At 44.2% G+C, this 117,500-nt stretch overlaps 5 protein-coding genes across 11 annotated transcripts in view; 2 read left to right on the top strand and 3 right to left on the bottom strand.

Moving 5' to 3' along the window:
- nr3c2 (nuclear receptor subfamily 3, group C, member 2) overlaps positions 1–21,786 on the top strand; it is a 68,207-nt gene extending 46,421 nt beyond the window's left edge. Inside the window, exons 7-9 of the mRNA XM_030350983.1 lie at positions 8,900–9,030; positions 16,332–16,489; positions 17,922–21,786. Of these exons, the coding sequence (XP_030206843.1) occupies positions 8,900–9,030; positions 16,332–16,489; positions 17,922–18,077 (445 nt within the window). The 3' untranslated portion in view covers positions 18,078–21,786. The remainder of the gene's footprint in view (positions 1–8,899; positions 9,031–16,331; positions 16,490–17,921) is intronic.
- A 3,336-nt stretch (positions 21,787–25,122) lies between these two features.
- On the bottom strand, positions 25,123–69,370 carry arhgap10 (Rho GTPase activating protein 10). 3 transcript variants are annotated; one of them, XM_030351309.1, is made up of 23 exons: positions 68,803–69,370; positions 60,394–60,489; positions 60,015–60,076; positions 57,875–57,946; positions 57,630–57,731; positions 56,503–56,613; positions 56,183–56,287; positions 55,495–55,624; positions 54,918–55,024; positions 53,575–53,669; positions 51,108–51,189; positions 50,822–50,864; positions 50,645–50,713; positions 50,194–50,268; positions 46,591–46,675; positions 44,213–44,271; positions 42,214–42,319; positions 39,934–40,093; positions 37,926–38,064; positions 35,180–35,360; positions 29,282–29,371; positions 27,464–27,558; positions 25,123–26,582 (listed from the first exon to the last, which is right to left on the bottom strand). In XM_030351309.1, exons 1-23 carry the CDS (start codon positions 68,954–68,956, stop codon positions 26,494–26,496), a joined length of 2,307 nt encoding a protein of 768 aa, XP_030207169.1. In that variant the 5' UTR covers positions 68,957–69,370; the 3' UTR covers positions 25,123–26,493. The 3 variants fall into 3 exon arrangements, with proteins under 3 accessions (XP_030207169.1, XP_030207166.1, XP_030207167.1); XM_030351306.1 differs by having other exon boundaries at positions 50,645–50,864; XM_030351307.1 differs by having other exon boundaries at positions 35,180–35,357; positions 50,645–50,864.
- Positions 69,371–69,613: 243 nt separating this feature from the next.
- Positions 69,614–79,586, top strand: prmt9 (protein arginine methyltransferase 9). 3 transcript variants are annotated; one of them, XM_030351515.1, is made up of 13 exons: positions 69,614–69,988; positions 70,187–70,386; positions 70,573–70,721; positions 70,967–71,203; positions 71,621–71,788; positions 72,121–72,223; positions 72,399–72,511; positions 73,010–73,202; positions 73,926–74,109; positions 75,856–76,669; positions 76,969–77,122; positions 78,355–78,477; positions 78,778–79,586. In XM_030351515.1, the coding sequence occupies exons 2-13, from the start codon at positions 70,189–70,191 to the stop codon at positions 79,042–79,044; spliced, it is 2,703 nt and encodes a 900-aa protein (XP_030207375.1). In that variant the 5' UTR covers positions 69,614–69,988; positions 70,187–70,188; the 3' UTR covers positions 79,045–79,586. The 3 variants fall into 3 exon arrangements, with proteins under 3 accessions (XP_030207375.1, XP_030207372.1, XP_030207374.1); XM_030351512.1 differs by having other exon boundaries at positions 72,396–72,511; XM_030351514.1 differs by having other exon boundaries at positions 69,627–69,745; positions 72,396–72,511.
- Positions 79,587–79,638: 52 nt separating this feature from the next.
- tmem184c (transmembrane protein 184C) lies at positions 79,639–85,328 on the bottom strand. Its single transcript, XM_030351516.1, has 10 exons — positions 84,699–85,328; positions 84,407–84,537; positions 84,286–84,322; positions 83,730–83,935; positions 82,872–82,946; positions 82,642–82,735; positions 82,417–82,529; positions 82,092–82,191; positions 81,478–81,649; positions 79,639–81,188 (listed from the first exon to the last, which is right to left on the bottom strand). The coding sequence occupies exons 1-10, from the start codon at positions 84,813–84,815 to the stop codon at positions 80,860–80,862; spliced, it is 1,374 nt and encodes a 457-aa protein (XP_030207376.1). The 5' UTR covers positions 84,816–85,328; the 3' UTR covers positions 79,639–80,859.
- A 3,724-nt stretch (positions 85,329–89,052) lies between these two features.
- Positions 89,053–101,398, bottom strand: ednraa (endothelin receptor type Aa). Of its 3 annotated transcripts, none has more exons than XM_030351642.1 (8): positions 101,093–101,398; positions 99,305–99,852; positions 97,928–98,055; positions 93,982–94,180; positions 92,571–92,723; positions 91,942–92,075; positions 91,636–91,744; positions 89,053–90,759 (listed from the first exon to the last, which is right to left on the bottom strand). In XM_030351642.1, the coding sequence occupies exons 2-8, from the start codon at positions 99,806–99,808 to the stop codon at positions 90,631–90,633; spliced, it is 1,356 nt and encodes a 451-aa protein (XP_030207502.1). In that variant the 5' UTR covers positions 99,809–99,852; positions 101,093–101,398; the 3' UTR covers positions 89,053–90,630. The 3 variants fall into 3 exon arrangements, with proteins under 3 accessions (XP_030207502.1, XP_030207503.1, XP_030207504.1); XM_030351643.1 differs by having other exon boundaries at positions 101,089–101,371; XM_030351644.1 differs by lacking the exon at positions 101,093–101,398 and adding an exon at positions 100,029–100,157.
- Between the last annotated feature and the right edge of the window lie 16,102 nt (positions 101,399–117,500).

Below are 117,500 nucleotides of genomic sequence, written 5' to 3'. Positions count from 1 at the left end.
GTTGTGGACTCTGGGCACATGCTGCAGGACTGGTGGAGAATGAAATGGTGTACAGTTGACGGGTTCAGTGTCTGAGATCTCATAACTTTGGCCTAGTGGCAACCACAAAGGAAAGCACAGAATGACTTTTGTCGATAACTGTTTCCTCATTCTTTTTGAGGTCCAAAAAATGACTCAGAAGCCTGAAATGAGGTGCCAATTTCTCTGGAGGTTTCAAGATGAGTGATCAAAATGTTCCTCTGGATTGTCGGCGGAACACCGCAGATTCATCCTGCGCTAACCACTTGGCAGTTATACTGAAGTTAGTCCACTGGTAGAACGCTTCAAGGACAATTACCAGCTCCATTTGGTCTTACATTGTGCAGTTACAGAATAACTGAGGATGATGAAATGAGTCATGGAGAATACAAAAATTATAATGATATTAATGCTAATACTACTGCTAATAACAATAATGTAAATAGAACAAATGCTACTTCTATAACAATAAAATAAATACTACTACTACTACTACTACTAATACAAATAATGTCAATAATACTACTACTAATAACAATAATATTAATAGTAGTAATGCTGCTACTAATAACAATAAAGTAATATTACTAATGCTATTTCTAATAATATTAACGTAAATAATACAAATACTACTACTAATAACAATAATGTAAATAATACTAATACCACTAGTAATAACAGTAATGTAAGTCGTAATAATACTACCACTAATAACAGTAATGTAAATAATACTAATACTACTGCTAATAACAATAATATAAATAATACTAATAATACAACTACAAATGAGTATAACAGCATTCAAATATTTTACTCTCGATATTAAAATGAACGAGCGATTAAGGGCCCAAAAGTCCTCTTTCCCAGCAGATCTACAGTACACAGCATACACCCAGACAGGAAGGAGAGGCGATCGTATGGGACGCCGCTAACGAGGCCCCCTGCTGTCCCCTGTGATGGACGGGCCCCGTGTACCGCTCCACGGCCGTCCTGTGGACAGGCGTCAGCGGGAGGTATTGGTTGGTGCCGGATGGATGTCACACGCGTGCTGCTGTGACGTCAACGGGTTTCAGTGCCTGGCTGGGTGTCGGGGCCCTCGGCTTCGCTGGCTGGCTGGGTGTCAGCGCCATGGGTGTCGATGCCTGGGATGTCTTTGTTGTTGCCTTTTATCAGGTCAAGAGGCGCACAACACAACAGAACACACATACTCTCCTCTCTGTCTCTCCTCCCTACTTTGCCCGATGTGTTGTCTTTGGTTAGTTATCTCTCTCTCTCTCTCTCTCTCTCTCTCTCTCTCTCTCTCTCTCTCTCTCTCTCTCTCTCTCTCTCTCTCTCTCTCTCTCTCTCTCTAACTCTCTCTCTCTCTCTCCCTCTCTCCCTCTCTCTCTAACTGTCTCTCTCTTTATCTCTCTAGCTCTGTCTCTCTCTCTCAATAAAATAAAATAAATTCATTCTATTAAATTCAATTACAATCCAAATACAAATAAACAATCACATTGCCAAAGCAATTTCAAAATCAAACAAAGGAAAATAACAAAGTTCTACAAAAAGGTGAAAATAACAAACAAGGTGAAATATGGATTTTAAGTGCATGTACTCTGCAAAAAATGAGCAAACGTTGAGGGAGTGAATCAAAGTATTTCCTGGAACTGGGCCACAGAATGAGTCTCTCTCTCTCTCTCTCTCTCTCTCTCTCTCTCTCTCTCTCTCTCTCTCTCTCTCTCTCTCTCTCTCTCTCTCCCTCTCTCTCTCTCTTTCCATCAATTAGTCAGCGTCAGATGAGTAAAATGGCCGTGCCCTGATGCCAACGCTATCTCTCCCTGGGTTTGGTATTTGAAGGCTGCATGGGACCAGAGGGCAGGCTGTGTATAATTGTTTCCATAGTTACTTAGTGCTTATTGACTCGGAGCATTAAGGCATTCATTAAATATCCACTCACTCACTCCCAGCCAAAACCCTCTCTTAGATCAGAGAGAGGGAGAGGGAGAAAGAGTAAGAGGGAGAGAGGGGGAGAGATAGAGAGAGAAAGAGAGGACAGATACGCTTTTTGCGTCACACAGACAGATGGACAGACAGACAGCATATGGGCTGATGAGGAGCAGTGGAGCAAATAACAATACCCTCCACCTCTGTTGTGAGACGTTATTATGGTTAGAAATGGAGAATAACACAACGGGTTCCTCTATAACTCTCTAAATCTAAGTATTTTTTTTTACATATATATAGAAACATATTGAATGTAATAACAATAATACTGCAATAATAAAAAAGTCCACAATAACAACCCGGAATATACATATACCAGCTGCTCCTGTGTCTATGAATAAAAAGTGCGTATTCCCCAACCTCCACGGATTCCTGCGAGTCCCGACTAGAACTCTCAAGGCTGTAAAAAAACAATCGTAACATTTGAAGGATGTTTAAAAATACATAAAGTTTGTATTAAGGCGGCGCAATCTTCAATGGAAAACTACAGTAGAAATAAGAGCGTGGAACCTCGCACAGACCGAGCCAGGAAATGCACCACGGTCACTGTGACCTGCCAATCAGCCCACAGACACACCCCCCCTCTGTTTGCCGACATATTGAAAGGGCTGTGTTAGGGTAAGGGTTTCAATAATGATCTCATGTAAGAATATGTACCAAAGACACCCACACAGTTTGGATTAGGAGATAGAGGTGTTAATAAAGTAAACTCTATTGAAATAGAAGTTGTGCTTATTCCTGATAAACTCTACATGGGCTGAGTCTGTTGCAAACAAACAACCCCTAGTGGCCATTAAAAAGAGAACCAAAATAGACCAATTCAATGTTTAACATTCTGCCGTCATGGCTACCTCCTGCTAAGCTATGTGCTAGGGTTTGTGTGGACACTGCATGGTGGTGATAACTATAAATGCTATTTTAGGTTTTTAAGAGGTGGGTAAATAGAGTTTAAGTGTGTTTACCCTTCAGTACACCCCTGGGCATAACTCAATCTCATTACGTTCAAGTTTTTTAGTTTAAGATTAGTATTCATTCCTGTGTCTCTGCCATAGCCACTGACTGTTTGATTGAGTATGTGAACGGGAGAAAAGGAGAGAGAGAGAGAGAGAGAGAGAGAGAGAGAGAGAGAGAGAGAGAGAGGGAGAGAGAGGAAAGGATGGCGGAGAGGGATTGAGTGGGAGGAGATCGCTACAGGTTATTTTTCTCCCTCCCTCCCTCTCTTCCTCTCTCTCTTACCTTCTCCCTCTCCATCTATATCTCTCAACTCCCCCTGTCTCCCTTTCTCTTGCCCTCTCTCTCCCACCAAAAAATCCAAGAGCTCATTTTAAGGCAGTGATTCAGCAAAATTGATTTACAGAAAAGAAAAGTGTGTGTGAAGACATTCTGAAACACCAGCACCAGAGTTGTTGTAGAGAACAATGCTGCAGTACTTTTTTCAAAGCAGTGTACACAAACCCAGCCCGATGCCGGTGCAAAACAACTCCATCATACCCCTTTCAGCAGGAACGTACTGCTCTCCACCTGGTCAGAAAGCAGCAGTCTTATATTTTATACATATAAAATATATAGTTATATATTGTACGGTCACTCATGGTAGCACCAGCAACTCAATGTTTAATCGTGTTACTGTTAACATAACGTGGGGATGATCCACCATCTAAGCCCATACATAGGCTGGCGGGTTACTCTATATGACGAGTAAAACACAGCCTTGGTTTACCTTGGATGATTATGCTCCAGAAGTCCTCCTAAATGACGGCGGATATAAATGGAAGCGGCAGCTGCAGATAAGTGCTGCCATGTTTCCACTGCATCTGGACACCAGATGCTTCCTGCCATTCTTCTGTTACTTAAATTCAGATTTAGTTTTATATCACGAGCGTGTGTGTGTGTGTGTTTGGGTGGGTGAGTCAGACAGAGAGCGAAAGAGACAGAGAAAGAGAGAAGAGTGTGTCTGTGTGTGTCGACGGTGAGAGAGTAACCGCCAGAATTAATCCTCAGGGTCAGCACCTCCTCCGGGGAACAACTGGAACTGCAACTGCTCGTTTGCGATTGGGTGGAATTATTGCCCGCTTGGTGTCAATTGGCCAGGCAATGGCGTGATGAAAAATACATAAAATGACACTAATGCTGGGGGAACTGTTGTTTCGGTTGTCGGTACGATATTAGGGTATTTTCACCACACTGGACTCTAAGATTGAGAGTGTTTACAATATGTGTGTGTGTGTGTGTGTGTGTGTGTGTGTGTGTGTGTGTGTGTGTGTGTGTGTGTGTGTGTGTGTGTGTCTGTGTGTGTGTGTGTATGTGTGTGTGTGTGTGTGTGTGTGTATGTGTGTGTGTGTGTGTGTGTGTGTGTGTGTGTGTGTGTGTGTATGTGCGAGTGTCTAATTGTGTGTGCATGTGTGTGTGTGGTGTGTGTGTGTGTATGCGAAAGTGTCTGATTGTGTGTGTGTGTTTGTATGTGTCTGTATGCGAAAGTGTCTGATTGTGTGTGGGTGTCTGTGTGTTTGCAAGTGTCTGATTGTGTGCGTGCATCTGTGTGTATGTGACGCACGTGCGTACCTGATGTGTGTGTGTGTGTGTGTGTGTGAGTGTGTGTGTGTGTGTGTGCGTGCATGCGTATGTGCCAGCGGGGAAGAGACATATGTGGCCTGGGCCCACTCGGCCGTGGCCTGGGTTGAGTGGTGGATCTCTCGGACTTGTGTTCCTGCAGGCTGAGTTCCGCCTCACCGGCTCCCTCTTCCCTTCCCGGCTCATGCTGTTGTTCAGTGGACGGGTTGCTCCTCTCATATGGCTGAGCTGTTGTGGTATTTATGAGGTGAGCGAGCGAGTGAGTGAGTGAGTGAGTGAGTGAGTGAGTAAGCGAGTCAGTGAGTATGTGTGTGTGCGAAACAAGTCAAGTCAGGTCAATTGTCTTTGTAAAGCTGTTGATTACAGTGAGTCTCATAGGGGCTCCGGCGGGCCCATAGGACACGTAGACTCCCGCACCGCCCAGACTCTGAGCTCTCTGAAGGGTAAGGGATGAACTCTCACGCAGCCAGAGGGACAACGCCTTGAGCAGGCACACAGCAGAGGGGTGTCTCCTTCCAGGAACGGTTGCAATGCAATCGACCCTCACACATAGGGCCCTATCTTGCATCCGGCGCAAGTGACTTAGTCACTGGCGCATGTGTCGTTGCTAGTTTACAACTGGCGCAGAGCGTTCTTTTCCCACCAGCGCCACTCGCCCGTAAATTAGGGATTGATCATGCGCCCCAAGGGGCGGTTCGGCGGAAGGAGGAGGCGTGTTCTGGCGCAAACGGTATTTTGCCGTCTCTGAATACCATTGCGCTACTGACCAGGAAATACCTGGTTTAAAGTCAGTGGCGCGTTGTTCAGATGCTATTTTAAGGGCGCATGCTTACATGCGCATGCGATGCATACGGATTGCTTGTGCACCTCGCGCATACACTTTGCTTCTCTCATCTACCTAGCCGCACATTCTTGGTAAATTATTTGGGAAAGAACAGCTGATGCAGCGGTAATAAGTTGTACTTTTAAATCAATGCATCTGAAAACACCGTACAGCAAACACATATTTTCTTGACACAGACATCGTGTAGGCCTACATGCCCATAACTTTTAGGATTGATGAGTAGGCCTATTTGATCGTGAAAAACATTGTTTTACCGCGAGTGAGTGTTAAAAAGAATGAATGAATGCGGGCGCGCGTGTGTGCTCTGTTTAAACACATCCAAACTAAACACTCTCATCATCATCTCATCTTCGTCCGCTTATCCGGGGTCGGGTCGCGGGGGGAGCAGCTCAAGCAGGGGGCCCCAGACTTCCCTTTCCCGGGCCACATTTACCAGCTCTGACGGGGGGATCCCGAGGCGTTCCCAGGCCAGTGTTGAGATATAGGGCCCTATTTTAACGGTCTGAAACGCAAGTGGGAAAGCGCAAAGCGCAAGTAGCTTTGTGGGCGGTTCTACGGCGCTATCGCTATTTTACAGGCGGATAAATGACGCTTGCGCCGTGGCGCAAGCGTCAAAAGGGTTGGTCTGAAGCAGCCTAATTACCCGTAGGTGTGGTTTGGGCGTAACGTGCAACAAACCAATGAGAGTGCCAGCTCCCATCCCCTTTAAGAGCCATGAGCGCATTTGAATCGGACGAGTTGATATTTTGACAGCGCGTCTGCAGTCTCCGATGAGACAGATGCACATGAATTTGCAAATGGCTTAGTTTATTGCCAAATAATGTGGCCTAATTCACACATGGAATAAGGGGGTTTCTTCCACAACTTCAGAAATACTGAGTCCTCAAATAAATTTCGGCAAAGAAAACGTATGATAGGCTATAACATATGATATGCGGCAACTGTGGTTCCCAAGACCCAGGACTAGGTGGAGAGATTACATCTCAACACTGGCTTGGGAACGCCTCGGGATCCCCCCGTCAGAGCTGGTCAATGTGGCCCAGGAAAGGGAAGTCTGGGGCCCCCTGCTTGAGCTGCTCCCCCCGCGACCCGACCCCCGATAAGCGGACGAAGATGAGATGATGATGAGAGCGTTTAGTTTGCGTGTGTTTAAACAGAGCACACACGCGCGCCCGCATTCATTCATTCTTTTTAACACTCACTCGCGGTAAAACAATGTTTTTCACGATCAAATAGGCCTACTCATCAATCCTAAAAGTTATGGGCATGTAGGCCTACACGATGTCTGTGTCAAGAAAATATGTGTTTGCTGTACGGTGTTTGCAGATGCATTGATTAAAAAGTAGCCTACAACTTATTACCGCTGCATCAGCTGTTCTTTCCCAAATAATTTACCAAGAATGTGCGGCTAGGTAGATGAGAGAAGCAAAGTGTAGCCTGTGTATGCACGAGGTGCACAAGCAATCCGTATGCATCGCATGCGCATGTATGCTTGCGCCCTTAAAATAGCATCTGAACAACGCGCCACTGACTTTAAACCAGGTATTTCCTGGTCAGTAGCGCAATGGTATTCAGAGACGGCAAAATACCGTTTGCGCCAGAACACGCCTCCTCCTTCCGCCGAACCGCCCCTTGGGGCGCAAGATCATTCCCTAATTTACCGGCGAGTGGCGCAGGTGGCAAAAGAGCGCTCTGCGCCAGTTGTAAACTAGCAACGACACATGCGCCAGTGACTAAGTCACTTGCGCCGGATGCAAGATAGGGCCCATAATCTCTCCACCTAGTCCTGGGTCTTCCCCGAGGTCTCCTCCCCACTGGACGTGCCTGAAACACCTCCCAAGGAAGGCGCCGAGTGGGCATCGTTACCAGATGCCCGAACCACCTCAGCTGACTCCTTTCTAAGTAAAGGAGCAGCGGCTCTAATCCGAGTTCCTCACGGATGGCTGAGCTTCTCACCCTATCCCTAAGGGAGACGCCAGCCACCCTTCTGAGAAAACTCATCTCGGCCGCTTGTACCCGCGATCTCGTCCTTTCGGTCAACACCCAACCCTCATGACCATAGGTGAGGATAGGAACGAAGATCGACCGGTAGATCGAGAGCTTTGCCTTGCGGCTCAGCTCTCTTTTCGTAACAACGGTGCGGTAAAGCGAACGCAATACCGCCCCCGCTGCTCCGATTCTCCGGCCAATCTCACGCTCCATAGTTCCCTCACTCGCGAACAAGACCCCGAGGTACTTGAACTCCTTCACTTGGGCAAACTAAACACGTAACGCATAATACAATCAATGGCAATGTCTATTACCGCGGGGACACATGCATATTAGGATAGCATACAATACTGATAAGAAACAATGTTTATAATGTATTGCGTATATCATTAAATAGAACCACAGTTACCGCATATCATATGTTATAGCCTATCATACGTTTTCTTTGCCGAAATTTATTTGAGGACTCAGTATTTCTGAAGTTGTGGAAGAAACCCCCTTATTCCATGTGTGAATTAGGCCATATTATTTGGCAATAAACTAAGCCATTTGCAGTTTGAAATTCATGTGCATCTGTCTCATCAGAGACTGCAGACGCGCTGTCAAAATATCAACTCGTCCGATTCAAATGCGCTCATGGCTCTTAAAGGGGATGGGAGCTGGCACTCTCATTGGTTTGTTGCACGTTACGCCCAAACCACACCTACGGGTAATTAGGCTGCTTCAGACCAACCCTATGACGCTTGCGCCGCGGCGCAAGCGTCATTTATCCGCCTGTAAAATAGCGATAGCGTCGTAGAACCGCCCAAAAAGCTACTTGCGCTTTGCGCTTCCCACTTGCGTTTCAGACCGTTAAAATAGGGCCCATAGAGTCAGTGTGTGAGTGAGTTAGTGAGTGAGCTGCCAAGCTTCAAATCCAAAACAGAAAGATAATCAATGAATGAATCTCACATGATCCCAATTAACCCCAGCTTCTTTAATTGCTTACTTTTTAACTTGTGGTATGAAACCGTCTCAACGTATCCACTCGGTCATGAGAGGTACATGAAACAAGTGCTGCTATATCTGTCATCTGACCTAACCCCCCTTTTTCAACAGAACTACCTATAAACCAATCACATAATTATAGATCACATGACACAGGAGGCTTTTTGCTGGTGAATTCTTAAATATAATGTAATAAACTCTATAAAATTTAAGGCCAAATTTATAGAGCTAAGTTGAGCCTCAACTTAAGGCAAAAGGTCAAAGGTATCTAATATTCATTTGTGTTATCTTTGTAATTGGAATATAGTACCTCAGTTACTTTCATTGGCAAGTAAGTATTGCACCTATAACATTTATAGTCACCTTTAAAGGTTATAGGTAACTTTTCATGAACACAATATGAACTATTGACACCCAATGTAAAGGTGAGAGGGAAAATGTTAGGAGATAATAATATGTCAATGTCTCTCTCTCTCTCCCTCTGCCTCTCTCTCCCCGTCCCAGGGAGCGCATGCAGCTGTCCGCCATGTACGACCTGTGTGTGGGAATGAGGCAGGTGAGCCTGGAGTTTGTCCGGCTGCAGCTTACCTATGACGAGTTCCTCTCCATGAAGGTGCTGCTGCTGCTCAGCACAGGTGAGAGGCGTTGTGTGTGCGTGGGTGCTTGTGCATGTCTGTGCAGGAGCTCATGCACGTGCGTGTGTGTATGTGTGGGTCAGGCGTTGGATGTGTGCAGGTGTGTGTGTGTGTGTGTGTGTATGTGTGTCTGTTAGATCAGTACATGTGCCTATACATCTGTTCATATTTGTTTGTATTGTTTGTTTGTGTGTGGCAGTTTCAATGTGTTTGGGTAAGCTGCGGGGAAACTGTTTCATATGATTCATGATTGTGTGTACCTGTATGCCACATGCTGTTGCGAATGTCACCCTCCCAGCAGAGAAGCCACTGCTTTACATGCATCAGTCAACAACAAGCAACCTTTAACTCACTCATCTCCTTACTGGGGTCCTGAACACTGCAGCCAGTCAGTGAATCCAGCATATCTCTCCCTTCGTTTTCTATTATAAGACTGCATTGGTCCTGTTCATTTGGGTCAAACATAGCAAAGAAGGCAGGCAGTTCAGTTATTGGAGAAAGAAAATATGAAGTTAGGCATTTGGAGAGAGAGTGAGAGAGAGAGAGAGAGAGAGAGAGAGAGAGAGAGAGAGAGAGAGAGAGAGAGAGAGAGAGAGAGAGAGAGAGAGAGAGGGGGAGAGAGAGAGAGAGAGAGAGAGAGAGAGAGAGAGAGAGGGAGAGAGAGAGAGAGAGAGAGAGAGAGAGAGAGAGAGAGAGAGAGAGAGAGAGAGAGAGAGAGAGAGGAAAGATGAGGATAGAAGGCCACGTTGTGTGAAGATACAGATGGATAGAGATATAGATCAATAGGTTGTGGAAAGTGAAGCAGAGAACGAGATATAGTGTGAGAGTGAGAGAGAGACAGAGACACAGAGAGAAAGAGCCAAAAACGAGGGACCCAGCGAGAGAGAGAGAGAGAGAGAGAGAGAGAGAGAGAGAGAGAGAGAGAGAGAGAGAGAGAGAGAACAAGCTAGAGAAAGGGACAGAGCCAGAGAGAGCGATAGCCGGTAGCACGGTGGGACGGTCGTCTGTTTGTGTGAGGCGGACACGGCCTCCGTCAGACCTCCGGCCCTGTGAACCAGCACCAATTTGAGGCAATATTTATTGAGGAGGTATTTATTGATTTAGTTATCGGAGCCGCTCTGGGAGAAATCAGGGAGACGACGGGGAGCGTATTATGACTGACGAGACGGGGAACTCTATCAGCTTTGAATGGATCAAAACCTCGAGCGGTTAGGGCGACCGCACCAAAAGGTGCTCTGTTTTAGACCCCGGTGGCGTCGGCTCACTTCCACGCCCTGCGGTCCGCCGGCGGCGTGTGTGGTGTGTGTGCTTGTTGTTAATATGGCTGTCCAGCTTTAGCTGAGAACTGGATCGGGAGAATGTTTGTGAGGGGGAAGTGGAAAAAGTCTGGATTAAATGTAGACTTTGTAATAGCGAGGGTCTTAAGAGGAAGCGTCACGGCTTGTCTATTTGCTAATATAAGAGAGAACCGCTCTGTGTTCTGCAGAGAGAACCAGGGAACGTTTGACCGTTAGGACGTAGGTGATTGGGATTCGCGTTCTCCGGCGGTCGATCTGATTCTGCAGGTCACGGTTTGTGCACAAAAGCGTTGGGAGCAGGGTTGTCCAAAAAATAAACTACATTCTTTTCTACAGTTTCCATACCTGTGTTGTAGAATTAAATAAAAATAGCTTTATTTTTCTGTGAGGGATTTCATTTGTTTAGGGTGTTACAAATCATTGTCCAGTATGTGATGGGGACTGTTAAGGGTCTATGTTACAGTCAGCCCTTAGGCTAAGGATACGTGACATAACAGTTTAAAACTGTTGGAAAATGTCCGCCACGCCAGACTAGCCCAGGAGTAGGATGGAGGTGGGAACAAAGCTCAATACCAGTCAGACACTTTCAGTTGTGTGGCCAACAAAAGACCAAATACTGCAGTCCTGGCAGAAGATGCATAAAATATTTCCATCGCCCATGAACCAGTCTTACCCTGCATGAAACACAAGACACAAGACACTAATAAATCTGCTCAATGCATTTCATTCTGCATATATGAACCATTGTTTCGGTTTATAGATTGTATGAACCTGTTTGACAGACAGGTAGATCCACTCACATGAGCCACATTAAAGCTCATATTGTTACTTTGTCCTGTTTGTCATGTTTTGTTCACCGTTCGACCTCTTGGCGTTATCTGCACCGAGCAATGAGTTTTTATTCTTCCGGCAGTAGTTCAAATACCTTTGGACAAAGACGATGGCCGCGGTATCTACAATTAAATGGATTCTATTCTGTTAGCATCACTTTGGGCCTCTTACAAAAACAACGCAATTTTTTTTTGGTCAAAGTAGTTCATAATGAGACATATTTCAGATGGTTAGAAGCATTGGGGAGGGAAGGGTTGAGACAGAAGTTCAGAGCAAAAGTTTGTGGTTTCTAGACGGAGGCAGGTGCACGGCTATAGGGATGAAAGGATGAGAGAGCCAGAGAGAGACGGAACAAAAGAATGTGCCATAAGAGAACAGGCCTGTGTGTCTGTGTGTGTGTGTGTGTGTGTGTGTGTGTGTGTGTGTGTGTGTGTGTGTGTCTGTGTGTGTGTGTGTGTGTGTGTGTGTGTGTGTGTGTGTGTATGTGTGTGTGCATGTGTGTGTATATGTGTGTGTGTCTGTGTGTGTGCGAGAGAGTGAGCAAGAGTGTAAAAGAAAGTGTGAGAGAGAGGTGTTCTTTGTGTTTCTAAAGCCCTACCTCTCCGATCCTTGCTTCCAACTCTCTTTCTCATTCTCTGTATCCCGCTCTCTCCATCTCTCTCTTTCTCCAGCTCTCTCTCTCTCTCTGTATCTCTCTCTCTCTCTCTCTCTCTCTCTCTCTCTCTCTCTCTCTCTCTCTCTCTCTCTCTCTCTCTCTCTCTCTCTCTCTCTCTCTCTCTCTCTCTCAACCACTCTCTCTGTATCTCTCTCTCTCCACCACTCTCCTCTCTCTCTCAACGACTCTCTCTCTCTCTCTCTCTCTCTCTCTCTCTCTCTCTCTCTCTCTCTCTCTCTCTCTCTCTCTCCCTCCCTCTTGTTCTTTTCATGGGGTCCGGCTGCAGCTAATAAAGCTTGCTAGCAGCCTGGGCTCCAGGACCTGCTGGTTTCCCTCCGCTTCCTCCAAACGCTGCTCGGAATTTTAAAAGGGAAGGCTGGGAGGGGGGAGGAGGGGTGGGAGGGGGGATGAGGGGGGAGGAGGGGGGAGGAGGGGGGGGTGCAGAACGGAGCAGGGAAAGAGCGCTTTAAGTGGCTTCAGCTGTAGCACCTGTCCAAGCAGCTGGTATAGGATCTGCTGTGCTAATTTGGTTAAGACGCAATACTACAAACACACACATACGCCTACGCAAACACACACACACACACACACACACACACACACACACACACACACACACACACACACACACACACACACACACACACACACACACTCTCACAGTCACACACACTCTCACAGTCACACACACACACTCTCACACAAACGCACATACATGGTTCCTAATGTGTCACAGGAAGCCTTGCTTCTCGTCTACCTCACCTTAACGATCTTCATCATATACCGAGCGGTGGGGTTGGCACAAACCCGCGTCTCTCTCGCCCTCCCTCTCTCTCGCTCTCCCTGGCCGTATGTCTCTGTTGACTCTCAGCCGAATGTTGAACTCTATTATCAGAACGGCAAACACTAATCCATTTCTGAAATGTCTGGAGAAATCACACCGGTTTCACTTGGTTTCAGTATTTCAAGAGCAGTGTGTGTGAGGGATTCTCGAAGCGTAGTTGCATAATTTTTGTGAAGATGAGTTGTCAGAACCCGTGTGTTGATCAAGGGCACATGATCACCTGACGTGTTCTGACAAATCTTAAGGTGTGGATTGTATACAAAGTGTAATTGTGCGTGTGTGTGTGTGTGTGTGTGTGTGTATGTTTGCGTATGTGCATGTGTGTGTGTGTGCGTGCATGTCTGTGTGTGTCTGTGTGTGCGCGTGCCCGGTGTACGTGCCTGTAAGCCTCAGAACACACCATCTCAAAGTGCCTTTGGGATGATGTGTGTATTTCTGTGTTTTAGAAAGAGCAGCGAGACAGACACGTGGGTACAGAGAGCTAGGGAAGACAGAAGGAAAGACAGAGGTCATATTGAGAGAGAGAGAGAGAGAGAGAGAGAGAGAGAGAGAGAGAGAGGGAGAGAAATAAAGACAATGACAGAAAGAGAGACAGAGAGAGGGATAGAGAGAGGTAAAAGAATGTGGGAGAAAGATGGAGAGACAGAGATGGAGGGACAGAGAGAGGGAGAGGGGGAGAGAGAGGGAGAGAGAGAGGCTCTTCCTCTCTGACCTTGGCTAAGGTTTCACTGAGCCTCTGGTGTCTGATGTGAACCTGTGTAGAGGAGTTGGAGGCCCTGACCCAGTCACAACGCCTCACCTCAACAAAGAAGCACAGACAGAGCATTCCCACGCCATGCCACCCCCCACAACTGACTTTATTTTTTTACAACCTTTCTAACAGTACATACATTTATAAAATGAAGCGTAGTTTGTCTATTCCACCTTTAATGCAAACTGTGACGTGAATAAAACACGTTGATATTTGTTATCACTTGCATCGATGAAAGGTTTGGATAATTGCCCTTGCATGTTTTTTTTTAAATTCATTGGCTTCTCCTGTGTTCTCTGTAATATGGCTCCCGGGCCCATTATACTGTGACTCTGAACGGTGTGAGGTATTATACCATCAACAGAGCTGTCAATCAGGGCATGTCCCGGCCTCATGGAGCAGGAAGCATCTTGTCTCTCCCTGACTGTCAAACCAAAATCTGTTGAGAAAGACACAGACAAAAGATCAAAAGCGTGTATCTATCTTTTTACCGTGCGCTTCAATCGCACTTCGGCTCCTGACGAGAAAAACACCAGCCGGTTCATGTCTTCGGCACTTGCCCGCTGTTGTCGCCGGTGACAATAGTTGAATTCGCCCATTTACCAAGAGTGCCCCCCCCCGTCCCCCCCACCCCCCATCCCTAAATGCCAGGCCGGTTTCTAATCAGGGAGTATGTGGGTCAGCAGGAGAACAACAAGAGGATTGGAACACGTTGCTGGGTTTTAGCACGTTGCCGTCATGTCGCGTCCACGGCGTAGCCGGCGTCTCCTGCGTGGGCGTAGGTCCCCCGTGTGTTTCAGCATTGACTCTCCTTTCCTCTCTCTGTTTATTCAGATTTCCTCGATCAGGAACAATTGGCCGGAGCAGGTTGTGTTAACATTTCACCGACCCAGCGATGGATAGAAAGTGTGCAGGACTGGTTTTGGCAACGCTTAAATCTAGCACACGATACGATCCGCGTTTTGCTTTCTGTTGCGGTTTCGTTTCCGAAGCGGTGGTGGCGTTGGCGTTGTGCTAAATGTAGCGGTGGACGACCGTGTATTAGTGTCTGCCTTGATTATTCAGGTCTGTATTTGAGGTCTTAGCCGCGGCTGTAGGATAATTGAAGGTTTTCGCGAGAGGCCAATCCAAGGGGCACCTCAGGAGAAGTGAGGTGTTTCTTAATCAGCCAGCCATTGGCTCAAAGTCAAGTTCGTAAAAAAACTTTTCTGTGTGACTTTGTCCTCTCTGCCGAAAGCTAGCCTCCCTGTATCCACGTCTCTCCTTCTGTCCTTGTCTCGGAACAAAAACGCTGAGACAAAGATGGATGTGGCAGCACGGAAAGAGAACCGTGTTGTTTTATCGGTAGGCGTACGTACATGTATCGTTCGTGCGGGAATAATCCTAAAACTCGGTACAGCTTCAATTCCTTGTCTCTGTGAGCCAGAGGATGTTGAAATGCTTCCCCCACTATGCAGATGTATGCATGACAAAATGAAACGGAGACCGTGGGCTAGTCACTGGAATAAATATAGAGATACAGAGCTACAATTATCATGTTTTATAAAGATGCTGTTCCTTTCCCGACACGACATAGGTTTGTATTTCCTTGAGAAATATTTTCTTTCTCCAACTGTTTTCCCGAAAATGAAATGTTTGTTATTCGCAGCTAGTTCTTATTTTTCTACTTTGGGCTGTAATGCCCCAGGTAGATTGTGATTTCATTTGAAGCTTCCTAATTAAAAACGAGAACAAGCAACCGAGAACAGGAAAAAAAAGAAGATAATTAATTACAACTTGCAGTAATTACAACTTATATTGGTACATTGGGGTTATTTTGTGAAAACGAATCCACACGCATTCATGCCCCACAATTTCATTTTTTAAATGTTTTATGTAATACCTGTTAAAAAATGTGGCCGTAAAATTTTTACGAGCCCTCGGCTCTGCTCGGCATGTTGAGCCACACTGTGACTGCTAAACCAACTGCCTCGGGGGCCGCTGCCGGGGCCACAGAGGCCCCCCGCCTCCTCAGTCTCACTCGGATTCGCAGGGGCCCCCGATGTGTGGCCCCTTTGACTTCTCTTAATCACATATTTTCAAAGCGCCGGTCCCCCAAAGCCGGAAACGTTTTGAACCATGGCATAGATGGAGAAAAACAGAAAGGGAAAGTCAAGATTTGTCTCTGGCCTCAAAGAGCTTTCCTTCTGGCTGCGCGCTGTGCGTCGGTTTGGAGATGGAATACGACGACAAACAACTTTTGTTTGTGGGATGCGGAGACGTGAGGAAGTGTGTCATGTTTCTTGCGGCTATGTGTTGTAGCTCTCTGATCTACAAGCTGTCGAGTGCCCTGTCGGACTTGGTGGGGGATTCGATCGCGGCGCAGCTCTGGGAATCGTTCTATGTTGTAGAGCTATGACCAATGTGCACAGCCAGGCTCATTTGGTCCTTTTTATTCAGAAAATCACTGAACATGCAAAGTGTAAACACTGATAGGCCCGGATAGATAGTTCAATAGCCTATTTATGTATGTATATATTTGACTGTTTATAAAACGGTATCATGTAACTGAACCATACCACGAACGTGCCACGACTTCGACTCCCTTTGGATAGAAACTCTTATCATGAGACTGTCTCTCTATCGACCCAGAGACCTTTGACTAACTAGCCAGCAAACAAACAGACCGTCAAAAGGTTTTCGGAGGGGAAAGAAAGATTTCACCCCAAAATGCGGGGTCAAATAAGTAACAGAAACACACTGCACTGGAGCCTGGGAGCGGTAGGCAGGGTTTACAGAGTCACGTTGAGACCCATGGCCCTGCCGTGCACCGCCCCAGTCCGTCCCATCCGGTCTGGTCTGGTCTGGTCCGGTGAGGTGAGAGGAGGTGAGAGGAGGTGCGGTCCGGGGTTTTTTACGAGCAGGCCTGTGTTTGTTCTCCAGTGCCCAAGGAGGGTCTGAAGAGCCAGGCGGCGTTCGAGGAGATGAGGGTGAACTACATCAAGGAGCTGAGGCGCTCGGTGGGCAAGGCCACCAACAACTCTGGTCAGACCTGGCAGCGTTTCTTCCAGCTCACCAAGCTGCTGGACGCCATGCACGACGTGAGTCCCTCCGCCCGCCTGTCTGTCGGCCGCTCTGTCCGTGTGTCTGTCTGTCTGCCTCGGGTCCGTCTGTCTCTCTGCCTGTCTGTATTCTGTCTTTGTGTTTATCTCTCTGTCGGTCTGCGTGCCTCTCTCTTTCTTTGCTGGTCTGCCTCTCTGTCTGCCATCTGTCTCTGTCTGTCCATTTGTCTACTCTCAGTCTGTCCCTCAGTCTGTCGGTCTGTCTGTCTGTCTTTCTCTTTTTCTGTCTGTCTCTCTGTCTTCAAATCTGTTTGTCTGTCTTCCAGCCTCTCTGTGAGTTTGACTATCTGTCTGTCCATCTCTCGCCGTGACTCTAGACTTTTCTTAAATGTTTGCAGGCGCATGTACGATTGATTGCACGTAGTTTGACCCGATATTCGCGTTGGACATAGGAGCTTAGTGGTTGGGGTGTTTGGGACTCGAGGGAGCTCTGAAAGGCCCAGGTTTCCATCCCCAATAGCTGAGGTGTACCTGTAGGCATTACGGTAACCCCTAACTGCTCCATAAGGGCACCTCACTGAATTCACAGTAAGGCGCATTGGACTAAAGCATCTGATAAAAGACCACACAGGTTATATTTACCAAGCATCAGTTTAAGGTAAATATAAATGTGAGGGCCGGTGAATGTACGATGCCTGCATGCAGATAACAAGGTCCACAGCGTTTTAAGACTTGTCACTTCCAGTGGAAAAAGTCCCTGGCAGTGAGGCGATATAGTGGCTTCAGCTTAATGCATTCAGTTAGGCAGGTTAATTGCACTGGGGCTTCAGAATAGGGCTTATTGCATTTCCAGTCTGTCCCTAGGGGTTGGGGGGTGGGGGGGGGTCTGATGTGCAGCAGGCAGGCCGGGCCCAGCAGCTCTGGTAGTGAATGGAACAGAAGGGAATCAATACCAGCTCCACTTTATTGAATCAGCATACAGGGGTCATCGCAACAATTGGGCTAAATTGCCTTTTTCTTCTTATGCAACGGTCTGCCAGTGTGTGACAGAATGACAACAGGGGGCCTGGGCCCGGTGGAAAGGCCGAGCCAATGAAAAGGCTGGATAATCAGATCAAGAGACGTAGTGTTGATTCCGAACATGTGTCCGTGTTTTGTATTGATGCTAATGGCGGTGATCTCCTCCTATAGGATTCAAAGTCTTAGAAGTATCAGTGGTGCCCCCAAGTGGCAAACTCAGTGGAATATATATCGACTTTCAAACCTGATCATGTGACTGTTTGTGTGTGTGTCTGTATCTGTGTGTGTGTGGTGTGTGTGTGTGTGTGTGTGTGTGTATATGTGTATCTGGTCCTATGTGTGCTTGTGTGTGTCTGTCTGTTTGTGTGTGTGTGTGTGTGTGTTTTTGTGTGCGTGCGTGTGTGTGTGTGTGTGTGTGTGCGTCTCTCTGTGTGTGTATCGGTTTCGCTAGCTGGTGAGCAACCTGCTGGACTTCTGCTTCTACACCTTCCGCGAGTCGGAGGCCCTGAAGGTGGAGTTCCCCGACATGCTGGTGGAGATCATCAGCGACCAGATACCAAAGGTGGAGTCGGGCCTCACGCACACACTGTACTTCCACAAGAAATGACCGCGCCCGGCCGCCCCTGCCCCCACGCGGGACGGGGAACGCAGAGCACCGGGAGGACAACAGAGAGACGCACCGCAACACGCCACACACTGACACCGGGAGGAGACGCCGAGGGGCCCGCGGGGGGAAGGCGGAGGGGGGGGGAGGAGGAGGAGGAGAAAGAGGGGGAGGAGGGTGAGGAAGGATCGCCTCCTCTGTGGAAACCCGTGGAACCCGTTGGCCGTACCGTGCCGCCGCCGCCACCCCCACCGCCTCCACCCCCACCGCCTCCACCCCCACCGCCGCCACCGCCCGCCATCGAAGCTCTCTCTCCAGGACGGAGGACACCGAGAAGGAGAGAGGGGTGCATTGCTGTGGTGTCCCTCCTTCCTCCCCCCCCCCCCCCCCTCCCCGATGCCCTGCCCGCCCCACCCCCTCACCCAGGGGTGGAGATGAGTGAGGATGGGGGTCGTCCGAGGGGAGGAGAGATGACCCCCCTTGTATTCCCCTAAGACTCTCCGTCTTCTGTGGGCGGGAATTAAAAAAACAAAAAAACGGTTCTTGGGAGTCGAGGACATCGCACACAAACACAAACACACACACACGAGCACACACACGGACCCAGAAGAAGGTCTTGGGGAGTGAGATAGGACTGATCATCCCTGACCCCACCCCCAGCCCCTCCCCCGTCCCCCTGTCCCCCCTTGCCAGACCCCCGTGCCCAAAAGACAATGACTTCAAAGTGTTTTCTATGGAGACCAAGCCATACATTTCCAAAATGAAGCATTTCGCCCCTTGCACCATGCGCAAACATATACACACACACACACACACATTTATACAAGTAGTGTGTGAGAGGGATTATCACAAAGTTCACACACTCTTCTCCACGTATGTAGAAAGAAATGCACAAACACACTCCACATAAACTACCACACACACCTTTTCTCACATTTAACAAAAAAAAAGACAAAAAACTCACTCATTAGCAGTTGCTTATGCAGTCTTTAAAGAAATGAACACAGTACTTCTCAAATATGTACAAAAGAAAAGAGCCAATATCTAGTTTTAGCTTTGCAACGTATTGACTTACAGTAACGTAACAACACACGGCTAAATAATTAATTTGTTTGTTTTTTACGAGAAAACAAACCTAAGGCAAAATGTCTATTTGACTATATTTAAAGGGCTATACTAGCTGAATAGTGACTTCAATTCTAACCTTGATAATCCCAACCGTGAGATTCTCCACCTGGGAGAACACAACTCTCTCAACTCTTTATTCAGAAAACCCTTTTTATAAATAAGAAAAAATGCAAAACACAATACAATCAGAACTAATATGCAAAACCTCAGAGCTAATGCTGTTTTAAAAAAATATAACATTTCTATCGTTTGGCGGTAAGCTTGAGCAAAATGCACGTAAGACACCCATTTCAGGATGAGTACTACTTTTTTTTCTCAGTGGGGGGGAAAAAATTATTTTCTTCGTTCAAACGCTAGAAATGAAAAGTTCCAGACTTCAGTAGTGATGGCGGTTAGACCGAAGGTGCATCTATATACTAGTAAGGACAGTTATTTATGTGATCTCCATACTTGTCCGTCCCTATTGTTCCGTTCTACTCTCCATGAAGCGAAACCAGCCCTTAGTGAACTCACCACGTATCGTCTCTTCCCAGAAATAATAACAAATAATAATATGAATAACAACATAGCGTTTTCATACAAGGTGTGACGCCAGGTTTGTCGTTTTTAAACGACGAGCCCAGACGTTTTACATTTACGGTGCTTCTTTTTTCTACTAAAGCCATGCAAACTATAACGTAAATATGTACAGTAAACTTCACAGGCGCTCCATCCCGAATACTCACTTTGGACGCGGGCTCAATCCCTACGCTCTATTATCTTAATGTAATCCGAAAAAAAAAAAAACTTTAACAAAAAATAACACAAAAAAAAAATAAAACACCTACGGTCGCGATAGTGCTTTAAGCAAACGGCTTCATGACATAAATACCTGGCGTAACATTTACAGGTATAAAAACGCTGCACTCACCTTCTCCTCAGCTCCTGTACAAATACTTTTGTTGTTTTTTTAGGTACCTGTTGCGAAAAACAAACCGACACTTCGGTGGTTGGTTAAGGTGACATTTTGACTGCTTTCTGTCAGTGTTGTTTTGTTTGATTTCTCTCATTTTATTCTCATTTTGTGGGCCAAAACTTCAAGAGATGCCGGGTCTTGTAAGACCCGGTGATCTGGACCAGTACCGCGTCTCTCGCACCTCAGTGATGGCAAAGTATTTCGGAAAATACGACCGTGAAGCTACTGAAACAGAAGAGAAAGAACAGAACAGAAGACAGATAGACGCGCTGAGAAGGACGAGAATAGTTGTGTGCGCGTGATTATTCTTTGTGAGTTTCTATTTGCCGATGCGTGCGTGTGCGTGTGTGTGTGCGCGCGGGTGTGTATGTACTTGTGCATGCTCATCTACGTGTGGTGTATACTATTAAGTTTGTGTCTATGTTCCCTTTTGCAATCGTGAGTATTATGCATTCATATTATATAGGATTAACCGTATCCGATTTCTACACTTGGACAAAACAATGATTTTGCACAGTGGAGATAATACAATGTGAAATGAGACTTTAGCTGCAAGGTTGCAGAACAAAATTAATTTAGCCATGATCAGCCCAGCAAACAGTTGGACCAGAGCGAGGAACGGATTGTTAGCAACACTGGGATGGGTTGGTACACTGTTACTAGTGTTAGGGTCCATAGCGACCGTGGTCATGGCGACGAGGTGATGGTGGTGATTGTATGCGGTGAATAAGGGTGAATACAGCATATATATCAGTATATATAAATATATGTATATATATCGATGTATATATATGTATAAACAAGCGAAAGCCCACTATTTTGTTTCACTTTATTGTTCCTGTTTTGTTTTTATTTGTTTGTTTATTGTGCATCGCTATGTACAATAATCTCTGACTTTGTCGTTCTTTGCCCCCCTTTAAAAAAACAACAACAACTGTCAACCGGTTTAGAGTGAATGGAAAAGTATTTTTGAAAGAATTATATTTTGCTGGAATACAATATTTAAGTACTTTGTCTAAAATATCCCTTTTTTGTAAGATGAAATTAATGCATGCTTTTTGACGAGATGTTTACATTGTATTTAAAGAAGGGAAAACGTGTGCCTTTTTTATCTCACCCAATTTACAATTTTCAAAGTGTATATTGTAAATAACACAGCAAGGCTCTATGTTGAGTTTAGTATATGAAATTTATACTTTAACCATCCTGCAAAACGTATGTGTTTTACCCCTCGTCGTAGTGTGTTGTGAGCTCGGAGAAATGTATATATATATATATATATATACATATATATGTATATATTTATATATATGGAGGAGTTATGAATGTATCAATCAATTATGAGCTTACTACCTGAATGTTAGAGAGACGTCACTAACTCTTTTCTTTTTAAATTATTTGTTTTTGCATAATTTTTCTCTTTTTGTTGCATTATTTTCATGTGACCCAGACGAAACGTCAGACATTTTTCTTTGTTTGTTTTTGTAACAGAAGATGTATCAAGTAATTGATCTGAGAGTTGTTGCTGTCATTTTGATTTACTTCAAGTAAAGACTTAATTGTATGGTGGATACCACAGTAAAAACAAGAAATCACTCACTATTAAAGATTAAATGCCGAAAAGTATCATCGATGACTTGATTATTATGTTTGCTTTCACAAAAAGGTTTAGGGTTATCATTGTAATGCTTTGGTCTCCAAAAAATATTGGACAATATTTTAGTTAGAAAAAATACCATTTATGTACATCAAAACAGTTACATCCAAAAGTTGTACATTAATAGTATAACTTTGAATAGACATTAAATCCACAATATCTTTGATTGCTGAACGGTATGGTGAACACGCCATGTTTAGAGGTCGCTGCGCCTGTTCTAGTCTGTTGGTTCTGTCTCACAAGATGGCGCCCGGCATGACAAAACCTCCCGTTCCTTATCTTAGGGTCACACAAAACTGTCAATTAAAAATGATTTCCCAAGACAAAGAACAAGAAGCTAATATGCCATAATAACACCCCAGCTATGACAAGCAAGGTGACATAAGGTGATTTTTGCCATATCTGTGTTTGCAAAACATTGATTATGACAATTCTAATAATTGTATTGACACGGTTAATAGACATGGTGTCGGGGGTGGTGTTTTTGTGTGTTGTTAGGATCAAATATTTAAGGACCATAGCGGGAGAGAGAGTGGGAGCGCCGAGCCAATCCATCTGGTTTGATGTGGACGGAACTAGAGTAAAAGAGGGGTTAGGTTTCCATTACCGAGGCTTCACAGGATATCCAACCAAGTACAAAGTAATGCAGCAGCAAGGTAGAGGGGCCGCAGTGTGTGTGTGTGTGTGTGTGTGTGTGTGTGTGTGTGTGTGTGTGTGTGTGTGTGTGTGTTGGGGGGGGGGGGGACAAATGACTCAGTACCAAGGAGAAGACAAAGAGAGGAGCATTCATCTTGAATCTTAAGGTGAATGAAGAAACCAAGAAAAAAAAATTAAAACCTGAAACCGGCGAAGGCGACGACTCCGAATCGCTCTCCTTCCTCGTCGTCTCCGGAGCTGAATGGCCATTAACCTCGTTAAGAGACGACGTGCGCGGGCGCCTGCCACGCCAGACTGCCGAGCAGACAGTATTACTTTTTGCTCTTATTTTCCCTCTCCAAATCCACAGCCCTCTCCAAATCTCCCCCCAGATTTCCAATAGTGTTCACTGTGTAGTTGTGCCAGATAAACAGAATCTATTGGATCAGGCTGATTTCACGGCTGTGCCCGTGCACATGGCAGCTTCTGTGGCCCACTTTCTGAGCTCCCATATTTTCTCTTCGTCTTTTTCTCTTTTTTTCTGTGTTGCTATCCTGCTGTCTCTGCATTCCCTCTGTTGTACATTTGTTATGCACTTTAACTTTTTTTCTTCTACTCGTTCGCTTTCTACAACGCCGCCGCTGCCGCTGCGAGGCCGGGGCCTGCTTTCAGATTCAGGGTTGGTTGGTACTGTGGAAAGACCCCCTCATCCACAATCACACACACACACACACACACAAACAGACACACAACAATGGTTGCTCCACTGTAACAAAGCATTTCAGGCTGCAATTATTAAGTTGTTTCTAAAGCCCCCCGATTCTGTGCGTAACGCGGTTATGTCACAGTCTAATAAATCTAATGTCGACCCACTGGGTGAATTTGCTACGGTGTGTGTGTGTGTGTGTGTGTGTGGTGGTGGAGGAGTGGGTGTGTGTGTGTGTGGGGGGGGGGGGGGGGGGAGCTGATCTGAGTCACTGTCTGGGACCATTTTCTGTAACTAAAGGACACTGCGCCATGGGGAGGCCGAGGACGGCTGGCGCGGAGCCAAGGGGCTCGGGGTTGGGGGGGAATATACAAAATGAAAACATCATGCTGGGTTTAGCCGCAACACACAGGGATTAGTACGAGTCCCTACCGCCTGCGATGTGGTGGTGATGAGGGCTGGGGACCACATCACTGCAGATGTAGGCCGGCAGAGAGAACCCCCCCCCGCACACCAGCATGACCCCAGTGAGGCAAGAGTGCACCGATGGTGTTTAACACATGAGATACAGGAGATGTAGCAATCTGCCACCGGCAACAAAGGTGAGCCTGAGCTTTTGATTGGCTGAGGCAACGACTGAATAAACAAATTAATGATCAATTCAAAACATTTCCCGTTAGAACAACTGCGTGAAAAACGAGACACAAGCTTGCGAAGTCCGAAATAACACAGGCCCTAGTAGCTGTCAGAGCATCGGCAAATTAACAAAACAAAAGTCCCGGAGCAAGTCAGAAGTGAACAGCATGGGAGAAAATGAGTGAGTGACAAAGTGTGATTAACAGCACAGGAAGACGTGTGACAGCAAAGGGAGACGCAGAACGACTGAAAGAAAGAGTGAGACTGTGTGTGTGATCCGTCCATCTCTCTTCTCTCTCCATCTCCCCCTGCACCCGAGCCAGGCCCCGGACAGCGCAGAGATGCTGAACTCATTACAATATTTAGTTACTACGGTTACAGAGAACCAAAATATTCACACCTAAAAAAATAGAAAACTGGTGCAAGGAGTTAGAGTTAAGAAAAATATATCTCCAGACGGTTGGCACGGCGATACGAGTCCAGCCCAGAGTGCAGCAGACGAATAGGAGGAAGAGGATGAGGATGATAAGATGACTGTATGATTCAGCAGTATTCTGGAGGATGATGATGATGATGATGATGATGATGATGATGAAGAAGAGGAGGGCCCCCCGGGGCTGGGGGGGGAAGAGGGAGAGGGAGAGTCGTAGGGAAGAATCATTTGTCTGTCTCATTATCTCTGCCTCGTTTTATTATGTAACCATCACTGCTGCTGTCGAGAGCGCAAACACACACACACACAACGCACCAATACTGCCACTCAGACTTCCGTGTGTGTGTGTGTGTGTGTGTGTGTGTGTGTGTGTGAGTGTGCGTGTGTGTGTGCTTCTCTCCAATAGGGTAGTGGCCTACTTTAGTAATTATCAGAGGTCCGCCGATGGTGGACTAACAGTAATTATGCAACTAAGGTTAAGTTACATGGAGAGAATTAAAGCCTTAATTATACACAGATGTAGTCCAAAAATTAACATGAGATTATGAGCCTACTTGCTGGAGTTCGGCAGTGTGATGGATGGAGTTAATTGTTATTTATTTATCCTGCAGCATATTTACTGGGAATTGCTTGATTACCTAATGCAAGATTTCAACTGTACAGCAGAAGAAATGGTTTGGGATGCATGTCACATATTTCTGGGGTCAGGAGAATTATTTTTGACTGAATGCGAGGCCAAAGGAAGGATGCATTCCTAAAGAAATAACATGATCATAAAATGATGTTATCTAAAAGGAGTTACATAATTTGTTTTTGTTCCTTTATTTATTTGACATTGATCAATAACAAGTCCAATGTTCAAATGTTGCTTCGATACCAATGTCATGTACGCACGAATCAGCCTTAAATCATTTTTATTGAAATGGTTAAACAAAACACTGAACTGACACTTTCAGACAAAGCGTTTGACAATAGATTGAAGACGACGTGTATAACCCTTAAACTTTCATAAAAGTTACATTTGTAATTTGTAATATAGTTGGCATTTTAAGCTCTTTACAAACAACCAAACAACATATGTTTATTAATAAAAACAACAAATTTGGATTTTTAAAGAAGTCAATTGGAAAAAAAGGAACTGTGCAAACATTGTGTGTTTTGATTTTTATGTTCAAACATTAGAGAACAACGTCCAACGAGGATTTCTAGATAAGAATTTCAGTAAAACCCTTTGGTAAAAACTATTTCGCAAACTATGCTGAACCCCGGCTAACAGTCATAACTATCTTAACACTTTCCTCAAACTCATTAAATACCTAGTAATACGAGAGGCCTTTCAGCATATCTAAAAACCAGCCTTGCATCACAGCAAACTACCGGCAAGGGTGGTGAAGCCCTTATGAAGAAATGTCCCCCTCTGCAGCGGAGTGTATACGTCAACGGTGGCAAAGTATGCCATTGAAACAAAAATAACAATATATATGACAAATGGTACACGGTTCAGCGACATGCAATCAGTGTGCCAATTAAATAATTTCAAATAAAAGATCAATATGCTTTGTGATGCATCGATGTATACTTTGTTAAATCAGCACATGCAACCTTCCACAGCTAAAAGCAAAAAAAAAATTGAATGAAAAGACCTCTGTATCAACTCCCCAGCAAGTGGATCTCTTACATTCACGTTTGTGTTAAGGCACATCGGAAACAGCCCGTCTGTCCTGAGGTCTGTACACTGGTGGAGTGGACTGTTGTAGCTTCTATGGACTAGCAGTGGGAGGCCGTCGTCAACCACATTTCACAGAGAGGTAACTCTTCTGACAATGGGTTGGGTAGGGGGGGGGGGTTCAGCTGGGACTTACAACTCATGGATACCATGTATATGTTGGCAGGTCGTTGGGGTTGGGTGGGATACTGCTGGTGACTGTGTTGGTACGGAGTGAGAGCTTGGCATTTGCCACGTAAATGTGTGGTGAATGCACTCGGCTATGTTCTGGTCCCCTTGTAGTGTACCCAGTGACTTCATGCACGCTGTCAGGTGTAACGGCTAATCCGACGGGTGCCTTGAAGGAATAGTACGGTTTCAACAAACGACGGTAATTTGCGGCACCATATTTTTGTTCATAGAGTTCACACAATGGTATAACGATAGTAGGTTTGGGTGAAAAGCAAAGGCACCCCGCCCCCCCCCCCCCCCCCCGTTCGTTCTTGATTTTAGCTCCCCTGGATCTCCATCCGCTCCGTCTTGCTTTGTATTGGAGCAAGCGGCTACAGGAACTTGACATAGTTCTCTGGGATGAGGCCCTTCTTCCCGTCCAGCACCCCCTCCAGCCAGCCGGGCTCCCTCGATGGGGTCACTGGTGGACATGATCACAAGGTCACAGATCAACACATAGGACTCCAGCGTGGCTTCATAGAGATGATCATGTGTACTTTGGAGGAGAGACCAAACTTGTTAAACACATCACTTGTAGATCAGCTCGTTCCTGTTTGATTCTTCTTTAATACCTCCGTCACTTTAATAATCATAATGATATAATAACAACTCGTTTATTTAGTGGAGGAGAATTGTGTTAAGAAATCGGATGAGAGTCCCCTGAATATTCATCTGAACTCCTCATTCTCCTCCGTTTTCGTGCGAATGCACCGCTCCCCATGCTGTCATTGCATGGTGATTGGCAAGTTTAAAGAAGCAGCAGTGTTCCGTGGCTTTGTGTTATAGAGGATAACATTACATGATCCCCTGTAAAGACTATATCTACAGTGGAGGCTTGTCACAGACGCGGCGCTGGCAACGGTAAGGTCCAGAAAACAATTTCCTCTATGTGATTAAAGCTCAGTCGAGCCTCTTTCCAGACAGACTAGGGAGCAAATCTGTCCTCCCCTCGCTCCCTCCCTCTCCTCTCCTCCATTCCCACTGCATCCTCTCTCCCCCTCCCCTCCGTTTCTATCCTGTCTTTTCTCACTCCTCCCCCGTACTCTTTCCTCCCTCTCCCTCTCTCCTATCCATCCCCTCCCCTTCCTCCACCCACCGTCTTCCATCCTGTCTCCCCTCCCCCACCTCCCCCCTTCCCCGTTCAGTCCTCTCCCTGGCTTGCCTTTCTCCTCCCTTCGCTCTCTCCTCCTCCTCCTTGCTCCTCCGATTGAAGATCAGATTGGGGGGTGTCTGGTTTTCCTCCAAATCCAATATGTCAGGGCTGGTTCTGAGTGAGCAACTGCTGTAGCCGATAACACTTACCGCCGGTGAATATGGCGCCGATCAGGAAGGAGAGCTCCGAGTCGTGCTCCGCCTCGCAAGGGTACACCGCCTCGGCCTTCCTGGCCACCGGGACGCTGGACAGAAATATTAATAAATAATAAATAAATATGAAGGCAATCATTGAACTGCTGGGACTCAGGGAGAGGAGAGACGGGGAGGGGGTGTGCGGTTGATAATTTACACGGGTTCAATCCGGACTCGTTTCTGCGCCGGCCTGAAAGTGCTAGAAAGGGAAATAAAGTTTAGATGGAGGGGAGCGGAGCTGTCTGGTTTGGGTCTGGTCCGTCTTCCTCGTGTCTAGGATTGGAGAGAGACGCACGCAGCCCCCAGAGCCGGACGCCCTGCTGTACCCCGGCTGGGCCCAGTGCAGCCCTGCCCTGCCCTCCGCGGCGGGGTAATTAGAAAGCTGGAGCGGGATTGGACGGTAGCTTTTGAATGGACAGAGCAGCCATGAATTTTTTTTCCCTCCGTGCCGTGAGCATTGTGAGGCCAGCGTTTTAAACAGCGCCGAAGGTCCCCGAGACGCGGGAGTTTTTTGTCGAAAAGGTGAAAGGAGCATATTTTGCTGTTGCCACAAAAGAATAAGCTCAGCCGGGAGAGAAACAGTCCTCCTCCAGAATGGTTGTTTTCGCTGCCGTCGCGGGCGGTTATCTCAAACAGCAGAGACATTACCATGCAGGAATCCTGCTGTGAATACACAACAACCCCATGAATATTTTAGATTCATTCTGACGAGTAACACTCAAAAAACCTACGATGAGGGCCCTCCGAGGGGGCACGGGGAAAAAAAGAGTAAGAAATGAACCCAAAAGATTGTCTGCAGCCACAGTTGTCAATACAAACAGGACTGGCCTCTGGGATTGGGGGACGGTAGGCATTCGGAGGGCGAATGAATGGGCGCCATGAATGATGGGCGAATCTGTATTTATATGAAAATTACATTAATGAACTGCCCATTGAGTGACCCGGCTGGGCCGTAATTTCCTCTGCATGGAAAGTTAATTCATTATTTAGTCTGAGGTAGCTGTGGCAATGAATCACCGTAATGGCCGTCTTCCACCCGTGCCAAGCGCTCCCCCAGCGAGGCTCTCTCTGACCTGTGGCTCCCAACGCAGCGACAGGAAGGGCCCGGCTTGGGTATTTCCAGCAGGGCCGAGACTAACGGAGTAGATGGATGGGTGATGGAGCTGACCGCTGTGAGTTCCTTATCAACCAGATTGATGAATTGGGTGTTAATTATGGTTTTTCTTTTGCATTCTTTCACCGCATATTGACGTTGGACATGGCGTATACAAGGCTTTACCGAAGATAAACATTACATGACCGAATTGAATGATTCATTAAAAGCTAAGCCCTTTTTCGAGTCGCAATTAGTCAACCTAATAGATGGCTGGCGACGTCTCTAATTTGTTTGGAGGATGGTTGAGCATGTGAAAACAACTGCCAGCGATCTGACAGGAAAAACATTAGTTGAAGTGAAAGCGTGAGATTGACTGTATGTCTGTGTGCGTGCGTGTGTGTGTGTGCAGATTAAAAAAACAAGTTGGTGAGGAGAAAGGCAAGTTCTTAACCAACTTGGGAAGGGCCAAGGGAGGGGAAGACACAGGGTTTCAGACTGCAGGGCGAGAGGCCAGCGAGTGGATTTAAATGACTCCTAACTCATATCAGAAGGAAGGGTTCAGAGTAATTAAATTCAATCCCAGAATACACCGGGGTGGATGCAGGCGCTCTTAACGGCGGGCAGAGCCAGAGCCAGTGCCAGAGGCAGAGGCAGGGGCAGGGGCAGACAAACCTTACCTCTCCTCTGCTTGGGCTTCATCAGAAGATACAGCGCCGGTTAGGTTGGTCTCCCGGGAGCCTGCAGAGCCGGCGTGGGAGGCTCCGCCCCTATTGGGTCAGAGGAGGAAGGCTGGGTCAGACAGGGACAGAAGCATCAGAGAAGGAGAGCGAGGTCAGAGAAGGAGGGCGGGGTCAGAGAAGGAGGGCGGGGTCAGAGAAGGAGGGCAGGGTCAGAGAAGGAGGGCGGGGTCAGAGAAGGAGGGCGGGGTCAGAGAAGGAGGGCGGGGTCAGACAGGGACAGAAGCATCAGAGAAGGAGAGCGAGGTCAGAGAAGGAGGGCGGGGTCAGAGAAGGAGGGCAGGGTCAGAGAAGGAGGGCGGGGTCAGAGAAGGAGGGCAGGGTCAGAGAAGGAGGGCGGGGTCAGAGAAGGAGGGCGGGGTCAGAGAAGGAGGGCGGGGTCAGACAGGGACAGAAGCATCAGAGAAGGAGAGCGAGGTCAGAGAAGGAGAGTGAGGTCAGCGAAGGAGAGTGAGGTCAGCGAAGGAGGGCGGGGTCAGAGAAGGAGAGTGAGGTCAGCGAAGGAGAGTGAGGTCAGCGAAGGAGGGCGGGGTCAGACAGGGACAGAAGCGTCAGAGAAGGAGAGCGAGGTCAGAGAAGGAGGGCGGGGTCAGAGAAGGAGGGCGGGGTCAGAGAAGGAGGGCGGGGTCAGAGAAGAAGAGGAGGTGGGGTCGTAGAAAGAGAGGAGGTGGGGTCAGAGAAGGAGAGGAGGTGGGGTCAGAGGAGAAGAGGAGGTGGGGTCAGAGAAGAAGAGGAGGTGGGGTCATAGAAGGAGAGGAGGTGGGGTCAGAGGAGAAGAGGAGGTGGGGTCAGAGAAGGAGGGCGGGGTCAGAGGAGAAGAAGAGGTGGGGTCGTAGAAGGAGAGGAGGTGGGGTCAGAGAAGGAGAGGAGGTGGGGTCAGAGAAGGAGAGGAGGTGGGGTCAGAGAAGGAGAGGAGGTGGGGTCAGAGAAGAAGAGGAGGTGGGGTCAGAGGAGAAGAGGAGGTGGGGTCAGAGAAGGAGAGGAGGTGGGGTCAGAGAAGGAGAGGAGGTGGGGTCAGAGAAGGAGAGGAGGTGGGGTCAGAGAAGGAGGGCGGGGTCAGAGAAGGAGGGCGGGGTCAGAGAAGGAGGGTCGGGTCAGAGAAGGAGGGTCGGGTCAGAGAGGGAGACGATGGCTGGGTCAGTGTAGGACAGGAGGAGGTGGCTCCAGTTAACCACAGCCCCACGAAGATACAATGAACTAAACCATGTATGCATCGTTTCTTCATGGGCTGAAAGGGAAGTAGGGAACACAGTGGGGTAATCATGACCAGGTAACCCTTGCGCATTAAGTCCTTGAGCTTATGGCTTTGTTTAACTCCTCGCTGGTTTGGAGTCCGGACACATCGTTTTGCGTCATTTGTGTTATGACGGCCTGCATTTATAAAATATGCTGAAGTGCATTTTCTATGATATTAATAGACTAAATCGTTGCGTCGTGTGACAGATGAAGACTGTTTACATCGTGGTGCTGCAGAAGCGCACTGCTTCAGCAAAAACTTGCCAACTCTCTTACCAGTTGATTTGCAAAATGAAAATAAGCACTCCATTTTTCTATGAGCGCGATTAAATCGGTTGTTAATTATGGTAACTATATGCATTGTGCCGCCGTCGGCACCAGTGTAAGGCTAATGTTAAACCAAAGTAACGCCAGACACAGTGAAGCATAGTGAAGGAAATGAGAACAACCTAGTGCTAATAAAGCAGCTGGAAAACCCTTTCCCCCTCAACAATTCAGATGTAACCGCCTTTCTGCTGCTATTAATAGCACACACCTTCTTTTACAACATGGACAACAACACACACTACATTTATACACACACAACACCTATTTCAGCCCCGAAACACACACACACACACACACAAAACAACACAAACCCACACCTGGGGCATAAAAACATTAAATAAAAAATTGTACCATTTATATCTCACCATCCAGAGAACTGAGTGACGCGCATGGAGAGCTGTCGGACAGCGATGTGCCTAATGTGCACCAAATCCTGCCCCAACACACAGGCCGTGAGTCACCTCCTCGGTGGCGTCAAGCTAAAAGGTGCAAAGTGGGGACCCGCGGAGGCCAGGGAGACAGCGGGGATCCACCCAGCGACAGGCTTCCTTCCACCGCTCCGCGCCCCAGGCCCTGTGTGCTTATATAGCACATAATGAGCAAATTGCTCCTAGCTGCTGCTCCCATAGAGACGCTAATAAAGGCAATTAGTGGAGGCAGCTGGGAAGGGGCTGGAGGTTGGGAGGGCGCTGTGCAGAGTGCTTAGTCTGAGCACGGTGGCCAATGGGGGGGACAGGGGGGGGGGGGTGGAGAGGGAGGGCCCGGCGGAGGGGACGGTGGGGAATGGAGGGAGGTGGCGGGTTTCTTCGGACACGGACTCGGACGTTGCTGAACGACACCCGCTGGAACAACCGGGACGCACCTCTACACTCGGGGGTCCGGGGAAACCCGTCCCCTGGCGGCCCCCAAAAACATCCCCGTTTCCCCCTGTGTCGCTCCTCCTCGTCCTCCTCGTCCTCCTCCTCCTCCTCCTCCTTTGCCTCCCCTCTGCCTTCGGTGTGCCTATCAATCCCAGCCAGTGGTTATTCAGCGAGGGCTTGGCCAGGGGCGCGGGTGATTTATTGCTGCGCAGCAGCGTGAGGTGGTGCTGCTGTGCTGGTGGAGGTGGAGGTGGAGGTGGTGGTGGTGGTGCTCAGCTGCTGCGGATCAGCGTGAGGCAGGGGAGGCGGGTTTTGGGGTGGTGTGGGGTGGGGGGGGGGGGATCGGGGGAGGACAGTACGCTGCAGTGCAGCAAATCCACTCATTAACCTGGGCCAGTGGCCTGCATGGGCCCCGGCCAGAACCACAGAGAGACCAGGAGAGGGGGAGCAGCACCACTAGACACCCCACCACCCAGGAGGACCGAGCCCCCCCCCCCCTCTCCCCTAGGGACTCACACAACACTGGGTATAACGTGAGGGGCTCACTGGTGCAGAGGGAACACACGCGCACGCGCACACACACACGCACACGCACACGCACACACACACACACACATAAAAATAAATACACATTTCTTGTATTTTATGGTTGTGAGGTGGATTATAAAGATCTGCGAGGCTCCATTGACTGAATAGACATCTTAATGTTTATACTGTAAGCGGCTAGGAGGGAGAAATCACTGAAGTAATTGCATGCTATGTGGTTGCCCTAGAAACTTGTTAAATGCACCAGGGGAAAATTGATTTATCCAAAAATTGCTTTCACAATTACAGCTAAGCCAAAGCGAGGAAAAGTCATTTGTGTTTTTTTCTCCCTAAAATAGCAGCAAGCTTTCAATTGCTCATCTGGTGTTTTTCCGTCACTGGCCTGGCTTAGAAGCTTTAATCTTGATTAAATACAGTAAACACTAACTTCTGTGGAAACGCTACAGAGCGCTGGGCCTGGCTGTTAACACGCTATTTAGATACAGACAGCTATCTTTGTTTGTTCATGTTTATCATGAACTGTATGGAGGAAAATGTATATGCATAACGTTGTATGTATACACATGGACAATTCTTCCACTGGTAAGGCGCTCTTCCAAACCAAACGTGTTCAAATCAAACAAACAATCCAATTTAGAAGGACTCAAATCGAGTTTCCAAAAGGAGATTCAAACCTTATTAGAGGACCAACAAAACAGTCCTTCCTCTGTTTCAAACCAAACACTCATCAACACCATTATCTCCCCTATAGAAGAGTGTATGCCAACACCGATCCATTTCTATCCTATTTTCCTTCCTGTCTTATTGAAGCCGTGTGGGCCCACACTGCTGCTGTACACGGCCAGCATTAATCTCCATTACGTTTGATTTCCTCTGCGTAGCCACAGGCTACCGGGACCTAAGGTAAAGGGTTGTCTTCTCCCCTCGGCAGCGCCTGCCTTCACATGCCCTCTGCTGGCCTTGGTTGACCGCCTGCTAGATTCAGCCTTACCACCGAGTCCCTTCCTGGGTTTAACCCGGCTGTATTGAACCAGGCGCAGTGCAGGACAGCCGGGTTGAACCCAGGAAGACTGGGAGCCCTGCCTCGTCAGAAGGTCACATGGCAACGTTTGAGGCCGTTGTGTCGAGCCATGAAAATGTAGTGATATTGTAGGAGCAACACTAACCATCTAATATATTCCAGTCCTTTTTTGGGGGTTTAGACTCTGGTATATTCATTCACGGTATTAATACTGTACTAAACAGGATGTATTGTGGAAAAAACCAAACAAAGAAGGTAATAAAACTAAAAAGGCCCAGAATGCACCACGGCGGTACAGGGAGCTAGCAGATGAACCATCAGCTGGTATGGGGTTTGTGTTTGTCGAAGTCTGAGGATGTAGAGGTGTTGAGCATCGTGTGGAGCGACAACCGCACCGCGGGGAGTAGCTGTGACTACACGCACACGCACACAAACACACACACAAAGTCGTGCAATTTCGAGAGCTCCGAAATAGAAATGTGAGACACTGAAGCCTGTTGCATATAGTGGATCACTCTGCTAATTAGATCCCAATGTCTAATTGGCCTTCCCAATGCATTTAACGCATGATTTTCTCCTTTAATCCGCAAAATGATGTACTTTATTCTAGATTCTAGAGTATAGTGTGCACAGAGTGAAAACACCACTAGTAGTCCACAGCAGAGAAGGGGAATGCAGTTCAATGGAGGCCCAGAGCATGGGGCGACTGCCTGGCCCCTTTCAGTGTTGTTGGCAGGATCTTCCCTTGATTTTGTAAGGGATCCACCCTTACAAAATCTTGGTCCTGTTTGGACAGGTCCAGAGTACCCCCCCACCGGGCTTAATCCCCAGACACATATGGTGTTTGAGTCTGCGTACGGAGACAAAAGGCCTGGGCTGGAGTGCACGAGAGTGTGACCGTCTCCTCAGCACGGTTTTAAATGGGGCGGCGCGCAGCAACCTGGCTCACTACATGTTTAGGGGCTTCAGAGGTGCCTTCCTCCAACATTGGTTCCCTTTTGAAGCCACCAGAATATACTGTATATTATAATAGTGTGTGTGTGTGTGTGTGTGTGTGTGTGTGTGTGTGTGTGTGTGTGTGTGTGTGTGTGTGTGTGTATATTGACCATCGGATTCTGCAGGAGTTCAGCAATGATGCAAGTCACCCGTAATAGCAAACAGGTCTAAATTAAGACATGTTAACAGCTCAAGCAGGCTCACCAACGGTCAGAGGGATTGAATAACAAAAAACCAGAGTACACATTCTGTACACATGACCTGATATGAGCCGACATCGTCAGCATGCAAACCCCAGTGAATGGGTGGATGCTGCAGTGAACAGTGTGGTCCAGTGAAACCATCCCAATGGAAACAATGGGGTACATTACAACGAGCCACCACATCGTTTGTTATCTTTGGCCTAAATACAGCACATATCTCCCATGCATTATGTCAAACGACCCATCGCAGACATCAGAACCCATTCCTTTAACAACCACTGCTTCAGTAGGTGCTCCCAAGCCAACTACAGTTGGCGCACGCAACAAAACCCACCAGAGACCGCAACATCTAACTCATCAAATCAGTAGGCTCCGGGTTAGGATGTGGGAGGGGGGCACACTCATCAACCCAAGGCAAGTCAAGGCAAGTTCCTTGATATAGCCCAATTCAAACACAAGGGTATTCATATTGCTTTATAAAGAAGGAAATCATTCAAAGATAAAAATTGAAGGAGAAATGTTCATCAATGTATAAGACGGTAAGGATTAAATGTATTGTAGACCCATATTATTTACTAAAAGTTGCGGAAAACAATTGAATAAAAATAATAAATGGTCACGGTGGTCCACACACAGGAAGATTGCTCACCCAGTGCTTGTGTTGCTGAGGGGGGACGAGAGCGGGGTGTGGCCACTCTTCTCTGGAGGGGTGTCTGAGGGCGTGGCCAGAGGGGGGCTGCGTGAGGAGGGCTGCGACTCCACCGAATCACTGCTACCCGTTGAGCCGTCATCTGCTGCTGGGGTGGGACTGCTTCCATCCGGTGAGACTGCTTGGAAAATGACAATATATAGTAAATGTGCACATCTACTTAAAGCCAGGAACGCACTAGAAGAAATATATTTTTCAATCCGGACCGATTGTAAAATGACTGGTCATCAACCATTGTAAGGACTGAGTTTGTTAAGGAGTACCAAAGTCGATGAAGAGACAAAGAGCTTAAGACCGCTATCAATATCAAGCCTATACTACAGGATCACGTTCAGATCGGTATAGATTCCAGGAATTGGTAGGGCTCAGACTGGCCGCAGGCCCGATCAGGACACTATGATAAAGCCTGGTTACAACCCACCCCAACTTTGTGATATTTTTTTTATGATAGTACCGATGTTGTTCATGAGCGGTATAATAAGCAATATTGTATATAAAATAATGTTATGAGTGTTAAGAAGCTTAACCCTCTCTCGGATGCGGCCAGAGTTCAACACATCCGCGCAAACTTGGCCTACCGTGTGTATACTAAACGACACAGCGAAGTCAAAAGCGGCAATTTTGTCAATTACGATCTTAGTTCAGTAACAGTGACAAAATGGCATTAATAACTACTTTGACGAGCATGGAAACAAATAGCATCCGAACCAACGAGAATATTCCACCTCTTCTTCCCAGATCTGTATGGAGAGGTAAATATTCAACAACTAGACAGCCGCCAGCCTTTCTAAATCTATGTAGAGGATATTGTGCTACAGAATAAAGTTCAGCTGTTTTGTAGTCATTGGAAGTTGCAAAAGAAACCACAAAAAAAAGCAGACATAAATCTTCAAAAAATGTACTTTGGGTTTGCCTTAGCTGTGAGATTCAGGGTAGAGGTCCATGTCTGCACCCTTGAGAGGGAAACATTTGGAGAATTTATGTTTATAATTAGTTTCAAATATCTAGAATTCAAATTAAATAATTTCAAGTCTCTACAAACTGTTTTGTGATGTCAATATTTCCATGGCAGCAATCCCTTTCTAAGAAAATCCCTAGGTAGTTATTATATTGAATTGTGTTTGCCAAAGTAAACAATACAGGTAGAACTGGTGGAATCGCTTGACACCCCAGTGACAATTCATTACATAGGTAATTAAGAAACTTAAACACTGTGGTTCAGTGATTAGAAATATAAATTACATTCATTCCCGGCCCATACAAGACCGAAAAAAACTCACACTTAATTGCAAACACGTGCATAACACACACACACACACACACACACACACACACACACACACACACACACACACACACACACACACACACACACACACACACACACACACACACACACACACACACACACACACACACACACACACACACACCTTTCATTCCCCTCTCTGAATCACCCTCGCCCTGAGAGCTGAGACAAGTTTAAATCCATTACCCGAGACCTATATACAAGATACACTGGTTTTTATAAAAAAGGATTACGCATTTCATCCTAGTTATTAAAAATACCCCCTCGGTAAAAGCTGTCGCAATATAAAGGCAAGGCAATCTGGTAAGGAGATTTTCCCTTCTTTGTTATTTGTGGTGAGGAAGGGATTTGCACAGCCTGGGGGTAGAGACTGCAGGAGATCCAGCATGGAGCTCAGCAGGCCAACACTCCTAATATCAATGAGTATATATATATATATATATATATATATATATATATATATATATATATATATATATATATATATATAAAAGAGAGAGAGACAGGGAGAGACAGACAGAGACAGAGCCGAGAGTGAGAGAGAGCAAAAGAGAGAGAGAGAGAGAGCTGAGAGTCAGAGCGTGAGTGGGCGAGAGTGCGGGAGAGAGAGAGAGAGCGGGAGAGCGATAGAGAGCGAGAGAGAGCGAGAGCGAGAGAGAGACTTCCAATCTATGTACCGGTACCCAGTCCCCAGTTCCAAACCTCATTAACAATACAACAAAAGCACATGTAGTCTGTTAAAGTGTATGTGTGGCCTCTGTTCCACACAGGCACACAGCTGGTCAGAATACTTAGCTCACCATTAGCTGTAGTGGTTGGTGTGTTTGACACAGCACTGTCACATCTGCACTCATTCTGAAGCAGTAACCAATGCACATACTACACATACTATTTACTGTTTTTCCTACGGTACCATCACCCATCATCGTTTGCTTCGCTATAGTTTTTTTTACTATTACTACTAGTTTGTTTACCTTTTTTATTCAGCGATGGAAAAGGTGACAAAAATGTTTTGGGGAATGTGCATTTACGTGCGTGTCCCTCACCATTCCCCATTATCCGTTGTGTGTTTAATGTATCACACACACACCCTTATTTCCAGGGTGTCATATTAAGTTGAATGCGTGTTGAATGTGTTTGAGTGTGTTTGTGTGTATGCGTCTGCGTGTGAGAATATTTGGCTGTGCACATGTGGCCGTGTCTTTCCCCACTCTGGAAATCCGGGATGTGTTTAGTCAGTTTAGTCAGTTTAGTCAGTTTAGTCAGTCAGTCAGTCAGTCAGTCAGTCAGTCAGTCAGTCAGTCAGTCAGTGTGTTTGTCTCACCACTCTGGACGTCCAGGATGTGTTTAATGTATGTGTGTGTGTGTGTCTCTCACCACTCTTGATGTCCAGGGCCTGGGGGTTGTACACGGCCAGAGGTCTGTTCTGGCGAGCCACCTTCTTGGACTGCCTGGTCGGGGCCAGCAGTACCGGGCCGCCCGACGCAGGGCACGATTCTGGGGCTCCTGCAAAGATCTGGATGCACAAAATGTTTTCTGTGAGAGAAGTCCGTGGGTGTGTGTGTGTTTCGGGGGGGGGGGGGGGTCACAGGGCCACCAAGCCAAAAGCCACTGCGGCACACACTCTTATATGAGAGAGCGGAGGAAGGATTGCGCCGCAGTGTGCATACTGAACCGACCGGACTGAGTCAACAGCTTCCGTTTAAAATGCTCTGCTGTCTCCGAGGCGTCAGTGAAACTGATCACCTCCAGAGCAGGCAGCATTCAGGAGGACGTGCGGCCCCCCGATGACGCAGGAACATTAGATGCATTGCACAACGGCATGACTAATTGGGCTTGGTTTGCTCTAGCATTATACATGAAATCAAAAACAAACAAAGAAAGCGCCGCCCCGGACGACAGTGTTGGCCCCGGGGCGTTAGGTCTCAGAGCCTATGACCCCTCCGTTCTCTGAGAGAGATCCGAGCCAAGTAAACCAGGTCGCCGGCTTCCAGGCGGAGGGGAGAGGGTTTGGTCGGGAAGGTGGTGGGTCGTGGGTGGTGGTGGCGGCGGGGCGGGGGTAGCGGTTCTGTGTACACCAACATCGTGTTTACATCTACATCGCAGACGTGGACTTGAAAAGAGACGAGGGGCTGCATTGGAGAGAACGCCTCTTCTGAGCCTCAGAAGAAGATGACGAAGGAAAAAAAAGGATCACAAAGGAGGAAGGGAAGAAGAGAGAAAAAAAGGGAAGATAAAGTTGGAGTGGAGGAAGTGAGAGCCAGACATAGAAAAGAGGGGGGGAGGGGAGCCGTGTGAGTGAGAGAGAAAGTGTGGTGGGGAAGAGAGAGAATGAGAACGAGAGAGAGAGAGCGAGAAAGAGAGATTCAATATTGCTGAGGGTTTCTCTCCCCCTCCCTCCCTCCCTCCCTCCCTCCCTCCCTCCCTCCCTCCCTCTCTCTCTCTCTCTCTCTCTCTCTCTCTCTCTCTCTCTCTCTCTCTCTCTCTCTCTCTCTCTCTCTCTCTCTCTCTCTCTCTCTCTCTCTCTCTCTCTCTCTCTCTCTCTCTCTCTCTCTCTCTCTCTCTCTCTCTCAGCATCCGGGGGTATCAACAGTCTAGGGTGAAACTCGACTGCGAGGTAAAGGCTCGTGTCTGTCTGCAAAACTTTTTTTCACTAGCACAGGGAACTTTTTCTTCCAGTGCCCCTGCTGCATGATAACACAGACTCCCATCACCCTGGCCTGGGTGAGGTGCCACCGGGTAGGGAGGGGTTGGCTAGTTGGCTTGCAGTGTGTTAGTTTCCCCCTGTTTTCCGTTAGCACATTAGCACGGCCCGCCGACTATTGTTAAGAACGCCGTGCTATCCCACCTCATATTTTAGCTTAATGCAAAAATGTGCTAATAACATAGGAAGTCGTATTGTGTGTGTTTCCATATTTAATTGATGTATCTATATTTATATCAATGGAATAAAACTGCCTTTTGCTGTTCATTTGAAAAATAGATATGGAGACACTATGGGCTCCCCCTGTCGGCTGCCCGGGAAGGCGGGGCGTTCTGAACAAGAGCTGCAGGAGAAAAGCAACAGATTACATTACATTTATCTCGCTGTAGAAAGGCCTTGATGGGAAGCCAATAATCCACTGTTGAGCAGCGATGCTTGAAACAAGGTCCAAACTTTGTTGAATCTATCATGGTGTGTTAATGACACAAATTGCACAATGTTCATTGATGGCGCTTCGGTGCAATTTTTACTTCGCTGGTTGAAAGAAAAAACCTATGACAATAGGAGGTCTTTGTCTGCAAATCTCCCCACATGAATTCAACCGTCGCAAATTGGCGTTTTCACCCTCCATTAATAATTCCGATGGGGCATGCTGGGAGGGATAAAGAGTGAGTGGCTTACCTTCTGGTGCTGCTTGATGAGGATCTCCACCACAATGTTCTGGAACTTCAGATCCATGATGGCCGCCACGGTTTCCTCCTGGGGTCTCATCAGTGTGGGGCCAAACACCACGCCCAGGTTGGCTACGGTCATCAGGTTCTGCTTACTGTGGTCTGCAACACTGGGGAACATTTAGAATGCGTTAGACACGTTGAAAATCTCATGTCTACATCTCTTTTTTTGTATAATTGTTGAACGTTATTATTCACCTTGATCCTTGTTAGCTCATAATTTAGTTTATAATATATGTTTTTATCCAAAGCCAACGTTGAAACACACAAAGCCCATGAGGACTATTCCTGCCCCAACTCCTACTTTTCAGGCCCATCCATATCATCATTCTGTTGTGCAAAGCGTGCCCAAAAAACAAACTAAACTTTTTTTTTCTTTGTGTGGAAAATATCCGACCAATACCAACATCGTTGATGCATGATCTCATTCAGTAATCAATAGGCAGTTGGTCCTGCACAGCACAGCCAATCAAATCCCGGAATTATCAGATCCCATTCAGATCCATTCTGTGCTAACAGTCTGTTTACTTTGGAAATACATCACGACACAGCAAAGGCAGCGCTGTTGCAATCTTAAAACAAAGAGATGCTTCTAATCCAATTCTAATCAAAATGTGAAGCATTTTGAATCTTTCAATGGCTTGCCTTGCCCTTGACCAATGCAAACATAACATAATATTGAGTGCTGCCGTGTAAACTCTTGGATGTCTGCTGTTTTATTTCAATGCAGCACCAATACAAAGGCCTACTTTACACTACATTTATATGCATATATAAATGTATATTTAAAAAGTTATGATTGTGTCACTGGCTGACCCATATTCCTTCTACTGAGTACGTATATAATAAATACACAAAGGACAAATTAATATTTTCATCTGATCTGTCTGATCTGATTTTTATTCAATTTAACTTATTTGGGGAAAATAAAGAAAAATAAATAGCAAAATATATGTTTCAGAACGCACTAAACATGTGAAAATAAAATAAATATTCAGATAGGTAGAGCAAATTGTTATTCTGAAAATGTGACATTGCACGACCCATCTGCAGAGAGAAAGAGAGTGAGAGGTTTAAATAGCATCAAAGGGTACCTTTGATGCCATAAAACACCAATGACATGTTGCATTTATAACATCTCGGAAGCCATTACAGATACAACTGTGAATTCTTGGCTTTGCTCCTTTTCCCCTCCAGGATGGGCACACACGCCAACTTCAGAAAATCTCTCTCTCTCTCTCTCTCTCTCTCTCTCTCTCTCTCTCTCTCTCTCTCTCTCTCTCTCTCTCTCTCTCTCTCTCTCTCTCTCTCTCTCTCTCTCTCTCTCTCTCTCTCTCTCTCTCTCTCTCTCTCTCTCTCTCTCTCTCTCTCTCTCTCTCTCTCTGCAGTCTGGAGAATTTCATGCTGGATAATCCAAATTCAATGTCAATAGCGCTGCCTTTTTTATTTTTTGTATTTTACCAAAGCGCAATTCTGTGGCAGGTTTCTATGAAATAAGATTCGGCAGACTTTGACAGCCTACAGGGGAGGGGAGATTATTTACTTATCTTTAATTTACTTTCATTTTGTTTATTAAAAGCTCACAGAGGTTTAAACCATGTAATGATAGCCAGCAGTATTTTAAAAAACCTCCCATCCTGTCTAATCTCCTAAATGGAGCTGGGCAGAACGGTTGTCCATTCATGGTGAATGGGGTAAGCTCAGGGGGGGCTTTAATTTGAGTGCTCCCTTTTTCTTTTTTACTTTCATTCGACTGCATTTCATTTGGCTGCCGGGGGTTTGGGATGCGGCACGTTGAACAGGTAAAGCATCGGTTAGGGACAGTTCTAACACCTGTAAATATTACAACCGCCTGTGATCTAATGAAAGAGCAGGAAAGTTCAGCTTGCCGGCTGCCTCCAACTTTAACGGAGAGGGAGGGAGGGAGAGGGAGAGGGAGAGAGAGAGAGAGAGAGAGAGACAGACACAGAGAGAGAAAAAGAGGAAGACCGAAAGAGATGAGAGTGACAGCAGGGAAGGGGGAGTGAAAAAGTGTGGGAGTGAGCGAGAGAGAGAAAGGGAGAGCATGTGGAGTGAGAAAGAGGAGATAGACTGAAAGATGAGAAAGAGCGAAACAGGAGCAGGAGGAGGAGGAGGTAGAGGAGGAAGAGGAGGGCAGCAGGAGGAGAGGGGTGGGGAGGATGGAGAAGAAGAGTAGCTGAACTGTAACCAAGGAACTGAGATCACTCACTTGGCCAGATGCTTCAGAACGAGCCCCAGGGTGTGTTGGTTCTTGTCGGGCAGTTTGTGGACCAGGCAGTGGATGGCTTGGAAACGAGACTCTGGACTACCACTCTCTGTTTCAGAGCAGGAGCAGCGATAAACACATAAACACACACACACAAACACGCACCCACAGGTTACTAGCATAGCGTTTCCCTGCAGTCGTAGGGTGCCATTGCTGCCCAGGTTGGCCACTGGAACAGTGTTATAGCACAGTCTACTGAAGGGCACTTGAGTGTTGGCTGGTTATTGATATGCTTTCAGTGTGCAGAGCTGCAGATATATAGCCCATTTTGACAGCTATGTCGTGTCTGCCTAGTTGGTATTTACAGTGAGAAATACTGCAGATTAATATAGGCTACTCTATACATGGTAATACTTTAAAATAAGTGTACAATATTTGACCATCAATCAGCATTAGCTAATGCAGTAATAAGCATTGACTAACAGTTCTTTAACAGTAAACTAATGGGGTTGTAATCATTAACCTGTGGTGTTCTTTTGTACTAATGTTAACCGTATTGTTTTCGTTATAACTGAGGTATAAATTGATACATTATTTAATAGGGTTCAACCCATTTACCCTGACCCCTACACTAGTGCTATTAAATAATGCTTATTACTGCATTAAGTGTTAGTGTTCTTTTGAATTTATTCAGCCACAACATCCTAACAGATTCAGTTTATGCTCATCCATACGTGGAGAAGAAGCGTACCGTGTGAAATATGGGTAAATCTAAGTAAGGCAGAGGTGTTATGGTGATACTGTATGGTGTGGAGCATGGTGGAAATTGGCAACAGGGGTAGCTATGCTGGGTGGGAAAGATAGTTTTGTGTTGCTGCTGCTGCTACCGTGTAAAAGGGTTGTGTTGAAACCTCAAAGATCATTTCTTAAACATGCACTCACACATGGGCATCTGGCCGCCCACACACACACACACACACACACACACACTCACACACACAAACCAGACACACATACACAAATAGTACACAAACACACATGCGCGCACACACACACACACAACACTGTTGCAATAGAAACAACAAGGATTTGATCATAGAAGAAGCTTCTTATGGATGCTGTCAACCATCAAAATATTTAAGTGGTAATCCAACCCCCCCCCTCCCCTCCCTCCAGCGCGCACACACACACACACACACACACACACACACACACACACACACACACACACACACACACACACACACACACACACACACACACACACACACACACACACACACACACACACACTCTTCTATCCTTATGTGGGCATTGCGAATGACAGATAAAAATGTCAACCTAATCCAATTATAACACATTTTGTAATGGGACTCATGTTTGACTCACAAAAGTTTGATTTTAAAGTGATTTTTATGTGGATTAATATTTATTTATTTATTTGCTCTGTTTTATAGTCAAACTAAATAACAAGTATTTAGTAAATGTCTCCCTGTAGCTTTAATACATTGTGTTAATCTTGGTTAACTGAAATAACTGATGAAAAGTATATTGATTAAAAAATATATTTGGTGCTGAATAAACCTGACAACAGCAAGATTCAACTAGATATCTGTGTAAATTCTAGATAGGAGGACACAGAATGCATACCTAAAATGTATGATCACAATATCACCAACACGTTTATCAGTATTCTATTTGCTTAGACATCTCAGCCTTGATCTGATTGGACATTGAATAGAAAGTATATCCAATGAGAACCAGCCAAAACTCTGCTTAGCAATTCGCACGTCTCTTTTTGAGGTGATTTCCCCATATTCTAAACATGAATGTCGGTAAATAGAAAGCGAGGACAAAAGGCAACCAGAAATGACAACTTGGTAAATTCAATAAAACAATTTGGACAAAATGCATTTAGGTTGTATGGGTGGTCCTCAAATGTAATGCAAGCAGTGGTAGTTCTAGTGTATATCCATACAAATGTGGTTATGTGAAAACTTACTTGCAGGATTGATGAAGTCTTTATAAAGTCCATAGGTCATCAATGGCTCAGGAAGGCTCCTTGAGTATGAGAGAGAGAGGCAAAGAGAGAGAGAGAGAGAGAGAGAGATAAAGAAAGAGAGAGAGTGAGAGTGAGACAAAGAGAGAGAGAGTGATAGAGAGACAAAGAGAGAGAGTGAGAGTCAAAGAAGGAAAGAAAGAAAGAAAGAAAGAGAGAGAAAGAAAGAAAGAGAGAGGGCCAAAGAAAGAGAGGAACAAAGAAAGAGAGAGAGACAAGGGAAGAAAGAGGCAAAGAAAGACAGAAAGAGAACCAGAAAGAAAAGAAAAAAAGAAAGAGAGAGAAGGAGAAAAAGGAAAAGAGAGTAAGCGAGTTAAAGTGAGCACAGAGGGACATAAATAGACGGTGCACTGTTTTATAGGGTCTGCACACAGCAATGATTAATGTGGCTGTGCCAGGGGATGGAATTAGATGGCGCGCCCGTTGAGATAACCAAGTTCATCTGAAGGTACTTTCACACTGCGGCTGGAGCCCGGCCAAGGCTACTTAGACCCAGAGGAGAGCGAACGGCGGGCCGACCCCCAGTTCTGCTCCAGCGTTGGACCGGCCAACACACACACACACACACACACACACACACACACACACACACACACACACACACACACACACACACACACACACACACACACACACACACACACACACACACACACACACACACACACCAAGTAGGATACAATGGGGTGTAATGTGTCATAATAACATAACGGCAGATCAAGTTTGCACAACTCCACCGATGTTTATGAAGTGGGGGTAGAAAGCGTTCGGCGAGTTCACACTCGAGCGAAGAGACAATGAGCGTGGAAAATTCCCATGACCTATGGCGGCCTACGGCAGTGAGGTGCTCTGGCGTGGGGTGAAAGACCTCTGAGCTCGGAACAGCCGGCCCCAACATGTCCTCCCCCCATGTCTTTCAGAATGAAGGGAGCAGAGAGCGAGAAAGATGATGAGGGAAAGAGAGTGGGAAACAGAGACTGACTGTCAGGAGGAACGAGAGAAAAGGAAATGGGAGAGGAAATAGAGGGAGAGGTAGAAGGGAAGAGAGGGAGATAAAGAGGAAGACAGAGAGAAAGAAATGGCACAAGAAGCATAAAGAATTAAAGAAAGAATGATAGGAGAGAAATAAAGAAAGGAAGGGAGGGAGATTGAAAAACAGAAGGAGAGAAAGAAATAAAGAGAAAGAAGGAAAGAAAAACCGAGCAAGGAACAGAACGAGAGAAAGAAAGAAAGGATGAGAACAAAAGAAAGAAAGAACGAGATAACGACAGAAAAGGGAGAGGGAAAGAGAAAGACAGGAGAGAAAGAAAGAAAGAAAGAAAGAAAGAAAGAAAGAAAGAAAGAAAGAAAGAAAGAAAGAAAGAAAGAGAAGAGAAAGATAGAAAGAAAGAAACAGAAGAGAAAGAGTGCGAGCCAGAAGAAAGAAGTCCATGTTCCTCCACAAACGCTTCTGGGCGATCCACTAAAGCCAATTAACACGTTTAGTAATGCTTTTGCAATGTCCATCATTTATCCGTCATATGTGATTTAGAAAAAAAAGGAGGTGGCAGAATGAGGTGACAGAACAGGTAGGAGAGTAAGATATCAAATAAACTAATATTTCAGGGGATGTCTTGAGTCAGCACCGATCTTTTTTCTGAATAATGAAACTGTCACATTTATGAGCCGGGACCAGGGAGTACTCACACAGTGGACCTGTGGAAAGTCAAATCCCAAACTAGAATGAAACGTGGAAGAATAACATGTCTCGTAAGGCATATTATTGAAATAAGGTTGTGAAAACTGTTGAATGAATACAGCCATATGCCCTGTATGTACCATATCATATGCTGAGGAAATTTAATTACTGCTAGAAATGACCAGAATGCAATGTCTAACCACAATATAATAACAGACGCCTTCCCGGCTCTGTGAGCTTGTTGGGGAGGAGAAGGGAAGTGTGTAGCCGTTTCCACATATGAACCCTGGACAAAGTCCAGAGAGTTTGGATCATTGTCTGGAGTTGCCCCTTCAAAGATGCAGCACTTGAATATTTCTTCTTCTTTGCATTCACCACACGTATGTAGAACAGTATCTAGTCACTTTGACTCCTCCTAAGGCCTGTTCCATTAACATTGGGGATCAATCGGACATTACACAGATTATGTACCAAGGAGCTGGCAGGGAAATATGTGTTTATTGTCTGGTTCAACCGATTCGGACATTTGCGTCCTCACATACAGCTCTGGGCAACATCCGGGCCAGTTCAAGGTTGCAGTGCATGTGTGAAAGAGGCTTGTGTTTGCGTTGGTGTTCAAACATGGCTGCAGCGTGCGTCTCACCTCAGGTAAAGCTTCAGGGCACTGGTTATCGTTTTAACGTCCCATTCTTCACTGGTGGACAGATCCACCTCGTGGCTCTTCTCTTCTGCATCGAAACAATCAAACACAAAAGTCATGGGACTCGATTAAACACACTCTAATGAGCCCCCTTCTTCTTTCTTCTTCTTCTAGAATTACAGCAGCAGTAACTCAACTTTCTATGTGTGAGGTCTTGATTAACAAAAGTTTGAATATTGTACAATGAAAATAACTCTTGGTAATTGGCCATGTGGGAGGATAGAGCCCACTCCTCCAGCCTCACTTCCTGGGCAGGAAATCACAGCTGCTGGAGAGGGTCCACTGGTTCTTTACACGTTATGGAGTCTAATTAATCCCTGACTGCTGCACCGGGTCCCGCAGGGGGTGGAACCAGGGAGGGCTGGGTAGCGACAGTGAATCAAGGAGGTTGGGGTTACAGTTGCACCTTAAGTTATGCCCCTAGTGAGTAGGGTAACGTGGAAGCAGAACCTACATAAGTTGTCCGTCTAGCCCAGGTCACAGAGGAAACCTGTTACCGGGACGATTTTCGGTCCATTCATGTGACTTTGAATACAGTGGCTCAGTGGCTGAACCCACTAACTCGTTAACCACCTAGTAGGTGTGCATCATAGCAAACCAGTTTCGAATCCGATCTGCGGTCCTATGCTACAGGGCATCCCCATTCGGTCTCAACCCACTTTCCAGTCTCTCATTACTCTGTCTATAAAGCCATACAAAATAAATAAATAAATGAGCTAAATCCCCTTGATGTTCTGCTTTTCCCCTGCCGTTTTGGTACACAACATCATCTGCCCAACATCACCCTCTGAGAGCTACAGTTTATATGTGGCGTACGCAACTAATTGTGTGCGCTTCTATGGCTGTACAGTATGCTTTGTTACTTTAGTGAAATCAAAGATTAGGTGGTCAGACTTTCTTTAGATCAGCTAAGTTAACAGAACTGTACTGTGGACCTGGACTAGGATCAAATATGTTTGTTCATCAACAAAATGTGCCATTGAACCCGAAACCGTTTTTTAACATGATGTCTTCTTTGTCAAGATATAAATCTAAGCCATTTGGTCACTGTTACTAAAACATTAGGGAAACCAGGATAAAAATCCTATGTTTGTGCAACTGTTCGCCAACCAGTTTGGGAACGTTCTATCCTGCTTCAAACTCCGGTGCCGTCCTTTTAGTGACACTGTGGGGAAGTGTGTGGGGATGTGTTGAGCTCCGCCTGGCCAGCGAGTGTACGTTGACGGCCGTGTCCGAGAGGGGGATAAACTTCTTGGACACCTATGATACAACGCCACGGTGGAAGCATGGAGCTCCGTCTGGTGCGGTTTATTTTGACGTCTGGTTTCGAGAGACAGTTATGCATCTTGATGCTTGATGCTTATGTTATAGCGCCACAGTGTGTGCCTCATTTCACATAAAACATATCTCATTATAACGCTCCTACACAACGACAGTACTATAAAAGTAACCCAAATGGGTAGCAACCACGGGGATAACACGTCGCCCCCTCCTTCCTGGTACTCTCAGCCCAAAACACATTTACTTTACCAACTGTTTAACATTTAGTTGATATTTAACGTGTACGGATTTGAGCTGCAACAGGGGCTTCACTTACACTTTAACATGATAAACAGCGGTTCAAAATGCATGTAGTAATGGAATGTTGTTCAGGGTATGGGTTATAATCGTATAAATATTGTGTAGATGTATTTCTTTTTATAAGTATACATAATTTATTCATGGCGAATGATGCAACACAAAATAAACTTAATTAAATAAGTCTCATCATGGGCCATTTATCCCGAAATGGTCGTAAAAAGGAAGTGCTAATGGGGTGATATGTTCCTTATTAGGTATTCATCGTTATGATACAGGCCAGTTACTGGCATCGCTGGCTCCCCCTAGTGTTCGAACCCCAGAAAGTATGCTTCAATCCCTCGTAGGCTTGGATACGCACTCCTGTTAAAATATAGACCAACGGAAGTGAGATATGGGGCACTGCCTCTGCCCAGTCTAATCCATATTTTATTGACTTCTAGGTAATGAATTATTTCTCACTATTTTTCCTTCCCAACCTAACATATTATAAGTAGCATAAAACCAAGAGAGAAGCACAGCAGGTGTTTCGAATTGAACTGTGTGGAAACAAAATTGTTTACACAAAGTATGGATTACTATTAACTACAAAGCTTAGAAAAAAGCATTTTCCTGCATTATGTGGAAGATGTGATTACATTACACATTTTTTCTCCGGCAGTTTATGTTATTGCTATTAGGTTATTGCTGCGCCCTACACTGAGATTAAATAAGCCTGTCCACTCAGTGGTTTCAGAGGTTGCACAACATTAAAATCTCTAAGGGGCCGCATGCGGGATGGATAGGACTGCGTTTTGGGGGGGGTATGGCTATTGACTTGGCAAGAACCAAGAAAAGCAAACATTCTCTTTAGCAAGAAGTAAAGAGTATCTCATTTCCCTTTCTGGATTTCCACATCTATTATTTCACTGCCAAATGGCACATATACGTTAACTTTAATGGGGTGCTAATAATAAATTGCATTTGGGCGCCATTTTGTGGCTGCCCAACTGGATGCCCTAAAACTGTACTCGTATGATAATACGAGTACAGATAATATTTCTGTAGAGAACATAACATCAGTATAACTTGAATCACACACATTAGAGGATTATGTGTGTAAAGACGCCTACTATGCAAGTTCCAACATGTGGCATCTATAAAACCTATCCCTCATCACCTGAAATTCAACTCAACCTAATTCTCCGTCGCGACGAGAGGTATACCTCAAAACACCCAAATGTGGCGTGTTTTCAGCTGCTAAAGGGTGTTGATTTCCAGACAACCAACAGCCCTGTCTTCCACCATATTAGGCGAACCCTGTGCTCTATAGCAGAGTGTTAATGGGGTCTTAACACTGAGCTGGCAGTTTGGAGGCTAGAGGAGCTTGGTGGGGGGAGGGGACGGGGGGAGAAAAGCCAGGGCGAGCCCAGCCAGGGGCTGGCATCGGTCTGGCTCTGTTGTCATTCAGCGCACAGAGTAAGAGTAAAGCTGATGTCTGAGGGAGACGGCAGGAACCAGGAGGGCAGACGGGGGGGGGGGGGGGGGGGGGCTGGAGGTGAGGGACAAGATCCTGGAGAACAGGTTCAGAGTCTAAAGAGATGCAAGGGGAGAAGAGATGGGTGTGAAGGAGGGTTTGGGATTTGTTTGTTGTTGTGCAAGCTATGGTTAGAGAGAAACCGGATGCAAGGTTTATAGAAGTGTGGCTTAGTGTGACGGAACAAAATGCTAAGTGGCCACCTTCCTGAGGGTGTGGATGGGTGAACTCTGGGTCTCGCTGACTGGACATGCCACTATCAAGACCTGGTCCCCTGCATGGTAGACTGAGGTCTGTGTGTTGTTAATATCAGCCAAACAAGAAAGAAAGAACCAACGAACCAAAGTAAGAATGAAAGTGTAGGCGGAGGTCGAGAAACCATAAAGTACATATCCCTATTGCTCACACATAGAATGAACAATGGAGGAATAAAGCACAAGCGCGTGTCTCACCAATCATTAGTGCGAGGAGCTTCTGGACCTTGGAACTGACCCCCACCACTCTGTACAAGCCCTGGTCATTGATACCTACAAGAGACATCAATATTAATACATTCAACATCAATATCTCACTAGAACAGAAAGCATACAGTTGTACTAGAATACGTTTTAAGCCTGTTCGAAATAGCTAGAAAAAAGTTGTCAATCGAATAAAAAGGTGGAACGATGCGCGGCACGTGCGCATATTTTACACATGTTCAAAATATGAAAAATATTTATTTTAACAATTCAACCGAGGCAGTTGCATTATAGTTGAATGGTTTAAATAATGGAGCAAGTCTGCCCTCTTGTGTTATAATAATGTAGCTACTTCTGACATGGAGTTTTAAAAAGCACATTACATCATTCTACAGACACACGGCTCCCTGTATTCTCTGAAATTCCTAGTCTAAAAGAAACATACCTCTTTTCTCTATGGCGTTGATCGAGTTCTGCACAAAGCCCATGCCCAAGTCATCCAACTGGGCATCAACTACAGTGGAAGAAATAAGTTTGAGAAGAACCATCTTGCTTGAACCATCCCCCAATAAGTTAGACAAAAACTTAGTTGAAACTTGATCCATCTCAACTAGACACATACTTCCTCTTTCTTTGGAGCAGGTCCTTCCAAGATAATGTCCGAGCTGGAGAAGCAAAAATAAATGGAAAATGCCTAAAACACTTGCTTTTATTACATTTACTGTCTTTCAACCCATTTATATTGATGAGGAATGTAAGCGACAATGACGCTGGGTGACAACATGATAAGCCAGCCTGTTATTTTACATAAAGACATAAACAGCATATAGCCTTGTTTTGCCTGGACGAGCCAAGAGGGAGTGTGAGAGATGATGAGAGGGTAGAGAGGGTAGGGTTAGCTGACTCACAGGCTCCTTCCCTCCCATGGCCTGCATCCAGAATTTGTGGTCATCTTCGGACATGCTCTGTACTGTCAGGACCGTCCCGGGACTGAGAGAGAAACAAAATATGACATGATATGATCTAGTAATAACACAACAACAACCAGACTGTATGAAAACATGGGGCGGAGTAAAACCACGGTTTTCTTATTGTCGACATCCCCCTTGAAACCATGTCCAGCTCACAAGTCTGTCCTGTGAGCCACAAATAGACAGCTTACCTTTCTGCGGCCTAGACAGCTTTTGTTTTCCAAAACCACACTAAACAAGTCCCGGGTGATTCCTGTTGCTTAGGTCAGCAGAAATCAGCCGTGTCGTTTATTTAGGCTTCATAATCAATTTTTCTTAAAACATCTGTGTTAAAGATGCTGTTGGGACGATTTCAGAGTTCAAAATAGAGAAGAAGGACAGGGGAGCAAGATTTTGAAAACACCAACCAAATAAACTCCCCTCACTCCCTACATTGGTCGACCATTATGAGGTGTCGCATTCACACACCTGTGATTGACACAGGCGAGTTGGATTACCCAAATAAATCATTGAAAAAATGCCTTGATTGGTCAGAAATGTGCCTGCCGCAGTCTAAAATCAAATTATTCAAATACAGAGGCAGGCCCGTAACCAGAACGGATGGCAATGACATTTCTTATTACACCCAAATCATGCACTTCCATCTTTTAGCGATAGCAAGACAGGGATGGTAAACAACCCTTTAGTTTGCAAGTGCCTTCCTAGCAAAAATAAAGTATATGTTGCAGTAGGAACAACACTTGTGAGCACCCAGGAACCTGGGATTGTAGAAGAGTTCTGCAATACTAAGCATAACTTTTATTTTTATTAGCCCTCAAAGAGACGGATAAGCTTCAAATTAAAAATCTCAGGTTGGTGTTACAGCTGTGACGTCACAGGATAGTGGCTTAAGATGTAGGGCAGTACAGGCACAGAGCCTGACAAGAGACCACATTAGCGTGTCACGACTTAACCCTCAGCGCCCACAAGTTTCCTCTCGAGCAGAAAACCCACAGGCCGAGAGGTAAACAGTGAGCAAACACAAACGTTGGTAGGCTTACTTACGACAGCGCACATGACTGTGGTAGAAGACAGGTTGATGGAAAACATTGCCAAACACAATGTGGAGATACTGGATGTAGTCTATGTTTCGTATCGTTGGCTTCCGTGTTGTTAAGCCCAGTTCCGACCAAAGATTCGCCTTGCAACGACTTGCAACGAGACGGTTTTAGAACGTCGCAGGGGCGGTGTGAACTGGTCGTTGCAAGGAGTCGCAAGGAGATGCAAGGAGTCGCCAGAGATTGAACATGTCAAATCGCAAGGTCCAGTTTTAGAACGCGGCGATTTAGCCATTTCTCTTCAGCCAATCACAGCACAGAACGTCACAGCCTTACTCCGTCCCGGTACCGCACTGTCCACTCCAGCATACAAATATACGAAGATGGCAGACTTCTGGTCCGAGGACAGGGAGGAGAATTTAATTCGCTTGCTGGAGGAGCAACCTGTCCTTCACGACGTTGGCAGTAAGGGGTATAGCAACAGGGACAGCAAGAAGAAAGCATGTTGCGACATCGCGGTGGCACTTAGTGTATTCGGTGTTCAGTTCAACTCGTGACCGTGTTAACTGGTGACCATCAGCCGAATGCGTCGCTTGTTGTCGTGGCTACGCCAGCTGTTGGAAATCGGGACCAGACACATAGCTGTCCTTGCGAATGCCTCTTTGATTTGTTTAGGCAGCATTTGTGAGTTCTCTATCTATGCAGGTTAAGGTTTGCCCTCCCTGTACAGTTCTACAGTGCAGCTGCTGGCCATTTCGGTGGCCTGGGTATAATTGCTTTGTGGTATATACAAGTATATTGGTTATGCCGTAGCGATTGATAACCACTCTTTTTGTTATTTCAGGAGTGTTCCTCGATGGGAACCTCTAAGAATAAAACCAAAAGTGACAGGTCATTCATGATATTCACTGTCTTCACAAGCACACGAAGATCACTGCGATCCTCTGGTCTACCTTTTCCCTCTACCATCGGAAATACATTGGGCAATGCCGACCCCTGGCCAGGGCTGGCACAAACCCCAGGGAGATGGAGGGGTGCACTAGAATTAATTGTATTATTTCAATAATACAATAAAATAAATGTTTATCTTGTATAACCTTTAATGGTCTGATGATACCTCTTGGATCTGTGGTTCCTCGTACATTTAAATAGTTTGTATGATGATGATAATTTAGCGACACTTGATGCCCTTCCACGCACAGCGCAAGCCAAATGAGTACGTAGCCTTGGATCTGCGTTTGTATGTCTGAAGGTTGTGTCTATTTTTGCTTTATCTTTATGAGGTCATTGCCTATGTGAGGATCCATTCACAGTATAACCACATAAAACAAAGAGATAATGTGAGAACAAAGATGAATGGTGTATACCGATCTGTGATGTCAAGGTCCAGGCAGAACCTCCGATCCAGCACGTCTGTAGTTTTGCGGACACAGGACTTTAGAGTGACCGACTCGGTTTCCCCCTGAAGAGAGGAAAATGACCCAATCAGAATACATTGCTGGATGAATGATCACATTGAATGACTTTGATCCATGATCTAATGATATTATCCAAACCAACTTAAATATTTTTTTATTCAATACGGCTAGGATGCCTGCAATGTGGACATAGTGGACATAGTTCCTACTCGAACCATTCAGCGGGGAGTTGACCACCCATCTGAAAGCCGAGTCTAGGCCCTGCCCTCAATGGCCCTACATCTATGAGCCAGTCAAACTATAATAAAGTTATTAATATTCTTTGGAATAAGAAAGGTCAAATACATAGGTTCAGCATTTCAAACTTGTTTCCTGAATTTTGCTGTTTTAACCGGCTTACATTTCTTTGCGGGGATACAGTAATCATTGTTATAAAGAGAGACATAACTGACTGAAGTCAGTAGGGCTGTCCCCTGAAAGTCGATGATTCGATGGCGGGGTTTCCCGCCATCTTCCTTTATTTTTTTCATTTTTACAAACTACAAGTGCAATGCGCGCAACGCGCAAGCATATATAAAAGGCCTACAGCCTACCAAAACAGAGTGTTAATGTAAAGAAACTAATTTTTTAAACCTCCAAAAGACCTGCCCCGCACGGCCGCCGAATAATCGAATTGATAACCACTCTTTATTGTTATTTCAGGAGTGTTCCTCGATGGGAACCTCTAAGAATAAAACCAAAAGTGACAGGTCATTCATGATATTCACTGTCTTCACAAGCACACGAAGATCACTGCGATCCTCTGGTCTACCTTTTGCCTCTACCATCGGAAATACATTGGGCAATGCCGACCCCTGGCCAGGGCTGGCACAAACCCCAGGGAGATGGAGGGGTGCACTAGAATTAATTGTATTATTTCAATAATACAATAAAATATATGTTTATCTTGTATAAGATAAACAATACATTGGGCAATGCCGACTCAAGCATATATAAAAGGCCTACAGCCTACCAAAACAGAGTGTTAATAGAAAGAAACTAATTTTTTAAACCTCCAAAAGACCTGCCCCGCACGGCCGCCGAATAATCGAATTGATAACCACTCTTTATTGTTATTTCAGGAGTGTTATTTCAGGAGCAATAATCGAATCTCTGGACTGAAAAGGCAGATCTGATTCGACTCAGAAAACTCAGAGTCGGGGACAGCCCTAGAAGTCAGTCATGTTAACATGCCTTGCAGACTGTAGTCTAGTGTAAATAGTGTAACATTATGTGTTTGGGTTGGTACTCACCATCTTTCCACCAGATCTGTGGTCAAAGGTCACCATGTGTAAGATCTTCTGCTCCTTGACGAATGTGCAATAGCGCTTCACCCAACTCGAACCAAAGGGAGGTGGTCCTGGAATATGCACACACAGATGACCACTGGAGTTTACTGTAGCATTACATTATTTAGTGTCTGAATCAAACTAGATTATTCGGAGCATGCAATGACTTTCATCTACCATTCTATTTGATGCTGTATATTGCGGTTTTCATTAACCTAAGCTGTACTGCACTTATGCTAACCCTTGTTGTTTTTTTCAACTTGTTCAATAAATAAACTGACAGCACTTGATTTAGTAGATTATTTTATCTAAAGCCACTTACAGGCAGAACTGAGAATGATCAAAGCATTCGCTCGATATTGTCATACAAAGTGCTTTCCCGGGTTCCACCAAAAATCAACTGATAAGAATGCAGTGCAGCTATGGCCAACAAAAAACGTTTATTAGCCGTAGTTAAGTGCACAAGAGGGGTCAGTGCAGGTTAAATGCACAATTAAATCCCTTGATTTAAAACACACTCAGCACCGGGGAGCAGTCTTACGTTTCTCTTGTACATAAAGGTAGCCCTCGCTGCTTATCGGACTGGTCTGTCTGTATTCCTGTGGCGCCTCCCTGATCCGCTTCATCAGCTCGTTCACTTCCAGCCGTGCCCCCTCGAACCGACTCCTCGTCTGTGGGGGGAGAGCTAGCGGGTCAGAGAGACACTGGACGGCCGTCACTTCCAGGTGCTCTGGGGTCACACAGACAGCAGCCATGATGCACAACCGCTGGAAACAAAAACTCTGAATGCTTCCCTAGGAAATGTCCTTGACTTCCCTTAGGGAGGTTCGAGAGGTGGACATATTCAGGCAGGGTCAGAAAGATTGTGGATACTGCTATAACACACACATTGGGCTGTTTTTATTTGGTCGTAGCAAGAGTAGTATATCCATTCGATTTTTTTAATATTTGATGGGTGCCTTTTTGTGCCTTGGTGGACAGGAAGGTGGAGATGGATGGGACAACAGGTCAGAGGAGAGAAGGAATGACAGGCAGCAAAGGACCACAGGTGGGAATCAAACCTGGGTCGCTACAAGGGGTATTGCCTAAATGGTTAGCGCACTAGGGGGTTGAGCAACGAGGCCGCCCCATCCCTTATATTTCGAATGGGACTTGTAATGTAATGTTATTATAAGGTAAAAGCGGAAACATCATCAAATGGAATGAGTGATTTTATAAGTGCCTCTTACATTCTGGATATTTATCTGCAAGTCCTGCTTGTAATGGTCAAAGTCATTGGCAAGCTCAAATCCCTGGTGATAAAAGGTGAAGACTGTCTGGAAAAAGGCCAGCATCTGGAGAGACAAAGGGAGAGGAAAATAGGCTTAAGATTAAGCAAAGTAAATGATAAACTCAAGGGAAATCGGCATTCAATCTTTAAACACCGTTTGGATTTAGTCATGATCATTTAAACTGATGAATCAATGAATGGATACTTTTTTGGTATATATGGTATATCATGCATATGTATATAATATACCTGTCAGAATACTACCACCGGTTGACTTACCGGTTCAACGCATTCAAACTTCTTCCTCTCCTGGATCTCCTGCAGTTTGCATACGTAGTCAAGGGACTCCTCCTGGAAGTGCAGCCTCATGACCTCTACCTGGCTGTCTGCCTGAAGACGAGAAGACCAGCACATTACTAAGTGGTGCTCAGCCATGGGCCGATGCAATGGGGCCAGCGCTGCGTTCTCTCTTGTGACACGCCTCCACTAGCTGTCAGCTAAGTTAACATGAAGTCCCTGACTTTTCTTAGACGATTGAAGTATTTACATTTGCGATACGTTTAAACTTCAGAGATAATAATACTGCTCAGTGTGGCAAGTGCTGTTGTCCTGTGAATTTACTCTTTGGCGTTTATGTACCCTGTTTGTCAAAAACATTTAATAATAATAAATTGTACACAAATAAATTAATATAAGTGTGTGTGTATATTATCTAATATTGTTATTAATGGTACAGGAACAATAGTATTATGTATGAAGAATGGTGATGATTAACTTCTTAAGTAAAAGTTGTATTGTCCCTTTCAGGGACAATACAATCTTCTGAATTTATTTTATTTTATTTTTTTAACAGCTAACAGTTCAAGGTTGCTTCCTCTCCTCGTCAAATCAAGCCATAAGTCATATGGCATGGCATGACCTCCCATATCTCCTCCATACATCAGGATCTCAAAGGCCAAAGGGGAAAGACAGTAAAATACATTGTTTATAGGATTGTATTTCCCTTCTTTACAATGCACAACGTCAAAGCTTTCCCTCCGGCAACGTAAAGCCCTTCCAGCCCAGCGTGTGTGTAGCCGGGGCCACGATTATGTCATGGGTTGTTCCAACGCCCACAGCTGCTGGGGCTTGACCTTGGTAGTACTCTAACACTGAGCATGCCTTTCCCCTCCACACTTTGCCAGGAAAACGGCTTGTTACTGTTAGCCGGGCCAGCGGAAAGTCACTGTTGAAAAAGAAAAACCCTAGCTGCCCATCACCATGACACTGGAGACAAATCCCCCTCCCCCGTGCTGTATTTTTCCTAACTTCTTAAAGAGAGAGTTTGTTCCCTCTTTTTTTCTCTTTCCTTCTCTTTTGACTTTACTCCATTTCCCTATTTGTGTGCTTTGGAGACGTGACGGTACCTCTTGGAGCTGAGGCTCCTTCTTCTTTGCTGACATGTTCAAAAGCTTCTCCAAGGAGCTGTAGTACTTCTCCGTTTCCTTCTCATACTTCTTCCTTTCCGCCTTGAAGAACGAAACAAAATAGCAGTGTGATAAGTTGAAGGAGTGCAAGAAAACAAAGAGTGGGGTTTGCTTTAAAGAAATGAAATGATACGATTTTTGTTATGTAATTTTGCATGCAAAAAGTGTCTGAAGTCATACAGTACCCTTGCCGCGCCCAGTTGCTCTTTACGGAACTTCTCAAGGGGTTTCATCAATGTTTCTGTAATGTTCCTCATCTAGAAAAAACAACACCTTCTTCATCATGTTTATGTCTTCCTCATAGTTTGCACAGAGCTTTTACATGTAATATTTTCAAACAGACACTTGTGCATGCCAGTTGAAAAAGAAAAGGGGTAGGAGTCTATGATTATAATACAACCCTTGGGTGGTATTAACAGTACTTCTTAGTGGAATAATAATAGTTATTCAGTTATACTTAGATAAAGGGAGATCAGCTTTCCAGAGCAACCAGTAATCGTGAGCGCCTCTACTCAGTAAACCTGTTTAATATAGGCCTACAGTGGTTCTGTGGAGTAAGCCTTTGGGCAGAAGTATGACTTTTATATAAATAAATTAGATCTTACTTTCAAAATAGTTCATAGTGTCCTTTTCTTATTTTCCTAATGAATATAGGTTATGTTAAGGTAATGGATAAGGATTGAGATTCTTTCATTTGTGCATCACTAAAAGATCTGATGACATGGAGATTTAAATATTTCCACGCTTTGTCCTCAACCGCAAAGCCCATCCCATCCGGACTTGATGAGTAAAGACTGGTAACATTAGTCGTTTTGAAACACATGATCCATTTCTGGGATTGGCTGAAATGTTTTCACCCTGTAGCATACCCCTCACAAGAGAGGTAAAGTGAAGCAACATAAACTTCCAAATCAACAGGAGCAAACATCTAAAACCCAAAGGCTTGTTGATACTTCGTGTTACATAAACAGCAATGAGGCAACAGCACCTCTAGAAAATTTGGTGTTCCTCTAAACATGTCAGGGTCTGCCCCTCCCCTCTTTCCTTTGCACCGTGATGTCACTCTAGACTGAGCACATATCTAAGCTGCATATGTTGGATGACGGTTTTTTCAGCTGGCCCTAAACCCACGGATCAACAGCTTCGTTGCCCACCGACAGCCAACAACGCAGGCCTCTGGGACATTACATAGTAATGATACAGCAGGGGCAATCCTGCTCTCACCCTATCAAGTACCAACAAGTATGTGGGTTTAGACAACCTCAGCACACAGCCAGACAGTGCTCATTACAGGAGAGGAGCTAGCTAACTAGCTAGCTGAGGGAAGGAGGGGAATATGAGCGAACTGCATGGCGTGAAGGTGCCTTGGGGTGCTTTCCTTAAGACGTCTGCTGGTTTCTATCATCTCTGCACAATGTGACTCAACTTGCGCTGAACTCCAGTCTCAAGGGTAACCTGAGCCTGTAGTGCTCGCCCTCCAAAATAGACTTGCTTTTAGTATAACCTCATCATACTGACCAAGTATGTAGCCAAGCTTCGTATTCGATTGAGAAACTTTAAAAGGCGTGTGTACTTAACGTAGTACCTTGTTTTCATAGCTTGCACCATGATGTCAGGTGTACTGCTATGTTAATCTTATTGAACAAGTCCTGCTATTAAAATTACTGTGGTAACTTTGGTAATTAAACTCTTCAGCCCTGCCTAGTTAACGTCTTGTCTCATGTGCTTGGACAGTGGACCTTAGACAGGCTGCCAATGAATAAGGGAGGGGCGGTTTATAATGAGTCAACCAACAGTGGATATGTGTTTACGGCACTACTTACTTCTTATTCAGGTCAATTAACATTTGATAGTTTCAGAGACACCATTTTATTGTGTTTCTCACACAATGATTGGGGATTTCAGCACCAATTACGATGCATTATGGAGGTTTTTCAACTAAAGTTGTGGACGGCTAACTGAAATGTATCCGTTGCTCCTAACCAGTAAACAAAGGACTAAAAGTACTCCAGCAATATCCGATGACTTTGTGTTGGTATTTTCACACAATTCAATGTAATACATGGTTTTAATATGTCAGAAATCATTCGAGTGTGACTGGCACTATGGCGGAGCAACATTGAGTAACAGGAACGAAGCCATGTGACTGAAACACTTCCATAGAGATGAATGAGTGTTTGCTGATCACGCAAACACGAACAAGGACAAGCAAGCATGGGGGATTCACAGACCCAGTAATGAAAAAACAGAAAATAAGTTGTACATTCAAATGCCTGCTTTGGAGATTCTCCCTGTCCCTTGCATGTTCCAAAAAGCAATGCTTACCATAAGCTCTCTTTGGTCCTCCAGGTTCTTGAGAAAAGAAGAGAATTCTAGTAATGAATCATCTAAAAAACAAAAATACATATTATTATAACTGGAAATACACCTCAAGAGTATTCATACACAGACAGACTGACGCACAGACACACGCATGCACAAATATGCATGTGTACTGCATATCACATAATGTGAATCAAAAAAAATTGACCGCCTTATACTGAATATAAGTAATATCATTACAAGTTGTCAATGGTGCAGACTAAGAATCAAACATACGCATAAAAAAACAGTGATAAAAGGTATTTTGTATTGTTGTACTGTACTGATAGGATTCAAACTAAATCTTGTTTGGCAGGTGGAAAGGAGTACAAACAAAACTTACCAATACATTTCTCATCATCCGTCTTCGCATCCCCAATGTACTCAAACTGAAATTCACCAAGGCACTGGGCAAACTTCCTCTGTGCCATCCCAAGCTCTAAAAGAAGGACACAATACGTAAAACTAGTTCAATGGAATGTACTATTGCACAATATAAAGAATAAACTGCATTTGTAAGTTGTTGTGTATTCTGCCATTATTTGCTGTCATTTATTATCAATCCATTTATTCAGTAGAAAAATTGTCGGGGTTGGCCAGGTGTCGTTAGTCATACAACACATGGATCTCAGTGAACCACAACAACATTCTATTAATATCCAATACTAGCAAATTGCTCATTAGGCACGGACAGGAGTTTTACATTATTGATGCAACCATGCAGGTACAGTACACCCAAAAAGTTTACTGCATTGCAAACATCCTGTTACATTGTATTGCGGCCTGATGCATCCTGTTGCATATCAAACCTCTAATCTGTCAAGGGCAGGAGCTGTATGTTTGCATGCCACTGAAGCTTTGATTGCATTGCATGCAAGTATAAACACAGTTAAAGCCACAGCTGAAAGAAATAATGACCGCTTCAAGTCAATTGAGGTGCTAAAACCAAGATACTACTAAAACCACTGTCCAAAAGAAAGAAACGGTTCTATACTAACCGAATAGATTATACATAGAGATCTTGTATATAAGGGCAGAGTGCAGTCATGATATTCTTAAGCCTACCTCTAATACAAAACAATAACACAAGACAAAGTTAGTCCTAAATTACTGTCCGAGGCAGCTTCCATACAAGGGCATTCTTTCGATAGTGTTGACAGAGAAAGGACCCAGGGCAAATGAGTGTATCGGACCAGTCATGATCTATTTCCAAGCATTGCTGAAATTCCCAGAGGTGGGAATCTCTGGCCTGTATGGATGTTCCCGGGGGAAGCTCTACAGCATGCAGAGGGAGAGTATTTTAAGAACAGAGCTATGACTATAAGCATATCCCGTGGAGCAACTTTTCTCATGCTGGCAGCTGAAAACCTTAACTTGAATAAACAAATTACGCTATGACACATTAATAGGACATTTATACTCCCAACAGTTTATACCTTCGGGAGGTGCAGACGATTTATACTTTGTTACGGTTTACACAAGGGTTTTAAAGTGACCACGACAGCCTGCAGTTTAACAGTACACCACAATTCATCTAATTAGGTTTAAGCTTTATTCATTAATTGGAAAAAAAATGTATTGCTAACGCTAGTGTGTATATTTATTCATTTTAAACTCAATCTATTAATTTATCTTTCGTTAGCAATGTCGCTCTTCTTTTCATCAGCAGTGTTGGTGTGTGGTGTGCACATGCAAAGGATTAGGCCTATACATAAATGCCAACCAAAAGCTCCAACCAAAAGCATGTGAATGGTGTTTGACAATGGCTGCCTGATCTGGGCACAAAGGGGCAGAGCTTCTGCCTCACTGAGTTCACTTCAAAACAGTTTCAAAGTGGTAGCCTCACTGTGGTTTTCCATCAATCCAAACTTACCATACAGATGTCATCTAAATACATTATTTTCTGCACTAAACAATGCAAACTTGGCCCCATACAGTGGGAACACTGACTGAACACCTGTGGTAGATAGCCTTTGTCACGATGTGTTGGTAACGGCAGGAAGCTAAGGGCTTCAGTCAGCATGCTCAGACCGCTTGGGTATTTACAACTCCTTGTTCCTTGACCTGACCTTTAAATAGCAACCACAAAGGAGCTGTTTTCCTTAAAGGTTGATTGTTTAGCCCTCACATGTTCAAGCATTGCAGTGGTACTACTGGGTACAGAAACAGAAATTGGTCAATAACAGCATTTACTAATTTAACAGCAAGGGTTTCTTGTCTTGTAGACAATAAAGGCCAATGTGTAAGCATAGCATTAAGAAGAACTGATCTGAGGGTTTCCATCGGATCAGATCCTCTGATAAGGGCTGAATTCTGCTGATGTCATGCATAACATCATGGGATGTTAAAGCCTTTTACCAAACAGAATTGATTGGGCGACAGCCGCGACACATATACATACAGTACACAACAGGGGGAAAAATAGATAATCAATTCTCCCCTCCCCCCTCAGTAAACTATTGACTGAGTGATGTAAACATTGCACTATGTGGGAGTAAGTAGGTGGGCTGTATTGTGGATACAAAGCTATTGCAAAACAGGCAAATTTAGCCTTTATTTTGGTAGTAAAACATGCTTCTGTTCTTATGAAAAAAGCACTACATTTAGAAATGACTTAATTCCAGAAGTCAAAATGGACAGCATGGTCTTCATCATGTCCCCGCTTGCAAAGCATGTGTAGCATGGAGTGAAGAGTAATGGTTTATAAGACTCACTTCGTTTACATGACACTCGATTTTAGTCAGACTAAGGTATACACCTTAGTCTGACTAAAATCGAATTGAATTGGGTTTCTCATACTCTAATTAAGACCCGTAGATTAATAGATTGTTAGTCGCATTAAGCGTGCATGTATACGGGCAATCAAATTGGAATTGGATTTTGCGTTCTGTGCATGCCCGAGATTTTTCCGGGGGCCGTGAGCCGGAAGCAGCAGGCGACGTTAGTCGGTAGGCGACTCATTTAAAAAAGGGGGCTTAGAAGATAGAGGAAGCCGGTGTGGTGCCAATGTTACCCCCTATAAGAAGAGTATCCCCGGCCGCGGGAGCACGAATGCAATCAGTTACAGGTAGAGAGCCATCCTAAAGTATGCACTATGCACTTTGAATGTTTATGTTTATGTGTCTGTCTATTGTCTGTTTGTATTAGTTTGTCATTTTGTCTATCATTGTCTGAGTCTGTATGTACTTGTACTTATATGTGCTGTTTGTGCTATATGTTTTTTAAATGTTCCCAAATGCAAGACAAATTCCCCTTTGGGCAATAAAGGTTTGTCTATCTATCTATCAGGTGGAAGCACAGAGACACTATGCTTCGATTTCACCCAAGGCTGAATTAAAAGTACATGTTTTTCTAAATGTTGGTCATCATCAACGACGTTGTAAAGTTGTGACTTCGGGCACATCTGTCAAATTAAATGTTTTTTTCTTACTACGTGTTTACAATCTTTATTCATTGCGCCGCGGTCAAACTGATATTCTCTGATATTATGAATTATAAAGACTGCGTCGGGTTCTCCTACTCTCTGGTACTTATACAACAACAAGTGAAGACACATAGTACGGGTTATCTCGGCCATGGTGGAGAAGGAATTGGGGGAAAGGAACTTTGGCTATGACTCTCTGAGGTCCAGATTGAACCACAATATGGAGGAGAAAGCGATTGTTGTCATATGTGGGCTCCGCAGCATAGGTGATCCACAAAATTTCTTGAATGCAGCCTGAGTTTGTTGTTGCTGGTGAGGTAAACAGGTCAGCCGGTGGCTCTATTAACACTAGTTGAAATGGGTACAGCGCCACCTTTTCTCCCCGCCATGTGTACTCAGACATTGCAGTTGTTCAATTGAGGAGCATAGTCAAACTATTGCTGTAATCTGATTAAGCTGTGCATGTAAACGTAATGATTGTGACTCAGTCTAGGTCTGCTCCTGCCCTGCTCCATGGTGGTCAACAAAGCCTGAAACCTTGGTTCTTACATAGGTGAGAGTTGGTTGATTGTTCATTGAAGATGACTCAAGAGATTGTAGCTGTATATTGCATATGTTTTGACGATACCTTTTCTACATGAGAAGGCACTTGGGAAGGTTTTTTTTTGCGTCTGGGATTGGTAAGATATGGGAAACGCCTCCAGCTATTAAAATGATATGCCATTCTACCATTATCTTCAGGAGGACAAAATTAAAGCGAGACTGCCAATTTATGCCAAGGTTGTAATTTACTTTTGCTTCTGTACAGAAGATTTGCGATACAAACTGCCACGTCTATCCTAATGTTAGCCAGAGGCCTGAATCCTGCACTGTGTAACGTTCTCACAGTCTATACTTGTCGTTTCACTTTTGATCTGACAACTTCCGTTATTTTCGCAGCACCCAATTTGTTTTTTGGAAATTCCTACAACTGATGGCAATCTACCCAGAATTGTGTTTCTCTTTAAAAATCTATTGGGGATTGGTCAGCAATCATATATGAAATCATTTTTTTGGTACAAATAACATTCATTCAAACAAAGCAATCAAATTGTAATATGATTAATGGCAAATATGCATTGTTTGCATTTGCCATTATTTATGAAAATATAGTATATTAACAAATAAATTAATTACTCACAAATGGCCAAATAATCAAGAATTGATAATAGATAATGAAACATGAATAATTGTTAACTCTTGTAATCCCCCGTTGCCTGCAGGAATTGGCCTACTACTCTAGAACTAGAGACGTATAAATAGTGAGAGTGAGAGGCATCAGCAGCAGTGCCGGTGAAAACATGTTTTGACAACATTGCCCTCACCCTTGAAAAAGCTTTAATAGACAGTATACCGGGGAGGAGAAAAGGCATCTGCTGGTGTCCCTTTTCTTAGCATAAAACTTTAGCTTCACTAGTTCACCCGGTCAGTGTTGATTGTATTAGACTAACACAGCACATGAAGCAAACAGACAAATGGCGTATACTGTATTTAGGCAATCAGTGCCCCAGATATTCCACTGGTATTTTCACAGAAAGGCTGGAGAAAAATGACACGGGCATGTTCTAAGGTTAAGTTAAGTCCTTAAGTCCAGTAACTGAAAATAAAACAATTAAAAATAAATCCTATACACAAAATATGTCTGTGTTGGTGCTTGCGTGCGTGTAGTTGTAAATGTTGTATTGATCTGTCTGTACGTGAGGTCTTGTTAAATTGGGGAGGTTTGCTTAACTGCACAAAACAATGTTGGCCCAATGTACTTTACAACTGAATTTAATTTAGACAGACCATATTGTGCTTTTCAGCTGGAAAGGATTCCAGTTTCATGCATGTTCTTCCTGTCGGTAAGGAACAGAGATGGTGATGTCAGAGAATAGTTTTGCATTGTCTTGATTAGCACCATCTGTGAGTCTGGCACAGTGTACGTCTGCCAACAAATCCACTCAACATATGATATGCTACACGGCTACAGGAATATAGTTTTCGAGATACTGCAAGATTCCCTCTTACTCTTTGAAGCACGAACCAAACTAACGGTTAAGAGAACTCTTAGTGATGCCAATTTATAAATAACCGGTGTTCTACCACTGAGGAAAATACTAGACAGAGCAACAGTTTGCAAAAGCCACTGCAAAAAGTTGGGTGTGAATTCCAAACACTGACCTCAATAAAAGATTATTATTTCAAACAATAACAACTGTGTCAGATGTAAGGTTTGCATTTAAAGATTAAAATGATAACTGCCGCGCTATTCCAGCAATATAATTAAATAAATACCAAATACAGGGGCACAGGGGGCCAAGCAGAATCTTCCCCCTATTTTTTTGCCTTTTAAAGCAAGGTATTTTGGTGAAAACCTGGGAGCTGTCAAACTTGGCTAGTTTCCGTACTGAAACCAGAGAAACCTTTCTGCTGGCCTCACAAGTATGACTCATGGAGACCCCTCCTCAAACTAATCTTTTTTTATGAGCCAAGCCTTGAGAAACAGCGGCAAACCGGGAAAATTACCTAACTGAGAGAAACTGTAGTGTCCCTATTCGGGAAAGGAGAAGAGAATCACCAAGATAAAGCATATAGTTTCTACAGCAGATCAAAGTATAATACTCATAGCTAGGTTTACTATGAATGATGTCAGCAATAAAAAATAATGTTCACTACGATTCTACAGTCTTCCCATACATCAACTATTACTACAAATTAGAAAGTGATTGGATTGATGGCTTCTATGACAATAAACAAAGTGACCTCTATCTACAGCATGGACACACTTCCTGTTGTACTACAGCTTAATCACTGGACAGGGTGGACCAGCTTGCATTCGGAAAATAAACAGGACATTAATAATCAGTGCTGACAGCAGCAAAGTACTTCCTTAATGTCCCGTCTGAGAGAGAAATAAAACTAGCGTGCAAAATGGAACTCTGCTCAACTAGATTACGTGAATAATGGCGGTAATAGACCGCAAATAAGTAATACAACCCAAAATAAGTAAGACACTTTTTTCATTGTTATTTTCTTATTGTATTGACCTAAAAGGTGCAGAAGCACAATGTTTTGCTTGCTAGATTAATTGTTATTTTAAACAATTAGTCTGTCTTTTAGAAGTTTTAGCACATGCATACATAACACACACATGAAAATGCAGAGACACAAAGACGAACGCACACAAAATTCAAAAAAGGCATCTGTAGGTCAAACCTAGTTTGTTGAAGATCCTCTGGGGTGTACTATCCACCCTGTGCACAATGTATTCATTGGCCCCTGTTCGGCCCGCTGTTTATTATGATTTCTACACGTTTCTATCTGATTAGCCACGTCGGTCAGGTTCTCACTATGACCTGAACCTTAAAATTGCAGTCAATATTTACATGCCATGCCTTTCCTGAGTCCTTCCTGTTCCACTCGCCCATCATTTCCATTCAGAATCTCACACAACTTCCACAGTTTTTCCTCTCCAGAGGCCCTGGCAATCTCTGTCTCTCTATGGTTCCTCTTGATTTCATGGACTCTTGGGCTTTGGATACTTGTTGCCAAGCAGTAATAATACCCATCCAGCCATCCCATACAGAACACAAATTGGTACATGTGACAGGATGCCACGAATTATGCAACCTAATCAATCTTGTACTTAAAGTAAAGAACAATGTCAATAAAGATGGAGGAAATCAAGATGGAATGTGCTATACAGTCGGCCAGGATAAGGGAAGGTGGAAGATCAGACTTAAATAAATTGCTGATAAAGGAGCTATGATGGGATGACAAGTTAAGGTAGGTAAAAGTAGCCTATCTTGAGTCAGAGAGGAAGATGCGTTCCACCCATATGACATCATGTCTATCTCTGCTAATGCCGCTCTAATGAATGAGTGTATTGTCGCACCTTGGCAGAATCACTAATGTGATTACAGGGAGAAGCAGCCAGCCACTGTTAATCCTGGCAGGCCTTCACAAAATGTACCTGCCAGGGACAGACTTTCACATGGCTGTTTTAACTATCTGATTGAACAAACAGTGCAAACGAGAACACTTGAATCCGTAAAGCAAAGTCAACCAGAAGAAGTCCAGATGGGTAAAATAGCAAACTCTAGATGCCCCCTTTCAGAAACTTAATGTAAATAGACTTCATGTTCAGTTCAGCTACCTGGATCTGAACAAAGAAGTAAGTCGCTGGCTGTAAATTGTTCTTCAACACTAATCTAACGTGTTACTATTGTGATGCGGTTGATGAATCACACATAGAAACTTAGATGGTTTGGTTTGACCTTGTTTATAACAATGAAGAAAAGGTCCTTTGCTGAATAGGTCAGATTAACTGTTATACTCCTGATGAGCTTCAATCAGGGAGGACTATTATGGGATTGCCGATGAAGGACAGACTAAAGAGGAGGAGGGTTTCTCTAGAGGAAACCCACTAAAACAGGAGCACATCCTCTGCACTCTTCAAGTGGGCACTTCCATGGCACAGCACTAGGTCTGAGGCCTTGTGTGCACATTTCCTCCTAGGCCAAGGGCTTTCCGCCATGGGACATCCCTGGCAGGGGAACGGGGGGGGGGGCAGGTCATGAAAGATACATGTCATCTTCCTGGCACAATAAGAGAGGTGAGAGATAGAATAGCAATCAAAAGGGAATTCAGCTTTTTTCACACTTCCTTTGACTTCCAATTGCATCTTAATGTGTGGAAGAAAAGCCAATATTTAGTCAAACAACATTGAGGGTTGCTTGCATTCTATCATGAGGTCGGACTCATTATATCTAGCATGGGTCATAGAGGCACAACTAAATTCAGCACAATAATAGTCAATAGTCGTATGATAATCTATCACTTGTGACAGAAATGAGGCCCTCTTGTTCAAGCAACAGAAAAGACGGATAATAAAAAAGATCCTCCCTTCTTTAGAGGGATTTCATATATGATCTCAACTTGAGACAAGAGGTCAGGGTCTTCGTAACAAGTGAAAAAATTCTGGTATTAGAGTGAGTGTAGCTGTGAATGAGCTCTACCTTGGGAGAGAACATATAATAGTAAATCAAACTTAGTTAGTTTAATTATTTTCCTGATGAAAGTACCCAACACAAACAATAACACAGTGTACTGTAGGGGGTGCAGGGACTGCATGGGGCACCCTAGTCGGCCAGGCCCATAAATACCTGAACAACGTATAGTAAACAGAGGGATGTCTGACTTCATAGCGCACCTGAATGATAAGCCCAACCCCACTGAAGGCAAATAAAGAACATGGATTTAAAGATGATAGACCCTTATATGTGAAGAGAAAAGAAGCAAACTTACGCTTTGTGGCATTGATAAGATTCTTTCCATCCTTGTAGAGTTCTTTGATAAAACGGTTGGTCTTCTCCAACTCTGCTTCGTGTGACTTGATTTTCTCCCTGAAGCCTGGGCTGTCCAGATAGCATTCACTGAATTCCAGAGGGTGTAATCCCATTTCTTTGAAATATTGCTAGCAGAATGCTGCTAGCGAAGGTACCAGGTGAAAATATGCACTGTTCCCTTAAAGGATAAGCGAAAGGAAAGCTATGCTACCTGAGAGTTGACCTTTAAATCCCAGTTTAGTTTGGCAAAGCATAGCTTTTTGAAGTAAGTAGCTAGCGTTGGCTAGCACGGTAACTTTGGACTCAGGCGCATGGGTGCAGTTCTTTCGTTTTCTAATACGCGGTAAAAGGAAAAAAACGGTGGGAAAAATGAATAGTTTTTCGAAAAGGTTGAAAGTTTCAACTACTTATCATTGAGCAATAAAAGACCGCTGTCAAAATCAGTACCCTAGTCTATCCGAGGAGGTGTCCTCCAGTGCAAACATGAAATCCACATAGTACCAAAGTGACAGATCATAAAACTCTCTGACACGAGTGGGCGCGTCCGAGTGTAGCAAAACTTCTGCTCCTCCCACGTGCACTGGTTTTTCATTGGTCCACAGTATTCATATTGGTGCAGAAGACCTGCACTGTTCAGGTATTACACAAAGGGCAATGTTAATTCTGTTCAATATTTTATGTATACACAAATGACAACATTACAAAAGAAGGCAATGAAGATGTACAAATACAATCACAACTTATTTTATTGACGAACTTACTCATGGTGGAACACAAGTGCGGGTTGATGTTTCGGTCAGGGCTGCTTAGTGTGTGGACACTTGTATTTTCATCAGGCATTAAGCAGATGTACAATTTTTTTTTAATCAACAAATGTCAACTCTTCAAGCCTCACGTTTAAGGTGGATTTAACCTCAACATCTGGATGATTTCCTCTCCTCGCTTGCAGTGTTTGTAGAAAATGTGCAAGACAGCTAGCTATAGCTAACAACGATGCTAATGTGGTTTGATGATAATACTTTAGGCTTGACAATTGGAAGGCGCTACTTATCTTAACAACTGAAAACCTTCCATTTATCACTGTTCGAAAAACTCATTCGGTCAGGTATTTTTTAGTTTCCCGTTGATGGTCTAACTAACACACGGTAAGGAAATAAACCGGTACAATGTAGTGTGCACGCACCACATGTGGAGACCATTGCATTGACACATCGATATTGTTAGTGATATAGTTATATTGATTGTGATATATCAATCAATAAATGCATGTTATTTTCACTATGTTGCACTGTCTTGTGCGATCTTTCATGTCGTTAATGTTGAGATGTCAACGCAAATTTCAGGAATGCCCAATGCCAGCACTAGACCAAAGCGGGGTAGGAGGACCCGACGGCAACCAAGAGAGGATCCCGCCAGAAACGAGCTGGTTTCTCGGTCCCTAGAGAGTGCCCAACAGTGCTTGTTTAACCAAGACTATGGGACTGCCTTTGTCCACTACCTCCTGGTCCTCAACCTTGCCCCTATGCTTAAGGACTTTGCAAGGGTAAATTCAAAAGCACACTCGACTACCTTTTATCTGTCATAAACTTTTCGTACGTGATATTGTTCTTCAAATGTTGTAATGATATGAAGTTGTAAGCTTTCTGTGCCCAATAATATAATATATCGATATCTATATCTATATCATATATCATATCTCTAACTCGAGAACCATGCCCTGATCTCACAGGAGTCGTTCAGATTCACTCTGTTCAAATGGGCCGACGAGCTGGACTCTGTGGGGCGCGTTCAGGATCTCTTTAACTGTTTCGAACAAGCTCTGGAGCTCTTTCCTGCCGATGAGGTTATCTTGAACAGCATGGGTGAGCACCTCTTCAGGTATGTTCCTAATTTACATCAATGCAGTACATTTATAAATTCAATTCTGTGAAATCATTTTGGATAAAAGTTAGGTCGAACGACTCAATGATACACATTTTTAGTAGATTGCACGATTCCTATGTTTATCAAATTAGTGTTATTACTCTTTGTAGTCAAAGTTGTTTTTGTATTAACATTCTATTTCTGTTTGTTTATAGATTGTTGTTTTTTTAATAAAAAGCTATCCCCTTTTTGTGTTTTAGAATGGGTTTCCGGGATGAGGCTGCCGGTCATTTCCACAAGGCCCTCAAGCTGAAGCCGGACTATCCCGAAGCGAGGGAGAACTTCTACCGCGTGGCTAACTGGCTGGTCGAGCGCTGGCACTTCCTGATGCTCAACGACCGCGGGAGGAACCAGAAGTATCAGCAAGCCATTCAGAAGGCGGTGGAGAGGGGCTGTAACACTGTACTAGACATAGGTACTGGCACAGGGATCCTGGGGTGAGACATCTTCATAATAACTTGTTTGTCGCCTGGTTTGTCTATGACAGTGGTCTGTTGTTTTGTTGATGTTTGCATTGGTGTGTCTTCTACTTTGTACATAGTAATCTGCTGTCTGCTTGATAGGTTGAAGTACGGTGTATTTATTGCAGTTTAGATGTGGTTATGTCATGCTGTACATGTATTTGTCTGTTATTGGTAGATACGGAAAGTGGTTAAGGTGTTCAGCTGAAGGCTCCTAGATTTAAACCCCAGTGAATGCAGTTTGCATCCTTGCTAGCTCTAACCCCTTCTAAATTAATATTTGTGTTGCACATCAAAATCATGTCATACTACATGCACATTTGGGAATGCCCATGACCTTTGCCCTGTTCTCCCCTTTCACTCCCTTTCATTTTCTGTTTACATTACATTCAGCATGTGTGCAAAGAAGGCAGGAGCTGCAGAGGTGTTTGCCTGTGAACTGTCCAAGACCATGTATGAACTGGCCTGTGAGGTGGTGACGGCGAATGGGATGAAAGGAGGAATCAACATCCTTCATAAGAAATCTATGGACATGGAGGTGCCTAAAGACATCCCACACAGGTACTAACAGCATATTCAATGTATGTATTAAATTATATGTATAGATATATTGTTGTACTTTGTTCCTTTTAAGGTGTGTGCTTTTGAAAAGGGGGGTAATCATCTTGTCTATTTTCGGTAGCGCATGGAATATCTTCAAAGCATTTAGTTTAGTTCTATGTTGGCAATCAGCCCCGGGAAAAAATATAGAAATATTTGTCATGAATAAAATGTCAACCAAATAATCCCCATTGCTCCATTTTATGTATAAATATAATATATATTTTCTTACTAATATGATATGGTTTCTCTATATTCTTACTAATATGATATGGTTTCTGCCCTGCTGGCAGGGTTTCCTTAGTTGTGACGGAGACAGTGGATGCAGGGTTATTTGGAGAAGGCATCATAGAGAGTCTCATCCACGCCTGGCACCACCTGCTTCTGCCACCACAGGTGATTTGACATTTCGACATGTAATCATGAACGGAACTGTGTGGCCGAAAACATTTCTTATGAGTCATCAACCACAAACAAATGGCACATTTCCATGAATAGTAGGCCAGATAAAATAATATAGAGGCAGTGATAAGAAATGTGCATCTATATATTCTTTCGCAATAAAAAGCAGATATCCGATGACATGATGTCCCTGGAACCTTCAAAGACAGGCCGGGTCATTCCGGCCGGAGCCACCGTGTTCGGCATGGCGGTCGAGAGTGTAGAGATCCGCCGGCACCATAGGTAGGTCACATGATACCTCCTGATTCAGTTATTTTTTTATAAAGGCCTACTTCATCCATAGAGATACAACAAGTAGTGGTCAGGTTGTTGTCAATTTCTGCATTTGAAGCCCACTCTCCATGGTCTACCTGTAGGCATCTTTGAGCAAGATGTCTAATCCTACCTCTTCTTTAATTACGTATCAAAAAAGGAAAAATCACTCTTAAGTTGCTTTGGATAAAAGTGTCTGCAAAAATCGTCGGAGATCAATAGTTTAATGGTATTTAAAATAGTACAACTTGACCAGTAGTAAAAGTACTGACTTCTTAATAATCCTTGTCAATTCAAGGTCATTTTGTCAGTTCAATTGTTTTCCCGAACTTAGTTATTATTGAAATGCCTTTCACGATCCATCCCTTTCCCCATATCAGACGGCCTCCATTGAAGAAAACAGTCCGTTCCTTTGGAAGCAGCGCCACATGTTACCTGGATATTACATCTGTTCAATGTTCCCACCAGGCTGTGTGTGTCTGAGGTCGGGGGTCTGTCCCTGGGGGCCGCGGGCCAGCTCCACAGCCCAGTGAGCTGCACTGCGGACGCCGACGACTCCTTGGAGCCCTACACCACGGAGAGGCTGAGCAGGATCCCCGGAGGATACACTGCCCTCACCGAGCCCTTCAGGGCCCTGGACATAGACTTCAACAACGTCACGGTGGGCTACAGCCCATGGAGAGGGGCTAGGGTAGTGACTTAGGTGAAAGGGGCCAGGATCAATGGCCAATGGCGCCAACCTTGAAGGCATCCTTGAGCAAGATCCTTAACTCTTTCCTGCTCCTTAAAGGAACAATATGTAACATAGACATCAACTGTTTTGAATGGGTGCTGCAGTCCAAATTGCTAGTATTGGAGAGTTGTCAACGCCATCCCCACCTCCCCAGACTTTTTTTAAATGTAAAGACATTTAATGATAATACAAATATGTATATATATTATATTTTGAAATGACAAGCGACGGCGAGTCCTATACTTTAAATGAATCAACTAATGTATACATTTGCAATTAATTTTTTTGTTTGAGAGAAAACTTGGTGTAGCATTGTTGTCTGAGAAATTTCGACTTGTTTCCTTAATCTCTGATTACATATCGGCCATTTTATGATTCAATACAATACAATATTCTCATGTTCTAACTTTACTTAACTACAAGATTAAAAAAATACAGGCCAGGATCAGGTCGAGTGGATTAACCACCCAGACTCACTAAATAAAGTACAACCACGGTTTACTATTTGGTTCAATCCAAGCACCTTTTAAACATGCATATATAAATCTGCGGAGGCCTGGGTGTTGCTTGGGAGAATCAAACACCTGCACATTCAGCGCTATATGTAGCCGGGCCTCGTATCTCTAATATTAGCCCTCATATACCCACCAGGAGCTGGAGGGGCTGAGCTCCAGAGAGACGCAGCGGCTGCACCTGCCCGTCACCCAGGAGGGGAACCTGGATGCCCTCGCCGTGTGGTTCCAGCTCCACCTTGACCAGGAGAGCAGCCTCTCCACTGGGCCCCAGGAGGACACCTGCTGGGAGCAGGCCATCTACCCCATCCAGAACCCCAACAGTAAGGCAAACTCACCGATGATTATCATTATGGTCCTTTTGCGGATTTAATCAAAGGGACTTATATAGGTCATTGATTAGCAGGAATCCAGATACAGGTTATTAAGGAGCAGGAATCCAGATGCAGGTAATTTGATAGCAGGGAGGGGTAGGTCCACTTGTTCAAGGGTGCCTATAAGGAGGCTGCGTACAATGGGGTTTGAACCCTGAACCTTTCAGCTTGGAATGAAACACCTCAACCACTAGCCTGTCCTGAACATTTGTACATATATCTACAGACACAAAACGCATGGTACACATTCTGTGTTGCCTCACCATTTCCTTGGTTGTTCATTTATTATTATTTATCTTTTAATTATATATATTTTCAGTGACTATATGATGTCTTGTCATAAGAAGACCATTCTACTCTATCTATTTTAATGTTCATATTTTATCTTCTATTGAAAGTTTTGTGTATTTCCAAAATCTGTCAGGTGATGGCAGTATATGTACTGAAATGCCTTCGTTGTCAGCCATACGGCATCTATGTCACGCTATTAAAACAGAATTACCGGTTTATTCGGTTAATTACTGATGGACATGTTTGTTTTTGTTGAGATATTGTTGTTGGTATCTTGTCTTGGTCATAAGTCACTCACTCCATCATATTTTGGCAATTTAAACGTATATTTCCCTTCATGAATACTAAACATAAATATAATATATACAAAAATACATATAAACATGTAAAACTAAAATAAATTAATCCCAGACTGGAAATTAGGGAAATGCGTTAAAAAAATCTAATCTAATAAATTAATAATTTACCCCCCAATAAAATCCACATAATAAAATAATTCACCATCTAACCCAAAATCAAAATATCATGATTTTATTATTTTGTTGTATCATGAACTATAAACTATATTTGCATTCCACCCATTCCCAACATAATCCTGGTCCTGGTGTTTGGGTGGGTTTCAGCTGCGGTAAACCTGGCAGACAGACATGTGATTTAGCAATCAGGTCATCTCACCGGGTGGTGCCGCGGCGTTGTTCCAAAGCCTGCGGTGTTTACGGAGGAGCAGGCCCCGCCGCTCCCAGTCGGGGCGCTCCGTCTTTGCGGTGCGTCGCCGCATGTCACGGCGCCACTAATTGGCCGGGGCAGCATCTGGGGAGCCCCCACCCCCTTTTCCCGCCGATCAGCGACATCCGTTTCCTGGGCCGACGTGTGCGCCGCGATAGCCTGTGACACTCTTTAGTGTTCATGAAATTCTTATAGGCAATAAATATGCATTTTCCCTGAACACCCCCTGACAAGAGACACGTCGGCATCAAGACGTGAACAGATGTTATTCCTCGAGGAATCCTGCCCCCCCCCCCCCCCCTTCCCCCCTTCGCTCCTCCTCATCCTCACACACCCCCCCTAGTTCCAGTCCTCCCAAATCTCTTTTAGGCGCGCATCCCTCTTCTTTCTCTGCTATTTACTGTTGAGCTTCTATCCAAAATGACCTGCAATATATTGAAAGTGAATTGTCGGTAGGTCTAGGTATTTTGCCACACTATCCTGTATGTGAAATGAACATGCACGTCATTATTTTCACAATCATGTTTCAGTATCAAACAATTATTTATGCACACAAGTTTGTCAATAGTGCCTACCTCAACGGTCTATAAATGATCTCATGTTCTGTTGTATTAAAGTGTTTTTTTTATATATTTATTCCTGAACTCCAAACGACAGCCTGTGTGTTGTGATCGACAGGCGTTGCCCTGAGACCCGGAGACCAGCTGGTGGTGGACGTCTCCTGTCGAGACTCCTTCCTGAGGCTCTGCAGCATTTCCGTGGTGAGGGACGGCCACGAGATCCGCCTCGATCCGCACCTCAGCGTCGACACCCAGCAGCCGGGCACCAACCCAAACCCAACGCCGACTGCCGCTCCCGCTCCCGCTCCGACCCCCGCTGCCACGCCGACCCCAACCCCGACCCCGGAGTCGGAGCTCTGCAGCGCTCTCGCCGGCCTCCAGACCCACCAGAGCCCGCCCCGGGAGACGTGCGTGCTGGAGTGCTCCGAGATAGCCCTGCTCAACAACAGACACTACCACCAGAGCTTCAACCAGGCGCTGGACACGCTGTTGACTGGCCTGGCGCTCGCCAAGGAGAACAGCAGCGCCGTCGGCCCTGTGAACCCCACCACTGCCACCAGCACAACAACCCCCTCCCCGAGCAGCACCGCCGCCGCCGCCGCCGCCAAGGACCCCAACGACGACCTCCTCTACTTCCTGGACGTGTCGGAGGGCTTCTCGCTGCTGCCCCTGATGGCGGCGCGCCACGGCCACGTCAAGGCCTACAGCTCGGTGGAGAAGAGCCAGCACCAGGACGTCCTGCGGAGGCTGGCGGGGGCCAACGGCGTCCACGAGCGGAGGCTGGAGTTCTGGCTGAACCAGGCGAACGAGGAGGACCCGGCGGTGCTGAAGAGGCCCTCCCGGGAGAAGCTGTGGAGCGCCATCGTCCTGGACTGCGTGGAGACGTGCGGCCTCATACGCCAGAGGCTGATGGAGAAGGCTTCACTGGCCAGGTGAGCGAGTGTGGCCCTGGATGTCCCGTCTGGGATGATGTAAAGAACCATTTTTAAAGTACCATTGTAGATTCTCTGTTACCAGTGTTATTGAAAAACGCTGTATATCAATTTTTAAACCAAAAAAATAAATAAAAAAGTTTAAAAGAAAATAAATAAAATCTTCTTGGAAGCCAATGAGGCTGCAGACAGCACCGCTAAGGATTGCTTGGTTCATGTCAAAAGCGTCATATGATTTGAGTTTGATGGTGGTCGGAGCATATTCGGAGCAACCTTGTGCTTTGTGTGATCTCCCCCAGTTGTCTGCTGGAGGAAGGGGGACGTGTGTTTCCTGAGAGGATAGTGCTGTACGGCATGCTGGTGGAGTCGGACACGCTGTTGCTGGAGAGCGCCGTCCAGGGACAGGAGCCCACGCTAGGCTTCAACATCGCCCCCTTCATCAACCAGTTCACTGTGAGTATCACCACACACACCCAAACCAACGGCTCAACTTCTATCTGTGTTAAAGCGACTACTACTCATTTCCCCTCAACTCCCGGTCAACCACCATGAGTCTCATCATTTAAGGCCCTGTAAATGTATGTCTAATATCATGGAGTCCCATAAAAAAATAAATCATCATGGAATCTATAACTGTGGTCATCGGCATATAGTCTTTCAAACCTCAGTGAAAGTGTGGTAATCTTTTGCAGAACTCGTTCTTTTCGGTACCACCATTGGAAAAGACGAGTTGATGGAGAGTTGCGAAAAATCTCCATCAAGCTCGTCTGGTACGGCCCCTTTTGGTCTGGTATTCCGTCTCATGTTCCTGATGTTATCCTCCACACTGTTGCTTTCCTCAGATCTAGTGTTTGTACACTTGCATCATTCACGTACATCCGAGCCCTAGGAGACTCGTGTTGGTTTTCTATGGGAGTGTAGTATAATTTAAAAACTTAAAATATATATTTTTTTTTACTGTGATCAAAGATTTGGATCAGATTATTTTGAAAGGGTATGAAAGTGTAATATCATTAATATATAATGTATATTAATGATTTTATACATTATATTACCACAGTAGTACAATTTAGGTTGATCAATTTAGGCTACAAACTAAATTAATGTCCGCCATTTTCCATCAGTGTCATATTTAGGCTTCATTTTCTGGATGTACCTCATGGAACAGTCTGAGTCTACTTCACCAGATGTCTTCTTTGAAGCCCTAGTTGTCACACGCGGCCCAGGCTTTAAAACTCGTCTACCTGAATCTATCAGCACACATTAACTCAAGCACATCAAACAGGGCCACTCGGAGATCCTCACCACCGTGACAAGGAGGAGGTGACAGTCTTTGTTCTCTCTGCTGCTAACAGTGGCGATGGGATGTTCACTGCGCTGCCTGTAGCTTTCTAAGCCCCCCATTGTGTTATAAGCGGTGAGAGTGGGTTGTTATCCACATTATACTTTCAACTTATATTCATCAACTCATATTAAATCTGGAAACTCTAGGGTGTATGTGATGTTTCTAATGTCAAACAAAAACATAATGAATGAAATAAAGATATAATAATCATTTTGATTGGACTGTCCTCCAAATCGACTAAATGTATATTATACGTTTTAATCTCAGTGCTGTTTTCCTTGTTCAACAGATGTGAATTCCACAATGTTTCCTAACAATGTCTGCTTTTGTTTCTCTTCAGGTACCAGTCCATGTGTTTCTAGACTTCTCCACCCTGGACTGCAGGCATCTCAGTGAGTCTGTGGAGCTGTTTGTCCTGGATCTCATGAAAGCCAGCGCCAACTACACAAACAGAGAGGTCAAGGTACGCTAGAGCCTGCTGACATATTGCCTTTTTGTTGTTCCAACTTACTGGGGGGGTCCTCATAAGAAATTGCTATTTTAATTAGCATGCGTTTAATTATATTTTAAAACATCACTTTCTGAAAATGTATTTATTGCACATTATAATACAGGCGTTAATATTACGTTGTGCAGTTGAAATGTATCCTTTATTTTCCCATTGATTTTGAGAGCAGAACATTGTAATGTTATCTACGTCGCTGAGAGAAATGTGCTACCTCCTTCTCAAGCCCTGCCCCTGTTGGCCGTCCCGTCTCCCCAGGTGCGGGCCACGTCGTCGGGCCGGGTGACGGCGGTGCCCTTCTGGTACGAGATCCACCTGGACCCAGAGGTGAGCGTCAGCACGCTCAGCCAGGACTCCCACTGGAAGCAGGCGGCCGTGGTGCTGCAGCCCTCCCTGGAGGTCCGCACCGGGGACTGGGTGTGCCTGGCCGTGCAGCTCCACAAGAGCAGCATCTCAATGTCAGCGCGGATAGACAACGAGGATGCCTCCGCGGGGCTCCCCGCCGTCGCCATGACAACCAGCTAGGAGCTCCGACCAAGGCCGTTTAAGGCCCGAGCTCCGTTGTGTCGACTAGTTTGTCAGTATTGTTTCTATGAAGGTTAATTCTTTTTTCTTTTTTTATTAAAGTGAATAGTTTTTCCAAGGTATTTTCTGCCCTACTAGATACTTCTGTTAGGTTATTTAATTTCAGCATCAATGTTTTCCACAAGTGTCCGAGCTTGTGTAGAACTACAGGATCCTTTTCTTCTGTACTCAACAACCCTTTTCAACGACATTCCTAATAAATAGTCCTTACAAATTATACATCATGTCAAGATGAGGGATCAATTAATGACGTCCTCCATTTTGAACATCTCACCAAAAGTGGAATGTATTTCTATTTGCACTAGAAAAAGCATGTCATTGTTAGTTAAGTTTTTTTCCTATGAGGGTATTTGCCCAGTGCCAAGCCTAATGCAACTCTAGCAGTGACCTCTTACCTCACAACTGACCCATGTGTAAATGTTAGTGCCAGTTGATTTTCTTTCAGTTGACTTTAAAAATCATATTAAAGACACTGAGCATAACTGTTTGACAATTTCAATAATGCCACGACAAAACACTACTGGGGAACTTTTAAACAATGTCAGACATTTAATCCAACTTTAAACAAAACAGTTAAAACAATTCAATAGATCAGAGAAAGGCAATGCGACACACCATCAACTTGACTTACAGCTGATAGTGCTGCGTTCCACTTACTTTAAACATTTGATTAAGAAAAATAATGGGAGAACGTGCATTTGCTGATTTTATTGCCCAGCACAAATCAGTTAAACACATGTACCAGAACGTATTAATGCAACTATGAAATAAAATGCAAAGCATTCTTAAGTCCAGCATAGATGGTACCAAGGATGGAATAAGCTACTTGACAATAGTTCCTGTTGTAAGGTGATTATAATACAGTAGTATTTACAATGACATTGTGATCCGAGTAGTTCCATAGCACAGAGATTAGCAGTAAGGCATGAGTGCAGAGTAGTTACATTCTATAGCCGATTAGGAGCTATGCATGTTAAAACGAGTGCATGGAGAGCAAGAGCTCAAAATCGATAGAAAATGTGCTACTGTTTGGGTACAAACCAAAAACAAACTTACACATTTCCTCGATACCCCCTTCCCGCATTAACCAACAGTAACCCTTTTAGCCTCATAAATGCTCATGATGTCGTGTGCTAACGATAGCCCATTCCAAATCAACCATTTATTGGCAGCATATTTTTCACAAGCTTTACACTTTTGGTAATGCCTAAAGCTTGTAAAAATGTGCTTCTAATACATCGTCAAATAAGTTTATATGAGAATGATTCGACCAGGACCTTTTGTGCGGGGGAAACAATGGTGTTTTGTTCCCAAGGAATAATCTGCTGTGTCGACAGACTACGACAGAAAAGATATATTCAGCATGGGTTGTCCATTAAAAAAAAAGCAGAGTTTGGCTAAAAAAGGTCTTTAAACCCCTTGGGTCGAATCTAAAGACTGAATCTACGTATGTAGATCCGTATGCATGTTCATGTACCGAAGTATAATATTTAGGGTGTTTTAATAGAATAACCTGTAGTAATACAGAAAATTCTTATATAGTAATTATAGTTTATTTGAGGGCTCCTGGATAATTCCCGAAGTTGCTGACTGAACTTGTGGGCAAGTAACTGAAAACAGTTGGTACTTTTGATCTGGTCATAGAGGAAATAAGTCAATTAAAAAATAAAACGAAAGGGCTGGGACGCTGTCCAACAACTTTTTAAATCACATCCTTATAAAGGGTTTGAGCGACGCTACAGCCCCGATATTTGGCTACGTGATAACAACCAGATCCGCCACGGTGGGCTCTGCCGAACCCGCGGGAACTTCTTCCCCGACCTCGGCCGGCTGCTCGCTCCGCCGGGCCTCGTCGTGCCCGTCCTCCTCCCACGGGGCCGCGTTGAACCCGGCCGGGGCGGACCGAGAGTGAGGGGTCATGGTGTTGCCCAGGCCCTGGTACCGGCCCTTGGGCGACACCGGATTGGACACAGACTCAAAGTTACCGCCGTCCGGGGAGTCGCCCGAGAGCAGGCCGGAGCGCTCGCCGTCCATCGGCCCCTCGCCAAAGTAGCTCCTCCTGGGACGGCCCATCACGGTTCTCCCTGTGGGTCAGAGGAACCGGATGAGGGAAGAACAGCGGAATACGCCCATGGATTGATCAATGCAAAGCGTATCTTTTGCTGTTTAATCATCAAGCAGACACTTCATATCGACTTAAACAATGAATTAATCAAGGAGGAGTTCAGGGTTGTTCGCCCAACCCGCTCCTTGATTAATTATGCGCTTTGTGAGCGCATCTTGCTCAAGGATGCCTGCGGGTAGTCGGCGGACATTGGGGATCAAACCCAGCCCCTTCAGGCACTGCCCAAGTGCCGCAGTGGAAACACTCACCAACATTGCGGACTTGTTCTGAGATGTCGGCCCGGACGTCGGAGATGTCCCACATGGCCAGGAAGGAGTCGAAGCAGGACCCTTCGTCCCCGTCCAGGATGTAGGGCTTGTACGTGAAGCTGAAATGATGGGCAATGGCTGCTAGGAACATCTCCACGCAGATGATGAAATCCTGACGGGGAAATGGTTAATTTATGGTTGGGCATCTTACACATGCAAATTTAAGTACAGAGTACATCAAAATCAATAAAGTTACGCATGATAATATATCGAATTTGATGCTTTTAATAAGTGATGGGGGGCAGAATAATGAAGTCACTAGGGTTCCAAACCCCCTCACTAGTAGTCCCTAAGGAAGAAGCCTAACCCTTACCTGCTCCTAAATGACATGGAGATAAATTCACGGACCAACAGCCTTTCTCAAGCTTTCCCTCAGCCTCTGGGGCCGATTGAGCTCGCTACATAAATAAGCCGGAATATGTTTATGAAACCATCCTATCCAGTTATACATCAGTGATTGTGGGTGATGACTTGATGATTAGCCTCGGCCCGTTGCCGGTCCTAAACCCATGGTTGGAGAAGAGCTTTTCGATATGATTAAATGTTCATAGTACCTGTAAGCCAGTGGCCACAGCCTCCACGCTTTTCCATTCCCAAGTTTCTGTCTCTGAGATCACACCTACTTTGACTAGGAGAGCAATAAACGCAGCTTGCCTGAAACAAAAAGTTCACAAGGAACCAACAATGAGTAGGTAATCAACTACTCAGACTATCAACTACAGAAACAATCTGACAAACTGCGAAACATAGCTCTCTGACGTACACATACACACACTTATCTAAGAATATGCAGTCATGTGACCACCACGCAAATGGTGATAAGGCACAAAAACACAAACCGTTGAAAAGGTCACATCTTTCGTATATATACACACTTACCAGAAGGAGACAAACACCACCATTTTTACACACAAGAACTTCCCGACTGGTTTGATAGGGCTGAGTTCCTCCCTCAAGGCCTTATAGAACAACACCAGACAGTACATGGCGAACTAGAATTGGGATAGTGAGAGAAATAGTTCGAGGTTGAGGTTCCACTGGTTCCTTAGTTTAGGTCAGGACAATATCAGACTGTCACGTTACAAAGTGTGTCAGCCTTATTACCAGCTGGGACATATTGTTGAAGATGACCAGGTAGGTCCATGCGTTGGTGGAGCTGAAATTGCCTTCGTCATACACTCCACACAGTTCGCAGATCCTTGAAGGTCAGGGAGGAGACACACCACAACAGCAGTTATGGACCTGAGCAGGAGCTGATGCAGTGCCAGTGTAACATTGATTTCACAGAGAGAGGTCCTCAGCTGACTCAAAAGTAAGGAGAATTTGACACTTACAGAGCGATGACTGTTGTGACCGGTCTAACCACGGTGTACTGCAACACCCCCAGCTTGCATCGATGGAGCAACACCCTGCAATGCAAACATTTGTGGATCATGAATAAAGTGCATTTCCTCTCTGATGTGAGAGAACAGTGTTCCTCTTGTGAACTCATCTCATGCTAATCAGCTAAAGACAGTCGTGCCACGCAGCATCTGAAGTTGCCTGACCCAGAGCCATTTCAAAATGGGGAATGCAGCTGATGCTTTCCCTAAACACAGCTGAATAGGAAAGGCAAATATGAATGTGTTATATTTAATAATTCATCACATACATATCAAAGAAATTGGAATATATGTGAACGAAACCTCTGTACTTTGTCTCTTTTCCCTTATCCAAAGTGACTTACAGGAAATCCAGTGACCTGCCATTAAAGCAGCAGGTTATGCCGGGGTTTCCCACAAATCGATTAAACTGTGTGGACATGAGGGTACCACTACCAACCCTTCAAACGTTTCATGTGTAGGGCCATTTCTTCCTAACCTGATGCCCCAGATGGTTTGTCACACAGAACCATCTTAAAAGTTGCTTTTGGAAAATGGCAGGAACTGTCAAATAAAACTTGAGATGATTGGATGAACCATCTGTAACTATCTATCAGGTATAACTCAGAGAACAAGGTTCCTCATAATGGTCCGAACCACTGTGTTTCATCCACAATCGCGGTACATTAAGCCTAGTAAGACGGATTCTCGCTTGAACATGCTCTCTTGAATCCAGCGAGCATGTGGTCGTCCCATCACTGCTATGTACTGGCATCTGATCATTCATTCACCGAAAATAAAAAACGGTAGAACAATAAAAGGCCAACTCACTCTCCCATTGGCCAGGGGGGGCAGCAGCAGAGAGGGGGCAGGTGTCTCTGCTGATCCTGGACCTCCAGCATAAGGGCTAAGTTGGGGTACTGGTTGCCCAGGTAGTTGAGCAGGAAGATCATGAAGTTGTAGATTACAAAAGCCTCGTAGCACTCCCTGCATGTGTCCACGTATATCGCTATACTAGGGTACTTCAAGGCAATCCACTGTGGAATTAAACAAGAGAGAGAATTAAACGACAGTGAGTGAGTGAGTGAGTGAGTGAGTGAGTGAGTGAGTGAGTGAGTGAGTGAGTGAGTGAGTGAGTGAGTGAGTGAGTGAGTGAGTGAGTGAGTGAGTGAGTGAGTGAGTGAGTGAGTGAGTGAGTGAGTGAGTGAGTGAGTGAGTGAGTGAGTGAGTGAGTGAGTGAGTGAGTGAGTGAGTGAGTGAGTGAGTGAGTGAGTGAGTGAGTGAGTGAGAGAGAGAGAGAGAGAGAGAGAGAGAGAGAGAGAGAGAGAGAGAGAGAGAGAGAGAGAGAGAGAGAGAGAGAGAGAGAGAGAGAGAGAAGGTAACTTACACTGTCCAAGCTGTAGATCGGGACCATCCACAGTATTCTACAATAAGCAATTTAAACAAACAATTTTAGAATTGATAACTGATCAAGAGCGGCGCAATGTCTGCCAAGAAGCCACTCTTACCTTATAATGGGTTTCTGCAGTTCCGGCTGAGTATAGTGTACTAAATGCTGCAGGATGCCCCATAAGGATATTGGTATAGTCATGAAGACAAATATTCCGGCAATGAACCATGCTTTGTTATGAATCCCGATCTGGAAGACATTACAAGGCATAAAAAGATAACTTGATATCATAATAGCAAACCCTGGGAGTACAGTAAGACTACATTCTGGTAAGCCCAAGCATGGTTTTAACATGTGAAACGAAATGACCGACATTCTCATTTTGATACTGAACATTAGTGACTACTAACCCCAGACTTCTGTAGTTCCCAGACGCAGAGTGGTAGGACGACTAACAACAACAATATATACAACAACACGACCAAGGGTCGAATCCATCTTCTCCAGTTTCCACAGGAGCAAGGCATCTTTATGAAGAAAGATATCTGCCTTGTAAGGTTAGAAATATTACTTCACCACTTATTGGCCATCATGATTTGTCTTTTGGAACGTGCCTTTTCCAAACATTAAGCTAACAAGACAATATGCTGGCGGTTACTGACTCTCTCTCTCTCTCTCTCTCAACGACGCTCTCAACGGCGCTCTCACTTCACGTTTCGTTTACAGGAATGGCAAACTGCAGGGTTACAGTTAATTGAGTTATGTTTCACATGACTAGAGGTTTGAGGTAGCTAGTTTGCAGGGGTGCGCTCGTCAGCTGATTCATCTTGTAAACAAACCGTGATAACGACCACCTCATAGCAGTTATCAAAACGCTCCACCCTAATTTGAGAAAATTTAGAAGTTATTGTTGTTGAAAATGTATATAAGTGTCCAGATACGTATCGATTTGCTAACTATACATAACAACAGCAGCGAAGATGAAGTTTAAAACCGATTTGCACACTTCCTGTTGACTCCTCCAAGAGTCCCACCTACATCCGTGGTGATAGGTGGATAACAGCCAATCAACGGGTGCCATTCCTTTCCGCCTTGACTGTAGTATCGGCTCTGGATTCGACCATAGACCAAATAGACTGGTCAGAATTCGAGTTGACCATAATTATTCCCATTCACCACGAGATGGCAATGTTAATTAACTTTTAAGGGGCTTCTTACTATGCAGCCATGACTTTATTTTTGCAGGAATGTATTCAAATGTATTGTTGATGTAGATCAAGACTCAAGACAATATCAACTCAACCGCCTTCTTTATTCAGCAACCTCAAATTATTAAAGGTAGGCATAATTTAAAGATATATATATTTTTAAAAGTCAATAACCATCTTGCTTTTTTGGTAGTTTAGTAAGAACAACTTAATCTAACATGGATTTGTTGGACCATTTCTATGATTTGACATTATTAGATAATACAGCATAAATAGGATACTGTGGTTATAAGGTTGACAGCACTTGATAAAAAGCAATTCAAAATCCTCCCAAAACTGAAACGTATATTTTAACTGAAATAGGTTACTTTGAAATTACAACATTACTGGCTTTCACCCTAAATTTTAATTAGCTATGTTTTTGGTTTTGTTTAGATTTGTAACTTCCAAAGTGGTATTCTAAAAACCACAGGTGCAAATTATTCTACACCATTTAATAAACACACTCTATGGATGTAAATTAATTAAAATTAAGAAAGGAATTTTTTATGGTAAAAGATTTAAATAATGCCAAAATCTAAATATCGTAAGAAAACAATTTTATGAATAACAAAGCCTCTTCAGAAGGTGCTAGGAACTTAGGTACCTTGGAAATACCTCACCGCAGAGTTCAGAGTTCTGCCATATAAGGGCATGGAAGCTCACCATATGCTCTGTGTTTCCTGGGATGAACCAGCAATCAACACACACTTTTTGCATAAATATTGTCACTCAACGTCTATCATATCTGAATCGATTATGCATTATTATTGCAGAATTTCTAATGCAATTGTCAAGCAATTTTCCCCTCGCCTAGCAGGTAACGACAAAGACACCCGAGACATTGAGGTGAATTTATTTATTTAAGTAAAGAGCGAGAGAGCATGCTTATGCCAGAGGAGGAGTCGCTGTGTCTGATACCTGACGACTAACAAGAGATACGGTATCAGCTAAAGTGCCCCTCCTTTGTCAGGGGAATACATTAGGCTACTCTGCAATTAATCCCCATTATTATTTATTGGTCTTAATACTTCTAAAGGTGCATGTTTGGGAACTGTTCAAATGCACAAAGGGCATTCAATTCAGTAGATCTGTTCCTGAAGTTGAACACTACAAACAAGTATATATCTGTTTCTTCACAAGGCAATCAATCCCAATCAGACCTATTCCATATGAAAACAACTGAGGTCACCTGAAGGCACATCGATCATGTCATTTGGAATCAACACTGAAACTCATGAGTGACTAAACTAACATTACAAGAACTGTGTGACTAGCTCCCACACTGTATGTGTACTGTGAATGCATGTTTAATCTACTGCTATGTTTATTCGGACACTGGATACAGCTTGCAGGCGATCTCCCGAGACCCACTCTAATATAGATTGGTTATCCCCAAATAACGTGCTAATCCGATTGTCCCAGGCAAGACAGAGCACTATAACCTCAGCTGCAGTGTCTCCGTAGAGTTCCCATTATAGCCCTAGAGCCATATTATAGCAACTGCACTATGTAGTCCTCCAATTGGGCTTTCCCATAGACATGCCATCATTTATCTTTGGGTTTTGTCAGTTGAACTCCAAATCCATTGGAGGTCTGATTTAGTCATTTGCTTGAGACAATAAGACAATAATCCATAATAGTGAACAGTGATGATAATGTTCTAGACAGTAAGTCTACTTAATCAATCTAGCTAATTAGAGGGCAATCTGATCTTTATTGTTTGACATTTTTTACTGGCCACAAAGGCCCGAGTGGGAGTTCATTTTTGATATTCTATAAGTGATCTCCAAATGGAATGCCCATTTCAATTTGACAGACTCAAAAACAACTTTGTTACTACTGTGAATGTGCTACTACGGTCCTTCTAATACTCACTCAGTTCAGTCCATTATCGAACATGAGTGCTGCAAGCCATCCCTGATCCAGTTTGTCCTAATCGACTCTTGCGTAAGGATATTCAAAAGGGCTTAATGGACACAGCTTCACTGTGAACACCGTCTTGAGAATAAGCTGAACGCCTGTTCTGATGTCCTGTCTACACCTGGGGATCTGTTCCTGTGTTTCTTCAAAATTACACATCTTGCCCAAAATGCTCTGCGGTTGATCTACCACAATGGGCTTGTGGTTCCTCTTCAATGTGTTCATTTAGGAAGAGGAGAACTTGGCACGGATAACGAGGCGCTATATTTGCTCAATATGGAGCACTTTTGCGGACATCCTCTGTTGTTTTCCTTAGAGCTATATTTAATTCCTTTCAGGAAGGGAAGAAAATGTTCCCACACAATTCCATTCCATCCACTCTCTCCTTCTTTCCTACTCTTCCCTTCCTCTTCCTCTTGGTTTAATGGATTCATCCAGGCTCACACATCCTACGAGCACCATCACAACCTCCACTACCACCTTCATCACCACCTTCACCACCACCACCACCAACAGCACCATCTCCATCCTCATCACCATCACCATAACCTCCATTATCGCAACCTCAATCACCCGCCTCCCCAACACCACAAACACCTTCACCACCACCATCTCCATCACCCCGACCTCCATAACCAACAGCCCCCCAAACACCATTAGGCTACAACCATCATCACCATAACCAAGACTCCCCTTTCGCATCTTAGCATTTCCTCACCACCACCATCATCACCACCATCAAAAACCCCACCCAACTATTCTTCATGTTATGCCTTTATGTCGTTTTCTTGTGTTTATCACAAATGTTTTTCCTAAAAACTAAACGTTTTAGATTTCTGTGATAGCCGCTCCCCTGACTTTTGGAGCATGTAATGTAAATGTGACTCATTTTAATGGGTGCATATTGTAATGGTTTCATAAAGATTAAGACCCACGACTACGATTACGTCTTATCAGCAAACTGCTGGGTCAAATAGCCAGCTGGCGTCCATTAAAACTCCTAGCTTTCAAATGTTCTTGTTGCTTTTGGTGCACTGAGCGAGATACTGAGCTGTGTAAGAAATGCAAGAGTTATTTTTCTTAACTAAGGCGAAGGAAAATTTGTCAACCAACAAAAATGGGGTTCTTGCCACTGAAAAAGATCTAGAATTGTCGATAAACACCCCTCAAAAAAACCTCCTTCCAAATGTCTCCCTCAAACCAAACTTTTTTTCTCTGAAGCAGTGTATTTAGTATTTGCTAAAGCCTCAGTGCTTTCCCTCTCGTTCTGGTCCGATCACCACTCAAAGCTTCCCCGGTCTGCTGCGCTGGCCACCAGTCACTTACATGGGATTCAAATCCCACTCGTGCTCTTTCTCAAAGGCTCCCATCCTCCTCACTGTGACTCGCAGCAACCCCCGAGGGCTTGCTCACCACGCGGGTCACAGAGCACGTCAAATCACTCCCAGACGGCCCCCGGTTTGAAATATGAACCGGGGGGAGCGGGCGGAAGAGGGAGAGGGGAAGGGGGGGGGGGGGGGTATTTTGCCTCTTCCCACAAAGACCCTGAGAAGTGTCTGTGAATGTCGCAGTCAAATAAAGTTTTGCTCGAAGGTAGACTTCTTTGGTCAGAAATTGATTTAATATGTGAAGTAGCAGCACTATATTTCTTCGACAAGAGAACCAACCACCGTTCAGTTTTTGCATTTTTCCACAGGTTTATATTGACAGTTTAGGCCTAGTGATAACATTGAAACACAGCATGAAATCCCACAGAAAACATGAGTTTGTCTCTAAATAGCACACACACACACACACACACACACACACACACACACACACACACACACACACACACACACACACACACACACACACACACACACACACACACACACGCACACGGTTACATGTACACCAATCTTATGAGGGCAGCATAGGTCATGTCTACTCATATGATTTGAATGAACAAAACAAAATCCCTCAAACACACGTAAATACTGTCATATCAATGCCATTCAATTACAATACAACACTTTATAAAAGTGTACATATGTATAGATACTGAAGAATATACACACAAAGTATATGTCTCTTGTGTCTCAAATGAAAATTCACAGTGCTATATATGTAGGTTTATATCTATTCTAAACCAATAGGCCTTCCTGAATACTATGTTCAATCAATGTTGATCCTTTTTGATATATTGTATAAGAGAGTATGTCAAACAAATTCCAGATGTTGCCGATAAGAGTTTCTCACAATGAGCGAACAGATCTGTGATCGTGTGCTTAGGTACAAAATGCTTTATCTGTATATAAGCACCCTTCTTCAACATCTCATTCCTAAGTCGCCATTTTGAAACCACCTCGAACTAGACCACTCCACCTCCTATCCGCGCAGCCACCGTCGTTAAAAACTGACCCTGATTTGAGCACACACTGGTATGAATGAATAATAAGTCTGTGTGTGTGTGGTGTATGTGTGAGGGTGTGTGTGTGTGAGTGTGTGAGTGCGGCCGCCAGTGTGTTTATGGGAAATGAAGAGCGGGATGATTAACATGCACTGTCCCTGGTCCTTGGGGGCCGCAGAGTGTAGCACACGGAGGCTAGCAGGCACGCAGGTAGGCGGGGGGGACGGGAACTGGTTCTCTTCGGGGAGGCGGATGCACACTCTCACGTCATTCCTTCTGACAATTCTGTCCCCTTGATGAAGGACCCCCGTCCCGGTGGGGCTGCCCCTTTATACGAACATTGCGCCTCACGACGAGCGGGAAATGAGGTTCATTTATTGTGAGCGTTCAGCTGCTTCCTGTGTTATGAGTCTTCCTCTTCCTCTGACCTGCATCAGGAATCCCCCCCCCCCTCCTGCTACAACACAACTTCCTCCCCCTGTCTCCCTCCATCCCTCTCGCTTTCCTCCATGGGTTTGCTAACATGACGGACGACGGGGTAGTAGCGGATGCTGTAGTGGCCGGGAAAAACTGTGCGAAACGGCGAAACGGCTCCACAGGGAGTCCGAGTGTCTCTCCGAGAGTTGTATGAGGTGGGTCAACACAATGAGAGTGTGTGTGCGAGTGTGTGTGTTTTGAAAGCCTCCTTCGGCAGGATGCCGTCGGTTGAAGTTGTCGTTGGTGGACGTGCGTCCCGAAATAAATCCACAGTGCTGTTGATGATGGGGGGAGGGGGGTGGGTTAGTTGCTGTCCTTGCGGTCGGGGGCGAGGTTGTTGGGCTCGGGACTCTTACACTGGATGCTGGTGCCGTTCATGGCTCCCGTGCTGGTCACCTGGCTGTCGGAATAGCACCAGCAGCACAGACATGACTGGAGAGAGAGAGGGACAGAGAGAGGGACAGAGAGAGGGACAGAGAGAGAGAGAGAGAGAGAGAGAGAGAGAGAGAGAGAGAGAGAGAGAGAGAGAGAGAGAGAGAGAGAGAGAGAGAGATAAAGGGAGAGGGATAGAGAACGTAACCAGTGAGAGGATGTTTTAGTCATCAGACGACTAAATCCAAATCAACCAACCAAAGTATATTTTAAATATTGTTTTTAAGATTAGGGAGCAGGTGGTGGTAAGGCATCGTGCTCAGCCTACGGGTTAGGTTGTAGACATTGGGTTTTAAAACCTGAACCTTTCAGGAGAGGGACAAACTACCATATCACTGGAATATCCAGCAGGCCAACATGCGTATACGCACACACAAACGCACACACGCATGCATGCATGCACACACACACGCACACTCACACACAGACACACACACACACACACACACACATATCCATGGTGATAGTTGAGACCATGAGTTGAGAGACATGGCTTATCTCTAGCCTGGGTCTTTTGGCAGACATGTTCAGCCTGTGAGCCTGGTCACCCAAAGGAGCACCTATAAATCAAGGGCCCGTGTATACATGTTCCATGTGGGATGTCATCACCACAGTGGCCCCGGGGCCCGAGAACAGGGGACACAGCCCACTGGTTGTTTATCTGATCAGATTAAAGTGTTCTAGGTGTGCCCTTGTTACTGATTTTATGGTGTTTTGTATGTGAATTAGGAATTACAACAAATATTTAGCTTTAATATATCTCCACTTAATTCTTCATTCGACACAACTCTACACACGCACACACACACACACACACACACCAATACAATCTGGGATGTGGCTGAAGTCTATGGTCTAGAGTGGAATCCACTCTACCTTGAAGCAGTTCTTGAACTTCTTGCTGACGAAGTAGAGGATGATGGGGTTTATGCAGGAGTTGACTGTCGCTAGGTTGAAGCCAAAGTGATCCAGGACCAAGAGGAAACTGCAATCAAAAGAGACATGATGTCATCAGAAACCAGCTCCGACATGTGGTATAACTCCCAGCATCTATCATCCTGAAGGCTAAAAGCTTATAAACTGTTGAGTCAATAGAACCTTTGAGTCACGTGTGTAGTCAAACCTTAACTTCTACTGTCCTACGCTCTGGATAGGGTGGAGCGCTGGGGGTAGGTGACTCACCATAACAGATCACAGCGGCCCTGGTCGCTGGGGTCGTACACCATGTACTTGAGGATCCTACTGAGGTGCAGTGGGAACCAGCACAGGGCGAATATCAGCACCAGACTGAATACCGCCTTGGCCACCTCCCTGCGCTGCGGACAGAGATGACACACACACACACACACCAAACACACACAAACAGAGACATAACCAAACACACACACAAATATATACACACACACACACACACCAAAGACACACACACACACACACACACACACACACACATACAAACACACAAATACAACATTAAAAGGAGATTAGGACATTTGTGCAAGGTAACCAACTAAATCCACTTGATGGATGATTTTCAACAAAGAGCCTAACAACAATAGTGCATACACTCCCCTAGAGAGCTTCAAACCCCTAACCCCCTGGTCGGGCTTAATGCCATGCTTTATCAGTCGGGCTTCACACCATGGGATCAACAAGGATACACTCCCTTATGGATATTTCTCCCCATTATATTTAGACCAACTGAGCACATCAATAGACAGGTCATGAACATGAACAATGAACATATTCAGTTCCAAGACGGTTTCACAGTGTTTTCATTGTGTTGCTCTGTGTTTGAGAAGTGAGCTCACCTGTTTGAGATGCTCGCTCAGGGCGATGCGGAGGCTCCCGTTGCGGTGGTTGAGCATCTCGCACGCCATCAGTGTGTAGAAGATGGCCGTGCACAACAGCGGAACACAGAAGTAGAAGCCAAACAGCCACCAGTCCTTCATGTCTTTGTAGTACTGTGACAAAAGATCACAATATGAACAATTTGTTCCCGCTCACTGTGATAAACGGATGCCAAACGTGGTGAGGAATGGGAGAGAAAAGATCATCACACAAGATCAGAGATCAGCCAATAAGAGGGTTGACCTGCATGTGGACTTAAGGATGACCCCTGACCCATGACCTTAACTAGGCTAGGGTTCAACTGCGCTCATATCGTTACCGGATGGGGTTTGTTTGTAAAGTCAAAGCAAGCAAACATATTCATCTTATAAATGTACCGCCACAGATAATTTCGATCATGAAATATTTTCTTTGAACGCAATCAAACACATTGCTCGGTTGTAACCCGTTAAAGATGAGATGGGTTGGATCTTGAATGAAGTCTTCATTGTGAAACGACGCCATCTGCTCTGCACGTCCCTGAACAGAATGAGAACCCAAGGCTGCATGTGTTCCAACCGGGGCTTGTCAACCCTGAGGTGGGAACTCAAATATTCCCAACATCGCCATGCTTGTGCCTCAATACAATCCTCTCCTCACGGCCTTTCTTTGCATGTGGAGCCGACATGTGGCTAAGCCAGAGGCATTCGTATGGCAACCCCAGGTAATTGCACTGGTGGCCTGCAATCAATTATGCTGCCTGGGAGAGAGAGAGAGAGAGAGAGAGAGAGAGAGAGAGAGAGAGAGAGAGAGAGAGAGAGAGAGAGAGAGAGAGAGGGAGAGAGAGAGAGAGAGAGAGAGAGAGAGAGAGAGAGAGAGAGAGAGAGAGAGAGAGAGAGAGAGAGAGAGAGAGAGGGAGAGAGGGAGAGAGAGAGAGAGGGCGAGAGAGAGAGAGGAAAAGGAACTCTGATCGCTAAATTTCAGTAAACCATTTTTTTTCTCTCCCCCAGATGTAGATGTGGGAGACGTCTGACGCGGTCTCACCACATCCTGAAACAGCCGAGGGGTGCATGGATTGTTTAGTTGCTCATTGTTGACCGTAACAGCAGTACAAAAAAAAAGCTGCCAAATATGACTAATTCTGTTGGGCTGTTTGCGAGATGTAATAACATGCATGTGTGAGTCATACGTGTACTTTCTGTGATCCGATTGCAGAGTATTTCCTCAAGCCTCAAAAGCACCAAGCACCCATTTCGTTTTCAGTACTGTTTGCCACTAGTAGGTTATCTCGGGCATACTGTTTGTTTCTACGACACACCTAGGCCTGAGGTAAAGGGAAACAAATACATGGCATCAGTACAAGAACAACAAAGAAAAAGAATGATCCTGTACCCTCATGAAGTCACTCTGGGGGTTCAGCATGCAGGTGTGGATCGTGTCGTTGCGGTAGTCCAAGGTGACAATGTCAAAGCCCACAGCCTCAGGCACGGCCAGGATCATCGAGAGCACCCATATGGAGATGATCTCTATGGCGGTGAGAAGAGGGACCCCTACACCCTGCACCCTGCTCCAAGAGGCCACCGCTCTGTACCTGGAAGGACAGACGGACGCCACGGAAGACAGGGAATCAACAATGACAATTGGGAGACACACCTTAAGATGAACTGTTTGGTCAGACAGCAAATGATTTAATCCTGAGAGTCTTGAAGGGGATTTTAAGATACATGTCGTTACTAAGCAGGCTAGTCATTTTCTTGCTTAAAGGGTAATTCCAGTGTAAAATGGATTTGGGATATGTTTTGCATGAAAACGAGTTGAAACGTTCATTTTGGAGCACAAAAACTGAATATAGACGCTTTCTTCAGTTGGCTGTTTTTAAGCTGATTCTATCAAAACGCTATAAACCTGGAACGAAGCTGGCAGTGGTTATGGTAAAAACGAAATTGCTATTTTAAACCACTTAAAAGGCTAGAAGTAGCCCGACATTTCTTTGGTAGTATAATAAGGGTCTTAACATAGAAAACAAGGCATTGAGAACTTTGTAAGTGTACAGATTGTTTATTAAAAAGGACATTTTATGCACACAATACCATCAGTAGATCACCCGTCGACACCATTTTGTTTTTAAGACTCGATAAGTAGATTGGCGCACACATAGCTTGCGTGTTGCTGACGGATGCCACAATCGCTGTGTTCGTCAATCTACCTATCGAGTCTTGAAAACAAAATGGCGTTGACGGGTGATCTACTGATGGTATTGTGTATATAAAATGTACTTTTTACAGGCATGCAAACTGGCTCGGGGTGAAAAAGGTGAGAATGATGCGTGAGCTGAGAAAAACACAGACCCACTATAGGGTTCCAGGTTTATACTCCGGGGAGTTTTCTTTTACATTTTTTAATGTATTAGGGTTAGTCACAAGCTAAAAAAATTACAGGACTGTGCACAATTACGAACAAAGCATTAATTTATTATGTGCAAGGGAAGCCCCAATAGGTACATAATTTATTACAAAATTAAGAAAGAATATTGAGAAGAATAAAAAGAGGTGGGAGGACAGGGCAATAGGAGTATGCCATTATTTCTTTTTCTTTGACCAGTGTCTCAAGGGCCCGCTTTCGAGCGACTTCTCTCAGCTATATCGACTAGTATGTATCAACACAACTGGTGACCCGCTGAAAAATTCTCTTTTGGCGCGTTTCAACTGGAGGGTGCGTTCGGTTCGGTTCGGTTCGCAAAGTTGCGGCACGGTTCGCGTTTCCACCGCCAAAAGTGGGCGTGACATGGGGATAAAAACAAACCGCGAGGTATTATTCTGGACAATGGACGTGTCGCGTAAAACGTTAGCTTGGGCGAACAAGGAGGTGGAGCATGGACCTATTAAAGAAGACAATACTTTATTAAAGCATGCAATTATGATGTAGAAAACCAAGGTGCTTGCATGATATTGAAGCCTACAGCGATCGTCACTTAACTTGTGTGGTGGTGCCTTATCATTTGTTTACCCTCGTGTTGCCATGGCAACGCGATTGCACTCTCATTGGCTGAATCGATGAGAACGTTTTAGATAATATAAGGTCGCGGGGAGACGAAGCTATGTTCGTTTGTATGTTTTATTTACGTGACCATTTTTGTTATTTTTGTTTTCGGAATCAGTTCTCGTCGTTCACCTTCGGGATGTTTACGTAGCTGCCGCGGCGATCGACATCCGGCCTACCATGAGGGTACTGTCGGCGGTGGAAACGCTCGGTGGAAACGAGGCATTTAAAGGCTCCGCTGGGCTCACGCTTGGCCGTTTCAGATGGTAGGCGACTTTCCGCTCGCGCTGTCGGATGTCCGCGCGGCTTCGAACGCATGCGAGCGCATGCGTTCGACGAGCACGGAAGCGACAGTTCCACAGGAGTGCGCCCACTTGTCGTGCCGCCTGACAGAATGCTGCGCCTTCTCTCTGTCCGCTCGCCTCTCCATTGAGAATGTATTAGCAAGGACTCCATGGCTGGCCATCAGACCCCCCCCCCCCCCCCCCCCAAAAATATTTTCTCAACGGATCTCCACGAATCACACAAGTGGTCAATTTTGTCTTCAAAACGGCGAATTTCGCCGAAAGGTGACTAGTTTGCATGCCTGTTTTTAATAAACAATCTGTACACTTACAAAGTTCTCAATGCCTCGTTTTATATGTTAAGACCCATATTATACTACCAAAGAAGTGTCAGGCTACTTTTAGCCTTTTAAGTGGTTTAAAATAGCGATTTAGTTTTTACCATAACCACTGCCCCCATTGTTCCAAGTTTATAGCGTTTTGATAGAATCGGCTAAAAACAGCCAACTGAAGAAAGCGTCTATCTGAGGTTTTTGTGCTCCAAAACGAACGTTTTAACTCGTTATCATACAAAACATATCCCAAATCCATTTTACACCGGAAGTACCCTTTAAGGCGTTAGTTCAGGATTTGGGCTTTTTTCCCGCCTTTTGCGATCCTTCACGGCGTGAGAGGGGCAGTGAGACCACCTTTATGTCGGTTCTGTGAGCCCTATGTCAATAGGTACGTACATAACTACGTTATGACCTGAGCTAACCCTTTAAGGAAGCATACACCGGAGATCAAATTCAGAACCTTCCAACTGTGAGTCAAAGACCCTATCCACTCGACATTAGTGGTTAGGGAGATCTATATCTGATGTGCCCCATGATAAAATAACTGACGTGCATAGAAATTGTTTGATTGGCTTAAATGCATTTTGCTTTTACTGTATTGAGTGCTGAGAAGTCAACAAAAGGAGTTTGTATGCATGGCATTTTACCAAAGGCAATAGGCAGCACATGCGGATAACAGAATGGATATTATGATGAGTAAGTTTAAGATTTAATGAATGGAGATGATCAATTGTTTATTTTTAAATATCTATCTTAAATATTTATATTTTGCGATGCCTCCAAAAAATGTCCCATATTGGCAGGGAGTCTAGTCTGTTGGCTCCTTGTTTGCTTGTTTGTTTCATTAATGGATGCCACTTGTCAAAATGTTTTAGTAAAATCCAACATCAACATTTTATGGCGAAAACGATATGTATTTTTCATGACACATTTGAATTCTCTGTCGAACAACGTGATGTCATTTATATTTTACCGGGTAGTAATGTATCCACCTTTTTGTCTTCCCCAAATATTGAAAGATAGCTACAATACACAATAGACCAAAGTACTTTGATAATACAAATGCAGTCATGGTACACATTTCCTGACAACCAATTGAGCATGCTCGTTGTTGAATACCATGTCAGCGGGAACTTGTTAACCTATCATTATTAAAACTGAATCTTAATACAACCTTACCCAACAGTAAAAGGCATTTGGCATGCAAAAATAATGTAGAATGGAATCCTCAAACACCGATTTGTATATGCTTAAATGTAGCTGAGTATATAATCCTAGGGGAACATTCTCTTAGAATCTTGTAACACAAATTATAAATTTTTATGCAATTATTTTCATATCCTTGTTAAATTTGATGCACCTTTGGAAATAGAAATAGAAACTACATAGTACAATAATACAACACTTGCAACACAAGCAAGTTATCCATAGGCCATCAAGTTTCCAAGATCAATATCAATTTCAGCACTGTACTTCGATCATTAAACTTTTCGATCAATGCGTGTGAGTGTGTGTGTGTTTGTGTGTGTGTGTGTGTGTGTGTGTGTGTGTGTGTGTGTGTGTGTGTGTGTGTGTGTGTGTGTGTGTGTGTGTGTGTGTGTGTGTGTGTGTGTGTGTGTGTGTCTCTGATGCTTAAGGCCTTGCAGTGCATGAGGATGTGCAGTGTGTATGGGCACTGACCTGTCCACACTCAGGGCACAGAGGTTGAGCACAGTGATGCCCACCGAGGCCTTCTGCACGAAGGGCACCAGCTTGCACAGACAGAGGCCAAACGCTGTGCTGGCGAACGGCCACTGGGATGTCAGGAGCTGATACAACAAGCAGTCATAACAGGACATTGTCATCATGAACAAGCATCAGCTCACATAACATTATCATTTCATGCAGGCTTATATTGCACAGTTACATTTGGCACTAGCAAGGCAAAGCTTGTCCCATAAAACTTGAGATTGCTTCTTTTTTTTTTACAGACATGAACACATAACAATGGCAATACACACTAAATAAATATGTCACAGGAAATCCTTTTCCAATAATACTATGATTATTAACTCTTTAAGATTGACGTTTGGAAATATGTTATGTTTTCTAGTATGGTTTGCATTCATTTAGCTTGCAATGTGGATACATATACCAGCATTTACCGAGCAAAGCCTAGTTCATAACCTTGATTTTAACTTGTTGCATAACTCAAAAGAGAGTGCTCCACATCCTGTAAGCCGGTCATGGAAACAGCAAGCTACACATTTTTTTCCTGAAACACATATTCCTGCTATCATTTCCCCCCGTTCAAGTACTGTTCTGGGAAAGCCCCCGAAAATGTGGAGAGAATATATGGGAGTTAAAAGAAGCCAGAGGAAGCTTTTCACCCAGGCGCATCCTGGCTTCCTATTGTTTACTTGGGCCGCTGTGTTTAATCATGGAGGAGGAAGAGCAAAGGAGGGTCTCCGCCCGTGTCACTTCTGGTTCTCAGCCTTTGTGTGGAGCGGCTTTAATTTTAGAAGCAACGCCAGGACCCCTTAGGAAGCTAAACCAAAGGTCATTACCCCCTGGCTCAGCCCTCCAGGCTGAGTGCAAAGTGAATACATACTGAGCCAGACCGAACACAAGAACGTATAGCCCCACACTGAAAGCGATACAATGTTTTCTATGTGGTTGGAAAGAGGAAATAAAAATTTGCACAATACCGATCAGTCAAACAGCACACTACAGTTCTTTAATCTGGTCCTGCATGGTGTGTGTGTGTGTGTGTGTGTGTCTGCGTGTGTGTGCGTGCGTGTATGCGTGCGTGTGTGTGTGTGCATGCGTGTGTGTGTGTGTGTGTGTGTGTATGTGTGTGTCGTTGTGTGCATGTGGCTACAGCGTCATCCCCTCCCTTGTGTTTATTTAACTCAGTTTCCCTGGTTCTCACATTAGCCTCCCCTGGAAGCCCCTTAAGGGGGGAGATAAGGGGCTGGGCTTCAACAAGTCCAACCCCCTCTCTGTTGCGCACTGGACACATATGGGCACATATGCTAGCATCGCAACGGGGACCCGGCATGCGACGGCGAGCGCTACCTTGTAGACATTGATGGGCAGGTTGATTGTGATGTGGATGAGGTCCCCCATGGCCAAGCTGGCGATCAGCGCGTTGGGACCGTTCCTCATGCACTTGTTCTGGTAGATGATCCTCAGCAGCGTGATGTTGCCCACCATGCCCACCACAAACACCAGGGCAGAGATCAGCGAGTTGATGTACTTGAAGGACGTGCTGATGGTGGTGCGAGTGAGGCAGGGCGGCGGCCTCTTCCTGAACGTCACGTTCCCGAAGCCGGAGCCGGAGCCGGAGGCCAGGGCCATGGGCTCGTTGGGGCCCGGGTGGAGCCCAGGGCTGGCGGCGCCGTGGAGGTCCGTGTGCTGCGGGATGGAATGCTGCAGGAGGAAGCCAGGGTAGCCAGAGTCGAGGTCGACGTCGTGGGTGTTGTTTATGTTGGAGTGGCACGTTCCCATGGCGACCATACACAGCATCAGGGCCAGCACGTGTACCACAGGGCCGCCCATATTGAAACACCTTCCACTCATTGGATTTCCACTGATTGACGATAAGAAATTGTCCCGAATGATTGCTGGAAAGAGAGAGAGAAAAAGCACAATTAGAGACGTAAACTAGGCAATGTTGCTGTTTTCAAAATTTTCAAAATTGCGTTTGTATTGCTGTCATCAAACATTATATAAAAGTGTTGACAACAAAGTGGTCAACCGAAAAAGAAAGGAAACACAATCCGAGAACCGATCCTCTCACCCACGAGCGGCCGTCAGCAGATAAGTAGTCTGCACCCGAGGAACAACACTTAAGCCTATTTTAACCCTGAGTGGTGTTTGTCAGATTACACTTAACTTCGACAGAAACCGCTGTCATTCTCTCCAACTGATTTAAGGAAGTGAAAAGGACAAGGTCCTCAATAATTCAAAACGGTCGGGAGGGGAAATAAGGAGTGTTTTTTTGTCATGCTGCCAGGACAACCCTTCTGAGATGTTCTTCTCTGCTATTCCTGGAAGGAGAGGCACTGAAGAACTTTGTGTGTATGTGTGCGTGTGGTGCGTGTGTATGCGTGCGTGTATCTGTGACTGGACAGCTTAACGTCTGCTCATCTTGTTTAGACAGAGTACCTTGCATGGTATTCAAGTGTTTCCACTGTCGTGTAGTAGTGCTTTTATTCTTTCTTTCTCTTGTTGCTCATTCTCTCTTCTGTTTCTAATTAGGACAACTCCAACGTGTGGTTAGAAAACAATGGAACCTAAAAGACGGCAGGCTATTCTTTGTGTATTTACAGGAAAGAATACTTTAGTATTGAATTCCTGTAAATATACCTACAATTTTGGTCACATACTTCCAGAAAGAATTCAACCGAGCGGTCAGGAACTAAACATTGACAACATTTATTTGTTTAAATGACAAACACTTCCGACAGAAACTTTTGTAAAATAGTTTAAACTGAATTGAATCATAATAAACCTTTATTAGGCTTACTTCTCTACTTATAATAATATATTTAAAAATGATACACTGGTTAAAGAGCAATTTATCTCTGTAACATGACGAGAAAAAGTTGAACCAGCAGTTACAGCAATAACGGTGCCCGTTTTCATCACATCTCATCATCACCAGCACACGCAACCCTCCAGTAGCCAGGAGTCGTTCCTGCTCCCAGTCCCGGTTGTCACCAAGTACACAAAGAACAATTTAGCAGCCAGCCCTTCAAGTAGCATCACAGTTTAGCATCAGCACCGCACCGTTGGGATACGTGACAGCAGCATGCAAACTGATTCAGCCATAAATAATAAATGCATTTGGTTTTTACCTACCGCTCCTAAAATGTCTGCCTGGCCCCCTTGGAAACCGTCAGGCAAACTTTCGGCTGAAGCCCCCCAGACATCTGTATCACATCACATAAGTCATTAACGCGCTATCAAAGTCGCGCCGTATCCCACTTGGTTTGAGCAACGTGCCCGTCTGCTCTGAGGTGCCTTCGCATTATGGTTCAGGGTTTCCTGTGGAGAGCCGGTGTGTGTGTGCGTGTGTGAGTCAGTGAGCGTGTGAGTCTTTGTGCATCCGCCTTGTGTATATGTACGTGTGTCAGCGAAGCAGCAGCAGAACACTTTGACTGGGTGGGATATTAAATCTCCACCTCCCTTCGGTAACAGACTGGGCCCCCCTTTGGAAACATATCCCCCCCCCCCCCCCCCCCCCCCCCCCCCTTATCTATCTCCCCGCACCGCCCGCTGACAGCCATCTCCAGCGTTGCATAAAATCACAGGGCCGGAGCCAGGGTCCATAGGAGACCCGAGGAGCCCCTACCGGGCCCCTTTCTCCCTCAATTCACTTTTTGCTCTAATCTCAGAAAACTTCTTTGGTAGATCGCCACATTTTTTAATGCTATAATAGAAGATAGGTAGTTAAAAATAGATAGATATAAATATGATAATCATAATGATGATAATGATAATAATAATAATAATAATAATAATAATAATAATAATAATAATAATACTAGTAATAATAATAATACTAGTAATAATAATAACAAATATTTGTATAAAATACAATTAAATCAATTGTAAGACAGTGGAAAAAAATATTATAAATACTTTTAAAATTATATCATGATAGCATTAACTATTTTAATAATTCAACTGCTATCATTAAAGCCCATTAGGAGAGCTACTTGGTTGGAAGGCACTGACCTAGCCAAACCCTAAATGTAGCATGTTTTTTATACCCTATTAGTACATGCAACCGTTTCCTCACACGAAAGCCATGTTAGATTGGATCAAGTAGGGGAGCGCTCTGGGAAGTCTGGCCGAGCGACGTGTTGTTGTGATGTTTTCATGGGAACTCTGGAGGGGTAGACAGAGGAAATGGGAGCTAAACGTCAGGCCGCCATTACTTGTTTACGCTACCCGCCGTGTGGGTGGCCAAGCTGCAACTGCCGCACGTAGAGCCCTTTAATTGTATAGTTATAACAATTATTATTATGACAATAATAATAATAATACAAATTATAATTCTTATGTTAATTATTGTTTTTATTTGTCTTCATATTATTATTATTTATTATTTTCATTTCTATAATTATTATTAGTGTAGTAGTTGTCATAGTATAAATATTATAAAATAATAATAAAACAAAGATAACCGTCATAACTGTAAAAAATAATACAAATAATACAAATAAATACATAACAATAATAATAATGATATTTATTTTTAGTGAGCGAACGGCTTCATACTGTTGTTCTACTTGTAAGTTATTGTTGTCTTCTACGTTCAGCGTGTAGATAGGGAGGACAGGTCAGTATTGATTGAGCTGAGCAGTCCTCTGTCAATGTCCATTATGAATCCCAAATCTATACAGGGGATGGATGTGTTATCATTAGACGTGCTGAGAGCCGGAAGCAAGCAATCTGAATAACTCAGGTTTTCCTCTCCTGTTGTCTGTGAGCCCAGACATCAGTCTGATGGGGAAAAAATAACAATATTAATGAGCTCATGGTTGTGTTTTTATCTATTGTCCAGTCTCACGCAAATCAATCCGAAACAAGGAATTCCTAAAAAGCTGTAAAATTAATTAATATCGTGATTAGATATTAATATTGCGGCTCAACAGTTTTTTCTACTCAGAAAACATAATGGGAATGTGAACAATTAACTCTGTGCCACAAATCATTCCATATAGTTTTTAATGTTACGTCAGGAAATGGACATTTAAATGTACATTCGAGTGAATCCTCAGTATAGTGATACATGGTATTCATTTGTGCACTATTTTGCACATACAAACACATACAAACACAACCCCCCCCCCCTCACACACACACACACACACACACACAAACACACTGACACACACACGTCTCACACACACACACACACACACACACACACACACACACACACACACACACACACACACACACACACACACACACACACACACACACACACACACACACACACACACACACACACGCAAACACACTGACACTTCTCTCTCTTACACACACACACACACACACACATACACACACCCACACACGCACACCCACACACACACACACACACACACACACACACACACACACACACACACACACACACACACACACACACACACACACACGCACACACACATACATACACACAATCATGCAAGCAAAAACAGATCCTACATTAGCTTATTGGAGAGCTCTGAGACCTAAAGAGTTCAGAGGTCAGTCATGAGCTGAATGACTCTCCTATGTTGAATATCACACGAGTTTCCGTCTTCTGTGTTTGCTAACCAGAGATAGTGTTGCCACTAACATTCAGTATGCAAACCCATTACATGATATCTGTTTCCTTTTTTTCTTTTTTCTATTGCAATGTGGTGTGATTACCTTTGAATAAAGCATAGCATTGGATCAATTTCCATGGGGGAAACACAACCCTTTCAATGCTAAAACATCTATGGATCATTGCCCCAAAATGTTCTCCTTAATCAATGCCACTCCCTCTCATCTCTTGAAATGTGTTTTTATGCAAATAATTCTGGTGCTGATTCAACTTAATTTGGTAATGCCAATATTTACTGGCATTTAAATTTAACAGGGTTTTGTTGTCTTTAATTCTGCCAATTAATATATTATAGCCTCTGAATTAGTAATGGTCAATGTTGGCGCATATTTAAATGATTGGAATGTGATTTGCTGAGGAGATCACATTTCTTCCTCCATTTAGTTTTTTTCCCTCTTTAAAAGTCCCTTGATTGTTGGCAGGCTCTACTCCATTTTAACTTTTGAGATGGGGGGGGTTAGTTGAGTCTTTGTTAGTCAATTCATTAATCCATAAATGATGAAACCTTTACCTGTTCCAAGTTGCTTTGACTTTCATGTTGTTGTTGTTGTGTTGAGTTGTTGTTTGGGTCTTAATCAGGTATTAATGCCATTCCGTGTGAACTCAAAGATGGCAGGCTGCCTAGTAATTCATATGCTTGTTCTCTGATGGCATCTGTCGAACTGTGCTCTCTGCATATTGGTACATACCCTGTGGGAAACTCACTCTCAGGCCGAGAGGGAGCGAGCATGAGAGATACTCTTAACTGGGGCACAAAAAAAGAAGAATGAGAAGAGAATACAGAGGAAGGGAAGTAGAGATGGATGGATGAATGGATGGATAGATAGATGGATAGATAGACAGATAAACAGATAGACAGATATAAAGATATAAAGATATATATATATATATATATATATATATATATATATATATATATATATATATATATATATATACACAGACAGACAGACAGACAGACAGACTTCATATTAAGGTAAGTCAATGCAACCTTAACAATTTGTTTTAATCGGAAGGAGGAAGCCTTTGTCGAACCACTCAATATTTCAAAGACAATGATTTATTGATGATTTATTGGCTGGCCAAGAACATTCCTTGATGTTTAATTATACTATACTTGTACCATAAAGTATTTTGTTTTCTTAGAAATGTAATGACCTTTGCATAAGTTTAAAGCCATTATGAAATATATTATACGTATTTTTCTCATTGTAAAGCCAATCTGTGATCGTGTTTCTTTCTGACCAGTATATTCACACCTACACGTTGAGGTACTGTAGAAAATAAATATCAGGTTCTTCCCTGCTGGAGCAGTTAAACATAGTGAGGTCTGTAGGTCCCCAGAGCAGCTGATAGCTGTGTCTCTAGCAAGGAGCTCAAAGCCTGGACACATAATCAGCATAGTCAACATAGTCCGAGCTACCAGATAAGGGCTGGAGCCACAGCGCATCACGCTTTGCACAGCGCAATCAGCAAGCCACTGAAGCCACGTTCAAAATGTCTGCAACTTTTTTGAAATCTTGCATCTGGCAGAGTACAGCTCTAGCATTGCACTTGCTGGACACGCGAGTAGAAGACAGCTATTTTGCGTGCACACACAGTGCGTGTGTGTGTATGTGTGTGTGTGTACATGTGCACGTGTGTGTGTGGGTGTTTGTATACATGAGCAGGAATTGCTTCTTTAAACATTGACCTTCTTCTTCTGTTCCTTCATACACTTTGATTTGTAATCAAACTGGAACAATATTATAATTCTCAAAAAAACATCCCGGAAAGGAGAACTTGATCGATGTCCAGGCCATTCGTTAGCCCAACGTAAACCGCCAAACCATCACTTTACTCAAGTTTGCTTTCCCAAGAAACATCTGGGAGTCATTTTGAGGTGCACTAGTAAACACAGCTGTCAATACTGACCCGAGGCGACCAGCACCAAACACATCAACCCTCGGGAGAAACCCTCAGAGTGCTAGGGGTGATACTGTGGAAGTACAGGGTTTTAAACACCTCTCACACAACACCATCACTGCAGGCAAGGGCAATTTTTTTTTTCATTTAGCATTGAACATCCTCAATGCTGTTAAGGCCAAATTATACTAGGAGGTTCACGTAGATGTCGATCATCTTTACATTATAATGATGACCAGACGTCCGCGGCTCTTGAGGACTTTAGAGGACTTTTAGCAACTATGCTCTTAAGGGAAGTAGAAATGTATGCCATGCTGTAGATTAAATCAGTGAAGTTCTGCCTTAAAAGCTAGCATGTGTTATCTCCCCAGCATCCACAGGTGGTAAGAAGAAAACCCTTTTATCCATTCCTCACAAGGCAGCACATGGATGTGCTTGTCCCTAACGATGGCAATCTGTCAAGCAAGCCAGTCCCCCTTTATGCCAACAACCCTTTGCTTCCTCCACTTCCTCATCCCCCTCGTCTTCATCTGTTTGGCCAACATCTCTACTGCACTGACGTTCAAATACAGCTGCCGTTCCACCAGGTTCACAAGGGCCTTTGTTTTTCCCTCTCGTTCTCTGACCCTGATTCTTTCTGCACTCATCCTGCTGCCCTGATGGTAAACAGAGATGCTCTCCCCCTTTCTCTCTCCCCCTCTGTTGTGCTCTCTCTCTCTCTCTCTCTCTCTCTCTCTCTCTCTCTCTCTCTCTCTCTCTCTCTCTCTCTCTCTCTCTCTCTCTCTCTCTCTCTCTCTCTCTCTCTCTCTCTCCAGTCAAAGAGCACAGGAGGTGCATTGAAGGTTACGCATTGGCTATTAAGTGTTGTTAAAGGCTTAATATGTTAATCAAGTGTAATAATGTTATTGGTAAAGGAAAAGGAAAGGACAAGATTGAGTTTGAAAAAAGAGAAAAATAAAGGGTAAAATATGACGTCTATTTACAGTATCTAGCTCCTTGAAGAGTTGACGGGAGAAAACTCTGGAAAATTTGACTGCATGTCACTTGAGATAATGTATACTGTACGTATGCCATGTCATAGTAAAGGTTAATGCTTGAACTTTACGCAATGTTGATCTTAATGGCCAAAAAAGGATGAGAAAGTATCATAGTCTACATTCCCATCTCCTGTTTGAAGGCCCCTTCCTCCTCACATAGCAAAATTGTATGAAAGGGTCTTCAGGGGCTCACAGAGTTTGTTGACATGTTTACTGTTTGGACATTTGAACTGCATTGAGTTATTGAGGTTCAACGGGTGAGACGATCAAATAAACCCACTAAGACTAGTGTATACACATAAATACATAAACACACAGGCACATGCATGTGTGACCAAAACGCGCGCACACACAACCATATACACACAGGCTGTTTCCCAAAGTGAAGGAAGCATGCTCAACGGCCGCCCTTTTAAGGATGCTACGTCATAGAACGCCGACAAGCACTGTTACAATGTTGAGTACACTCGAAAATGTGTGCCCTTTTCGCGTCCTTTATTTTTGAGAATTCCGAGATTTTTCAAGGATGCATCGATGGATCCTCAACGAGCCAAAATACCCACAATCTTTTATGAGGGGCCGTCTGGGACAGAATTCATACTTGGTCTTACACACACTATTATACTCTCTCACATACACTATTATACTCTCACACACACTATCATACTCTCTCACATACACTACTACTCTCTCTCACATACACTACTATACTCTCTTACATACACTACTATACTCTCTTACATACACTACTATACTCTCTTACATAAACTACTATACCCTCTCACATACACTACTATTCTCTCTCACATACACTACTATACTCTCTCACATACACGACTATACACTCTCATACTTACATGTAAAAGGAGTTTAATAGTTTGAATGAAACGGAAGTGAGTTTGAATGAAACGGAAGTGAGTTTGAATGAAACGGAAGTGAGTTTGAAATGTTCATAAGAGTCTGCAGAAATCGAATATCAATATTATTTGAGTGTAATTACATTGTGTATATGCACAAGCCATCTTATACAAAGCAGCCGAAAAATAGAAAACCGAAACGCTACTATGTTTTTTTTTCTGCGATTCAGGGTTTGAATTCTGCTATTGTCGTCTGATTCATTGAATCCGCTGTGTTTGCCAGGGTCTCAGGGTCTTCCGACTCTGGGGAAGAGCCTGCTAGTTTACGCACACCCCTTGCGCATTTGTTTTCTCAACCACACGTGAGACGTTGTTTGACATGCTGGATATCGTCAGAAAGGTATTTTCATTGGCTATTAGGATATCTAAGGCCCGTCCCCGACCCTTGCTGTCTGCTGGTGTAGCTGTCAATCAAAGTATACACGCACCGTTTTGATAGCGATCGCCTCATTCGCTTGTAAGGCTTGTAAACAAGGAAGTATTGGTCTTACAGACATGTGGGAGGGCTCTATGTCACCGTGAGACCCTGGCAAACACAGCGGATTCAATGAATCAGACAACAATAGCAGAATTCTAACCCTGAATCGCAGTTTTCTAAAAAAACAAAACATAATAGCGTTTCGGTTTTCTATTTTTCGGCTGCTTTGTATAAGATGGCTTGTGCATATACACAATGTAATTACACTAAAATAATATTGATATTCGATTTCTGCGGACTCTTATGAACATTTCAAACTCACTTCCGTTTCATTCAAACTCACTTCCGTTTCATTCAAACTCACTTCCGTTTCATTCAAACTTTCCCGTTTCATTCAAACTCACTTCCGTTTCATTCAAACTCTCTTACACATACTACTATACTCTCTTACATACACTACTATACTCTCTTACATACACTACTATACTCTCTTACACATACTACTATACTCTCTTACATACACTACTATACTCTCTTACATGCACTACTATACTCTCTTACATACACTACTATACTCTCTTACATACACTACTATACTCTCTTACATACACTATTATACCCTCTTACACATACTACTATACCCTCTTACATACACTACTATACTCTCTCACATACACGACTATACACTCTCATACTTGCATGTAAAAGGAGTTTAATAGTTTGAATGAAACGGAAGTGAGTTTGAATGAAACGGAAGTGAGTTTGAATGAAACGGAAGTGAGTTTGAAATGTTCATAAGAGTCCGCAGAAATCGAATATCAATATTATTTTAGTGTAATTACATTGTGTATATGCACAAGCCATCTTATACAAAGCAGCCGAAAAATAGAAAACCGAAACGCTACTATGTTTTCTTTTAGAAAACTGCGATTCAGGGTTAGAATTCTGCTATTGTCGTCTGATTCATTGAATCCGCTGTGTTTGCCAGGGTCTCACGGTGACATAGAGCCCTCCCACATGTCTGTAAGACCAATACTTCCTTGTTTACAAGCCTTACAAGCCAATGAGGCGATCACTATCAAAACGGTGCGTGTATACTTTGATTGACAGCTACACCAGCAGACAGCAAGGGTCGGGGACGGGCCTTAGATATCCTAATAGCCAATGAAAATACCTTTCTGACGATATCCAGCATGTCAAACAACGTCTCACTTGTAGTTGAGAAAACAAATGCGCAAGGGGTGTGCGTAAACTAGCAGGCTCTTCCCCAGAGTCAGAAGACCCTGAGACCCTGGCAAACACAGCGGATTCAATGAATCAGACGACAATAGCAGAATTCTAACCCTGAATCGCAGTTTTCTAAAAAAAAAACATAGTAGCGTTTCGGTTTTCTATTTTTCGGCTGCTTTGTATAAGATGGCTTGTGCATATACACAATGTAATTACACTAAAATAGTATTGATATTCGATTTGTGCGGACTCTTATGAACATTTCAAACTCACTTCCGTTTCATTCAAACTCACTTCCGTTTCATTCAAACTCACTTCCGTTTCATTCAAACTATTAAACTCCTTTTACATGTAAGTATGAGAGTGTATAGTCGTGTATGTGAGAGAGTATAGTAGTGTATGTGAGAGAGAATAGTAGTGTATGTGAGAGGGTATAGTAGTGTATGTAAGAGAGTATAGTAGTGTATGTGAGAGAGAGTAGTAGTGTATGTGAGAGAGTATAATAGTGTATATGAGAGAGTATAATAGTGTATGTGAGAGAGTATAATAGTGTGTGTAAGACCAAGTATGAATTCTGTCCCAGACGGCCCCTCATAATCTTTTGCGTTCACACGCTGTGCAGGGTATTTACGAATTGCGTCTGGAAAGCAATACACATTGCTTTACACAAGTGAAGTTTTTGGAAGTTTCAGAAATATTTTGTGCCGTATTGCTTTTTATAGATTAATCATGTAAATGCAAAAAATTAACCTGTGTGATTTTTTTCATACGTTTTGGCAACGTAAAGATAGGCTATATTTTGCATGGATTGATTTGTTTTAATATGTAAGTAGCTGGTGTTTAAACAAACTGCTGTCGCCAATAACAATTTCAACAATTAAAATATTAAAATATTTACCACTGGAGCAGTTATAAAAAGCGGAAGCGGAAGCGCTTCCGCATAAGCAAGTCGTTCCAAACTCTGAATGCTACAAAAGCTAGGCAGCACTCTAGCCTCATCTCCATAGGACGCGACTAGCAAGGAAGGGTTCTAGCAAGGTTGCAGCCTTCACTTAGGGAAACAGCCACACACACACACAAACATACACACAAACAGTCACAGTAATATGCCTTATAAATCTCTTTGCTTCCAACATAAATATAAAGGAATATCCAGATATATTTTCTTTATTGTTCATCATAATGTCACATTTCCACATCTCAGAGATCACACTAGCAGTCTGATCCCGTGTCCATGATTCTTGTGTGTTTGCGTGTGTGTGCGTGTGTGTGTGTGTGTCTGTGTGTCTGTGTGTGTGTGTGTGTGTGTGTGTGTGTATGTGTGTGCGTGTGTGTGCGTGTGTGTATGTGTGTGCGGGTGCGCGCGTGTGTGCTTGTGTGCTGATGACGTTCGGTTCCCGGCAGAACACTGTTTATCCTCCGTGCTGATACACAGGCCACAGGGGGATTGCATACGACTGCCCGGCCATTAGACTGCGTATGACTCCCCGCCCCACACACCCCTCTCACCCTCCGCACACTCCCACCCCCACACCCTTCACAGATAACTCCCCACTGAACAGTGCCAGAACGTGCTGGTCGCTACCCTCCTCCCCATCATCGTAAACGAGAAGGAGTGACTCTGGGAGAGAGAGAGAAAGAGAGAGAGAGAGAGAGAGAGAGAGAGAGAGAGAGAGAGAGAGAGAGAGAGAGAGAGAGAGAGAGAGAGAGAGAGAGAGAGAGAGAGAGAGAGAGAGAGAGAGAGAGATAGTAAGAGGGCCAGGGAATGAGAAAGAGAAAGAAAGGAAAGAGGGACAGAGAGTGAGAACGTCGATGAGAAGATACACAGCAAGAGAAAAGGTGGGAAAGAGAGAGAGCAAGAGAGAAGGAGAGAAAGATGTTCAAGAGACGAGGTTGAGGAGAGTGAGGGTAAGATAGAGAGCGGAGAGCAGAGATAGTAGGATAGAGAGCCTTAGGTAGTCAGAGCTGATAGTGGTCAGGGGTCAGCAGGGATGGGGCTGACAACATCTGTCTGTGATTACGGTGTCTGATGATGCGTTGTGTGCATCATCGCTGATCAGACACAGACACACTTTTGTGTGTTGGTGTGTGTGTGTGTGTGTGTGTGTGTGTGTGTGTGTGTGTGTGTGTGTGTATGGCTACATTGAAATTTGTTAGGGTTTACTCAAATACCAGTGTTTTTCTCAGAGATTTTGGATAAATATATATGACCACTTTATAAGAGAGCAAAATAAAGACCATGCAAAAATCTTCACCCCGAATTAACTGCATGCCTTATGTGTATTGTAACTCTTCTTTACTCAATTTACACAACACCTCATTCTACTTCAAACTATTTCTAACCAACTGTTACTGTTTTTACAGTTTTTACATTTCAGCCACAGACTGAAATGAGTGATCTCTGAGCTCCAAAACATCTTGATAATCAGGCTAATTAGTTCTGATTGCCTGAGTCCACATGATATGCATAACTAAGCAGCTGTCAGAGCGATTGCCTCCAGCATTAGACGACCTCTGACCTCTATAATATGGGTCTTTATTCAGCCCTGAGGGCCAGAACTTACTAGGAGGGCCCACCTGTGTGAACAATTAGAGCCAGGAAGCTTGCTTCTGGGAACTCTGCCATACGACACTTTGATCTCCTAACAGACAACTGTGATAACGGACTAAATAAAATATATAATCAAGGGAATGTAATGAAATATATTTTCTCTTTAAAATTTTAGCACCTCAGCAAGAACATCTTTTTAAAACGACTATTAGGTTGGACTGCATCATAGGAGGTCTTTCTCAAAGATTTTGTTGTTATTTTGTCTTAAGGTAAACATTGTATTCCACATTTTCATAAGGTATAACATTTGTATACAACCAGATATTTGAAAAATAGCACTGATTTTTTTTCCTATGTATGTATGCAATATGTATGATGTTATTCAAATTTTGTACCAATATGATAAATAAAATAAATTCAGCAGTTTCAGCTTGTCCAATCACTGATACATACTATATTGAATAAACCTCAAAAATGCAGAATACAGAATATCAAAGTTTCCTCCTCTATGACCTTCTCTTTAAGGTAAACACAGCGGCCTCAACTAGACATTGGTTTTCTGTCAGTTCCATTTCACATTTCATTGTTTAGCCGGCGCTTTAATCCAAAGTGACTTATCAGCGAGGCTTAGCACGAGCAAAGCATTAAAAAAATCTAAATTGTAGCAATTACACAAAAACTCACGTTCTGCATGACCAAGTTTCTGGACAGAGTGAAAGGTAGCCATCTGAGAGGCTATCGGAAACAAGAGGTCATTAGTAGACTTTTTACATATCCATAGTGTACGTGGCAAATAGGGAGCAATACCAAGTCATTAACATCATCTGATGTTTCCTTCTTTGGCTCAGATCAAAGCTGAGGATATGGACTGTGCCAGTACTGCTTGGGCCGGGGCAAGTCTGCTCAAAACACGTACGCACAGACACACACACACACACACACACACACACACACACACACACACACACACACACACACACACACACACACACACACACACACACACACACACACACACACACACAGACGCACACAGAAATGCACACACACACACACATGCACACACACAAACATTCACACACCCCAACATTCACACACACGCACAATCACACACACAAACACACAACACACACACACACACACACACACACACACACACACACACACACACACACACACACACACACACACACAGACGCACACAGAAATGCACACACACACATGCACACACACAAACATTCACACACCCCAACATTCACACACACGCACAATCACACACACAAACACAAAACACACACACACACACACACACACACACACACACACGCGCACGCACACACACACACACACACACACACACACACACACACACACACACACACACACACACACACACACACACACACACACACACACACACACACACAAACACACATGCATGCAGAAGAGATACAGGCTTGCTAACGACCAGACTCTGTAGTTATAATAGTTGGGCGGGTCCCCTCTTTTCTTCCTAAGTATTTCCAGGTCTGTAACGGTCAGTGGACTGATTAGAGATTATGTTGGTGCAGTCCTTATCTCCACTACTCCTACTAATGTCTTGACTTTGCAAAGTTTAATGTCTTCTCTGCTGCTGCTGTTTGTTGACTTGTTGGGGAGACAATAATAAATAAATATGCAGATTAGGTTTAAGTATGTAGTTGACAGGGAGACAAGGAACACATGGACACGATGTCCAAGTGCACAGAAAAGAACTGTACAGTCCGTACGGAAACTGAGAATATAATGGGGGTGGAATGCAAATTGTCGGATGTAGAAACACATATCTGTCTCTGGTTAAGGTAATAAGCTAAAGGTTGTGAGACTAGAAACAGATATGCTAACGACATGGATTTTTGGTTATATCCGATCACTGCAGGATTTCTTCGGAAGAGCTGGATCACAGTTGTTAACTTCTTCAACGTAGCATTTTGGCAGACATCTCTGGCTGCTATCCATGGCCTCTTTTTATGACGCTAAACTTGGCAGGGACAAAGCAGCCCAAGAGTTCAGAGAAAAACAATAAAAAAGTATCTGAAGTCCGTTTCCCAACTGGCCCTGGAGTAGTCTGCAGACACCATCATCATCATCTTCATCGTCACCATCTTCATCCGCATCATTCCCATTTCCTGAGTGTGTTTGTACTGTGTGTTCTGCCAACAAACTCGGCCGGTCTACTGGAGAGAGAAACCGTATTCGGGAAATCTATATAAACGAAAAAATATACAGTATTTAGAAATGATTCTTTTGCTTTCTTTTGCCAGACGGACTCATGTGGGAAACCATAATGGATTTAATGAGAATCATGTAAATACTGAATAAAAACCATAGCTAATTATGTACCATAAACACAATGAAAGGCACACTGATATCTGTACGTTTCTATTGTAAGTAGACCGTAGCACTATAATAAAAACAAAAAAAACGTTTTACTTTTAAGGGGCACGTTGGACTGCAAGATAGTAGGTTCTGGGTATGGACCCCAATGTCCGCAACAGCCTTCCCTGTAGACATCGTTCAGCAAGATAACCTCAGCACCTATCTTTTCCTTAATGAATGCATTTAGCAGCTGCTGAAACGCCTGAACGTTAAATACTAAAAGCCACTTAATCCTTTGTATTGCGGGCCACATTCTCCCTGACTCAACCTTTTGTTTCCATATATATAAACCCCAGCTCCGCCACAAACCGCCTCTCATCAGAGAAACATGAGGTGGAGCGGGGGGGGGGGGGAGATCAGTGGCACAGCATGGGGGGGCTTCCTATGGTTAGGGACCCTCAGAGGCCGGTGGAGAACATGTTCAGAAGTCCTGGATCACAGCGGAGCCTACAGCCATACCTCTCGATGCCTACACCTGCTGGTGTCTCTCTCTCTCTCTCTCTCTCTCTCTCTCTCTCTCTCTCTCTCTCTCTCTCTCTCTCTCTCTCCCTCTCCCTCTCTCTCCCTCTCTTTCTCTCTCCCTCTCCCTCTCTCTTCCCTCTTTCTCTCTCTCTCCCTCTCTTTCTCTCTCCCTCTCCCTCTCTCTTTCCTCTTTCTCTCTCTCTCCCTCTCTCGCACTCTGCAGTGCAAATGGTCTGGTCGTCAAGCCATAAGAGCTGATCTTGAATCTCCACAGCAGCAGCAGGGGGTGGAGGTGGATGGGGGGGCTGGAGGAAGATGGGGGGGGGGTGGAGGAGGAGGGAGGAGATGGAGGAGGGTGGGTGAGATGGGGGAGGCGGGGAAGGATGGGGGAGGTGGGGGAGGAGGAGGAAGGGGCTCAAGGTCGGGATAAGAGGACTGTATATGAACTGCACAGTGAAAATTATATTGATCGATCTCGCGGGCCAATAAGACACTTAAGCTCGACCTTTGCCTTGGAGAAGCATTCTCTGAGGTGATAACGTAAATTTTTTGGAAAAATAAAACGTCAAAGATCATAAAGGTCAAAATTCATAAAGATTTACTATGACAATACAAGATTGTGCTTTTGGCACGTGGAATTGAAATACGGCAACATTGTATGAAGCTATTATGTGAGGAAGTGCTTAAAGTGCATGTAATCTGTGGCCTGGCCCTAATTGAGCTTGTGTATGTCTCTCTTTGTTGAGAGACATACAGAGTCTAAAATATTTAACAAACGATTTTATCTAGTAGCGAAGTGAACTAAGTGCCAAAACTATTTCCAATTAGTAGCTAAAAAGGCTTCCTTTATATATATTTTATACTTACACTGTAAACGAGTCAAAGATTGGTTCTAAAGAAATTAATGCACTAAATATAGATCATAGAAGAGATTGGATGTTATGGAAGAAGAAGACTTTAGTGAGTAAGTCAGCACTTACTAAGTACAACAATATTCTTTATGAAGCCCCCTCCTTATCTTATTGTATTTCCAACTGTCCAACAGTACCAGGGAGGATGCATGAAGACGCATTCTCCCCAAATGTCCAAAGACAACAGTCCAGCCATGACCCCTGGGGTTCTCCCCCACATGGGCCCCTAGATCACCAAGGAGCCGACGATTTAATTACAAAAGGACAACCCTCACTGGGTGTGTGTGTCTACTTGTGTGTGTGTGTCTGCGTGTGTGTGGGTGTGTGTGTGTGTGTGCTGTTAAATGTTAGCGTGTCTGTGTGTGTATGTGCGTGTTTTTATTGCTGCTAGTTTGTATGGTCTTATACACACTGCGGACATAATGATTGTTTGATGGAAGTTCAGTGTACCACATGATATTGCTTTCTTATGTCCTGTTAATCTTGTAAATATTTTTAAAGACATACACACACACACACACACACACACACACACACACACACACACACACACACACACACACACACACACACACACACACACACACACACACACACACAAACACCAGACACACATGGTACACCATTCAGACATGCAGTAATAAAAAAGATTTTCGTGAAAAAATAGAGATATTTGTGTGACTGTGTTTGTGTGTCTGTGTGTGCGTGCGTGTGTGTGACGCAGCCATGTTTGACAAATGTAAAGGGGGGACAGGGAGAAGATCAACGTTTTTTTTGCATGGATATCTTTATTGAATACAGAACAATTTATAGATATGACTTACCATAACGCACACACTATAGAATACATCAACTGCTCTTTCATCTTGTGAAAATAAGTCATCCCACACAAAATGTGTCACTTTCACTTTCCCTTTCAAAGCAGGCCAAAGACAACATGCTGTCCTTTGTGAATCATCTACAACCTGATCTGAGCTGATTTACCGCTGATCAACAGCTCTTCCTCCTCACCCATTAGTTCTGTCTCCGACTGAGGACACACACACACACACACACACGCACACACGCACGCACGCACGCACGCACGCACGCACGCGCGCGCACACACACACACACACACACACACACACACACACACACACACACACACACACACACACACACACACACACACACACACACACACACACACACACACGCACACACAGTTCAAATCAGCCTCTTCGGTTTCCCACAAGTATTTTGACTAACAAACAGAGGAATCACCCCCTAAGCATGAAAAGCTTTAGTTTTGAGCATCAAGGTAGCTTTTTGCTGCAGCATAATGCTGCAGACACTGTTACGGCTAGAGCACGACGATCAACCCGACAAAGAACAGAGGAGGTCAGGCAACAGCCATGATTCATGACATATAACAACAGAATATGAAAACACACAGCGCTGCGCTCCGGGTGAAAGAGGTGCACGGGTTCAAATTTTAACTGAGATAAAACTGCAGCAGTCAACTCGACGTTTATCTAAGAAAAACAGGATTTTAGCCTGGATATGTTTGTTCTTCGGTCCTGTATGTTTAAGGCACCCAAAAGGGAACAAATAATGTCTGGTTAACATGGTTATCTGAATCATATTGAGACGTTTTACGCAATTTATGTTTTTTTTTGAGGAAATTCCAGTTGCGCTTCTCCGGCCTGTTTATTTTGATAATATGGAAAGGTTACGATCATACTTACATAAAGAAGGTTTATTTTAATAATTGAAACAGTAAGAAAACATAAATGTTACTAAAAGAAAGACAGTGATTCTAACTGCTGCTTGCCAGACAGGCCCATACATAACTCAAAACAAATCAAAACAAACGGATAAACAGCAACAGATCTGGATGTGTACTGCTTTCCAACTTTCAATCAGAGCCATGATCTGGGTTGCAAACTGAACGTCTCTTTCAACATAATGCTTTGATACCATTGTGATAGGCCCTCTGCGTGCATAATGACAAACACATGGCCAGGCTCCGACCCCCCCCCCCCACAAA

The sequence above is a fragment of the Gadus morhua genome, chromosome 3 (assembly GCF_902167405.1).
Source record: "Gadus morhua chromosome 3, gadMor3.0, whole genome shotgun sequence".
Classification (NCBI taxonomy): domain Eukaryota; kingdom Metazoa; phylum Chordata; class Actinopteri; order Gadiformes; family Gadidae; genus Gadus; species Gadus morhua.
The sequence above is the reverse complement of the archived record's forward strand: the minus strand, read 5'-3'. Positions and strand labels throughout refer to the sequence as shown.

Excerpts from the sequence above, each read along its gene's own strand:
- ednraa (XM_030351642.1), bottom strand. The coding sequence starts at position 99,808 with ATGAGTGGAAGGTGTTTCAATATGGGCGGCCCTGTGGTACACGTGCTG. Across the intron at positions 98,056-99,304 it reads TGCCCATCAATGTCTACAAG|CTCCTGACATCCCAGTGGCC; the intron begins GTAGCGCTCGCC and ends TTGTTGTATCAG. Across the intron at positions 92,724-93,981 it reads CCCAGAGTGACTTCATGAGG|TACTACAAAGACATGAAGGA; the intron begins GTACAGGATCAT and ends CTTTTGTCACAG.
- tmem184c (XM_030351516.1), bottom strand. The coding sequence starts at position 84,815 with ATGCCTTGCTCCTGTGGAAACTGGAGAAGATGGATTCGACCCTTGGTC. Across the intron at positions 84,538-84,698 it reads GGGAACTACAGAAGTCTGGG|ATCGGGATTCATAACAAAGC; the intron begins GTTAGTAGTCAC and ends AATGTCTTCCAG. Across the intron at positions 82,192-82,416 it reads GTGGTGTTTGTCTCCTTCTG|GCAAGCTGCGTTTATTGCTC; the intron begins GTAAGTGTGTAT and ends TTTTTGTTTCAG.
- arhgap10 (XM_030351306.1), bottom strand. The coding sequence starts at position 68,956 with ATGGGATTACACCCTCTGGAATTCAGTGAATGCTATCTGGACAGCCCA. Across the intron at positions 60,490-68,802 it reads TCTTATCAATGCCACAAAGC|AGCTTGGGATGGCACAGAGG; the intron begins GTAAGTTTGCTT and ends TCCTTCTTTTAG. Across the intron at positions 40,094-42,213 it reads GTTCTGAAGCATCTGGCCAA|TGTTGCAGACCACAGTAAGC; the intron begins GTGAGTGATCTC and ends AATGTTCCCCAG.
- prmt9 (XM_030351512.1), top strand. The coding sequence starts at position 70,189 with ATGCCCAATGCCAGCACTAGACCAAAGCGGGGTAGGAGGACCCGACGG. Across the intron at positions 71,789-72,120 it reads CCTAAAGACATCCCACACAG|GGTTTCCTTAGTTGTGACGG; the intron begins GTACTAACAGCA and ends CCCTGCTGGCAG. Across the intron at positions 74,110-75,855 it reads CCCCATCCAGAACCCCAACA|GCGTTGCCCTGAGACCCGGA; the intron begins GTAAGGCAAACT and ends TGTGATCGACAG.